Here is a 121896-nt window from a genome sequence, read left to right on the forward strand (position 1 = left end):
CTAACCATGTGCTCAATACTGTTGTCAGGACTGAATTTACAGGTCCAGGTAAGACTATACTTGCTTCTTCATAATGCTTGCGATTAAGATAACTATATGTATGTTATACATTATGTTAGAAATGTTGGAATTACTGGTCTCTGAATGCCCACATTATCTATTGGGAACTTATAAAGCGAGTAATTATGGGAGAGTAATGTTACTCATACTCTCCTATAAGAAAGGAGTAGTTATTTACATATCTATATATTCCTTTGATGAATAATTATAAGAGAGTAACGTTATCCATATTGTTCCATAAGAGAAGTCATTTATATAACCTCTTTGACTTATTTTTAGGTATCTATCTGGTGTATATATGGTTCTATAGATATACCATCAGAAATAAGTGTCATCTTGGCTAAAAAAAATTCTGTGAGTATTTGACAAATCAGACAAAGTAGTACTGTATTTTTAATTATCACAGCCTTGAGAAATTGTTTCTATTAAATTGTAGGCATTGTATAGATTTTTAAGGTTTGGATCCCAGAATATCTGAGGTTTGGAATCCCAGAATATTTCTATCTACTGGTCTAGTGAGGCATTATGCCTATGGTATGTCCGTTTATATAAATTATCGAAATCTACTATCGCCAACTCACACTATTATGTCTAACACCAATTTCTATTGTTATAATGTAGTGTTAAAACTACCCCTGAAGAAGCCCTTATTAGGGCGAAACGTGTCGGGTACAGTTTTGAGCACGTTTGTTTTTGGGTCCCCACAATTTGTGAATCAAAGAATGTAAAGGTGGGGAAACCTTATATAAAATATTTGTAAAACAAATGCTGTGCTTTATCCTTATTCTGAGTTTTATTGTTTTTGCTATGAAAAATATCTTTTATCAAAACAGATTTTATACTGGAATAAAAATATTCATGTTTACATGAACTGTTGACTTATTATATTTTTGGTGTTCTTCCCTTGGTGTGAGGGTTTATTTCTAGTAAAAGGTCATCCACACAAAAAATTCCTTCGAGAGAAAGGTTACAACATGGATCATACAGTCTCAGAGAGGACAACAAGATTTCTGGGTCATCACCGTATCTCCTTCTACTAAAAGATTGAATTACAAAAAAGAATAGACTGAGATCATTCATCATTTACAGACTACAAATTACTATTAGCGCCCCTTCCTATATATTTGGTGTTTTTTTGTCTAATCCTTCTAACGGGATTTTGTGAAGGGAGCAGCTTGTGAACTTATCAAGTACTGTTATTTATCTTCTGTATATTTTATATTTGAAGCGCAAGTTGAAGGCATTGTTTTTTGTGTGATATATATATATATATATATATATATACGGTGCATCCGGAAAGTATTCACAGCGTCTCACTTTTTCCACATTTTGTTATGTTACAGCCATAATGGAATAAATTCATTTTTGTCCACAAAATTCTACAACCAATACCCCATAATGACGTGTAAAAAGTTTTTTCGAGATTTTTGCAAATTTAATAAAAAAAAACCAAAAAACTAAGAAATCACATATACATAAGTATTCACAGCTTTTGCCATGAAGCTCAAAATTACAGAACTGAAAACCCCGCGACCAGTATTTTTGAAATTGAATACCGCGGGTATTGGGAGCGCGCATTCCCGCGGTATTTCTAAATTGGGCGCAAGGTTTTTACCTAGCTAAACCTCGCGCCCAATTGTATATGCCCCATAGAGTGTTCAAGATATTACTGTCTAAGGTAGACAAAATAAATGTAGACATGAAAAAAGGGTAATTGAGGCTCAGCTTATAAGAGAGTTTAGAATCTAATTGGAAGAGGACACAGCTAAAAGAGCAAGCGAGGTTCAGAGTTGAGATTATGACAATTGTTGTGGGTATATTAGTCTGGATAGTATAAGTCGAAGTGGGGGTAAACTATAATAACTAGATGGGTTTTCAGAGAGTGTTTAAAGGTTTGAAGGCTGTCTGTAAGTCTGAGCAGGCATGGTAGGGAATTCCATAAGTGGATAGTGGCATGAGAGAAGTCTTGTAGACGGCAGCGAGAAGTAGTTATCAGAGATAAGGGAAGGTGCATTTCAGAGTCAGATCAAAGGGAACAGGAGGAAGAGTATAAGATTTTGGATGTATGAAATGGTGTGTCACAAAACAGTCACTTTTATCCTGTCCGGTGGTGCTTTACCAAGGTGGGTCATTCTGTCCCAATGTGCTGTCAATCTATTCCATAAGGTTTATGGGCACAGCCATGTTGTCTCTGATCAGGTGAGCACCAGTATCCAGTCTCTACCTGTCTCGTGCACTCACATGACCACCTCATCCTATCCCTGACAAGAGCACCTTGTTGGTACATGTGCTTCTATACCTTTCAGTGATTTCTCTCACTAGTGATACCTCCAATTCACTGCCTAAATCTGCACTACTGGATTCCTGCAAGCTGCTGCCTCTGAGTCTGCTCCATCATCTCTGCAGCACTGCGCTGTATGTGCTGCAGAGCTTATAGCTTGCACCTACCAGCCTTTTTTCAAGCACCGATCCCAGTTTGCTTCAGCTACTGTTACTGCCACTGGCTTCAAGCAGGCTCAAACCACCTGCAGTCCCACTTCGGCTGGCTGCTATCTCTGGTCCTACTCCAGTTAAAGCCTGCGGTTCCACTCCAGCTGGCTGCTACTTTCATCGTTCCCATTCCAGTCAAAGCCGGTGGGTCTACTCTGGCTGTCAGCTACTCTTCCCTGTTCCACTTCAGTTCAAGTCTCCGGTTCCACTCCAGTTACTCTACTGTTACCTCCAGGCCCATTCCAGTTTCTGTCTCCGGTTCCACTCTGGCTACTTTGCTGTTACCTCCAGTTCAAGTCTCCAGTTCCATTCCTGTTCAATGTCTGCAACCTTTGGTTATTATCCGGTTCATCTACAGTCCAAGATTGTGAGTTATTCTGTGATTCCAGCCTGCTTGTATTCAGAAATCTCCTGGGCATTACAAATACTTTCCTAGTGCTTCCAGTGCCAAGTCTTCTGCCACATTGACTTCATCTAATAGCAAGTCCCCAGAGTACATCTCTCCTGCTCATATCAGGTTCAAGTAGACATTATTCTCACTGTACTTCAGTTTACTTCTGTCCGGCATTATGTTGCTTATTTTCAGCATTGTAGCTCCTGGTCTACTTCGGGACTCACTATACCATTGGTACCTCTATCCATGGTGGTTGTTGCGCTGTGGGTCTTCTCCTAGAGTGTTGGGGATCATGCTCAGTTTCTGCTACAGTGTTAATTTTGGTTGTTGGGGACTGGGTGCTGGACCTAGGGTCTTCCTTGAGAATTTAGGCTCCAAGGACCCAGCTCTGATATCAGTCTGTAGCATCAGTTAGCAGATTCTAGACGGGCTGCTGATTACCTGTATTGCTCGCTGCTCTTTCCTCTGAGTTCTCAAACACTGGTTCCAACCCCTTATCCCTACATTTAGGGCAAGGGTAGAGTTCCACTCCATTGGTTCCAGGGGCAGACTGGGAGCCTTGCAGGTATTACTGACCTCTCTGAAGGCACCAGGCATCTATCACATGGGTCTCACCCTTGAGTACATCTTTGATCCTACCACCACCGGGTCATGACTCTGATCTAAAAACCATAAACATGACAGAGTGGCATTGTTGAGGGATATATAGTTAAGGGTAAGTAATTTGAATTACATTCTGGAGGACACAGGATGCCGGTGTAAGAATTACAAAATTATGCAGATGTGGAGCGACGATAGAGGAAAATTATTGTTACTTAATGTGGATTGAAGCAGCGACAGACGGGTGAGAAGAATACCAAATAGGAGTGTGCTGTTGCCAAAAGGGAGGATTTTGGCAAACTTTCTAAGGTGAAAGTGACAACTTCTCTTACCTGCCTTCCAATCAGATACAGATGACCTGCTTTCTCTCTTCTGCTGATATGAGTCTGTCATAGGCCTTTCTTTCATTATACTTCTAACTCATGAATCTATGCAGCCTGCTACATTTAAGCTTGATGTCTGCATAGATACAAGAAAGCTTTGTGGGATTCAAGCCCTAAGCCAAGTAGGAACACAAGCCAGGGGTTTCTAGATAGCACCAAAAATAATTGCTGTATGTACCTGCACACCTTTATTGGGTGCAGGAGTTTCTTTGGGTTAGAAGGGGGCAGGGGTCATAATTTAAAGCTCTTGTTTTCCTGTCCTCAGATGTTGAAGGACCTATATCTTCAGGTGCTACTGCACAGAAAAAAATGGATGCATGTATTTCTAGAACAAGTGCCCAGCAGTGCAGCATATAAGAATCAGAATCAACTTTATTGGCCAAGTATACAACATGAGTTTGACTCCAGTAGCTACTGGCCATGTACTCAATTAACACATCATACATACACAGTATGCAAACCATGAGAAATATACAGAATAAAAATCATTAAAATAAAATAATTGCACAATTATGACCTGACAAGAATTTCCTGCGGAAAAAAACTTTTGAGATGTTTAGAGGTCTTAACAAGACATAAGACAAGTTTCGGCCTAGGATCGGCCGTTACCACAGCGCCAACTTCCTCTGAGTTCTCGAGCGGTCAGACATCAGTCACGGTGGCGAGTGATGCACTGAGGATTATGCCTTAGGAGCATTTGGACATCTATGAGCTACTCCGTGACTTGGTTTCTGAGGTTGCCGTCATGGGTGCAGCCATGACAGTTTTCATCACTTGACTGACCCTCCGTCCAATGGAAGCAAGATTGTTGTCAGCTGACGCTGCCCTCCAATGGACTGCTACTTTAGGGTATATTACTGGGCTCTGGACAACAGGGAGTTGTCTGTACAACGTCGTTACTACTAGTGTTTGCTTGCCGTCACTTCGTTCCAGGTTCCCTTGCTTTTCTGCTCTCAAGTAATTTCTAGTCACTCTCCTGTGCGAGTGGTTCATCTGGATACCTTGCCCGCGTGCTGAGTAACACACTCGAGTACAACTACAGTGTCACTCTCCTGTGCCAGCGTTGCGCCCGATACCTTGCTCGCATACTTTTTATTATTATTACATTTTATTTATAGGGTGCCACAAGTGGTCCGCAGAACTGTACATACAGTAAAGGGTACATAGAAGATTACAATACAGAACCAAAATATAAACAGGATACAAGTAACAATTAGCAACACAATTCTCCATTCACAGTACAGCTTTGAAGGTGAAGGCTGTCAAAGAAGTGCTAGAGAAGAAGGCTGTGAGACAGTGGGGAGGAGGATCCTGCTCCTAGGTTCTTACAATCTTAGCTTACAAACTCAGTACAACTACAGTGCTACTCTCCTGTGCCAGCAGTGTGTCTGGATACTTTGCCAGTGCTCTTAGTACCGCTCTCGAGTACAACTACAGTGTCACTCTCCTGTGACAGCGATGCATCTGGATACCTTGCCCGGGTACTTAGTTCCACACTCGAGTACAACTACAGTGTCACTCTCTTGTGCCAGCAGTGCATCTGATACCTTGCCCACATACTCAGTACAACATCTGAGTACAACTAGAGTACCACTCTCCTGTGCCAGCGGTGCCTCTGAATACCTTGCCCGCGTACTTAGTACCACACTCGAGTACAACTAGAGTTTCACTCTCCTGTGCTAGCGGTATGTCTGATACCTTGTCCGTGTACTCAGTACAACATCCGAGTACATCTACAGTGTCACTCTCTTGTGCCAGCAGTACATCTGATACCTTGCCCTCATACTCAGTACAACATCTGAGTACAACTACAGTGCCACTCTCCTGTGCCAGCGGTGCCTCTGAATACCTTGCCCGCGTACTTAGTACCACACTCGAGTACAACTACAGTGTCACTCTCCTGTGCCAGCGGTGTGTCTGGATACCTTGCCCGCGTATATAGTACCACACTCGGGTACAACTACAATGTCACTCTCCTATGCCAGCGGTGCATCTGATACTTTGCCCGCATACTCCATACAACATCCAAGTACAGAATCCTCTCTAGTGCTTCTTTCAGAAGTACACTCTCCTGGGCCTCATGTCACTCTCCTATGCCAGCGGTGCATCGATACTTTGCCCGCATACTCCTTACAATATCCAAGTACAGAATCCTCTCTAGTGTTTCTTTCAGAATTACACTCTCCTGGGCCTCATCTGTGTTATCTCCCTCCATTTCCCACCTGTATCGGATACCTGGGTGCAGCTTAAACCCATATCCCACTTGGAGGGGTCACTGGTGAATACCTCCCAGCAGGTTAGACTCCACACCTTTGGTCAGGTCTCGTCAACATCTGATCCTTGTGGATGAGGAGGATATACATCCAGGCCCCTCATCTCCAATTCCTTCCACAACCCGGGACCTCAGCTTTCAGCTCCTCAGTAGGAGATCCTCCTGAGCAAACCATGACAGTTTGTACAGGTCCAATGGAAGCTTCAGGATCCCAGGGTACAGGGGCATTTCCAGATCTTGCCTCTCACATGTATAATCAGGAGGCAGCGAAACATCAAGTGGCTCAATATCTACAAGAGCTCTCTGGGCAACTGCTTTCCATCGAGTCAACCTTAGCCATGTTACTTCCTCCTCCCACTGTGTCCTCTCCTTCGAATCCTCCAGTTCTTCCTGCAGTTCCAGTGATTCAAAAGTCCTGTCTTTAATTGGCATCCCCTGAATGCTTTGATGGGAACCCAAGACGTTGCCGAGGTTTCATCAACCAATATGAAATTCAGTTCGAATGCCTGCCACAGAACTTCCCTATGTCTAGGTCAATGGTGGCTTATATTATTTCACTGCTGACTGGAACCGCCTTGGATTGGGTCTCCCCATTATGGGAACGAGCGGATCCTCTAGAGTCCAACTATGAAAACTTTATTTCTTCTTTCAAGTGAATCTTTGATGAGCCAGACCGCACTGCCTCCTCCGATCTCCTTTGAGTCTGACAAGGGACCCGTATCGTGGGACAGTATGTGGTCCAATTTCAAACAAATTCTTCTGAACTAAAATGGAACAAAGAGGCCCTCAAGGCTGCATTTTTACATGGTTTTTCAGAGAAGATGAAAGATGAGTTAGCCTCTCGGGATCTTCCAGAATAGTTCTCCAAAGTAATCTCCCTGTGTATTAAGATTGATTTACTCCATAGAGAGCGGTTGGCTAATAGAGGGCAAGAGGATTGATTTCGGGAATGGTTGATACTGGATGCACGCTCTTCTTCTCTGGCAATGAGTAAAGAAGAACCTATGCAGGTTAATAAATCTCGGTTAACCACAGCTGAGCGAACCCATCGGTTCCAGAACAAGCTCTGCCTTTACTGTGCAGCTGCAAACCATATTCTCAAAAATTGTTCTCTTCTTGTGGGAAACGCGAGACCCTAACTGGTTCTGGGAGTGTCCAGTTGGGGGTAATGATCAAGCCATCCCATTTAATGAATAGTCTTTTATCAGTGTCCTTTTCCTACAAGTTGAGAACAAAAGATTTGAAAGCCTTGGTAGATTCCGGAGCCACCGTGAATTTTATTTCCCTGGGTATACTGGTCATTCCTCTACCCAGCAAGCTAGCTCTCTCTGGGGTAGACACAACGTGATTCTGGGAGATTCTATTTGTTCCCTCCGAGTAGGATGCCTCCATCAAGAAATGTTGGAATTCCTAGTTCCACCTAAAACTTTCTATGCACTGGTCTTAGGTCTGCCTTGGCATAAAAGACACAATCCTACACTGAATTGGTCTACTAGCAAATCCTTGCTTGGGGTTCGAGTTGTTTCTATCAATGTCTGTCCTGTGTGCTTCCTGTGCATACCCATCAAGTTTCTACCAGACCTTCTCTTAAGTCTCCTACTCTTGATCAATTGAAAGCTCTCACAGATCCTTATCTGCCGCAACCATACCAGGATTTTGCTGACGTTTTCAATGAACAAGTGGCAGACAAATTACCTCCTCATCATTCTTGGGATTGTGGCATTAATCTCATTCCTGGGAAAATGCCACCTCATGGCCGAATTTACCCTCTGTCAAATCCGGAAACAGCAGCCATGTCCAATTACATTAAAGAAAACCTAGCCAAGGGGTTTATCAGACCGTCCTCCTCTCTTGCTGGGGCTGGATTCTTTTTGGTCGAAAGAAAGATGGGGGGCTCAGACCCTGCATAGATTACTGAGGACTCAATCTAATTACCATCAAAAACCGATACCCTCTGCCACTCATCTCTGAATTTTTCAAGAAGGTTTGTGTGGCTCACTTTTTCACAAAATTGGATCTCCATGGGGCCTACAACTTGATCCGCATCAAGGCGGGGGATGAGTGGAAATCTGCGTTCAACACCCTAGATGGCCACTTTGAGTATTTGGTAATATCTTTTGGGTTATGTAACATACCAGCGGTGTTTCAAGGTTACGCTAACAACATTTTCAGGAATGTCCTCTACAAGTTTGTTGTGGTCTATCTAGATGTCATTTTCATATTTTCTGAGAATCTGCAGTCTCATCGATTTCACATCAGAGAGGTTTTATCCCGTCCCCGTGACCACTGTCTATATGGGAAGATCTCCAAATGTCTCTTTTAGCAGTCCTCTGTGCCATTCCTGGGGTACATCATCTCTGTGAATTCCTTACAGATGTATCTGGACAAACTGATTGCTATCTGGGACTTGCCTCAATCTAACTCTCTGAAAGCTACCCAGCGATTCTTAAGCTTTTCTAACTATTATCGAAGATTTTGAACTTCACTCTGGTTGCTCCCATAAGGGCCCTCACCAAGAAGAGACCCAATCCTTCTCGTTGGTCAACTTGGGCAGTAATGGCGTTTCAAAGTCTAAAAACAGCATTCTCCACGGCCCCAATCCTTCGCCAACCACAACTTGAAAGACCCTTCATTTTGGAAGTTGATGCCTCTTTGGTGGGGGTGGGAGCTGTGCTGTCTCAAACTGCTGAATATGGGAAGGCTCACCCATGTGGATTCTTCTCGTGAAAATTTTCTCCGGCTGAGAAAAATTATCCCATCGGTGACCAGGAGTTATTGGCTATGCGCTTGGCACTGGAGGTGTGGAGACACCTTTTGGAAGGTGCAAGATTCCCCATCACCACAGATCATAAAAATCTGGTATATCTCCAAACAGCTCATCGATTAAACTCCATACAAGCTCGTTGGTCCCTCTTTTCTCGATTCAACTTCAAGCTTCAGTTTCGCCCTGGAGCCCTGAACAATAAGGCTGATGCTCTGTCTTGATCTTTCCTGTCTGCACAAGAGGAAGAGGATCAACCTCAAGTTCGTCCAATCCTGGGCACTCTTGTCTTTGCACCTACCCAACTCCTGTCTCCTCCACCATGCAGAATCTTCATTGCTCCACAACTGCATAAAAATTTATTAACATGGGCCCATGCCTCTCTTTCACTTGACTTTCTGAAGACTTTCAATTTCCTGCAGTGATGATACTGGTGGCCTAGTATCATCACGTCTGAGATTTCATTATGTCCTGTGTCAAGTGTGCTCAACATAAAGTAACTCACAATAGAGTCATTGGCACGTTACGTCCTTTGTCTGTTCCAGATGCTCCATGGACTCATCTTTCTATGGATTTTATTTCAGAATTACCACCATCCAAAGGACATAACACCATTTGGGTGGTTGTGGAACGATTTTCAAAGATGGCCCATTTTGTTCCCCTAGTCGGTCTTCCTTCTGCTCTACAATTGGCTAAAATATTAATCCGGGACATCTTCAGGCTGCATGGTTTGCCCAAAGAGATAGTGTCTGACCGAGGGGTACAATTTGTAGCAAAGTTTTGGCACTGTGTGCATCCTGTGGGACTAAGTTAAAATTCTCTTCCGCCTATTACCCGCAAACAAATGGTCAAACAGAGAGGGTGAATTAAGAGCTGGAAACTTTTATTAGACTTTTTGTATCTTCTTCACAGTGACTGGGTCGATTTTTTTTCTTTGGGTGGAGTTTTCTCATAACTTCAGGTATCATTCTTCTTCTAATACTACTCAATTTTTTGCAGTCTATGGTAGGCATCCATGAGTTTCTGATTTTCAAGAATTACCGTCCATGGAAGTTCAAGCCGTAACTAGCCTGGTAAGTTCATTTGCGGATATATCGAAAAATATAAATTGTTCTTTGAAGAAAGCCTCAAGTAAGTACAAAAAATAAGCTGATCAAAAACGTCTCGCTGTCCCCTTCTAAGAGTCAGAGATAGGGTATGGTTATCGTCTAAGAACATTCGTTTAAAATTGCCAAGTGGTGTATAAATTAGAACTTCTGCCTTCCGATCTCCAATACCTTACATATTTCTCTGTTACGTCCTTTGATTCTTAATCAATTTCAATGTTCTTCTCCCAAAACACCTCAATTTCAGACTCAACAGGATGTCGAGTTTGAGATTGAGAGAATCCTTGATTCTCTCAATCAATCAAATTGTCTACAATATCTTATTGACTGGAAGGGATATTGACTGGAAGAATGAGCTCGGAATAGAGCCTCTGACGTTCATGCTCCTCTACTGGTTGGAAGGTTTCACAAAACATTTCCTGATAAACCTTGTGTGTATCCGGAGTCCACCCTGAAAAGGGGGGTACTGTCAGGTTTTGGCCTATCGGCCATTACTCACCACAGCACCGACTTCCCTTGACTTCGCGAGCGGTCAGATGTCAGGTGTGGCGGCGAGTGATGTGCTGAGGATTATGCCTTAGGTGCACTTGGACATCCATGAGCTGCTCCATGACTTGGTTACCAAGGTTGCCATCATGGGCGCAGCCATGACAATCTTCATCACCTGACTGACCCTCCGTTCAATGGAAGCATGGTCGTTATCAGCTGACGCTGACCTCTAATGTACTGCTACCTTAGGGTATATTACTGAGCTCTGGACAACAGAAAGTTGCCTGTACAACATTGTTACTATTAGTGTTTTCTTGCTGTCACTTTGTTCTAGGTTCCTTTGCTTTTCTGCTCTTGAGTCATTTCTAGTCACTCTCCTGTGCCAGTGGTGTGTCTGGATACCTTGCCCGCGTACTTAGTACCACACTCGAGTACAACTACAGTGTCACTCTCCTGTGCCAGTGGTGCATCTGAAACCTTGCCCGCATACTTCGGTACAATATCCAAGTACAGAATCCTCGCTAGTGCTTCTTTCAGAAGTACACTCTACTGGGCCTCATCGGTGTTATCTCCCTCCATTTCCCACCTTTATCAGATGCCTGACCAAAGGGCCGTGACCTGCTTTCTGGGTGCAGCTTAAACCCATATCCTGCTTGGAGGGGTCACTGGTGAATACCTCCCAGCAGGTTAGACTCAGCTCCTTTGGTCAGGTCTCGTCAACATCTGATACTTGTGGATGAGGAGGACATACATCCAGGCCCCTTGCCCCTGATTCCTTTCACAACCCGGGACCTCAGCTTTCAGCTGCTCAGTAGGAGACCCTCCTGAGCCAGCCGTGACAATATGATCTACAGTCAGGTGCATAAATATTGGGACATTGACAGAATTTTCATATTTTGGCCTCTATTCACCACCACAGTGGCTTTGAAATGAAGATGTGCTTTAACTGCAGACTTTCAGATTTAATTTGAGGGTAATTACATCCAAATCAGGTGAACGGTGTAGGAATTACAACGGTTTCTATATGTGTCTCCCACTTTTTAAGGGGCCAAAAGTAATGGGACAAACTAAACAATCCTAAATCTAACTTTCACTTTTTAATAGTTTGTTGCAAATTCTTTGCAGGCAATTACAGCCTGAAGTCTGGAACGCATAGATATCACCAGACGCTGGGTTTCATCCCTGGTGATGCTCTGCCAGGCATCTACTGCAAATGTCTTCAGTTCCTGCTTGTTCTTGGGGCATTTTGTCTTCATCAAGGGAAATCGGATTCAGATCAGGGGATTGACTTGGCCATTGCATAACTTTCCACTTTTTAGCCTTAAAAAACTCTTTGGTTGCTTTTGCAGTATGCTTCGGGTCATTGTCCATCTGCACTGTAAAGCGCCGTCCAATGAGTTCTGAAGCATTTGACTGAATATGAGCATATAATATTGCCCGAAACACTTCAGAATTCATTCTGCTGCTTTTGTCAGCAGTCACATCATCAATAAATACAAGGGAACCAGTTCCATTAGCAGCCATACATGCCCACGCCATGACACTACCACCACCATTCTTCAATGATGAGGTGGTATGTTTTGGATCATGAGCAGTTCCTTTCCTTTTCCATACTCTTCTCTTCCCATCACTCTGGAACAACTTTATCTTTGTCTCATCTGTCCATAGGATGTTGTTCCAGAACTGTAATGGCTTTTTTAGATGTTGTTTGGCAAACTCTAATCTGGTCTTCCTGTTTTTGTGGCTCACCAATGGTTTACATCTTGTGGTGAACCCTCTATATTCACTCTTGTGAAGTCTTCTCTTGATTGTTGACTTTGACACATATACACCTACCCCCTGGAGAGTGTTCTTGATTTGGCCAACTGTTGTGAAGGGGTTTTTCTTCACCAGGGAAATAATTCTTCTGTCATCCACCACAGTTGTTTTCCGAGGTCTTCCAGGTCTTTTGGTGCTGCTGAGCTCTCTGGTGCGTTCTTTCTTTTTAAGAATGTTCCAAACAGTTGATTTGGCCACACCTAATGTTTTTGCTATCTTTCTGATGGGTTTGTTTTTATTTTTCAGCCTAATGATGGCTTGCTTCACTGATAGTGACAGCTCTTTGGATCTCATATTGAGAGTCGACAGCAACTGATTCCAAATGCAAATGTCACACCTAGAATCAACTCCAGACCTTTTACCTGCTTAATTGATAATTAAATAACGAGGGAATAGCCCACACCTGTCCATGAAATAGCTTTTGAGTTGATAGTCCCATTACTTTTGGCCCCTTAGAAAGTGGGAGGCACATATAGAAACCATTGTAATTCCTACACCGTTCTCCTGATTTGGATGTAATTACCCTCAAATTAAATCTGAAAGTCTGCAGTTAAAGCACATCTTGTTTGTTTCATTTCAAAGCTATTGTGGTGGTGAATAGAGGCCAAAATATGAAAATTCTGTCAATGTCCCAATATTTATGCACCTGACTGTATTTCGCCTTCCTGACGGAAGTAGTTGAAACAGATCGTGACCAGGATGAGCTTCATCCATCACGATATTACCACACCGCTTCCTAACCCTAGACAAGTATAACTCTTGAATAGAAGGAAGTTTAGCCCCCCCAAAAAATATATTTTGGCATACTACTGAATAAGAAAGTATCCGTTCTGAGTGAAAGGTACCATTTAATAAATACTTATTTTTGAATATTAAAGTTTCTATTCATATAATTTCAAATACTGTATGTGAAAAGTCAGACTATAAAATACAAACAAGTTAATGGCAACCTGGTCCTGCATGTTGGCACAAGCATGGAATAGAGGATAAGATCACGAAATGCTGGAGAGTGGGTTCATGCATTGTTAAATGGAAATCCAGTATGTTACATTGTGCAAGGTCCTATTTAATAATATATTATAATCTTTATATAAATATTACACAAGGAAAAAAAACACAGGATAGACCATTGTTAGGAAACTAACAATTATTATTATGATTATTATTATTTGTTTGCTAATCCTTAATATACACTTATTTTGTTTAATCTAGGGAAGAACACATTTTATCCTAATAAATATCTTTTCAGCAGCTATTGAGATTGCAGGGAAGTAGGGTATTTTTATAGGTGGTGTCATTATATCCTGTACTGTCCTAGGGGAATGGCCTTAGAGCACATAAAGGAAAAACATTTTACAAGTGAACAAAATTCATATCATTATCCATACAAATCTATACATTAAAACCTAAAGAGTATTACATAGTAACAGCACCACTTATGTCTAAATTAAAGTGGTTATGTATTATTTATTGTCTGTTTGCTATAATGAAACCATTATGATAATGTGTTTAGCAGTATAGCCATTTTAAATGTGCAGCTGCAAATTAAGTATACAACCCAATAGTGCTAAATGTTGATTGAAGGTACCCAGGTATCCTCACACTCACTCAGGGACACCATTAGGGGGGTACTGGCGGGACTCGCATCCCGGGCCCAGAGACAGCGGACAAAGAGGGGGCCGGGTGCAGCAGTGCTGAACTGGCAGCCACGTACAATTGAAATGCAATGCCGCCGGCCGCATGTAATTTATGGTGCCGCTGCGAGCCAGCCGGAGCTCACGGACCGGCAGCCAATCAGGAGCAGCCGCTCCTGATTGGCTGCTGGTCCGCAAGCTGTGATTGGCGCCATATTTGAAATGCAGATGCACGGATGCAGCGCTACTACCAGAGCCACCAGGCCCCCCCCTCTCTCTGCTCTCTCAGCGCTGATTCTGATTGGCTGGCTGCACCAGCGCAGCCAGTTGAAGATTTCTAAAGCAGGTACCCTACCACTACTAGTACTCCCCCCCCCCCCGAGTCCAGCCAGCCGTCCCTGCCCTACCCACGTCCTTGTTCCAGCCATTCTTCTTTGCTCTGTGCTTCCCCCTAGTCCTGCCAGCCTTCCCTGTCCTGCCCCCCTCACAGGTCTTAATAGCAATAGTAATTAATCAACTATATGGAGTAGTGTCTCCTTGTTTACTACTATTGCTAGTTTGCTACTAAGACCTGTGAGTGCCGCCTGTGACCCTCTGTTTATATATATATATATATATATATATATATATATATATTCGCTGCTTTACTGCTTTTTAAATTGGTTTACGCACAAATTGGTGTTGAACCCTCTGGTGTAGCTCCACCCACCTCTGCCAAACCATCCTGCTGGGGGCCCTGCCTATTTTCTCAGTCCCGGGCCCCACGATTTCTGATGGCAGCCCTACACACACTCCTACAGTTAGATTTATAATATCATGCAAAGACATGAATTGTGGCACAGAGCTGGATACTAAGATTGAGCATGTATTTTAAATGGGTAGTATTATCTATATAATATTCAACAATTATTAACCTTTCGCCATCATCCCCAGGCTCCCAACAGTGACAGAAACAGAACAGGCCAGGAGAGTATAAGCACTAGCACAGTGTTAAGTATAGTGGTATGGTATGGGGCTGGGGTGACCAATATTACTTGTATAGAATAAAACTCCAAAACAATCTACAAAAATACTATTTGAAGTTAAAAACACAAACTGATAAGTCTGGATGGGGCTGTTATGTGGCCACATGCATTTAAAATACTGTTCCACAACTGTTACCGCAACTGCTGTCCCTGCTAGTTACCCTTCGTAAATATCGTGGATATTGGGCCTGATTCAGAGCCGCTCGTAAGTGGCCGCTCGTTCGCTCTGAGCGATGTTCGCACAACTGCGCATGCGTATGGGTCGCAATGCGCATGTGCAAAACAGTCACTGCGGTTGGAAATCGTGCGCTCGTAAAACAGCGAGGGGCTGCTAATTTGATTGACAGAATGTACCGTTTGTGGGTGGTAACAGGGGAAGGTGCTTGAAAACGGGGGAGTGGAGATCCGAACGCAGGCGTGCCTAACGGTCAAAAAGGCATTTAATGGGAGTGCATAATTAGTAAAGGAGCGTCATCGACCACGTCACTTGGTTATCTTTTAGCCTAAACTGCTCCAAGTGATAGCGGTTAGAAAATCCTACCACAACCACTGAGAGCAGTTCAGATGCCTTTCGATGTTCCCAATTAATCCAATAAATACCGGAGATGACGTGTGTTGCGAATGGCAAAGGGGCGTCTTTACAAAATAGCGAACGCATTTTTCGAATGCTCGCTCAGACATAGAGGCGTCAACACACCGCAAAGAGCGAGCGCTCAGTTTAAATATCCGGCCCCTTTTTTAGAACGACCGTCCGCAAATAGCGTCTGAATCAGGCCAATTGTCATTAAAAATTAAAATATCCCATGCAATATGGATCCTTAATAATCACGACAGTGCCGAAACTATTAATATATAGGCCCGGGTCTATGTATCAGCAATTGCGGAACTGCCGCGATTATTAAGTATACATCTTCCAGTGGATATTTTCATTTTTAATGAGGATATCCCCGCTATGTACGAAGGAGAACTAACAGGGACAGTGGTTGCGGAAACCTCTGTTCCTGCGAGTTATATCCCCGGCAAATTCTAGAAGTCTTTCACGTTTTGAAAGACGTCTCCTGTGGAACCTAACACTGCACATGTGCAGTGTTAGTTTCCGTCACAGGCCATAAGCTGAGAGAGAGAGATCGAAAGACCCTTCTCCTGCTCCTGGAGCCTCCATAGGCAGTTTTTACCATCTGAAGATGGTGTAAATTACAAGGGCCAAACTACAAATAGTTTCTCTTTTTGGAGTTGGTACATAGGATTCAGATCGTAGTCTCTATTGACAATAATGGGGACTGTGATATATTGTATTACCACTTTGCCGGAGATTTCTGTGAAATCTCCTGCATTGTGCCATTAGTACTGGGTACAATAAACAAAATTATGCAGAAACTGTAGTTTCTGCATCATTTTATGTAACATACAGCTTTATACGTAGGCCCCTAAATCTTTCATCCTGAACACTTAATTATAGTTTACAACATCTTCAGCTGGTGGAAACCACTTTAAGCCTATGGAGGCTTACAAGCAGGAGAGAGATCTTCTGATTTCTTCTCCACAGCCTCCAGACTAAAGCTAGACGATATGTCACCTGATCCGGCGAATCGGGCCAACATAATAACGTCCACATCGGCCAGTGTGTACCCACCATGTCGCTGACGATGCGTGCTCCCGCGCCGACACCCCCACCGGCAAACTATATATTAATAGCAGAAGGACAACTTTTATGAGTGACATATTGCCATTGTCTGAGCAGGGCCACATCCTATTCCAAATTAAAGGTCTTGATCTCTAGAATTGCAGAAAAATATTGGCATTGTAATTGGTGGCTTTGTTTCAGAGTTATGTGGCAAAACGTCTGTGCGCCATTTAAGAGGCATCACCCTTGTGCTCTGGAAAATGTGACATTTGGTGAACTCTCCCTGTGCACCTGCTGGGTGACCTGGAACATGTGACCTGCTAGGTGGTGTGGAAACTGTGCCACTTACTGAACTCTCACAGTGGACCTGCTGGGTGGCCTGGAAACTGTGGCAGCTATTTGCAGTCACATATATTAGTGCCTAACCCCTAACCTCGCTACTTACCTGTGGGATGCCGGCAGGGCCGGCCCACCCGTTACGCCGACTACGCATGTGTGTAGGGCGCCAGCCAGCAGAGGGCGCTCAATCCCAAACTCAATACCCCCCATCACACCTTCCCGCGGCCGCCGCAGGGACTCTCCATTTGCCGGGCGCCTGCTGAGATTTTACCAGCGGGCGTCCGGCTCCCTGGAGCTCACTCCTGAGCTCCAGCTAGGCTACCCCCACGGGCACTATGTGAGAGACGTCATGACGTCTCTCCCATAGTCACAAGGAGCAGCGGATCCAGGATCGGGGCTTAGGGTAAGCTGTTTATGGTTTTGTGTGTGTATTGCGCGACTACTGGGGGCACTATTTACAGGGGCTACTGGGGGCACTATTTACAGGGGCTACTGGGGGCACTATTTACAGGGGTTACTGGGGGCACTATTTACAGGGGCTACTGAGGGCACTATTTACAGGGGTTACTGGGGGCACTATTTATAGGGGCTACTGAGGGCACTATTTACAGGGGCTACTGGGGGCACAATTTACAGGAGTTACTGAGGGCACTATTTACAGGGGCTACTGGGGGTACTATTTACAGGGGCTACTGGGGGCACGCGGCATCTATTGACTGGAGAAAGGGACTGGGAGCATGCCCGGCAGCTCCAAGAGCACTGGACACGTACCCAGCATGATTGGCGCTCGTGATTATGGCTTTTCCCATGAGACCACATCCCTTTCCTTTGTCGGGTGCATGCACCTTCAGCGTGTGCAAATTCAGCCAAATTTTAGGCTCGGGTCGGCCCTGGATGCCGGCGCCTGGATTCCAGCGCCGGCATTCTGACCGCCAGAATTCCTGCGGTCAAGATATTTACTGCATCCCATTTAGCAGAACGCTCTATGACAAACTCCCTCTAATTATGGACTCAATCTCCATAATGTCCTCAGTAACTAATATCCATAATAGCCTACATAACTAAGGGGCCCATTTATCAAAGTGAATTTGAGGTAAATTTCCTGAAAACACATGTTTTCGGGGGTTTACCTCAAATACTTAGTATCCCCTGGATGTATGAAGGAGGGACCGCAGCAGCTATCTCCGATACCTGCTGTGATCCCTCCATTGCCGCCGGCAGCCGCATCCCCCATAGGTTTCTATGGGGGATGCGATGCTCAAAATGTATCAATATTCGCATTCCCGATATTGGCCCCAGCAGCTAACGCTATCTAAAGATAGCGTTAGCCGTTGTAGTCTATGTGGACTCACCGCATATCAGCCGGCGGAGGTATCTGCCAGATCCCTCCGCTGGCAATGGGCGACGCTCATGTGCAGTCCGCGGGACTGCGCATGCGCAGACGCCCCGACCGCCCTCCGGAGACATCGCAGGGACGGGCTCTTTTCGGAGCCCGTCTCCCTGCATGTCCCTGATAATACATCCGGCAGATAGGATCGCATTTTGCAATGCGATCATGGGCGGTACTGCATGCCCTGATCGCATTGCAAAATGGGCCCCTAAGGCGGTAACCGCAGGGATTCCCTCGTGTACTTGATTTCTGTGGATGTAGGAATCTGGTTTTCAGTAAATTACAGATTTTGCACAGCAGGAAATATATAAAAATATGAACAGGATAGCATGACCCTGAGTTATAGCTTCTAAAAAGAGCTGTTCTCTGTGCAAAGTACAAAAAGTGATGTGAACTTATTTGCCTGAGGACAGCAGAATTGCTAGTGTATTACCTCAGGTAATAATGTGCAGCAGCATCAGGCTGCTGGCTGCTGTCTCTGTGCAAGTCAGACGTTTATTTATGCAACATCCAGTAGCTCTGCATCATTACCCTGTCACAATAGCACCATTGTTCTTTCCCCCCCAGCCAATCAGAGGGCACCGTGTTATTACAGGACTTATAAATAAAACAAATCTCTGTTCCACCTCCTTTCAGTTTGTATAACACACACCTCCTTCTTTCTGGCAGTTACTATGTTATTATCGAGGCTGCCCACTTCCGATGCGGGCGGGCACTGGCAGACGTGTTTACTGTGTGATCTTGCCTGCCTAGGATAGTGGAGACTGAGCGGCGCGGTGTGTGGTGCACGTTCCCCCGGATTATTATTAGTGAAGCGGGCGGTCAGGTCACTGACGGTCCCACCTCCTCTTCACTCCTGCGCTGTGGCACTCACTCTCTCTCACTAGTCTCTCCTCCGTCTCTCGCTTACTTCCTCACGGTTCCCCTCTCCCGGAGAATGAGCTCTTCCTCTCTGGGCACTGACACTCTCCCCGGCAGCAGGACGCAGGAGGGCGGCATGAAGGTGAAGCAGAGCGGGGGGCAGATGGTGGCTGCAGCTGCTGCTGGCAACACGGAGGAGCAACTGCTCCGGCAACCTCACATCACTCCGGAGGATGTGCTCTTGCTGCAGAAGATCACAGCCGGTCAGTGCAGTAGCCTCCTCCTGCAATGGAGAGCAGGTTTCTTCCCTGTATTGTGGATACTAATCACGTTCATGTATTTAATAGCCTCATGTATTTGTACTAGTTGGGTTTTACCTGTTGAGAGAGAGGAGCAATACCTGCTCTAGATCAATGTTCCAGTGCCTGGCCTAGAACCATTTGTTACCTTGCACATCTAAACTGATTATTCTGTTACTTAATATTAAGTTACTTTTGAAAATGACCATATATAAGGTGCAGACACATGCATTTGTCTGTATACTCCAGTGATGGACAACAGGCTTCCCTTAGGCCCCCTGCATCCCCCAGCTCCTTCCTGCTTGTTGTCACATTTGTTTTGTTATAGCTTGCAATGCTTATAAAAGGCCTCCTGATTCTAGATAAGTGTCTGTTTCACTGATCAGATGTATTCATTTAAATTACTATTCAGATTTAGAGTAATGTTTGGCCCTTTTTGAAGGTTAGAGGGCCGCCTCCTAAATGGAGTCAGGTTGCCTACTGTAGTGGCCCCCATATACTAGCGTCTGCAATCATGAGATGCCTGATTGGAGGATCGATGAAATCCAACATGTTGGATTCGACTGATTTGCCGATCACAATAAAAATATGACCATGATTTGCAGATCGGTGAAGTTTAACATGTATAATTTCACAGATCCTCAGATGGATTGCGGAACATCGATGGCCGTCTGTCAGCATTTTCAACCAGCGGATTGGTGTGTCCGATCGCAGGATCTCGTAATCTGTCGCCTAGTGTATGGGCCCCTTATTTCTAATATACACACGGTTTGCAGCTGCAAAATTACTTTGAATTGCTTGTTCTAAACAAGCTTGCTATGGCTGGGGGCCTTTCTGTTCATGCTAGCTTCTGGCTACATAAGAAATATGGGTAGTCTTGTGTATTATTTAAATTCCATTAGATTGCAAGCACTTTAGGGCTTGCAATATAGCTCTATACTACTCTCTGGTTTGTTTAAAGATTGGAGGGGTGGTAGATTTAGTGATATGTTCAAGAGCGATAAATAGTGCTGTATTGGTTATGGTCCATTTAAGTTTTAAGAGTGGTTTACGATCCGTTGTATGATATATATCGTTCCATCGCAGATCAGAACGATATATATCGTATGGATTGTGCAGTGTGTATTCTCGATTGTGCATTCACGATGGAAGTTTGTTGAACCGTCCCATCTGCTGTGCTGCACCATGCCGAATGTAACAATGCATCTCCCCATCGTACATCAGATTGTGCAGTGTGTACAGCGTGCACAATGTATTGTTATATTGCGTTGTTACGTCGCTGGGTAAACACATAAACACATCGTATAGTGTGTACCCAGCTTTAGTCTACGAATGCAAAAAGAGCTTCATCATAACTAGAGCTGAGATATTTATGTAAATATATATATTTTGTAAAGAGAACTTTTGATTAGGGATGTGCAGGCTTGGATAGGTTCGAATTTGCACGCCGAGTTCGGATTTTTCAATCCAAAAATCGGGTTTCAGAAAGAGGCAAAACGTCATCTTCCATGGACTTTTGTCAAGGAATGATGATGTTTGTCCATGAAAGATGACGTTTTGCCTCTTTCTGAGACCAGATTTTTGGAGGGAAAAATCCGAACTCGGCGTGCAAATTCGAACCTATCCGAGCCTGCACATCCCTATTTTTGATGACTACTATACAATTTCAGTTTATATGATATTTTACATTATCTACATATTTAACCCAACTACTCCTATATTTATGTACATATTTTGTAACATGATACTACATAAAAATCCCAGCTCTCGTTAACAATAGATGAAAGAAGACCATTATTTTCTTTTACCTAGTAAAATTGTTGTAGATGTGTGGACATTACTGATGTAAGGGTGTTCACATAAAGTACACAGAACATTAATTCCTCCTTTGCTTTAGTAATGATACTTTGAGTTTTGAGAAGAGACAAAAGAGAAGCAGATTATGTCTCTCTACCCCTGGGGACATGTTGCAATGAGAGTACACACAGCATTTTGTAATGTTTTATCTGCTGTATCTTTTTGTGGTGCAGAGATAAAATTGTTTATGGCCTAAATTTGCTATTTTCCCCTTAGACAGATGATTGGTGGTTATTTTTCTTTTTTATTTAATCCACCCATGTTTTCTGTGTACTTTGTTAGTCTTGTGTAGCTCACACATGACAATGTGCGTTTTTAGCACAGTGAACAGAACACTAACTTCTGTCTGCAGACAACATCATAGTAAGACAATCTATTGCTAAATTCCACAGGTACGGTTTCGTTGTATGTGGGACATGGTGCCTGGGAGATTAAGGGATTACCCATTTTAATCTGGTTGAGGGTTCCCATTCTATTTCAGCGACGATAGGGGAGTTAAAGGATTTTCCTTTTATACATTAACCCTCTGCCTGGGTAATTTTATAATACACGTGTCAGCTAAAGGAGGGATATGAGTTGGAGGAGGAGACATCTCTAATCACTAGACAAGTGTTCAAGTGAAGATTACCAAATGCATATATTTATTTGTCTACTTGTTATAAAAATCACATTATTTAATAAAAATCTTAAATTATCATTGTACTTAACTTACTTTGAAATATGCTAGATCTGCAGTTGCATTGTGTCTATCTAAGGAGCTCTGTTGTTTATATAACTTGTTTGTCTGCATCAATTAATTTCCTTCATATTTTCAGTCAATGGGTTGAGCTGAATTGAACAAGCCCGTTGTCTGATTTTGTTTTGTGGGAATACGCAGTGACCGCATGTTTTATTGATTTATTTTTAATTCTTGTTATTAGAAACAGGAAGAAATCCTTTCAGAAATGAATAAAATAAGCATCTGCGCACATATCCAGAGTATAGAAGCTACTTCAAAAGTAGCAACCTGTAACATTGTTAGTACTGGTTCAGATATATTCTTGATATAATCCACTATTTATTTAATGTGTAATATATCATCACTGTGTAGGTTATAGCAGGGCAGCAACTAGGGTGCGACTGGTGCAGTAGCAACCAAGGTTGCGTCTGGTGCAGCAGCACAGAGCGCAGGGCTCTTTGGGTGGACAACTTGGGCGCTACAGGCAGGCACCCTGCTGTAATCACAGTTGCCTGGAGTGTCTTCAGGGCTCTCCGGGCGCTGCTGCAGTTCTGTGTGCTGGTGGCCCTGTCCCCTATGTGTAAAATTATGCGCAAAGGGGGCGGGGCCAACACAAGGCACTCAGAGTTCTTGATACGGCACTGGGTGATAGGACCACATAATTTTACCTCAATTTATTGGTCATGGTTGATCCTCTAAAATGAATGCTTCCATTCTGTGCAGACAACAAAACCATCTGTGTACCCCAAAACCATCAGGATCCAATTGCTGGGACCTCCCTCCATATATGCACCTATATATTCTCACAGACTGGAGGTTGAATGTAAACATCCTTAGGTGCTGGATGTTGATGTATTCAACAAGCCACATTAAAAATAATCTGTAAATGCTAGTTGGCAGACTCCTTGCTGCGATCTTTCATGCAGGCCCCAGTAGGGTTATCTGTAATGGAACGCCTGTGGGTTTAGGAGTTGGCAGATGGGAAGGGTTTATTGGCAAACAAAATTGTTAAATGAAGTTCTTAACCTTGTACCAACTCTTTCTTCTTGAATTTGTTGCCATCTAGGGCAGTGGTTCTCAATAACCACCAGCAGGTCATGTTTTGAAAATCTGTGGAAGTAGATGGGATAATTACTAACCCAGCAAAATAGATGAACTCACCTGTGCATGTTTAACCTTTGGTGAACTAGGTGGGGTGTGACATACTCCAGCAAGATTTCAACTCCTGTAATTTTGTAAAAACTGTACGCATGTTGCTGGAGTTGCAACGTTGCCAGTTTGCATAGTGACTGCGCTGGCACAGCGAGTACACGTGCATGTGGGAATCCTGTACCCCACCTGGTTTGGCATGTAGCGACAAAAGTGATTTACAGTATTTTAGTTTTTTACTTTTTTGATACATATTGTTGTTTTTACTGTATTATGCTTGCTTTTAGATACATAGGGGTCTATTTACTAAGCTTCGTATGGAGATAAAGTGATCGTAGATTAAGTGCCAGCCAATCCGATCCTAACTGCCCTGTCACATGCTGTTTGAAAATTGACAGGAGCTATTTGGTTGGCACCTTAACTCCGTTTACTTTATCTCCAACCAAAGCTTAGTAAATAGATCCCATGTACCTAAAACAGTAAAAATAACAACCCTGTGCTCTATAAAACAGATGGCAGTACCACAGTGACCTCAAGGTCGCCAAGAACGTATTGATCCTCAGCAATTTTGATACTGGAGTCCTCAATGATGGAGAAAAAGACTACTGAAACTGCCTGTTTTTACAGTGACACAAAATGTGGTGTTGATGTAGACCAGATGACGTGCTTCTTTTTACAACGTCTTAGATTTAGCTATACTAATTACCCATACAATCTACATGCTAGTGATAAACTCTAAGATATCAAGGCATAAATTCATCCTGGCTGACGACGTGAAGTTGCCAGAACCTTAAGCCCCATACACCCTGGATGATATTTAACAACGATCATGATATCTTCCAACGTTATATGGTCCTAATCGTCCAGCATGTATGTACTTACCGACGAACGATGCGCTCTCCCGCAAGTCATTAACTATCTCCCCAGTAGTCTGTACATGCAATCCATTCAAGTCTGGGGATATCGTTAACTATGCCATGCTGCCGAATGCAGCATGGCCCCTCCCCCGCCGTCTTTGCCGGCATCGGCAAGTGTGTATGCAACCCCGCCGGGTCTGCCACATCCTACATCGCTGGGTAAAAACATCGTCTAGTGTGTACCCAGCATTACTGTTCTTCTCGGTCACGCACTCATGGGAGGCAAGGACCAGCTGATTGCCCCTCAGGAAGACCACCGAACCACAGACTATGCTGGATAGGATTCTGTAACCAAAATAAAATCAAAGGTACCTGCCCCAAATGTTAAACAATGTTGTGCGGCACATGTCAAAGTAAAGTCTGCAAAAAATGTAAAGATGTATGCAAGTAAAAAAAAAAACTCACCTGAAAGTGCCTTGTGTACTTCTCTATCATTCATGATGAAAGTTTCATCCTTTCTTGTTCTTCTCTTGTTTCTTCTTGTTTTCAAATCAGGTTATTGTATTTTGTAACAATTTGTGCATATTTACAACAGTTACTGAAAATTTTTAAGAAACAGTAATTTTTTGCAGTATACATAATTGTTATGCTTTTTTTCTACGCATATTCATCGTCACCCTTAAAAACACTTGTATTGCCAAAAACAACATTGAATCCGGTGGCAAACGCAGGATTTCTAGAGGGGGGTTTCCAAACGCTTGATTTTAGAGCGAGTATGGCCAATCTATGAAGAAGATATGGCAGTAAGATATGGCAGCTCCTGCCTGAGCTGAATGTTTTTATTTTAGATTGTGGGCACCATTCCAGAGCATTGGAGCAAGTCTGGGAGCCCGGAGGAGCAGCAGAAGAACCTAGTACTTTCCTGGACATATAAGTACATATTGGGCTCTATAGCAGTGCATCCCTAACAGTGCATGTTTTCCAGATCTCCTAGTTGCTGCACAGGTTATTTATTACTTGCTGATACATGTTAAAAGACCCACAGGTGGTGGTAATTATGTCATTTGTGATACTGAGAAGAACATGTAGCACTAGTAAAATTCTATTATATTACTATTTCTACTGTGGTCATGGTATGTGCTGGGGAGGGGGGTTTCCAGGCAGACGGAAACCCCCCCTGCGTTTGCCTATGGAATCTTGAATCAAGAGTCAACAATGGAAGGAAAAAGCCAATGGTCAATTGACCACTCTCTGTAAAGGAAAGTATGAGGATATATCTGGTAAAGTTACTGCTAAGGGACAAGAATCTGTATTATGACATTCAGAATTACTGTTGTACTAAATTAGTATACTTGCGGTGCAGTATAGCATGGGATATGAGACACCCCACATGGTTCGCCATGTTGATTTTTTCCACCTGCTTCACGGAAGGTTAAAGAAATTCACAAAACATGACCTTTTGGTGGTATTTGAGTAGAGTGCTCTGCTTCCTTTTACCTTTTTGTATTTGCTGACTTTGCAAGTCTTTTATTTTGTCTTCTCACTGTTTGGGGCCCATGTTTATTCACAGATAAAGACCCTTTTAGTTAATTATTTATATAACGTACACATATTACGCAGTGGTTTACTGAGAATATTTAGTCATTTACAGTTCCTGCCTCAGTGGAGCTTCCCTACCAGAAAGATCCATTTGCCTGAATTACAACATAAAAAGCTTTTATGTAATTTGCTTATGGAAATTTAATAAACTATTGAAAGAGAAAAAAATAATGGGATGTTTTTAAGGACTAATAAGAAATTAAATATATCTTCTAGTATTTTTGTAAGACTTAATTGGGAGTTCAATTCATGTGTATTTGTAAACAGCGCTGGGATTTGTTATAGGTAGAAATGTGATAAATGTAAAATATTATCTAATAGTAGATGTAAAAATTTAAATAAAATGATTCTATGTATTGTAGGTATGCAGGCCAGATTATTATATAAAAATGCTTATTTTTATCTATACCCAGTGTTGCCGGGTTGAAGACTGGACCCTGAAGTCCACCTGCAGCCTTCATTTTTTTTTTTTTTTTTTTTTTTTTTAATCATAGTCTTTGCCTATAACCTGGATAACAATGCAAATTAGGAGTAAAGGGCAAGCAGGTGTATTATCATACTGTTTGGAATGGGGTATATCAGGAGAAGACTAACTAAAAGTGCCCACACACTAGGGAGATCTGGTGACGATCCGATATCGTGTCCTATTTCCCTTGAACTCTCCCCGGCAGTCGTGGACCCGATTTTTGTGCAAAAACTCCAATTTGTCACACGATCTCACGCTCTATCGTGCATCGTGTCCGATGACGACATCAGATCATACACAATAAATCGTGTGCACACCGCGATGAATGGTCAGATTGCTCAAAAATTTAAATAATGGTTGTGCTTAAGTCAGGGGTATATAATGCAGGCGCTATTTTAGGTCGGTGCACTTCTGCTCTGTGACTAGTGAGGCTTGGTGTATACTTGCTGAAAGCTGTACATTGCTATTGTGCTATACTTTGTTTTGCTTTGCTCTACAAAGTGTTTTCTTTGCTGCATTCTATCTACTGTATCCTGTATTCTGTGCTAATGGATCCCTATCGGTATAGAGTGATGGTTGCTTATGCTGGGTTAAAGGCGATGAAGGAGAGTGCCCAGCATAGGAGAGCATGCTGGACTAAGGAATGGCTGCTGCAGAGGGAGAGTCGCTCTCACATGTCCCTGCTGATGGAAATCCGGGAGAACAATCCAGATGACTATCGCAACTACCTGTGCATGGATGATGCCACATTCCAGGAGTTGCTGTGTCTGGTGACCCCGTTTATTCAGAAGCAGGACAAAAGGCTGCGGAGGGCTATCCCTGCTGAGGAGAGGCTGGTGGCTACCCTGAGGTACCTGGCTACAGGACGGTCACTGGAAGATCTGAAGTTTGAGACCCTCCTATCCCCTTAGGCTTTGGGTGTCATCATTCCGGAGATCTGCAAGGCTATTATGAAAGTGCTGCAGTACTAGTTTTGCAAGGTAAGGAGAAAAAAAAAAAAAAACTACACATTTGTGTCTTGTGAAAGGGAAAAAAAAACTTATTTTTTTGCAAATGTGGAAAAGAACTGTATACATTTCAGCCATTATGGCTGCAAGCGATAAAACTGTCTTTATGACAGCAGTAGAAACATTGCCATTCCAAACATGGAACACAACATAGCAATTGTGGTTTTGAAGAAAGTCGCTATATGAATTTAAAATGTAATAGCATTTATAATGTAAAAACTGCATTATCCCCAAATTGTAACAGTCCCAGTACCTAGCCTGGTCTATGATATATGGTGGGTCAGATGCCGCATTGAATAGGCCAATACCCACATAGAGCAAGGACATATTGTGGCCCCGGCTTCCAACAGTCTGTCCTTGCGCCATGTGGGTATTGACTGTGTCCAATCTGCATAATCCCCACCGTATACCATAGAGAGTGTTAAAATTTGTGGCTAATGTAGGTAACAACAACAACAAAGATTACATTTCATAAAACCCTATATTGTCATTATCCGCCTCTAAAAGGGCACTATATATAGCCTGTCTTGTGTTGGGAGGGTTAGCGGATGGTGGAGTAGGCTGCCCCTGGGATGGAGCATCTCAGAGGGAGCTGGGGTAGGTGGGAAGGGTACAGAGTCGGCAATATAGGTCGCTGGGTATAGGTTGTTAACCAAAGCCCTGATGAGCAACTCATACACGAGCCGCTGGAATTGATTTTGCGTTTCATCCCTCATCTTTCGCATGGTGCTATTAATATGAGTGGTAAAATTGTCAAGATGATCTGGTGGTCTTCTTAACAGCTATTCTGCTTGTTGCAGAAATGTGTCCACATTATCTTTGTTTTATGTCTTTTTTGCAGAACATTTTCTTTTTTGCTGGGGGTGTTGTGGTTTGTGGTGTGCATTGGGATAAACACACGTCCCCCTCACTGTCCGCAATGCAGCTTAAATCGAGCGTAGACTCCAAATGTAGTTCTTGTGTTGGAGTCTGTATTGAAAGAAAAAATAATTTTTTTTTTAGTTTAAATTTTTCCATAGTTTCCTAATACAGTTGAGGAGTGGAAAACCATAGCTGAAGACTTCGAATGGCGTTGGAATTTCCCTAACTGCAGGGGAGCAATTGATGGCAAACACATCCGCATCAACCCACCTGCCAACAGCGGTTCACAGTATTTCAACTACAAGGGGTACTTCAGTATCGTTCTCATGGCGGTGGTGAATGCCAACTATCAGTTTGTTTTTGTAGATGTTGGCAAGAATGGCCGTGCTTCGGATGGTGGGTCGTTCAAGCAGACTGCATTCTATGAGAGGCTCGCCTACAAAACTCTCAACTTGTCGTCAGTGGAGGAAACGAAGCACGGCCTAAACTTCGTTTTTGTGGCTGACGAAACCTTCGCATTACATTAAAATGTGATGAAGCCATATGCACAAAGGGACTTGACATCTGAAAAGTGAATATACAACTATCGGCTTTCTCTGGCACACAGGATTGTGGAAAATACCTTTGGGATACTCAGTAACCAGTTCCGCATTATACACACCAGCATAAACCTGCATGTGGAGAAGATAGACTGGGTTGTAATGGCATGCTGTGTTCTCCATAACATTTTACGCCACAAAACCACCCTACAAATGGCATCAGGCACAGCTATGCAAGAAGACCCAGACCTTCCAGAGCTGATTGGCCAGATTTCATCATTGGCAGCACCAACAATGCAATCAACAGACACTGCATGTGCCAAATAGGTGAGAGAGGCGTATATGACCTATTTTAATGCCCGGGAGCAGTGCCATGGCAGGAGAAATATCTCATATAAATTTTAAAAACTCTACTTACCAATCCAGCCTGGGACAAACCACTTGGACCATCTTCCGCCTCCTCTTCTCTCTCTCTCGCTCAGCCATCAGTACAATGGACTATTGTTGTGGTTCCTGCTTCTTTAAAAATTATATCAAAGGATAGTACCATAGGGTGGGGCGATAGACATCATCAGCAGATGCTCTGGATCGTTTGGAATCCTCAACCTTTTTCAGCTCTTCTATAAACACAGTGCGAAGGTTTTGGATTTTGAGGCGCACGGACTTCAGTGTTGTATCATGGTTGAATTGCCGGCTGTATTCAACCAATTCCTCCAACGCAATAAGTTTTCTTCGCCCTATTGGAGTAGTCACGACTATTAAATCTCCATAGGCACTCCTTTGCCTCCCAACGTTCCAGGAACGTTCTTGATTAATAGACATTTCTGTTTGGAAAAATAAAATAAGTAAAAATATGGACGTATAGATTGTTGTCCTAATTTGTAATTATTTTTTTATATATATATATATATATATATATATATATATATATATATATATATATATATATATATATATAAAAATATATATAATTTATTACATTTTAAAAGCTGTTTGGTTATGGTGTTTTACATTTTGGAAATCCTGTTTGCATTTTAAAATACATTTTTGAAAAAATTTCAGTACTTTACTTGAGTCGGTGGTGCTGAGTGGGTGGGTAGGCGATGCATTAAACACATATAGGTGCTAAGTGGGTGGGCGATGCATTAAACACATGGGTGGTCAGTGGGTGGGCGGGCGATGCATTAAATACATATAGATGCTGAGTGGGTGATGCATTAAACACATAGGTGGTCAGTGGGTGGGCGATGCATTAAACACATATAGGTGCTGAGTGGGTGGGTGATGCATTAAACACATTGGTGGCCAGTGGGTCACATTCATTGGGTCTGCATATACATTGATGCTCTGTACAAATTATACTCGCCAAATTCCAGTTTCCACAATCGCGTCAGTCTCCTTGAAGTCACGATGCCCCACAAAATGGAGGCTGGGCGTGTACAGGGGTATGTCAGTCAAGTGACTGAATGGACGATAGATCGTGCATTGGATCGTGAGTACAAACACACGTACGATCCGCACCACATCAGGTCCGAGAATGGCAAATCTTGCCTGCAGAATTAAGATCTGAAGATGCAATGTACGATCGGCGGGGACGCGCATCGTAATCGTGAGTGGACACTCAGGATTAGAACATATTTTACACAATCTGTCGCCCCGATACGTTGGAATCTGGCTCATCGTGTAAAAATATAGCCAAGTGTGTGGGCACCTTTACAGAACAGAAATCAGTATAGCTTCCCAAATCACTTGAGTTTCAGAAATCCTTGCAGAACAGGGGGTGATTACGATGTGGACGGATATGCTAACATGTTAGCAGCTGCAATAGCTATAATGGGGTAATGCATCAGGTATCATGGAGATGAGTAACAGAGGCCTGGAAAGTTCTATCAGCCGAAAGAGATCCGTGCCTCTCCACTCCCCACCAACGGCTGCAACACATCTTCGTTTTGGGAAACTGACGCCATTCCGCCTGCTCCCTGACCAGAAATGGCAGCAAACTATCAATCACTGACCGTATGCTGTGCGACTGCGTGCAGGTTCACAGACCCATACTGCACATGCGCAGTATGGGTCAGGGACTCACACAGATTCCCGATATCCAGGAATCTGTGTTATGCCTTGTCGCTGCATGTGCTGCCGAATACCTTCATGAAATCATGCTGCACACCAGGGGGGAATGCCATGACTGTAGTCCCATTCCCAGACAGTAGGGGGCCCACCCGCAGTGGCACTGTGTGACTGCGATCAAATTTCCCTGCTGCTATAATCTCTATATGCTAAGCTTTGCCAGGATCAAAGATTGTGGATTGATTATGCTGTCTGCCACAGTCTGAATGTATCGAGTGCTGAGCTGCTCATAAGCCTGCCAGAGTGTGACGGTGTGTGTATGAAGCCAGTCCCAGTTTTATGGGATTGTATTGTGATAGTGTGTGTCCCTGACGAAGTTCAAACCTTGGCAAAAACAATCCTGGTCAAATAACACCACCATGCCAAAGGCTGTTTCAGCGGGGCGCTGCGCCCTGCCCTTTTAGCAGTGCACCGCTAAAACAGCTTGACCTGAGCCTTTACCACTCGTGGGCCGCAGTGTCCCGCGGGTGGGAAAAGTTGCGGTGAATAAATGTGCGCATGTTCATGGCATCTATTCACAGTGATGGGAGACGGTAGAGCTTGGGGGAAGCCCCAAGTGTGACAAATTTGGAAGAGTGTCGCAAGGACACGTCCTCTGGCCGGCCATGCCCCCTTTTCGGGAGCGCGTGGCGTAGCTCCCTGTCGCACCCCCGGTGCCCTGCCCGCAGTCTAGCAGGAACACTAGAGATAAGTACAAAAAGGAGACACACGCACACACTTTCTCGCTTATTATATAGATTAGTCATATATGATACATAATATTTAAAAATAAATAAATAAAACCGCTTTTGAAGCAGCACAAAGAGAGACACTAGTGGAATGTTGATCAGGGACTAAGATGATTATCAGTTGTGGTTACATTGTAGCTTTAGGGTTGCTCCAGGGAAACCTGTCAGGTTTGAAACACTGAAAACAGATCTATCAATTCTTACACCAGCTGCTCAGGGATACACTGAAGCCAGGAACCTAGGATTTAGGAGGCTGTTATACAGTCCAAAGGAACTCTTTGCTTATGGGGCTCCGATCTGTGCAGAGACTGGTAATATACCTTGTTTCCAATTGCTGGAGAAATATTCAGTCTACGACAGTCAAATAACTTCATTATCACTGCACTTTAGTGTTCACTCTAGCTCCGGCGGCAGGCAGGGCGCTGAAAAAGGGGGCGTGGCCATTGAGAAGGGGGCGTGTCTATAAGACGCGTCCCCTTTTCGTCACTCTTGGGGGCATGCCCGGCACTTACGGACACGCCGGGCAGCCCCCAAGCGCTGCAGACAGAGAACAGATGCGGCTCACCGCACATTTCTCCACCCGCGGGACACTGCGACCCGCGGGTGAAGACTGCACCCGCAGGCTGTGAGGGCAGGGCGCTTTTTGCCCTCCTTCTGGAGGGCAGGGCGCTTTTTGCCCTCCTTCTGGAGGGCAGGGTGCTTTTTGCCCTCCAGAAGGAGGGCAGGGTGCCGCGCCCCGCCCCGTTAAACAGCCTAGCGGGAACGCTACATTTAAGGTTGACTATATGGTTTAACCACAACTGAGAATCATAGTAGATTAACTTCTCTCATTGGACAGTCCAAGATAGTCCCCAATTACCTTATTAGCAGTGTCTTACTTTGTGCTGCTTCCACTCTTGTAATATAGGTTGGTAGATATATATGGTGGACATGTACAAATTAAATCTGTCACTAAAACTAAGCGAATATTTTAATAAACATCCCCAGCTGCCTCAACGGGAAGTGTTGCTCAGCACAATTAAAAAGCTAGGACCTAAATCACGTCTACAAATGCTGCGATAAAAACTTTCCACAGATTGCCTGAAAGCTCGGGCCACAAACAAGATGCCCCAGTATATCACAATCTGTCCAAGAAGGAACAGGGAGCGCTTGAACCATTGGGGGATAGACAAGATATCATTATTCGAGGCGCCGATAAGGGGGGGTTCCATCATGGTGCAAGATACAGTGGACTATGTAAATGAATGTTATCACTTGCTGAATGACATTGACGCCTATTGTGTGTTGGACAGCGATTCAACATAGATTTATAAAATCTTCATAATGTGTTAGAGCAGGCACTCGATGGTGGTATTATTACATCCGAAGATTATAATTGTTAGGGTGCTCTTCAATCACACCTCTGTTTTACATCATTCCTAAGATACACAGGGACGCACAGAGGCCCTCAGGGAGACTGATCATTTTGGCCCAGGGGTCTCTGTGCAAACCGGTGGATGTGTATCTGTATGCATATTTACAACTGTGCTTGTAAAACACGTTTACTCATTTAAAAGACTAATATGTTGTGAGGGAAATTTACAGAGATTGATCTTGTAGCTGAGAATGTCCTATTGGCCACGATGGATGTATCTAGTCTTTATACCTGTATTCCCCATGAGGCTGGGGCTCAAGCTGTTAAACACCTTATAACGGTGGAATTACAAAGGACCAGATAATGATTTTTTTTTTTTCTTTCTCTTTTGGAGTTTATATTGAGTCACAATTGTTTTTTATTTTCAGTGGTAAATTCTACAGACAAAAAAAATGGTGTGCCATGGGCTCTGTCTTTCGTCAACTTGTATATGTGGGAGAGGATAAGAACATCAGTACCTTGTTCTTATATTATCGATATATAGACTACTTATTGTTTTAGTCAGGTAGTACACAACAGGTGATGGATTTGGTGCCTAAACAAAATCAGTCCACTAACCCCATTGAGTTGATTTCACACATAGTCATTCTGAGGTTTGCTTCTTGGACATTTTGATCAGACTCAATAGGGGTAAAATTAGTACTAGTTTATACACAAAGACCGCAAAACGATGTTGTGCTGTGATAGTTTTCACCACCGATCAACCATCAAAGGGGTTACCCTATTCACAGTTTTTGCGAGAGTGTAGGGTAACAAGTGATCAGCATGAAACAACTAGGGGAGAGAAATTTCGGATAAGAGGTTATCCCGTTAAAGAATTATTGAAATCTAGAGGCAAGGCCGTGGCTAACAATAGAAGGGAACCTGTGGGTGAAGGAGATTGTTAAATTTGACCAACTGTATCTTTTTTTTTTTTTACCTCCAATAGTACCTACACAAGGAAAAAGGTGAAGGAACCATGGCCTATAGTTTCCTCTGACACAGAATTAGTTTCTTTGCACAATTCTAGAATCATGCCTAGTTACAGACGCAGCGAAAACATTAAAGACATTGTTATGAAAACTGATGTTAGTGCTTTTAAGAAAATACCCACGGGCCATTCCATGTCAAATCAACACACATTTTGTTAAAATTTTACCACGCCAGCTCAGATTTTGTTCAAATCTGGTACATACAGTATGTAGTCTAAGAAAAATACAACTATTTATTTAAATTTCTCATGCTGTGAGGAGACCTATTATAAATATTACTACTTGTAATACACCTGCCTTTTTGAATAAACTACCTCGCTTTAAAATTATTTAACTGTGAACCCATTCTCCTCCCACTTTTAAATTTTGAATAAAAAAACGTTCAACATTAGTATAGACTATTTCCAGAAATTTTTTGAGATAATCATGATTCAGTTTGAATTTGGAAAAGGTTTTTCCTCACAAAGCCTATTGTGTTGTATATCATAGGAAAGGGCAAAAAAAACAAACAGTAAAATGACACCACTCCCACCTCTCTAGCTTAATTAGGAGAGCTGCTATGGCGATTTGAAAATATGCTGGTTGTGCGTTTTTGACCGATTTTTGAAAACTACATATTTTGGAAATGGCATGATAGATTGAAATTATTTGTATTTTTCTTAGGGCCCATGGAGAGTATATGTAGTCTATGTATCAAAGCTTGATGAGAGAGAAAATTGTGAGATCTAAATTGCCAACCAATCAGCTTCTAACTTACATTTTGTAGGCTGTGTTTGAAAAATGACAGTTAGGAGCTGTGATTGGTTAATACTTTTTTCATTCACAATTTTATCTCTCATCAAACTTAGATACATAGGCCCCCATATACCAAATTTTAACAAAATCTGAGATGGTGAGTTAAAATAAGTGTGTTGAATTGGCACGGAATGACCCCCACACAATTTCTGACACTTTGCATTTGTTTCACATTATATGTACACACTTGTATTTCATTAACCACTTTACTTTGTGGTTTCTTCTCACATTTGTTTAATAGTTTTATGTCACTATTGAGTTTGTTATTATGCAGTTTGTTATTGTCACAGTGTAACCATGTCCACGCTGTTGGTTCTGACACGTCATTCCCGGAAGTGCACAGATCGGAGACGCAGGCGGCATGGTCATGGCCAACACTGATAGGGGGGGATCGATGGGGGTAAGTGTATAAATATTGTCAGTGTGTGTGTGTCACTCTTGTTACTGTCCTAAAGACATTTTTTTGCTTTCACGATATTGAAGTCTCCGAGTGCCACCTCTGTTGGTCCTGTATGTTTGGGATGCCGTCCCCATAGGAAGGCACCAGAGCTAGGAACCCTGTTGAAGGGTCCAGAGTGCCGGAGGTTACGTGTTGGTGTGTGTGTGTGTGTGTGTATATATGTATATATATATATGTATGTATGTGTGTATATATATATATATATATATATATATATATATATATTATTGTTCTTTATGGTCTGCATATCTACAATATATAGAATTTATTTTACTGTTTCCATTATATATCATGTCAGTTTATCACATTTGGACCTATACTATTTTGCTCACCTACACCTTAGTTTTAACTTATTTTTGAGTATGTTAGCAGGATTGACACCCCTCCTGTACATCTGCTCATTGGACATATTTTGTGGCACCGCTGTGAGGAAATTGTGATACTTACTTTGGAATTCAATTCAAACTAAGCAAATCAGGCAGTACTTGTTGGATCATAAACTAAATGATATAAACCAATGAACGAGCTGTCAGTATTTTATTACACCATATAACATATTAATCTTGGAAACCATTACATTAGTATATGTACATTCAGACATCTGTAATGGTCACACATTACTTGTAGCAATGAACATAACTTGATTGTAGCAATAATGAACAAGCATAGATATTAGAAGTTTTCATAGGCAGCCTTTGTTAGTCACTCCTAGTAGCAAACAATTAGTCTTGTAGCTGATCATATAGAAAAGCAGAGCAAAAGAATGAGCTGGATCCAGCGAAAATATAATACTGTCCATACGGAGCTCACACAAGAACTTGATTCTCAAAGGTCTTGAAGTTTTATCTTCTGAGCTCCCGGAGGATAAATCTTAGCCACTGACTTGTCACCAAGTCCCTGGCTAGCATTGGTCTCTGCAAAAGTCTGGAGCGAGGAAAATAGTTTCCATCTGCCGTGTAAAGTAAATGGTTCTAACTTCACTCCCGTGAGATGGTATATTCCGGGAACTCCAGTTCAGTAGCTACTGTGGGCATGTCCAATTAGGGTTTGACGCGTTTCGTAGTTGTTGTACTCTTTCTCAAAACAAGATCAATTAATTTTAGCCCTATGTGCTGCTGGGCATTGCGCATATTATGGTAGCCCTGACATTGCAAGTTTTTCCCGTGCAAGGAAAACTAGCAATATAGATGAATGCAATTTGCTTTACTGGAATGGCAAACGATATTCATTCCATTATATTAAACTCCTCTTACAGCACCACTTAACACAGAACAAAATAGGACAATGTGAAAGTATTCTTCTCTTTGGAAAAAGATTTAGGGGGAGATGAACTAAGCCTTGGAGAGAGAGAAAGTAGAGAAAGATAAAGTACCAACCAATCGGCTCCTAACTGTCACTTTACAGGCTGTGTTTGAAAAATTACAGGAGCTGATTGGTTGGTACTTTATATATCTCCAAAGCTTACTACATCTTCTCCTTAGGGGTATGTTTCCTAACTAGCAGATTATCAAAGCAGCTGGTGTGTGTCTATCTCTCTCTGTTTTAAAGGTGCGTACACACGGTACGATATCTTTGCATACGAAAGGAACAATATATTGTTCAACGATAGTTATCGTTCAACAATATATTGTTCCTTTCGTATGCAATGAACGACCAACGATGCGCGCTCCCGCATGGATGATAACAATATCTTTGGTCGTCCGTTCATGCAGGCCAACCTGGACGATATCATATCGTCAAGAATTACCTGTTCAGAGATGTGGCAGGATGACTTCACTGAAGGATATCTATCAGTGTGTACACCCAATATAGTTTGTCCTGCACTACAGAAAATTCAAGGGAAATCTTTTAACGATATGTACCGTGTGTACCAGTGGCGGATTTTGCCTAGGGGCTGCAATGCTGCCAATCACATACACCACAGGCAGCCCCAGGGGGAGGTGTCTCCTATCCCTGGGACTGCCGGTCCGGGCTGCTATCAGCAGAGAGCGGCTTCCAGGAGGAAGCCGCTACTCTGCCTTTTCGCCAGCCCTAACCGGCTCCTAGGGGCTGCAGACTATGCCGGTGGCATGTGCGGCTCACCGCCACTAGTGCACATGCATCGGTCCTAGCACCTGACCGATCGATTACGCAGGCGTCGGGACCCAGCCAGGTGGAGCGGCTGCTGGTGAGTGACTGCACCCTCCCTGCTCCCTCTCGTTTTCAGCGGCGGTGTGTACGCACATTAAGTCTGCAATGGTATGATTGTAAAGCACAGAAAGAATGTAGAAATAAATGACAAAATATATAATAAAAGTTGCAGGAAGACATGTGCAAACTAAGATTTAGGGGCCTATGTATTAAGAATTGCGAAATTTCCCCAATTATTAAATATCTTTTTTGTGGCAGATATTTTCATTGTTAATGAAAATATCCCCACTGTGTAGTTGGGTAAACTTGCAGGGACAGCGGTTTTCATAACAGCTGCGAGTTACATTCCGTACTTTTGAAGAAGTCTTTCACATTTCATTTGTTCATGCGCGCAGTGTCCGTTACCGCAGCCGTCTGAAGGTTATGGAAGGGAGATCAGAAGATCTCTCTCCTGCTTGATAACCTCCATAGGCTTAAAGTGGTTTCCACCATCTGAAGATGGTGTAAACTAACGGGGCCAAACATGGGGGTTAGATCGTAGTCCCCATTGATAATACTGGGATCTGCATTTTGCAGTGCTAAATAGCACTATGCCAGAGATTTTGTGTGTATGGCTCATTCTGTGTGTGTGGTGCTATTCGCATGTTAAGATCATATTGGCTATATAATATTGGATAAGAGAGGAACAGAATTTTTTTTTTTTAATGCAGCATTGTTTTGTGGGGCTCCTTTTAAACATTTCACCTAGGGCCACCTCTGGCTTGGAGAGCTGAACTGCACGTTACACATACACACACGCACACGGCCTGATTCAGAGTTGTACAATATCATGATATTTTCGCAGTTGGACGATGTTTTTATAACAATGCATGCCTCTGTGATGTCGCTCGCAGAGAGGATTAAGACCTAGGGCCGTATTCAATTGCAGACGAAAAGCCGTTCTCTGTGAAAAGTTTTCGCCGATGACGTAATTTCGCCTGTCAAACTTTCCGCCCAATTCAATTGCAATGACTTTTCACCTAAGCGGAAAGTCAGTGCAGTTTTGGGGTGCAAAGTTGTGGTAACCCCCGTGCAGTGTTAGGACAGTCCCCCAAAGGTAAACTGCATCATAAGTAAAAAAAAAAGTCCATTAGAACACCCCCAAAAAGTACTTTTGTTTTGGGGGCGAGAAAGTGTAACATTGGGGGACAAAACATTAAAACTAGCGAAATAGACTCCAGGGGGGTCCCCAAGTATGCCTCAGGTGTTGTTTTTTTATTTTGCAGGTGTTTGCGGCAGGTGGTTTTTCCATGATTTTTAAAACTTCACTTTAGTAACTTTTAAATATGTTACCACCCATTTTCAGGTACCCCAAATTTACTGGGACTAGTTATTTTGAAGAAAAAATATTGCTAAATGCTATTCTTCACCCCATTTGCAAATACACTAAATAGTACCTATTGAGACCATTTAAGTACCCCAAATACCTTCAGCAGGGCTATTCGGGGGTATCCATAGTGATCCCCCATGTCAGTGCATCTTTTGGGGGGTGTCAGGCTCATTTCCCCAAATCTGACAGGACTTTTCGCCAATCTAAGTTTCTCCGGGACGCGTTCTTGCTTCCTTTGCAATTGAATAGGGCGAATCACTGTGGTGAGCACGATACTTTTCCAGAGGCAAAACTGGTGATGACGGTGAAAAGGCAATTGAATATGGGCCATAGTGCAAAGAATGATTGACAGTTACGGACCGTTTGTGGGTGGTTAGAAGAAAGTGGTCATGATGCAACCATTTGATAGGCATGTCAGAGCTAGCAACTACCTCTTTGTATGCAGTATAAATGTTGCTGGTTCTTGGTTCCATCGGCTTTTCTAAGTAGCCATAGAGTTACTCAGAAGGCCGATAATCGAATGATGTGCCACCGATGCTGTGTCTCTGTACGCAAATGCTTGGATTTGCAAAGCTGTAGGTGGATGTCTCAATACCTTCCTCGGCTGCTGTGACATTTACATATATTTGCACAGTATCTCCGTACAAAGACGTAGCACCGACTGCATTACTGTACAACTTCTACAACTGCATTAGGCCCTATGTCGGACCAATCAAGTACACACTGAGCCTGGTTCAGAGATGGACACTTTAGCAATAGCTGCTGCGTCTTTTTACTCAGTAGCTGGGAAAAATTATGCTAAAGCTGCCGGCGGCGTCTAGTGTAAAATGACACTCTGAACAGAGGGCTGCGTCCAAAGGCGCAGCATCGGATTTACATTGCAACCATTGGTCACAGCATCGGCCATCTAAGTGAGCCTAAAGGCACACATCCACTAGGCGATTAAATTGAGCGATGATTGATGTGCCATCACTGAACGACTGTCAGTCTGTGATGTGCCTACACTGAACGAGCAAACGACTGCACGATTACAATGTCGTAATCGTGCAGTTGTTTTGAGGTCTTTTAGTGGATGTGTGCCTTACGGCTACTCAGAATGGCTGCTTCATCTCCGCTGCCGAGGCCAGTAAATCTACAGACTAGGTCACTGTCCTCTGCACTCCCACAAAACAGAGGCGACACTCCTCTGTTTTGAGAAACTGTTTTTTAAAGACAGTTTTATACAGTACCTTGCAAAAGTATTCACCCCCTTGGCTTTTTACCTTTTTTTTCTGAATTTTATTTGATGGATCTGCACAAGAGTCTAATTTGGTGAAGTGAAATGAGAAAAATATATATAAAAAAGAATCTTTATAAATAAAATTCTGAAAATTGGCATGTGCATATGTAATCACCCCCTTTGCTATGAAGCCCCTCAAAAGTTCTGCTGCAACCAATTACATTCAAAAGTCACATAATTAGTGAAATTAAGTCCACCTGTGTGAAATCTAAGTGTCACATGATCTGTCAGTATAAACACACCTTTTCTGAAAGGCCCCAGAGGTTGTAACACCACTAAGCAAGAGGCATCACACCATGAAGACCAAGGAGCTCTCCAAACAAGTCAGGGACAAAGTTGTTGAAGTACAATTCTGGGTTGGGTTATAAAACAAAAATATCCAAATCTTTGATGATACCCTGGAGCACCATCAAATCCATCATCAAATGGAAAGCACGTAGTACCACAACAAACCTGCCAAGAGAGGGCCGCCCACCAAAACTCAGAATGGGCAAGGATGTCATTAATCAGAGAGGCAGCACAGAGACCAAAGTAACCCTGAAGGAGCTGCAGAGTTCCACAGCAGAGACTGGTGTATCTGTGCATGTGACCACAATAAGCCGTACACTCCATAGAGCTGGGCTTTATGGAAGAGTGGCCAGAAAAAAGCCATTACTTGGTGATAAAAATAAGAAGACACAATTTGAGTTTGCCAAAAGGCTTGTGTGTGACTCCCCAAATGTATGGAGGAAGGTGCTCTGGTCAGATGAGACTAAAATTTAACTTTTCGGCCACCAAGGAAAATGCTATGTCTGGCTCAAACCCAACACATCCCATCACCCCAAGAACACCATCCCCACACTGAAACATGGTGGTGGCAGCATCATGCTGTGGGGATGTTTTTCAGCAGCAGGGACTGGGAAACTGATTCAAGTCGAGGGAAAAGATGGATGGTGCTAAATACAGGGATATTCTTCAGCAAAACCTGTTTCAGTCTGCCTGTGATTTGAGACTGGGACGGAGATTCATCTTCCAGCAGGAAAATGACCCGAAGCATACTGCTACAGCAACACTCGAGTGGTTTAAGGGGGGAAACCTTTAAATGTGTTGGAATGGCATAGTCAAAGCTCAGATCCCAATCCAATTGAGAATCTGTGGTCAGACTTGAAGATTGCTGTTCACAAGCGGAAACCATCCAACATGAAGGAGCAGGAGCAATTTTGCCTTGAGGAATGGGCAAAAATCCCAGGGGCAAGATGTGGCAAGCGCATAGAGACTTATCCAAAGCGACTTGCAGCTGTAATTGCCGCCAAAGGTGGCTTGACAAAGTACTGACTTTAGGGGGGTGAATAGATATGCACGCTGGTTTTCTATTATGTTGTCCTAAATGTTGTTTGATTCACAATATTAAAAAAAAAGAAAACTTCACAGTTGTAGGCATGTTCTGTGAATTAAATTATGCACATCTTCAAACAATCCATTTTAATTCCAGGTTGTGAGGCAACAAAGCATGAAAAATGCAAAGGGGGTGAATACTTTTGCAAGGCACTGTATAAGATGAATCTCCATGCATGATAAACCAATATAAATTTTAATAACCCTTATAGATTGTTTTACTACCGGCAATTATCGGAATCTGTTTGTAATCCCGATCGTCCCCAGGTAAGTACTAACTAACCTAACCTACCCCCCTAACCCTAACCCTCCCTTAGGGGTGCCTAAACCTAACCCCCCCCTTCCCTGCTGCCTAAACCTAAATCCCCCAGGGGAGTGCCTAACCCTAACCTCCCCCCAGGGGTGCCGAACCCTAACCCTCCCTCCCTCTAGCCTAACCCTAACCTACCGGGGAGGTGCCTAACCCTAAGTCCCCCCTGGGAACCCTAAACCTAACCCTCCCCAACCTCCCCCCCCCAACCCGCGGCTGTCCACTCACTGCGCCAGGCATCCGTTCGATCTGGATGCTGGGCGCCGGTCTCCCGGCGTGATATGACAGTCGGGAAGCCGGCTGTCTGTATAATGTCAGCCGGCTTCCCAATTGCATACCCAATTATCTGAATAATCTCCATAGCAGCTCATGGTTTGTGGCCCTGCAGGATAGGGGGCCCTGCCCGATGAGCTTTTCTAAAAGTTTGCTTAATGGATTGCATGGAATCCAGGGGAATATTTATAATGGGTGCAAGGTGTGCGATGCACACGGTCCCCTGGGTCCAAAGGGGCCCACTCCTCAGACCCAGCACTAATTATACATACTTTTCCGCTGATTCCCGTGTCCTGCTCTGTGGCGCCAGACCAGTGCTGCAGGCGGCCATTTTCCCTGTGACTCAGGCATGCACAGAAGAGATGTCCCCGCGGACACCATTTTCCCGGAGACCCGTGCATGCATAGTAGATTCTGGCATGAAGCCAGAATCTATTGCGCTAACAAAGAGGAGGGGGCCCAAATGGAGGCGGGCCCCCTCCTCTCTTGAAACGCTCCTGATGGAATCATTTTTGAATATATGTGATCTTGGAGATTAATATGCTTTTAGCAGTGGATTTTAGGAATGGCATATCGTGGCCAAACTGCTAATTGAATTGTCTCCTCAGGTGTCAAGTATATGCCTCATTGCAGAGCTATGTATGCTGAGCCTTCTATTTCTATAGCCACATGACGAAGCAGTGCTTGCCGAAGGACAAATATTTTGGCTCATACTGGATACAGCTGCCCAGGAGTTAGTCTTTGTGCCCGTTGAGTCCTATCTTTGTTTAAATCAGTGTATAATTTATTTTTCTTCTAGTAATCGCAATTGTCTGTCCACTGCATGGCCTCAGTTGGCCTGAGTACACGCAGCTTGCTATGCTCACCATTGACCTGTACAGACCTGAGGTTTCACTGACTCCTCCCAAAGCCTTGGTTAAAGCTGCATACACACGGGAGGTTTTTCCTGAACGGTATTGATATCGTTCAACGATAAATTGTTCATATCATTCATTTTTATGCAGTGAACGATCGACCAACGATGCGCGTTCCCGCATGAATGATAACGATATCTATGGTCTTTCATGCATGCAGGCCACCTTGGATGATTTTGTAAAGATTTGCCTGTATAAAGATGCTTCACTGAAATATCTATCCTAGATATCCATCAGTGTGTACAACCAAAATTGTTTGCCCTGCACTACAGAAAGTTGGAGGGAAATCTATCAACGATATCCATGGTTGTCCCATGTGTATGCACCATTAGTATTTTGATTGGATGCCCGTATTTTTTATGTTGCTCCAGACTCTCTTCCCCTGGCTGTTGATCATCTTCTACAATGAAGGTCCCAGTGGTTGCTGAGAATGAAGAATAGCATAAATACTTAGTATTAATTCTAGCACCCTGTACGGAAACAGTGAGGAGGACCTATTTTAATCTTGAAGAGCAACATTTTAGACGTTATGTATCACTGTAACTACTGTAGTTGTAGCGATACGTCACATATAAAATTTTACCCTTCAATATTGCGCTGCACTGATTTCATGCATGGTGCTGGAATGAACACTAAATACTGTACTACTTAAAAATGTAACCTGTATTCTGCTGCTCCTATAGAGTGCTGCTTTAAACACAATCCTTAATATTGAATGGCAAAACATTTCTTGGTGAGTGATAAATGTTCTGTTTATACATAAATGTCCTTCCACTGGTATTAATTACACGTGTTTGCATTTGTCACATTAGTACAACACATGTAAATTGGTTCGACATTGGAACCCATAGGCATACTCTACTCTTGCACTACACTCTGTACTGACATAGCCAACAGATCTTGTCTGACTCATTCTATTTTTTATTAATAATGTCTAAGTTTCAGCATAGTGTTTTTTTTTTGGGGGGGGGGGGGTGGGTGCAGCAAAGTCTTCCCAAGCTGTTCATTATGCTGTGTAAAGGTGGCTGAATTGCTGGCATTATTCTCAAGTTGTTCTTTTGCAGCCTGGCTAGAACATATAATGCAGATATTTGAACTAAAGCCCTGTACGTGATTAGCAGGATTTTGTACATATAGCTCCCTCCTTTGTCTACCCGCAAACACTTCCTTAAGAGTTATACAACTGGATTAAAATGGGGATTACTTTCAGAAAATTGTAGCTCATTTTATCTTAATTAATTGCTTTGGTATTAGCAAACCTTGGCATCAGAGTTACGCAATGGGAGAGACTGACTTAAAACCATAAAAAAAATTTTTTAAAGTGTTTTTTTTTTTAAAGTGGAAGTCTGCAATATTTATTCATAATATTGCATTTCTCCTTTAAAGCATTCTGAGTTGCATTACCAAGTGGATTGTTATGACTGAAATATTGAATTGTTTGCAGAGCATGTCATTTTAGAAGGATACATTACTTTTTTCTTCAGATGGTAAAGTGCATAAAGCAGACCTGTAGTAAGACTGGTTCAAAGGAAGGGGTGTTCAGTGTGCCTGCAAGCAGCTCTATGCAGCCATTATGGATCTGTACTTCATTCTGAACACCGAAATGCTGCCTCCTGTTTTTCTCCAGGGAGCTGCACTCCACTGTCTCACTATAAATCAAATTACATTTTAAGGGTGGGAACAAAGATCATACACATAAATTACATGCTTTCTGTACTAAAGCTCAGATCCTGAGGGAGATTGCTCTAATAATCTTACGGGAAGGTTACTCAGTCAGTCAAAATAGTTTTTAGATTTGATGCAGCAAACTCCCCAATGGTCTGCCTTTTGTGATTACAGTCTTCCTCTTATATTTCATTTGCAGTCATCTGCACCAGCATCCCGATGGTTGGGATGCTGGTGCTTAGAATGCCGGCGCCGGAATCCCGACAGGGGTCAGAATCACTGACATCCCACCGGTAAGTATTAGGCGTAGGCGCTAGGGGGGTTAGGCTGAGGGGAAGGGGGGGGGGGGGGTTTAGGGATAGGCTGTGGGAGGGGAGGGTTAGGGGAATGTTACACAACTTACCTCCAGGTATCCGTATTGCAAACTAGTCAGGATTTCGGCATTCTGAGCACTGGTCATGTGTGCGTCGGCATCCCGTACCCAATTCGTGCTGAACTAGTTAGTTATTAGTCAAGATATACCTTCTTACACTGTTTTTTTAAGCCCGGATTGCTGGAATTGGAAAATAAGTTAGAAGAGCAGAGTTATGAGAATAAGTTAGACGATTTTAAGATGATAGACTTATATTCTAAAGTTTTTTTGTTCTTACTGGAAATGCTAGTAAAAACTAATTTCAAAAGCAGATGTATTTTTTACTAACTTTTCATAATATTGTTGTATTCCCAATGTATTTACATTGGCAGATCCAAAAAATCTAACCGTAACACCTAAAGCTGGCCATACACGCTACAATTATCGGGGCGATCCGCCTGATATCGGCGGATTGCCCTGATAATTGTAGCGTGTGGGGGGGCGACCGAGGGTTAAATATTGCTCGGTCGGGCATGCCGGATTGTCCAGCATGCCCGTCCGATGCGATATTTCCCGGTAAACTGTCGGCCGCATCGGGCAGTGTATGCCCAGCCGCGGCCGACAGACAGACATTTCCTGTGTTCCTTCCGTAGGAAGGAACAGGGACATGTCTCCTCCCCCGGGGGCAGAGCGCAGATGTCTGCCGAATACACTGTGAGAGAAATCTCAGTGTATGCAGGCGACATCTGTGGCTGGCAGCCGGCCAGATAAAATGTCTGTCGCTCTGACAGGCATTTTATCTGGCCGTGTATGCCCAGCATTAGCATTACAAAAAAGCATTTAAAAATGCCAGTGGGAAGAAGTTAAAAAAAGACACCTAAATTCAAATAAAGATGCATTTATTATAAAGCTTATGTCTGGGGGAAGACAAGTGCCTCTGTGTGTCACGGAAGAATTTTCTTTCTTTCTTGAAGTCTGGCAACAACCAGCACTGCCATCTAATAATTATTCTTCATTCTTGCACTCTGCACCAGTCACAACCCGTGCAGTACATCTCTCCTGTCTGGGGTGTCACTCTCTGCTTTGGTGCTTATAGCACACTCTAGCAGTGTGTTGCATCAGCAGAGGGTCAGATTCAGCAAGGAATGCCGTTCCTAATACGCGTGCAATCAGCTGATTGTTGCATTTTGTGCGCATGCGTATTCATAGCAGTGCGTGAACCGGCCACTGTGATTGGGACTGCGATCGCAGTGACTATGCAGACCCATCGCAGAGTGATTGACAAGAAGTGCTGTGTTTGAGTGGTGACGGGCTGGGGGGGGGAGTGGTGATGCCTCATAGCGTGCGCGTGGAAGTTAGCAATTGCTGAGTAAGGTCAGAGCTTGTGTAAGTGTGTGTGAGGCTGCGATGGTACTAAATTGTAGCGATGTTTTGCAGTCTTGCTAAACATTACGGATGTTTATAAGGTAAAGTGGGCGTCCTTATGCAGTACAGCGGCGGCGTTGTGATCGCAATGGATTAGCATACCATCGCAGTTGAACTGCGGACATAATCGTTATTGCATTTGCAGTTGCGTTCTGTAGTGAATCAGGCCCAGAGTGTGCTAGAAGGGTCATTTCATGGTACCTCAAGTTACAAAGTGACATAGCAAACAATTAGCAATTCCTGTATACAGTTTTTTTTTTTTTTTTTAAAGCATGACCTGTCTTATTTTCTCAGTAAAGAAAAACAATTTTACATAAATTCATTTTGCTGTTGACAGCCATGCAAATAGCTTGCTATGTCACTTTCTAACATGAGTTACCATGGAATGACCCAGAAGCACCAGAGCAGAGAGCGACACCTCAGGCATGAAATAGGAACTGCACGGATTGTGAGATGTGCAAGGTGCTAGGAACATTAAATGATTAGACTATACAGTGCCTTTCACACAGTATGACTCTAAACCATTTACATTATTACACATGTTGAGACAGCCATCTTGGGAAAATTCAGTTGCTATTCTAAGTAATGATTCAAATCAGTCCCTACCCCATGGAGCTTACAGTCTAAATTATTTAAAACACAAATAACAAATTTATGGGCTTAATGCTCCCTCTCCCCCAAATGTAATTGTACCACATATGATGATGTAGGATGTGTCTGACATTAAAGAGTATCAGTCACCTGCCTTCAGTTTTCGACTTTCTGGTAGGCGACCCTACCACATCATCTGTGTTTTTAACTGCCTGATTGGTAAGTAATGTATAGTTTACCAATTGGCCGTTAGGATGGCAAATCGGTCTGCTGACCGAACTGTCGTCAAAGTGTGTACTTAGCCTTAGATGTATGTAATATGATTTGGATACAGATTGAATGTGTGGAGCAAAGGACAGTACAGAGTCCAGGATGAATCCAAGACAGCAGGCTAAAAGGTAGTTTGGTGGTTTGTCAACAGAAATAGAGAAGTTGGATCAGCAACATCCATTGATTGGAGGAACGGGATGTAGTTATGGGACTGGTGGCCGCAATGCCGCCGGTCTAACCCTGATGTGGCAAACCCGACAAGGTGCTTAAGATAGGCATCGAAATCCAGACGCTGGAATCCAGAAGGACTGCTGTCTGAACGAGGTAAATCCGGGGCACCGTAGCATTAGATGCTGGGGGTGAGGGTTAGGTTTAGATAGCATAGCGGGGTTAGCGTTAGGTTTTTTGGGGGGAGTTTAGGGTTAGGCACCCCTGGAGGGGAGGGTTAGAGTTAAGCACCACTGGGGGTAGGGGGGTTAGAATTAGGCACTAAGGAGGGAGGGTTATGTTTAGGCACTAACTGGGAGGGTTAGGGTTAGGCTACAAGAAAGAAGGCTTAGGAGGGAGAAGTGGGAAGGGTAAGTATATTTACCCGACTGCTGTCGGGATACCAACCATCGAGATGCCGCTGTCAGTATTTTGACAGTGGGCATCCCGACAGCTGGCATTACATACCGATTCTGGATGAATTTTTGTTTTTGAAATATTGAGTTTGAGATGGAAAATTGACATCCAGTTGTAATGGCAAAAAGACATTCAGTAATTCTGGCTAGTACAGAAGGTGAGAGATCTGGAGAGGAAAGGCAAATTTGGGGTATCAACCGCATACGTACAGTATAATGCTGAAATCTCTAGTAGCTTATAAGTTTACCAAGAGAAGTGGTATAGATCAAGAAAAGCAGAGAGGACCTAGGACTGAGCCTTGTGGTACTCCAACTTCTAGAGGAATCAGAGGAGGTGGATTCAGAGAAGCGAATAAGATCTAGGGACTGTACTGTGTATGAGAAAAGAGTGGTCAACTTTGTCAAATACAGTAGGGATCCTGGAGAGTTAAAAGTGAGTAATGTTCTTTAAATGTAAATCTAGTTTCTGGGGAGCATTGGGAATTAAAGCTGTACTTATAGGTTGTGTGAGACTGGCATAAGGCAAGGCTCTTAACCAGCTTAGAAAGGCAGGGGAGCCAAGAGATGGGACAGTATTTTGGTAGAGAGTTTTTCAGAATAGGAGTAACCATGGCATGCTTTGATGGAAACATGCCAGTAAAGAATGAAAGAGGGATTACAGACTTTAGTTAAAGTTGGGATGAACACCGTAGATGGGGCTTGAATGATCAATTCACTAGAAACAAGTGAAATCAGAGGTGTATAAAGAATTTCTGTCTCTTAGTGAATTGGTCGGCTGCATTCTTATAAATATTAATTCGGGCTCCAAAATGGTTCTTTTACCTTAATTGCATCCTACAACATCCACATCAGTGTGGACTCTTTTTAAAATAAAACTTGAGTATGAGACAGAAAATACATAACTAAATTTGTTGTAAATAGTGCCTTCCTGTTATAATTAATTTATTCACATAATTTGACACTTGAGCCAGGTAATACACCTATAAATTGACTCTTGTACCATTGCATTTAGTCTACTTAGGTGGAATGGTTTAAAGTTTGTAAAAATGTATCTGTTGTTCATGAGGATTTGGTATATTTATTTTCTTTTACTATTGTGACCCCTCACCAAAGGGATGTTAGCAACCTAATTAACAATGCATTGTCGTATCCCTAAAAACATACACTACTGGTGTTGCGCTAATAATCTAATTAGTGTAGCAATAACTGAATATGGCAGAAAATGGATTCAAGACACCAAAAGTAGCAAAATTCATCAATCTTTATAAAAATTACTTGAAATATAACAATGTTACAATAAAACGTGCTAAAAAGACAAACCTTCTGCAGAAGTCTATTCAGACTAATCTAATATACATGTATATGAAACCCCCTGGTTTCTATAAATTACTGTATACACATGAGTACCTATAATGAGGACCACATATAGCAGTCTAATTGAGAAGCATGTAGATCTCACCGAATAGCAATCCACAAAACTAAGTCTTATGTCCACAAATCTCACTAGGAAGACTAAAGGTGCCTACATACTTGGCGATGTACGATTTCCCTTGAACTCTTCCCCGGCAGCTCTCCATTTCTTGTGGCTGGTATACAAAGATGACTTTGTTACTAGGGAGTACACACATCTTCATTTACTCTCCAGAACTGTACTTCCCAGCTGCGCGGAATTATTTATTGAAGATATGCGGTAGTCAAACACACGTCAGCAACTTCCAGCGCTACAGAGACAGTGTTGGCTACCGCTGTTTCTGTGCTCTGTGTAGCACCAATATGCAACCTTTGCGGGCAGTGGGCGGGTGGTCAGTGTTGGCAGCCTGAGCGCTGAAATATGCACACACACACGCACATACATACAATATATATAGATAATGTGTGTGTGTATATGTATGTGTGTGTGTGTGTATGTATGTATGTATGTATATGTGTATATGTGTATATGTGTGTGTATATATATATATATATATATATATATATATACACACTTGTGTACATGTATGTGTATATATATATATATATATATATATATATATATATTTATTTATTATATACACACTAAAACCTGCACACAGTCACTGTGAAAGGTCAGAGCAGCACCATATCATATTACACTGACCTCTGTGGATGGTCGGTATTTGCCTTGTCTCAGCCTCTCTTTAGTGCTCACATTTGCTTAGGTGAATGGACGAAACTTTGGGTTGCTTACCCGCGAGTGGGCGGAGCTTCAGATGACGCCGGTGGGCAGAGCCTCATTGCCATGGGCGGGGCTTCAGACGGTAGGGTCTTGTAGGGGCAGGGGTCTGGATCTTAACACAGCTGGTCCATTGTTAATCCAGCCCTATTGGCAGAGCGCCCCCCCTTTCGTGGCCCGCTAATCCCCGCCCTCTCATAGAAAGGGGCGTGGCCACAATGCCGTGCAGGCCACCGGGGAATTAGCCCAGTCCGAGCATGGGGAGGAGGGTTGCCCTCGGCCGGGGTTGAGGGGGCGGGACTTCGAACTGGCAGGCTGCTGAAGGCATGAAGCAGGATTTTTTTTTATCCTGCCTGAAACGGCCCACACAGCAGATGCTGCTGTGGGCCTATTCTGGTGGTGGGCCTGGAGCTGTAGCTCCATCAGCCCCATTATTAATCCGGCCCTGCTGAAGGACAAATTGCATGCCATAGCAAATTATAGACCTGCTTGTATATGCCACCTGAAATGATAGCATAAAGATACTGCATGGAGAACAGTAGTTCTCTAGTGTCACAGAACTTAAAGCATCTGTGGATATTCTACCACTCTGCACATCTCAAGTTTTCTTTCCTGAAATGATCGTACATTCTTTTTCCAATCCTCACTGGAGCAGCATGCTTTCATTATAAATGTATTGTGATCAGGGCCGGCTCTTGGGGTGTTCGACGAGTGCTGTCGAACAGGGGTGCCACCCCATAGAGGGTGCACCCCTCCCAACATCCCGATTTCAGCGCTGTTCCACCCGTGGGCTGAAGTGTCTCGCGGTTGGTCAAATCGGGAGGTTGGGCACCCCCACCGCCGCGGCAGTGCCAGACCCCGGAGTAGCTGAATGGATGCTGTGTGCTTGTGAGCGGCATCCATTCGGTGCTGGGGGAAGCCTAGCTAGTGACGGAGTGCTGGGCTTTCCCCCAGCCTGACGTTACACGGGAGGCGTGCCATGCGGGCACGCTCACAAGTAATGTCACTTATGGGGCATGGCTTATGGTGATTAGGCCATGCCCCCATTTTCGGTCGCGCGACTAGGAGGTGTGGGATACAAAGGTAGGCACAGAGCGCGGCTACCCCTGGAGCCGGTCCTGATTGTGATTCTTCAAATATGCAATACTCATACTTGCCGACTTTTGTAAACTCCTCTTCGGGGGCAGCCTGGAGAGGAGATGCTGTTGGCCGGTTTGGGGGGCAGGAACGAACTATAGATTTCATTAGGCCTCGCCCCTTTCATGGAAAGGCAGAGATTCACTGGTCTGAGAGGAGGGTACGGGGCTAGACAATTTGTGTTATTAGCAATTCGTGTCATTAGCCCCGCTCCCTCCCTACAGACCTACAAATTCCCCATAAAATCTCCCCATCCTGCCCACTAGGAAGTGGGCGGGATGCAGGAGCTCTGCCTACTCTTCCGGGGGTGCGGGGGGCTACCACTACTTCCAGCAGTGTTGGCAGGTTGATGTCTTCCAGTATGCATGTGTGTGATATAAACCATCTAGATTAAATTAGAGCAGAATGGATCAATAGGTAACATGTTGGAGGACATTTATTAAAATTGGTGAACACAAGGGGCCTGTTCTAGTACACGTCAGAAAACTAAAGTACTTTTAGTGCCTATTATTGTAGTAGGTTACACTGCCTATTATTTGCCCACTAGTCTTCATAATTGCCCTTCCCATTTTCTTTAATTGTTTTTCTAAGCGCTGTACAGTGAACTTGACTCAAGCCAATTGCTACATGAAGAAGAGGTCCTGCTCGGCAAAGAAAGACACGGGCATAAATGCTGTAAAATAATGTTCTATTTTTTCTTTCATGTAAATGACTTTTTATATAATACAAATCCCTGACCACTTTGTAGTAGAATAAAATACATGTGCTGGGTATTGATACATATGCATATGTGTTTTTATGCTTTTGTTTTTCATTTGATTTGGTAGAAGGCATTTCCTCGGAGATGTCTCCCAGAGGGGGAAGGCAGCATGCCTGGGCTGTGTACTAAGGAGGAGCAGCACATCTTTTCCATTCTGTGATCCACCAACACTGTTACTATAGAAACCAGTACTGCCTGGGTAGGGGACTGAGCTGTTGCTATGGTGCCAGGAGAGGGGAAAATCTGTAGGAAAAACATTTAATAATTAACTTGGTCACAACTAAACATGAAAGCCATATTTTGAGGTGTTTAAGGTTCTATGTAATGATTGTATAAAAATGTCCTTTTCATTTCCTTTTACCTCGATATGGCAAATTGTAGTTTAGGCCTAGCATCTGTTTTTCCTAGCTGAGACCAATTGCAAACTACTCATTGACCCAATAACTAAGAATTCAACAATAAGGATAGCAAATGCATATTTATTGGCGGCTAAATGGTAGCGCTTGTCCAGCACTTGCAGTGAGGCCTCATCCCTCCCCCGTTCCTTCCTGACTTCAAATCGGATTATGACACTTCTGGAAAGCTTGGCAGCTGAACAGAAATCTCCTTATCTTACCCCTTCATATAGAAGCAGGCATATTATACCAGCACTCAAAGGTGTCGGTTATTAAACAAAAAATTAACTATTCCAAACCCTCCATTTTCACATTGTTTAAAATGTGTTGGCGTAGCCATTAAATTAATTACTTTTTTGAAACCAGAAACCAGAATCTGGTTAAAGCAGAGCGAAGATGTATAATTGCTTTATGATTTGAGAGACATAAAAAGGCTCACATTGTGCAACATGAGTAAACTGTGTTCTAGTAATAGTAGGACATGCCCATTTTAGTTGGGTCGCACCCCTTAGGTCATGTCACGTATATAGGACGCTACAAAGTTTGGTGCGAATTCTGCATGAATGCTAAAACTAGAAAGAGGGTGTGATCATGCTACACTGGTACAGGGTGTGAAATGTTGGCCTGGTCCCTTGTCCTCCCCTAAAAACACCAGAATGGGTCCTATGCACTGCAGAATCAGGCTGAGAGTCCTGATCCATTATATGGCAGTACAGTCCCACCAAATTAGGACTATAGGTAATGTAAATTACAGGCAGTGTAAACTACGTTCCTGTCGCACTACCAGATACTCTATGCAGCTTGAAGCTCTTTCTTGTGATGGATCAGCAGACCTAATAACCAATAGGAAGCAGCCTGTGATGCTTAACAGTGCAGTTCATTTTGTTAACTGGATATCAGCCATAGATCACTTCTACAGGGCTTAATTGTCATTGGTGCCTAGGGTGGCCCCAAAAAGTTAAATTCTTTAATGCTGCAATAGGAGTGATTTTTCAGTGACCTTAAAAAAACCTCTGACTCAGAGATGGACACTAATGCAATCGCAGCTGCGAAAATATGATGATCGTTCCAAAGTTTACCCGAGCATAAGAATGCCTAGTGGTGCCTTCTCATATGCGTACGGCGTTGCTTATCTGCGTAAATATCTAACATCGACATCTTGTCCTTGCCACAGTCTGGCCAGCCGCAAACACTCCAGCTCTCCTGACACGCAGAGGGCTCTCATGCTGCGTATGTAATTGCAATAGCTATTTTATGCACGCCCATGTAACGGCGTTTAAATGGGAGGACACACCTACGTTTTTCTGACCAGCCCCACACAAACTAGGACTGCCTGTCACTCACTTTGTGAATAGGTTCTCTGTGCATGTGGAATCACAGGTCAATCGCAGCATATGCAGAATGCAATAGCCAGGCGGGGAGGAGCATGATGGCTGCAGGGGAGAGATTACTGCAGTGATTGCCTCCATAGGACAAAGTGGCTAACATATGAAGATGGCATTGACTAACAGGGCCAAACTCAAGCTTTCAGTGGTAAATTGGCCCTGACCATGTCTCAATCATTGAAAATTGCGGTGTGGGCATTATGCAGTGTTAGCCCAGTGCAACAGATATCTCTGGTGACATAGTGTTGACAGCCCATGCATGACATGACACTTGGGAGTGTGAGTAGCTTCTAAACTTAGAGGATGCTGGGCATCTAGGTATTTCACTTTTATTGTTTTAATGGACTTCACATTTATAATATCAAATATGTCTACAGTATGTTTGTTTTTGTATATGTAAGTGTACTGTGCTATAACAAAGGTTGGGATGCCTATATTTACTTATGGTTGGTTTGTAGAATGCCAGAGGTAACTTATTTGCAAGGTGTTTTCAGGCCACTCCTGTAAACAGTAGAAAACGGATGACTAACTTTATTTAAATCCAGACTGAAAACAGTGAAGTTATGGTTGATTGTCCCACTGGTTCTTTCTCATTGTATATCGGTAGAGGAAGAGCAGGGATAAAGATGAGGGGGGAACATGTTTATGTAACCAGGTCTCCCTGTATTTGTTCTATATTTTTGGTAAATGTTTACACTATAGAACAATAATGTAATGAGAAAGCAGCCTCAGTCCCTGTGGCCTCCCTTTCATACAGCCAACTGGGATTTATACAGAAATAGTGCAGGGATCAGGTGAGTATTCTTGTAATAAAACATATCCAGCAATCTTTAGAGACCTAAGTAAGACCGTGATGGAAAGTATTTGCAATGTGTTATTGATTATTGCATTTTCCTGAAGAACTTTCCTATTGAACAGTGTCACACAATGATGAGTGAGGGACTACTAGTGCGCTTTTCCTTCTAGATCAGTCTTCAGGGAACTGCTGTTTACACTGTAGCCTCTTATGATGATGCTTTTATCTCCTGGGAGTGTATACCGTATCATGGTCATGTGCTGACACCTGTTCCACCTAAAGATAGACTGTCTACCCTACGTCTCATTAGTGCAGGATACAATTTTCTTTTCCCCATATGCCTTAGAGACAACTTCACTAAAACTATGAAAGTGAACATGATAATCTGGTTCTTACCACGTGCTATTGGCAACAAGTGGGAAATCTGCTGCATCTGGTAATAGAACTGAATAATTGCCCCCCATAAAGCATGTTGGTGCACCAGAAATGGAGATGCTTGCATGCATGGTAATGTAAGTGCCCATTTATCGCCTGTCTTTAGAATGAATCCATCTATACTCCAATGAGGACTAGAAAGGCCTTTTAAACTTGGCACGATAAGTGGAGTTTTCAGGCATGTGAGAATAGTGCTGCCAAAAATGTGAAGACTCCTGTGTTCACTTGAGAATTTTTATTTTTTTTAATTGAAAGTGGTGAAGCTAAACATGTCTTGCTGGTCTTCCATGTAAATTTAGGGGCATATGTATCAAAGCTTGATGTGAGATATATATCACCAACCAATCAGCTTCTAACTTACATTTTGCAGGCTGTTTAAGAAATTATAGTTTGGAGCTGATTGGTTGGTGATATATATTTCACAATTTTATCTCACATCAAGCTTCGATACAATAGCCCCTTAATGTGTGTGGATGTGGTGAAATGAATAGCTGCAAGCCAATAAGTATTTATTTTTTTTATGTGCATGGTCAGGGATTCCACTGTATTGTGGCCTTTAGAGCTATTTCATAGAGTCCAAAACCTCTTGCGCTATCATAGAAGCTTCTTCATCTATGTGCAGACTTAGTTTGCCAATCAAATGGAAAACCACAATGTTCTCCATTTTATAATCCAAACACATGGCTAGATATGAAAATGTTATTATATAGCTGAGTGGGTGGGTGATCCATCTCTGTACAAGTGATTTTATTTACTACCTCTATTAGAATGGGAAATGTTGAAAAAGTATTTTGGCATGAAAGTGTTTTGTTAAGTGCATTTATAATGTAATGTTCCTCCACTAACTATTCTTTCATCATGTTGATAAACACACATGGGGATTAATGTCCCGTGCTTCCACCTTCCTGTCTTATTTCCGTATGTAATGAATGACGGCTGTAATTGTAGCTTTCTCTGAAACCAATATCTGGCTAGAAGGGTGAGTTTGTAGAGAAGTAAATTACCTGTGTTTTTGGGAAGAAGAGCTGACAGACTATTATGGAATTGTTGCAACTCTTTAATCCTCTTCTATTTCAGGAATGCCGATTTAATGAGGCTGCAAAGCAGCTTAGCAGTTGTGTGGTTTTAGTCAATCAGCATTTACAAATAACACAATGAGCTACTGTAACTGCTGGAGTTCGTGTATGTTCTCTTAACCTGGATATCCTGGTGAAACAGCCTTCAGTATAATTTATTAGGTTCAAACTGTATGTTGTGCATAACACCTATCTGATTTGTTTTAGACCAGATTTTATTAAAAAGGGGGAAATAACTCTTCTATTAAGAGATCCTGCAGTTTATATTTTTTAACTCCTTCATTTTTCTCTGCTATAAAACTGACCATAATTAATGTATTCATGAAATGGTTGGCAGATGTTATCAGGTATGATTTTCTCAGACTTTCTCCTCATGTTTACGATTTAATGCAATATTTCCTACGACTGTATACAGTGTGGCCATAATTAAAGTTTCATTATGCTGAGCTATCTTTAACCAGGGGTAGATTTATGGGTCAGGCCGTCGCTAGGCACAACGTTATTGGTTGCCACCTATCGCATCACTGTCCTCTACGCCTCTTCATGTTGGGACCACTCCCGATGCCCCCTGAGCTCCGAAGCAGCCCCAACCTCACTCGGCCATTGGGGTCATTCCATGGTAACTCACTTCACAAAGTGACATAGCAAACATTCAGCAACTCCTGTATGCAGTCTTCCAAAGCATGACCCCATCACTTTCAAAGCAAACAAAACCAACCACACACAAACTCCTTTTGCTGTTGACCGCCATGCACACACTCGCCACATCACCCTGCAATGTGAGTTACCATGGAATGACCCATTGCCACCACCTCTCGCACCACAATCCATTACCCCCATCCCTCCCTGCAAAATAAAAAAATAAGTTGTAATGGCAAAAAACAGAAAATAATTCTCTTTTCTATCAGGGCAGTGGCCTAGCAGGGCTCTCGTACAGGGAAGCCTGCTGTTCCGCCCCCCCAGCAAGTGGTGCCTAGTGGGGAAATCCACCATTGTCTTTAGCTCTAACTAATAGGGGAGAAGTAAATTGTTTGAGAGGCACCAGACGGCAGCTATTCAGTTGTTTGTTGAATGGGTGTGACTGAATGATTTCTGTTCACAGCCTCCTGAGGTAGGGAGCAGAAATCTGCGAAAAGTCGGCTGTTAGGGTCCCCTAGACTGCTGTTTGGGTGCCCTAAAAAGGACTTTGCATGGGTTTAACTGCTTTAATGCAGTCATGCCCGTTTGTCCCAAAAAAACTATTGAAGGACACCAAACTTTATAATCATACTATTTTAGACATGGGTAGAAGGGTTCCATAAAAAATAATTAGTTATAAAATCTGTTGAATATGGGGCATTACAAGGTAAGTTGCATGGGCTCCTTTGATTTCTGCTGCTAACCAAAGACGGACTGTTTGCTGCTGATTACATCCCCTGTCTTTCCGATTACTACCCGCACTTTAGAGGAACTGAGTGATGACACTCTGCTGCATAAACAGGCGAATCACAGCTGCCATCCACTGAGCTAATCAACTGATCTTTTGCCGCTTGCATGCGGGAGCTTTAAACGGAGATCACTCAGCTGATAATCCACCAAGGTAAAAGTGAGCCATAGCCCAGGCGGCTAATACACTACTGTGCCGCTCCATCATGGCGGTTTCCAATCCACAGTGCCACATATATAGCTCACTGCAGGGACAGCTCCAGGAGATTAGGGGCCATATTCAATTAAAGGCGAAAAGTCCGTTATCTGCGATAATTTATCGCCGATAACGTCATTTTCGCCTGTTTCACTTATCCCCATATTCAATTACAAAGACTTTTCGCAGGTGTGAAAAGTCTTTGTAAAAAAAAACGGGGATAAGTTTTCACCACTGTTTAGGTGGCGAAAAAAATGCAGACTTGGCGTATTGGGGTTCAGAATAAAAAAAAAATACTGTCCCCTTAATGTATTGTGTGTCAAAAAAAAAAAAAAAATGTCCTCTGGACACCCCAAAACAGGTACTTTAATTTTGGGGACGATTAAAAAAAAAAAAAAAAAAAAAATGGGGGGGAAAAACTTGTCAACGAACTAAATTGATTCCGGAGGGGTTCCCAAGTATGCGGCAGGTGTTTTGTAGAATGCGGGTGGTTGTGGAAGGTAGATTTTTGAAGAATTTTTTAAAAATAACTTTTTATACTTGCACCCATTTTCATGTACCCCAAATTTGATGGGACTAGGTATTTTTCCCCAAAAAAAGTAAGTCCTATTATTCATCACTTCTTCACAGGCGCATTTATGCATCTGCCGCGGCTATTTAAAAACCACAAATACCTTCAGCTGGCAAAATTGGGGGTACCCAAAGCGATCCCCCATGTCAGACCATCTATTGGGGGTTGACAGCATGATTTCCCCAAAAACTGACAGGACTTTACGATACTTACCTTTCCGCCAGGTCCCGTTTTCACCGGATCCAAATTGAATACACCCTATACTTTATCCTTCCAAAAAACGGCGATGATGGCAAAGTCTGATCTCTGACTTTTCGCCTCAAATTGAATATGGCCCTAGAACGGAGATAGTATCAAAAGAAGCTGATTCAGGCTGAGGTGAGCCACGGGCCCAGAGTGGGAATTATACCACAGCACCCTCAAATCAATCCATACACTCCGATAGCTCCTATCCTTACTCTCTTGTGCCGTACTACAGAAATTATATTTAACCCAATCGGATTGGACATTGCAGACCCTTTTTCAGACTAGGTGAGACTTCATTTCTCTTCATCATTTATATTCACTATCTGGACTGATACTTGTTAGAAATGTTATATTGAAGAGACTCTTGTTATCCTATCTATTTTAGCAGCCTGTTTTTTATTGCTACAATTAGGATCATTTGTATCCTTCATGTTTACATTCACTATTTAGCCTAACATTGTGGTTTAATAAATTGTATCTTTATATTTGTCTACCAGTGCTACCTCTTTTTTTTTTTTTCTATTGATTTATTTGTTCAGTGGGTTGCAGTTCCCACTCAGTGTAGCAGCTCAGTAGTCAAATACAGTTCTCACACAGACTATATTGCGCACCTGTCTTCTATTTCCAATTACAAGGTAAAATGCATGAAAAGGTTCCAACAAATGAATAACACAAACCTGAAATCTACATTACAAGCTTAAAAAGAAACTGAACGTTTAATTACAAAATCAGACTTATGCAAATTTTCTCCTCCAGCTAGTCTTCTCTGTAAACGATTATATAGAACAATGGTTCTCAAACTCTGTCCTCAGGACCCCTCGCAGTTCACTTTTTCCAGGTCACCCAGCAGGTGCACAGGTGTATTCATTACTGACTGACACATTTTAAAAAATCCACAGGTGCAGCTAATTATTTCACTAGTAATTAGGAGACCTGCAAAACATGCACTATTGGGGGTCCTGAGGAACGAGTTTGAGAACCTGTCATGTAGAGCAATGACCTGGACTTTCAAGGTACTAGTGCAGCGTTTTTTTTTTTTTGTTTGTTTTTTTCAAATATATTTATTTGGTTTTTCAATAAACAAAAAATATAGACAGAATACATAGTTGAACATGTGTTTTTGTCCATAGTGTTCAAATAGACGGGTGAACGTCAATAACATATACTCTTACTTTAATATACTGAACAATACAAATTTATATTGAAAGAAAAGTGAACAGACAAATAAAACAAAACAAGAGAGAACAGAGTATGCATACATTTGATAGAGTAAATCTTTTTACTCCAAAATTGATCAATATCACATCGAGTCAGATAATCATCTAAACAAGAATCAGTCTGTGGATTCAAAAATTTTTAAGATTTTGGATTGAGTTCCTTCATCTAAGGTTTCTATGTAAGGTCCCCATTTACGGTAGAATTTTACAAACCCTTTTTCTATGTCTGGGTTTGTAGATTGTCTATCCATATACATAGTTTTCAGCAATAATTGTTTAACCTCTTCAAGTGAAGGAGGTGTGCGTAAAATCCAATGATTTAGGATAACCTTCTTCACCAGTACAACCAGTACAACCAAAAAGGGGTGAAGACATAACCAGTACAACCAAAAAGGGGTGAAGACTCCTCTGATCAGCCTCTAAGTTCCAATGTGTAAAGTTTGAACATAAAAAGGACAATGCATCTAGGGTAAATTTGGCAGAAAATATTCTGTTTATAAAAACAAGTAATTTATTCCAAAAGCGTTTTATGTATCTACAATCCCAAAAATTATGAATAAATGTAGCCGAAGTATGTCTGCACTTCAGACAAAGACCTGATTCATCTGATACAAAGTATTTTCTTTGTGCTTGCGATATATAAGCTCTGTGTATAGTTTTGACATGTACTTCTTGAAGAGTACTTGTTTGTAAAATTTGCAAGGTCTTGTCATGATGTGCAAACAAGATATTGCTTTGTGTAATTGTGGGAATATCTTTCTGCCAGACATTCACATTGTGTAACCAGAATTTTTGCTCATCTACCTGTAACAAATCAGAGTATAAATATCGTGGTTTATATGGAATATTTTTCATTAATAAAATTAAGGACGTAAGTGAATCTGAATCTTCTGGGGAGGTAGTGGCCTTGGGTAGAGAGTTGACATAGTGTCTTATCTGCAAATATGCATAAAAGTATTGAAATGATAACCCATATCTTTCTTGTAAATTTTGAAATGAATATATCGTGCCTCCCGGGTCAAATACGTCTGCAGTAGTTCTAATTCCCTTAATTTTTATCCGCGTGAAGATTGCGTTCTCCAGGCCAGGTAAAAACAGTATGTTACCCCACAGTGGTATAATGTTAGACGTTCTTGGATTTCTTTTGAATTTCTTTATTAATAGCCCCCCAAGCATTATAAGTATCTCTAAAAAACCTGTTAGCAAGGATATTTGGCGGTATCTGAGCATTGTGAGTATGTAGCAAAGCTCCAAGGTCATAAGAGCACAATCTAGATCATATATGGTATAAATACTCCTCCCCAATAGCCAATCCACTATATATCAAAATAATATAGCATGAGAATATTGAACAAGATCAGGGAGGCCTAATCCACCCTCATCCCGTGACAACTGTAAATTACTACGAGCTATTCTGGACTTTCCGTTCTTCCAAATACATTTTTGAAAAATGTTATACAGTAATTTTTTATCTCTGTTATTAAGGCGTATCGGCAACCTTTGCATTATGTAAGAAAGCGTAGGGAAAACAATAGTTTTTATGACTGACACTCGGCCCATAAGCAATAAGGGAAGATTCATCCAATTGTTTAACATCTTGGTAATTTCTTTAATTATTGGTGTGTAATTAATGTAATTTAAGATTGAAATTCGAGAAGGGATAGATATTCCCAGGTATTTAAACTGATGAGCCACTATCTTAACCTTACTGAATGGGTCTCCTTCAGCGAGGGAGGATAAGTCACCACAGAGTGGCAAAATCTCAGATTTATCTATGTTGATTTTGTAACCTGAAAAGGATCCAAAATTTTCAATGAGCTCCAATACCAGTGGCAGAGAGTGTTCAGGGTGACCTAGAAATAGCAACATATCATCAGCAAATAAGGATAAACGCAGTTCCACCCCGCCTATAGATATTCTGGCAAATAATGGAGTTGGTCGTATAGCTATTACCAATGGTTCTAATGCTATGGCAAACAGTAATGGTGACATTGGACAACCTTGCCTCGTCCCTCTACTAATTAGAAAGGGATTTGAATGATATCCTTTACATAATATCTGAGAAGTGGGATTAGTGTATAACGTTTACAAGAAAGAAATTAATTTCTGAGGAAATCCAAATCGCAACAGAGTACTAAATAAATGTTTCCAACGCACCATATCAAACGCCTTCTCGGCATCTAAAGATAATATAGCTTTTGGGACAGTGTTGTTGGATTGCTGGCTGTGAACAATTGCTGCCAAAACTCTCCGTATATTTGTCACTGAGTTCCAACCAATTATGAAGCCAGTCTGGTCTTGATGTATCACCGAAGGTAGAATACCCTTCAGTCTGTCTGCCAATTTTTTTTTGTCAAAATCTTGTAATCGATGATGAGCAAGGAAATAGGGCGATACAAGCCTGGTTGAGATAGATCTCTACCTGATTTTGGAAGAAGATTAAGTATAGCTGAATTAAAATAACTAGGAACATTCCCTCTATCCAATATAAAATTAAATACCGATGTCGGTATTGGAGTTATTCGATTTGACATCAATTTATAGAAATCTGCAGTTAGGCTGTCAGGTCCTGGTGCTTTACCCTTCTTTAGACCTGTTATAACTTGAGACACTTCCAGTTCGGTTATGGGTGTTATCAGAGAATCACAATGAGAGTCAGATATTTGAGGTAATGACAGGCCCACAAAAAAGAGGGAGTTATCTGAAAAAGTGGAAGGTGTTTCTTCATATAAATTAGCATAAAATGTTTCTGCTATTTGTGAGTTTGATGTAGTAATATCTTCATTTGGTAATCTAAGAGGGTGAATCACCATAGGAGGTCTTTGGCCATGCAGTAGATTAGAAAGTAGTTTTCCCGATTTATTTCCAAATCTATAATATCTATGATCTTTATGAAAAGCGTATTTAGTTTCCACTTAAAAAGTGGGAGGCACATATAGAAACCATTGTAATTCCTACACAGTTCACCTGATTTGGATGTAATTACCCTCAAATTAAATCTGAAAGTCTGCAGTTAAAGCACATCTTGTTTGTTTCATTTCAAAGCCATTGTGGTGGTGAATAGAGGCCAAAATATGAAAATTCTGTCAATGTCCCAATATTTATGCACCTGACTGTATATTACAAAGAAGGTATTTCTGACGGTTAATAAATACCGTGCATAATAAATAACGCCCTTCTGGATCAGCCACAACAGAGGAAACCTCTACAGAGAGATGTTTCACAAGGAGGGCTACCCCCCTCGCCTTAGATTTAAAGGGGGCTGAGGAAAGTATTTTCCACTTCAACATGTTGAATTTGATTAATTCTGTGGGTTTCAGGTGTCTCTTGTAGGAATATCATGTCTAAATGCATTTTATTCAAGTAAAGTAAGATTTTCTTACGTTTCTGTGGGGAATTGATACCCCCCCACGTTCCAAGAACCTATTCTTATAGTAGACATAAGAGATTTAAGTATGTATCAAAAATGTACCTCTGAAAAAAAAGGAAAATAAAAACATTGAGATAAAGGAAGAGAAGTGTGAATTCTCCAGATAAAAAAGGAGAAAAACAGATAAAGATACATAACCTATGTATAAGAACTGAATTAACAGCAGTAAATAATGACAGCCAATATTATACATGCTATAATATTGCGGACTTCCTGGCATTTAGAACAGAATAATATGAAGGAGAAAATAGGCATATGGAAAACAATAAACATTGCGTCGAGAGCGGGGAATCCTCGACCCACATCACCCAATAAGACATGGTATAATTTTATAGGCAACAGGTACCAAACAAAGAAAATACAGTCAAGGTTAATATTGGCGTTAGAGCTCTCAATGTGTCTAGCACAGACTTCCTTAGGTGTATTTAGCTACTTTTGCCAAATGAACCAGAGTCTGCGGTTTCTTAATTATTAAGATATATGTTAGAGTGAACATATAGTTCATGAGCGAGCAGGACTGTGGGCAGCAGCACAACTTTCCCTCGGCTGTTGTATGTAATTCTCAGCTTCGGTCACGGTAGTGAACCCCTTAAACGTAGAACAGTCATAGATCCTAAGACATGCAGGGTAAAGGAGTTCAAACTTGGTACCAGTTTGAACCAGGCGACTGCATAAAGGAGAAAATTCTTTCCTAGCCCTGGTTAGGTCAGCAGAATAGTCCTGAAATAAGAAAAGTTTGTGTCCTTCCTTGTGAATGTAATTGAGGCATTTAAATATAGTCACTCTAGGTCTCGCCCTTTCTTGAGTGCGCTGTGGTCCTGTGCGATGGGCCGTTCAATGATCATATCTTCACAAGCATCTTGTATATGTAATATATCTGGGAGTGTGTTGCAAAGAAAATCAAATAAAGGGGGACCCTTCAGGGTCTCAGGCAAACCAATAATTCTAAGGTTATTGCGACGTGACCTGTTCTCAAGGTCATCAATTTTATTCCAAGGTGATTATGAGATTTGTATGTATTAGAGATGGATTTTTTCATATCAGCGACATCTTGGAACAATTCTCCCACCCTAACCTCAGTATTTTGCACTCTATGGGAAAGTTGTGAAAGTTGTTTTTTAATATCTGCAGTCTGAGCCTGAAGCAGAGGGCCTATTGCCTCTCTTATAGCTTGTACCATGTTCCCATAAGTAACCAGGGTGTTTGGTGAGGATAGTACCTGGTCTATGCCACTGAGAGCGGAGTCTGAAGCTTCGGAGGTGTCTCCTGCAGGAGGGAGCTCTGAGGAGCCGGCTGTGTCTGTGCCCATGTATTCAGCAGCACTCGCCGCCATCTTGGACACAGTGCGGCGTCTCTCTCTGTCTTGCCGCTGACGTTGTTGCTTGCTCGGCATCAGAGGAAAGTATCTCTCCATGCAGTGTCGGCAGACCCAGTGAGAGGAGTGGGTAAGATGTGGTCCTGTGTGGAGGCTGTAATAGCCTTGTAAAAGGTGTTTTGGGTGCAGGATAACGGAGCTCCGCGCCTCCGACCATGCTGCAGCCGGAACCGGAAGTCACCTTGCAGCGTTTTTTTTACCTGCTGTGCTGTGGCACACTAGTATGCCATGAGCGGTTTCCAAGAGTGCTGTCAGAGAAGCGCCGCCGGAAATGCCTGCAGTGAAACTTTTAACTCTGGGCCCGGGCAGTGCTGGACTTTCAAGGTCGCTCACCCACTCTTCGGGTTATGGCATGGTGGCGTGACATCATAGGTATTAATTTGCTATCTCTGGGGGCCAGTGTGATAGTTTTTTTTAAGAGGTGTCAATGTGTTTTTTTTTTTTTTTCCTGTGGGGGGCCAATGTGATGATGTTCTTCTGCAGGGGGGGGGGGTGTCAATGTATGCGTTCTTTTTTTTTTTCTTACCCCGTGGGGCCAATGTGTCTGTTTTTCTCTGTGGGGGATTGATGGTGTGCCTTGGCAATTTCAAAATCGTATTCGGTGTGCCGTGAGTTGAAAGGTTGAAATCACTGTACTTGAGGAAGGCCTTTGTTTAAACTTTCTTGAATGTTCTAAATCTGCGGATCAGTAACTGCTGTGTCATTGTTTTTACCTTTGTACCACCGCACAAATTTGTTCCAAATTCTTTGGAATGTAACCAGGCCCGCCAAGAGCCGCGGCGGGCCCGGGTAGCGGGGCGCGGCCTAATCGCGGGAGGCGTGGCCAGGCCCGCCCCTTTGAGAAAAAAAAAAGATTATCAGCGGCGCTGCGCGCTGGCGAGGGGGGCGCTCTGAGCCCCCTCAGCCCAGCGCAAAGCTAGGGGGGGAGGCAATCAGTGTGATCGGTCCCCCCCCCCTACAGGCATAGGAGACTGCTGTGGCTGCTGCTCAGCAGCCACGTGCAGTCTTCCACTGCAGCTCAGCACACGCTGTGTGCTGGGCTGTTGCGAGGAAGGGGGGGGCGGTGTCAGACCCGGGCCCCACAGGAAGCCCGGGTAATTTGTACCCTTCCCCCCCCCCTTTTCTTTTACCATGATGAGTACTCCTGTAAGAGTGCATTTTTATCGTGAAACAGCAGCTCAGTTGGCAGCCCATCAAAGGTAATGCTCTCTGATTCAGGTGATAAACTGGGCCTTGATTCAATAAATGCTCTTTGAGTAGGAGGGGCCATGGTTGGTCACAAATCATGCTCGTTGTGGCCTAAAGAGTAAAACTGCAACTAGCTCTACTGCCTCCAACCTGATTTTCTTCAGTACTCTTGAAATTAAAAGTAAAGGTGGTAAATATGTCTGTCAGAGCATCAACCCCATTGCTGTGCAATCCTTGTCATGCAAAAGTGCTAACTAAGTGGCTCGGCGAACAAAACATGAACATTTTGGGTCCATGGCAAGGAAACTCCCCAGACCTTAATCCCACTGAGAACTTGTGGTCAATCCTCAAGAGGCGGGTGGAAAAACAAAACCCACAAATTCTGACAAACTCCAAGCATTGATTAGACAAGAATGGGCGGCCATCAGTCAGTATGTGGCCCAGAAGTTGATGGACAGCATGCCAGGGCGAATTGCAGAGGTCTTGAAAAAGAAGGGTCAACACTGCAAATATTGATTCTTTGCATAAACTTAATGTAATTGTCAATAAAAGCCTTTGACACTTATGAAATGCTTGTAATTTTACTTCAGTATACCATAGTAACATCTGACAAAAAGGTCTAAAAACACTGAAGTAGCAAACTTTGTGCAAACCAATACTTGTGTCATTCTCAAAACTTTTGGCCATGGCTGTAGTGCCCATGCAGCCAGATTTATGGATTGCTTATGTTGCCTCTCCCTACTACTTGTAGGACTGAAAATTGTGACCAGTTGCATTTCTGCCCAGCTCATGATCAATACCAATACTTTCATTAATATTGTACTTCTGATACCCCTTATTGACTTGCGAAAGCTGCAACACTACATAGGTTGTCAGAGAGAGCCTGAGATGTCACTTTTTTTGTAGGGATTATTGAATTGCTCTCCAAATTACCTCCTTTTCATGTTTTTTTTTCTGTATAATGCTGAGTACACACTTACGCAATCACACACTTGATGCAACGGTTCGATCAACAATGCTCCCGTCCGGAAGTGCTGATCACAGTGCCGATACGTGCGTACACAATCCAATGTGCGACCTTCGATCCTGTGCTGCCAAAATATATCACAAGGAAATGATTGTACCAGCGTAGACATTTTCCAGACTTCAGGCTGTGCTCACTGTAGGTGTATCTAAAATTAACCTAATGGGCAGGGAGGGGGTGTGATTATGAGACCAAAACAAGCCTACATGAACATTTTCAGAGCTATTATGTAAGTTCGTTTCTGAACTAGCTACAGTAGTTTGTATCTTTTACATTTCAGTTTAGACACCTGCCGCTTTAAAGTGCAAATCTCTAGGCCTACAAACATGTAACTGCTTTATGTCAGACATATGGGAGCATGGCAGCAACGCATCACATGGAAACAGGCCAGGATGTAGACATGTGATGCGCCGCTGCCATGGGACCGTATGACTGACACACACCACTACATGTTTGCAGAATCGCACTTGGAGTTCTATGTTTGCAATTGCTCGTGATACAACAAAAAGTTGTTTATTATTCCTTTTTGTAAATAAAAAGTTTTAGTGCAAAACTTTTTTTTTTATACAGGTAAATACAAGGCTAATTATAGGAGGGGGATGTTGGGTTTCAACATGCCATAAAGTCCTGATTTTAGTTGATACCAATATAGAGTATACAGTATGTGCGGGTAAAGGACGTATGCTTGTGTCCACTATCAATTGCATTGGGCAGCACAGACTGTGTAATGGTTAGCGTTACTGCCTCACAGCACTGAGGTCGTGGGTTCCATTCCCACCACGGCCCTAACTGTGTGGAGTTTGTATATTCTCCCTGTGCTTACGTGGGTTTCTTCTGGGTACTCCGGTTTCTTCCCACTCTCCAAAATGATACTGGTAGGTTAATTGGGTCCCAACAAAATTAACCCTAGTGTGTATCTGTGTCTGCATGTGGTAGGGAATATAGATTGTAAGCTCTACTGGGGCAAATATTCTCTGTAAAGCGCTGCGGAATATGCGTGCGCTATATAAATAACTGGTAGTAAATAAATAAAATAAAAAAATTACTGAACAGCCCAGCAAGTTGTGGAACTACACACTCCTGCAAGCCAAGCCTTGCAGTATAGGTGTTGGGGAAAGGTAAATAAAAATGGCGATTATGTACATGAAGAGGAGCATGACACACAGAATGCTTCCTGAACTGAGTTATAATTATGCACGCCAGACTGGTCGCCAGAACGGTGGAAGGTGCGTGCACACAGCACTTTCGGTACTACCGGGCCCTGTCGAATTGGATGAAAATTAACTGCACAGAAGATGCGATCCTCCGATTCGATCAGTTTTCATCTAACAATACAGGATAGGACGTGCATACACACTCTTTCGATATCGAATGAATGGCTCGAAATCGAAAGAACGGGCCGATGATATAGGTATGTACCCAGCTTTACACGTGTACACTGACCTATTGAATGTGACAATCTGATTAATTTTGGTGATTGTGGTGCAGAGTTGAAGATATTCCAGATGTAGGTGACCCATTTGCCATCTTGCTTATGTAATTACATTGATCGTGGACACAAATATGGTTAGCAGTCTGGGCCCAGTGTACAACAATCTCTGTGGTTGCTGTTGTAATTGCTGTAATCCCTCTACTGAGGGCTGCTATCAATACTATTATGGTCTTTGTGAAGGTCCTAGGTGCTGTGGAAAGGCCAATGGGAAGGTGTGTAGATTGATAACAATCTCCATATACACAAAGGGTCTGATTCAGAGCTGCTCGTAAGCGGCCGCTCGTTCGCTCCAAGTGATGTTTGCCCAACTGTGCATGCGTACGCATGCGCGAACAAGTCAGTGCGGCCGAAATTCATGTGCTCGCAAAATAGCGAATGCCTGATAATTTGGGTGACAGAAAGAGGTGTATGTGGGTGGTAACGGGGGAAGGTGCTTGAAAACGGGGAGTGGAGATCCGATCGCAGGCATGCTTAAAGGTCAAAACAGTAGTTTTATGGGTGTGCATAATTAAAACAGCAGCATCATTGAGCATGTCACTGGGTTATTTTATAGCCAGAACTGCTCGCAAAATTGTGGTAGCAAAAACCAACCACAAGAATAGCGAGCAGCTCATACCCTGGTCGATGTACTCGATTAATCTAATAAATAGCGGACATGACGTAGGATGCGAGCAGCCAGGGGGCGTAGTTTCCCAAAAAACGACCGCAAGTTTTGTTTGCTCGAGACCTAGAGGCGTGAACAGACCGCAAAGAGCGAACGGTTCATTTGAATAGCCACCCCTTTTTTTTGAACGAACGACCGCAAATAGCGACCGGCTCTGAATCAGGCCCAAAGTCTTAGGAACTTGCACTGCGGTCTGACCATTGGCAGCACATGTGTAAATAGTCAGCTTGACGGTGGAAGTTGAACTTTGACTCCATGTGGGAGTTGCTTACTAGTAGAAACTGATTTAGGTCTAACACTATGTGAAAGCCACCTGATTGTTTTTAACTAGAAACATTTTGGAAGTCCGTCATTTTCTCCTTGGCTCCAACCGGCCAATTATTTGTTTGCCTAGGAATGTCTGCGGACTGCCACTCAGTGCTTTAGGTGTACTTGTAACTGTTCTGGATTTCACATTTTGAAAGTTGTATTCACACAACGTAGATTGTTTCCTGTGCCCAGTACGTATGCAGAGTATGCTTTACTGCCTCCTACACAGTGGTGTAACTAGGGTATTTGGCGCCCAGGACAAGATGAACAATGTCTCCCCCCTCCAACTGTGCGCGCCAACAATGGGCGTGGCCACATGCCACAAGTTGTATGGCCAATTAAAAATGGGGGCATGTTAACATGACACGCCTCCGATTCTCGGCACTCTGGGAACATTCCTTTCCATTCCATATGCACCTTAATGCCCCTAGTAGTAGTGCCCCTTATGCTATGCCCCTAGTAGTAGTGCCCCTTTTGCAATGTCCATTGTAGTAGTGCCCCATATGCAATGTCCCCAGTAGTAATGCCCCTTACACTTAAAACACACAAAAGACAGACACACACATAACACTATATACTTGAATCCCTGCTCTTGCCTTACTTATTGGCTGCAGCTGGCTGCTCCCAGATGTCCGCCGCGGTCGGTCGCGTGCCTGCGGTTGATGGTCGATGACAATGGACGTTTTGTACACTACACTGACCTGGCCGGCGACACGCACACACACCCCCCCCCCCGGGTCTGACACAGAGCCCAGGGCACGTATCCTGCTCGATCCCCCCTCCCTGTTTACGCCACTGCTCCTACTACAGACAATAGGGTTAGTATATTTAATATTAAAAAAATAATCATATATCCCATAAAGGTGTGCAGAAAACCACTGCTGTCTCCCTGTAGTTCTAAGAATAGATTATCACCATACTCCAATAAAAACAATATAAAACCAAAAATTTAGAACAAAAGATGACGCTGGTTAATAACACAATACTTAGACTTATGGAATGATCCAAATATGAATGTCTTTGATGAAACAACTTCAATGTCAGTTCCCGCTCATGTAGAAGATACTGTAATTCACAACATGAAAAAGACAAAACCTAAATAATGGACGACAGTGAAAGTCTATTAGTTTGTTTTCTTCTACAATCCACAAATATCAAAGTTTGTTTAACTTAAGATATAAAGCGTGCCCCACTCCCTTTATAGCAGGTGGTGTGAAGACCTATAAAGGTTTCTTTTTCCAATACAATGTTCACCCGGTGTCTAATTCAAACTTGAGTGGTGAAGAAAAGCTTACCTAGACTAACAGTTCAGCCGGCCTTTTATATGCAAGCAAAGGTTTCTTTGTGTAAATAACTTTATCCATCGTGACCATTAGGCTTGCGACAAGACCCTTGTGGTAGGGTCTCGTTGCCGCAAGCCCTAGAGTGCTTTCGGCTCTGACAGAGCCGAAAGCACTCCCACTGACGTCACTTGTGATGTCAGTGGGGCCGGCCCCAGACGGTAGGCGTTCTCATGGGAGAGCTCGCGAGCGGGTCTGAATCAGGTCCTGATTACACTGGAAAACATCTTTCTCATGTGCCCCACAGTTTGCAAGTTGTCTTGATGGTCGTCTTTCCCTGTCATTGAAAGGTTACTAGAGTAAAATGGAACACACCTAACTGAAACCTGGCATTTATATGCAGGCGGCCACGATCTCTCCTAGACATGGTTTGTGGGCCAGATAACTCTCACAGATAGCACTCAGCTGAGAAGGATCCCTTATACGCCAGCTAGCATTCTGCAGAATTTTTGCAAAGTCAGAGCCCTCCGGATCCACCCCACCCCCCAAAAAAAACAAAACAAAAACAATAATCAAAACCTATATAAAAAAAAACTACGTATCCTTCCTTCCAGCTAAATAGAGGCTGAAAAAGATGCTGGAAGGCAGGAGGAGCTTCATTACCTAGGCACCCCATAAGTTAGGGCTGTCAGGGTGTCCCAGGAGGAAATAGTGTTATAATCAAATGAAGAAAACTTCACACAATTAAGATTATGTTGCACCAGTATCATGAGCGACATGCTTTAATATATATTTACATTTTTTCACAGGTTTAAAAACAGACTAGAAGCGCTAATTGTGTTGTGTGTAAAATATATAAAGTGTATAAATATTTGTATGCAGATGATACAAAAATAAAATAAATGATTGAATATAAAAAAAAAAAAACTATAAAGAGACAGGCTGCTGACGCACACATGCACACTGGTAATGTAATACAGGTTGAGTCTCCCATATCCAAATATTCCGAAATACTGAATATTTTTAGCATGACTGAGATAGTGAAACCTTTGATTATTGATGGTTCAATGTACACAAACTTTGTTTATGGCACAACATTATTAAAAATAAAGTATAAAATGATCTATAGGCTGTGTGTATAAAGTGTATATGACATATAAATTTCATGTATCTACACAAACTTTGTTTGAGCCACAAAATTATTCAAAATATTGTATAAAATTACCTTCAGGCTGTGTGTATAAAGTGTATATGAATCATAATTGCATTCTGTGTTTTTGGATTTGGGCCCTATTCCTAAGACATTTCAATATGATATGCAATTATTCCAAAATACGGAATATTCCGATATCCAAAATAGCCCTGGTCCCAAGCATTTTGGATATGGGAGACTCAACCTGTAGCTCTTTTGTGAAAATGTACAACGTGTGGATGGAGAATGAGCCCGGCTCATTAAATTCACAGTCAGGTTCTCTTACCCTATAACTGTCTATGAAGGTGTCCGTGTAAAGTGCCACTAACTCATTGCCTCCATCCTTGCCTTCTTCAGCCCAGAACAGGACGTAGAAGCAGGCAGTGTTTCCGGGAGTCAATTGATGTGTATTTTTGCTGTGCTGCTTGTGTGTTCAAGAGCTGGGGGTGATTCTGGGAGGTGTTCAGCAGTTACCAGCGTGACGTCACCAGCATATATGTACAGTGGCCGCAGATGGGTGACAAAGCCGCCCAACGCATTTCGTCTGTGGACTTTTGCATAGATAGCTGGTAGTCTCAATCAGATTCCTTATATCCCTCTCCATGTGCCTTATTGGTTTAAGATTAGGGAGAGTGGAAAACAAATTCAAATACTTATACAAAATCTTTTATTGCTAGGGATAGTGTAAAATAAAGTGTGTGTTTTTTTTATTATATATTTTTTTTAAATGTATGTTCAAAAACATATGCATGCTAAGCTTGTTGACAGGTATGCATATTATATCAGATGGCTGTACACTCAGCTTTTTGACTTGCATGAAATCCCATCAGGTTACTGACCTAATGGTGTCCTAAAAGTAGTCTTGATATTTAACTTTTTAATTGAGCAGTATTTGACAGTCAGCTGAACATGAATAATCTATTTTATTTCCGTTGTTCACATGTGAAAACTTCAGTTTTGGCCTTTAGTTATCTTTTTAGTGATGGCTTTATAAATGTACATACATGCTCTGACGCTGCGGAACACTTGTGGCGCCATATAAATAAATGATGGTAATAATAATACATAGGAAGGTTTTGCTATTCTGTCATCCAATGCTTTCATGTAAAGTCTCTGGGATCAATTCAATTAGGTGCAAGTTGGGTCCATCGAACCGTTCTAATGGAATATCTATTTTCTGTGTGCACCCCCCTGAGCAGTTGAAAGGTAGGAAAAGTCTTTATTTTAGGGTAAAAATATTGGGACACAGTGCAGGATATCTGGTACACCCCTCTGAATTAATACTCCTGCATTTGGAGGGGTTAGATATGTCCGTTTTTAGGTGAATTTCTCTGAACAGCTCAATAATGGGTTCAATGAAGTGGGACAGGTATGTGGAGGTGTTTTATTGATGGTAGTGGGTTTTAGAAATTGCCGGTGAGGTTTTTTTTCCACTGTTTTAAAAAATGGTATTAAAAAATAACACCGCATACGTTTTTATGTACCTCAAAATGGAGGGAAGATTAGCCGCGTTAAATGGCTTTGCACATGCTAAATGTCGGGTTCATTGCTGTTAAGGCACGCCCGGTGACCAGCCCCAAAAGCTGTACTTTACGCGATAAGTGTAGACTCGGGGCTGGTTGCCCCAGGACAAATTATTAGCTCCCAGTCACTTCACATGGGAGCAACGGACAATTGATCACGCTCCCCTTCAAGGTTATGCTCTGATCAGCAAATCTGGTGTTAGTGTTGGTATGTGTTTTGAATACCATATTCCTTGGCTCGTTGCAAGATCCTGCTGGTTCTTAGTGTTGACCAACTTTGGTTTAGGCAGTAAGGGGGGAGGGTTAGGTTTAGGCACTAACGGGGAGGGTTAGTGTTAGGATGTAGAAAAAGAGGGTTAGGGGGAGAAGGGGGGAGGTAAGTATACTTACCCGACCCTTGTCGGGATCCTGAGCATCGGGATGCCGCTGTCTGTATATTGACAGCATGCATCCCGACTGCCGGGATTTTCATACCTATTCCGGTGTAAGTGCTGATACTAAGGATGACAGTTGTGACTGCGGATGGGAAAACACTGAGACTTAACCCATGAAACTGGGCAGATACTTACGTTAGCATAATGTAGCAAGTCTGGTTGTCGTGTCCGTCCGCATCGCATATGATTTTGGATTAGGCCCACAGTTCACTTTGTCGATGTATTTATCTATTTGGGCTGGCACTGTCCAACATCAATATCTGTAAGGTACCCACACAAATTGTACCTTGTTTTTTTGTTTGTTGTTTTTTTTCAGAAGACTTCGAACTTCCTGAAAATAGCATTTTATGGGGCTTATTTCTCTTCAAAAGGCAAAGATAAACTCAAAATATGCAACAAGTGTGTTTTGTTTTTTTAATTGATATTACAAGAAAGTTACCTAAAACCAAGTGCGGGATGCATAACGCAGCTCATTTTGAGTGCTGTGCATCCTGCCACTCATCACAAGTATAGCAGTGTTTATTCATTCTGTATACTTGAATAAAATCACATAGGATCTCCCGGTAAGAGCTGTCGTTTGCAATAGAAGAATTTCTGGGTTTAGGACCCGGTAGTCCTTCTGCACATGCGTTAAGGTAAGATGGCTTTGCCCACTGCATCCAAGCTCCGGAATGTATCGCTGGAGCTCGGTGCACATGCCGTAAATTTAATTTTCGGAGGTTTGACCACAAAATATGCTTTCATGCGTCTCGCCCCAAATGCGTGCAACTTCTTTTTTTTGTAGCCACCAGAAAAATACTTTGTGGTTCCAGCTTCAGCATTAATCCACCTTTCCAAAACATCTAGATTAACATGCAGGTCTTCATAATAAAATCTGCACTCGAAAATGGTTATTCATCTTTCCCTTTTTATTTATTTTTCTTTTTTTACATGTTTGAATGAAACGCACAAACTGTGTAGGAATACGATGATAGCTAGACATATATTCGCACCAGAAAATAGCTTCTCAGAGGAGACTCCGTTCCTTCAAACTAAAGTACCACATAGCCTGTGGGTGCCTGTAACGGGGGAGATAGAGCACTGTTAATGCTCTCTCCACTATTTTTTGTGTATTACAAGATTCAGCAATATTTATCCTGGAAGGTGTAGGGCTTAATGACATCATCACTGGTTTGATGTAATGATTTCATTAAGATCTGTCTCCTCACAGGTCTGAGTGACATCAACTCTAAATCCCCCCCTTATTATATAACCCCTGAAATGCTTAGGATGAGTCCCACTGGTCCTTGGCAGTGAAGGGGTTAAACATGTTTTAATTACATGTGCATTATATGGCAATATGACCATAGCTAGGAACAAATATATAATTAGTGACTTCGGACATTTTTTCTTTAGTCCAAACTGAAATGTGTTCTCTGATCTACTTCTGCCCGTAGTAAAGAGATTGCACAAGGTCTGTCACTGTTACAGGGGCTGGAAAAAAGGGAATAGGTTGTAATTTTTATATTTTTAATATAATTTTATATATTAGACGTGATCCTAATAGGGCAGTGCTAGTTTTCTTATGCTTCCTTTATTGCTAGCATTATTAGATTCAATGTCAAGTATTAGACCAGGGTGTGCTTAGTCTTTTGTAATGTAACAACTGTTTGTGCAGTCTGTATGTTACTCTACCAACTTATTTACAGCGCAGCGAGAAAATCCTGGTGTCATTTGTTTTAACTGAGCACCTAACTGACAGAAAAATATTTCACATATCACCAACTAATCTGCCAGCCAATTGTTTAGAGACTCCTCCCACAGGGCAGTCTTAACAGCATTGTAGACCCTGGAAAAAGCAACGATTGGACACCCACTGCCCCCAATCGATAAAATCATACCAGAGATCAAATGCCAACCCTCCCCCCCCAATTAATAAAAGCAGATCCGATCAGGTGGATTTGTCTTGATTTAATCCTTTCACACCTGTATCTTACATGCCCAGGAGGTTCTTGTTGTGACATCTTACTTTTAAAGCTTATTGGGCGCAAATGCAACTTTCAAGGTTTTAAAGAAATTGTCAGACTGGGACAGCCTTAAAACAATGACACATGGGAAACTAACCAAAATGACAGTATACTTTGGGATATATGGCCACAAAATCAGTGACCTGCCTGAGAATGAGCAGATATTTTTCATACATCCTTAAATAAAACCTTGACCGCTTTTTACAAACGTTTGGAGACTGCATATATTATTTATAAAATACTTGTGGTGCACAAATTTAGGTTCGTGTTTGGACAGCATATGCTACCCGCATACAACTGCTTGTAACACTATACATACTATGTATCCCCCACTCTGTGGGCATGACTGCTGGTGTCCTCTCCACTCCATAAGCTTGCAGGAACTGCTTCTATTCAGATTTGGGTCACTCTTGGCCATTGTTATACTTAAAATGGATAATACAATGAATATTGGTGCTGCTCTGCATCTTGTTCTGTGTGGCTAGCCAAGAGTAGCAGAGGATGGATGCCTTGCACATATCAGAGGGGGGCATTCACTTGATATTCAATCATGACTACTGCTACAGATCTGGGAGTTAGGTTATGTAGCCAGCAGGTGAAATGCTTTCATTAAGGTGCTTATTTCTCAGGTCTCTGGTTGTCAGATTGCATTTCCAAGTCACCATGGCAACTTATTTTTTTTTTAATTTAACCCTGTCCTAAATCCTGCAGAGATGGATCCTCGGGAGATTGAAAAAGCAGTCAGTTCTGTACAATTGACCACCTTGTTACAGTATGTAATATGATGGACTTGACACTCTGCGCAACCACCTTACAACTCTCCTTAAAACTGATAATATGGGGACATTATGTCATAAGTCAGTAAACACCACTCCGGCGTTCAGGTGACATAGGGGTTTATGTACTAAGCATTGCAGAAAGATATAGTACCAACCAATCTGTTCCTAACTGTCACAGTACAGGCTGTGTTTGAAAAATGGCCAGAGCTGATTGGTTGGTACTTTATCTCCATCTTCTTTTATACCTCTCCAAGGCTTAGGTGTCTATTTCCTAAGCCTTGGATGGAGATAAAGTACTACCCAATCAGCTCCTAACTGCCATGTCACAGGCTGAGTTCGAAAAATGACAGTAGTTAGTTGGTTGACACTTTATCTTCGTCCACTTTATCCCCATCCAAGGCTTAGTAAATAGTACATAGACCCCTATTTCTCCCCCAGCCAAATCCCTAACCCTCCAGACCGCAGCCTACCCCTAATATTGACATTCTGAAAATGTCGCCATTGCTGTCGACTTGTGGTGTCAATGTGAATGTCAACCTTGTCATTGTCAACCTTTTGACTACATCCCATATAAACACGTGGCTGCAGGTTACTGTGTAATTCCTTATAACACACAGGATATGCACATGAAGCACAATAGCAAAACTTTTTCCAGAACCCGAAGAGGAAGGTGGTGGTGGTGCTGAGATAACCGAATGTCATGGTTGCCAGCAGTTAACATTCCTAAGATTTCAGCTATGACTTGTTCCTCTTTCATTTCTCTACTCCCTGTCTCTCCTCATTGCTCCCTTACCACATTACCGATAGCTGCACAGAATGGCAGTGGCCAATGGCTGCTTTGTTATTGGTGGCTGATCACGCTTTTGCCTCACAGCAGCCAAACACAATTCGGACCAAGTTACAATTGTTATTCCCTCACTTTTATGTATTTGTGTTCCCCACCTGTCTACATATATTGCAATATGGGCAGTACCACCTTTGGCTTTGTTTCATGTCATTGTATGTAATTTGTTTGTATCAGGACCCTCTCAATGTACAGCTCTGTGCAGTATGTCAGGGAGAATAACTTTGCTAATGAACATGGAGGAAATGTTAGTTATTTTGCATTATGTTCTAGTACATGTTTTTTTCTGTATCACACTTTAAATAAAAATAAAACCTTAGTTTATAAAAATATAAGGTGTTTACGGGGTAGCTTGGATCTGGGCTCTGCAATTATAATTGTGTGGTCCTTGTTCTTGGTAACGCACAAGCCTTTTTCCATATCACTACAATTTGTCCTTTTACATGTAGTGACACCTTGATTATTCTAGTTCTCCATCCTAATCCATACTGTACGGCATACAATAACAATATACAACCCCCCTCGCCACAACATATGCCTATAGTCTTGTGATGGGCAGCAGTTTGCCTTCTGAGTTTACATTTGCAATACCTAGAGTCTTTGTCATATTTGATCTGTATAGTTTGTAATGCTGGTTATAAATGCTGGCTTATATGTTACTGATTTCTTTGAATTAAATCTTTTTAGTGAATTTGTTACTGAGATTAAGGTTAATGTGCGGCCCTTTTGAAGGTTATAGGGCAGCCTAATGTGTATTCGGCTACCTATTACTACTGTAGACCGTCCCAGTTCAGCAGACATTATATACATTACAAAGCATGAACACATGTAGAACAATTCCTTGTTTATACTTTTGTACTCTGTTATCGTCAAGTATGTTCTTCTAAATGCACTTTATAAGGGAGTCCATCACAGAAATTGCAATCTTGAATCTAATTATTAGAAGCACTGAAATAATTACCTACTTATTTAATTAGTTAATGGCCTAATATCTGAATGGATTCTGTGGCTCGGTAAAGGAAGCTGTTGCCTTTCTTCTTAAAGCCAACGACTCAAACTATTTCTCTCCTCTTACTAAAGCTGTAGTTTTCCATTTTGTCACAAAATCTAAAAAAAAGAATCATTATTTTCTACTTCCGAAAACTAAAATAACCATTGCCTCCTTCTTTACAGATTACTTATGCACCCCCGAAGAAAACATTTACAAGATAGATTTTACCAGATTTAAAATCCGTGACATGGAATCTGCAACAGTCCTGTTTGAGATCACAAAGCCACCAGCATCAGGTTAGTGACACACCAATGATGGTTTGCAGGTTTACGCGAAGAAGTGCTAGCCCTCAGAACATATATATAAAGATTCCTTTACATTTATTTCAGCAAACCACTAAGCATAATGCGCAACTTTTGTTCAATAAAAAACCCCCAAAACTAAGCAACTTGACGAATGCCACTAGAAGCCACTTATTCAAGTTTACAGATCGTTTAATAAATTTGTCCTGCTACAGGATTACAGACGCATTGTGACACGCTCCGAAAGCGGTCGCGACACGCGTGCCCTCTTTGTCGCCACTCCCTGTTATCTCCCACAAGCGCTTCATGATTGTCAATCACACTGCGAGTAAAAAGTCGCTGCGAGCGACTACGGTAATGTACCTTGATCCATGCGCAGTGCGACTTAACTGCGAAAAAAATTGCCATTGTGTACAATTCTGAATCAGGCCCTTAGGTCTCTTACATCATGGAATAAAATTGAACAGCTTTGCATTTTTTACCACTGATCAAAACCAATATGTTAATATTAAAAATAATTTTAAATAAAAAAAACTTCCTAAAGAACAAATAAAACTAATTTAATGACAACTATTCACCACGGTTTTAATACTTGGTTAATCTATTACAGTCTGACACTATTATCTTACCACAGTCAGTCATAGACTAGTACTCGGTATGAGAATTTTTTTTTTTTTTTTCTTTTTAATTTTCAATTATGAAAACCATTACATATCACCACATATTTATCGGTCATATATTGCCAATGCAGCTGAGCTATACTCTGTTACCCTTGGCGATGCTGCCTGGAGTAGTAGGGGCTTACTTACTTTTTTTTGGGAGGGGGAGGGTGTCATTGTCATGGTGGTACAGTACATATATCTTTTCCAAAGTCTCAGGTCTCATTAGTCTTTAGTCTGTAAAACAGCGTCTCAATGGCAATAGGCTTTGATCACCATGCTACATTGTGTTAAGATTATGCTAGTGTTGGGCTTGCACTAAACCTGGTGCCCCAGCGTTAAGGCTAAAAACTCACTCCTGGGGGTAAATTGACTGAAGTTCAATTAGAGATTCATTTTTGAATCTCTGAAATTGAACTCGAACAGCAAAATCCCTTGGCAAATCTCAAATTTACTAATAATGGATTTTACTTTTGAGTTTCAACTCTAATTCGATCTTGTTTCAGTTTAAGAAGGGACTTGCTGTTCCATGTTGCATGTTCGTGTCCAAACCGAACTTCTAAGCCCCAAATGACTAAACCTGCTTCATGCTTTAATTTTCAGCATGAGCAGTTCGATTTAACACAGATACATGCATCTCTCAGCCAATGAACGGCTCCCACCATTGAAGTCAATGGTGAGAGCCGCAGGGTTTCTAAAGGTTGGCCTGCGGTTCTCACCATTGACTTCAATGGTGGGAGCCATTCTTTGGCTGAGAGAGGCAGGGGCTGACCTCTCCCAGCCAATGAACGCTCAGACACAGCACTACAAAGGGAAAAGCCGCGTCTGAGCCAGTCATTCGGAAGGTATCATCCTTCAAGGATGATACCAAGTTCGTGGGTCGGTATTTTGTATTTTTTAATTTTGCAAAGACCAAGAAAGCCTACAGGGAGAATTGAACCGGTTCAAGTAATGTAGTTGAGTGTGTGTGTATGTGTATATTTATTAAACCTATACTGTCACGGTGTGTGTGTATTGTCTTTATTTAAACATTTCTTTACAGGTGAACTACAGGTACCAACGGGCCCTTAATGCTCCGCATGCTGGTACTTGTGGTTCTCCAAGTACCAGTATGTGGGGGAGGCTTGCTGGGACCTGTAGTTCTACTCGTAAAGACAATGTTTAAACTTATCTTTTTACATTACATGTTACACTATCAACCCGGCACTCACCGCCCACGGGTGCTGGGGATAGCCTGGGGTGCCCTGGAGAGGGGTACCCCTTTATTGCCCTGGCCTGGGCTGACTATGTGACATTACTCTCCTGCTAGAAAGGGTCCAGCACTGGTTGTGGAAATTACAGAGGAACCCTACACATTCTGTAATTTCAGAACCAGGACCGGATCAGAGCCTGTTGGTGGTTGCGCTAAGTGCAGGGGAACCCTACGCAATTTTTCCCCTGTACTTACACAACCAGGACTGGCTATGAAAAGTCAGGGCTTGTTGTTGTGTTTTTAGGGGGGGGACCCCACGTCATTTTTTTTTTTACATTAACACTTAACAAGCTTTTTACAGTAAGATACATGCATCATCTGTGTGAAATAGAGCTGCTCATGCTGAAAACGAAAGCATGAAGCTCTTCTATTCATTTGAGGTTTGATTTTGAGTTTGTTTTTCATTCGATTTGCAAATTGAATGTTAGTAAATGAAGGGATCCTATAGTCCTCTATGGGAAAACATTGATGTTTTTCAGAGATTCGATTTCATTTGAAATAAATTTTTCTGTTCGATTTGACCTTCGATTTGGGTTTTAGTAAATCACAAAATCGAACAGAAAACAAAATCGAACCTTTGTAAATATACCCCCCTGGTCTTGAAAGACCACAGGATCATCCTCCACTTTGTATGTGGAGTGGTTTCTGGCAAAAAGATTTCAAGTCCGTTTTCTATTTTTCGATCCTCCCATAAAGCACAATCCCATGGACTGATTCTCCAGTGGCGTAGCTAGGGTGTAAGGAGCCAAGGGCAAAATAAAAAATGGACCCGCAAACCCCCCCCCCCTTCTGTGCTTGCCTCAAAAAAATGGGCATAGCCACTGAAAAATGGGGCATGTCAACATGACACACGCCCCTTTCTCGTCACTCTGGGAACATTCCTTTCCATTACATATGCACCTTTATGCCCTGAGTAGTAGTGCCTCTCTTGCAATGCCAACTGTAGTAGTGTCCCTTATGCAATGTCCCCAGTAGCAGTGAGCCATGTAGTAGTGCCCTTTATACAGTTCCCCCAGTAGTGCACCCTTATACTGTGCTCCCCTATGCAGTGCCCCTGATGCAGTATCCCCAGTAGTAATCCCCCTTATGAAGGCCCCCGGTAATGCCCCATATACAGTGCCCCCAGTAGTGATTCCCCCTTATGAAGGCCCCCAGCAGTGCCCCTTACACAGTGCCCCCTGTAGTGATCCCCCCCTGTACTGTGCCCCCAGTAGTGGTTCCTTTGCAGTGCCACTTATATAGTGCCCCCAGTAGCAGTCCTCCCTATGCAATGCCCCTTATATTGTGCCCCCAGTTGCCTCCCCCCTATGCAGTGTCCCTTATATAATGCCCCTAGTACTAGCCATCCTCTCCTCCCCCCCAACCTATGCAGTGCCCCCAGTAGCGGTCCCCGATGCTGTGTGTGACTGCGTGTGTATCTGCATATGAAACGCTACATTACAGTGTTACTGACATTGTAACGTAGCATTTCACATGCAGATACACCAGCAGTCGCTCACAGAATATAGGCATGCTGCATATAATTTTAATCAGCAGAAGCTGCTTGTGCTATTTATTCACGTCTCACGAGAAGATGCTCGGCACTACCAGGTCACGCCACGACATGGTGTGAGTAGAAGGGCTGTTTAGCGCACAAAGAGGCTAGATGGATGAGGACACATCTGTACATATCCCAGCATGCCCTGCCACAGTTTTAGCCTGCCCTAATAGTAAAATTGTGGCAGTGCATGCTGAAATGTGTAGTTACATTGCAGCTGGATGGTCACAAGCTTGACACCACTGCACTAGACGATGTGTACCCAGCCCGACATCTGCAGCGACTGCACCCGACAGGGAGCCGGCTTCAGCAAGTGCATACACACTTGCCGATGTGGGCAACGACGGAGCGATGGCACGGGCCATGCTGCATTTGGCAGCATGGCTCCCGCTAGTACATCCCCTGTCAGCCTTGCATGTATGGCCGACAGAGGATGTCGCTGGAGCACACGTCGCCAGTGAAACAGCAGGTACACGCTAGACAATGTACCCGATATGTCGGTCCGATCCGCCGGATCAGACGACATATCGTCTAGTATGTACAGCATAAGTTTTTGAAGTCTTGTTACAGTATATTATTCTACTGAACAGTGCTTCTGTATAGACTTTTCTGGATTTGCTTTTGAATGTACCTTCATTTTCATGATGAAACTCTTGTTTGGAAATGTTCTAACCCTCTGTGGGACCCCTCATAGGTAGGTGGTTTTTATATTGACATAATTTGAAAAATAGGTGACTTCAGAAAACTACTTGCTGTACCAAATTTTATTAGGTATTTCTTATCAAGCGGGTAAGTACTTAAATATTTATCACTATAAATGCTCTCTTATTAACTCTCATATTTTGGGAATTTTTGTTACATTTTTCATTTTTTGTTATTTTTTAGTTAAGAAAATGTGTTTATTTTGTTTTTAACATTAATTTTGATTCCATGATGTAAGAAAATAAAATGTGAAAAATACCAATTGGTGATTTAATGTTTTTAGCCGCTTTATTAAGATGTAATACTACTGCTGATGCTAAACAGCCAATGGTAATATTTTTCACCTCCCTCTCGTTTTATTATTACTTTTTTATGTTTGCATTTGTCTAATGTGAATACTAAGGGATGAATTAAAAAAAAAATCCAAAGACTCCTGTTTATTTTTAATCAAGGGGTGCTGGTACTTCGGGTTCCATAGACCACGATTAGTTGACTAGTGTTGGCTTTCATACACAATCCCTGTATATCCTTCTAGAGTTGACAATCTTAATCAAGTGTGATGTCAATACGCAATATCTTTTTGAATCTGGCCTAATAGCAAATGGTGTGTGTGTGATATCACTGTGAGTGGTGTCCTCATGGCATGAATATGTCTGTAAAGGCCACTAGCCACTGAGTTTGCACATAACCTGCACAGAGGGATAACTTAACCCCTTTGCTTAGGAGGATGTAGAAGGGTCCCCCTTTTCTCCCTAGTAGTGGGTGTAGAGCCCCTTCCACTCCAATAACTTACATTGTCCCCGCTGGTGCAGGAGACTGGTGTGGACTCCCTGCAGCAGCCGGGCTTTAGGAGTGCAGGCAGCACTGCTTTTTAAAAAAAATTAAAATAAATAATGAAAATGGCTGGAGGAGATAATTTAAGTCCCTCTATCTCCCCCACCATATAACAATATTAGTATTACAACATTCATTTATTTATATGGTGGCACAAAGGGGTAAATCCAATCTGATTTCGAAGGGTGCAAGTTACCGCTGCCACAGTGTTAAAACGCTGGCAACGACATGACATCTCACACTCCATGCGGCCCGCTCCGAGCCCGAATTCGCATAATTTTGCTCGGAGCCCTATTGGCATTCCAGCACTTTTATGCGAATTCGGGCTGCCGTCAAGTGTGCCCATTGTTGTGATGACTCGTACCCGCGTTTAATTGGATTGAGCCCAAAGTGCCCATAGGACCTTAATGAATAATTACAATAAAACATACAAATAATACAATAAATTCAAAGAAACCGTACAGGGGGAAAATTTTTAAAAAAATATGAAACGGAGATTACTATACAACGGAGTGACCAATAATAGTCAGTGGCCTAGTTGTCCGGGTCAGAGCGGTTGAGTGGGTGGGGGCTCACTGGAGAACAGGATAATGCAGGGAGAGAACCAAGTGAGTACAGAGGCCCTGCCCATAGGAGCTTCCCGTCTATGGGAACTTGACTGTAAGATCTCCTAGTTTATAAGCTTAGAACTGTTCACGCCCCAATACTAAGCACAGTTTTGTGTTTCTTTGATGTGCACATCACCTTACATACAGGAGCCTAACCTTCTGCATTCTCCTGAGCACCCCTATGTGGGAGGTGGGATGGGGAGAGGCGCAAGGTAAAATGCATGATGTAGGTTGCCATTGCTGGCGTTCACATGTTGTTCCAACGGTACAGGTATACATCACTCCTACAACACATTTAATTTAATTGCCCCCTCTTAAGTGTTAAAAAGATAACCACTTTCAACTTATAGGAAATACAGAAGGGCAAAGCTCAACATTTCTTTAAAATAGATTAAAAGTACAAGGAGATGACAGAGTAGTAACAGGAGACTTCTATCTAACTGTTGTCAAAGCTACTTGTTCTTTTCTACGGGATGGGTATGGGATGCCTGTGCTTGGAATCCTGATGTTCAGAATCTTGACACCGGCATCCTGACCAGGTTACATTCCTGACTGCTCTAGGAAAGTAACCCTAACCTAACCTCTAACCCTACCCCTCCCTCCCCGGTGCCTAAACTTAACCTCCCCCTTCCTAGTACCAGACCCTCCAACATGACCCGTTCCATTAGGTACAAAATGCTCTGCTTCTGGACTTCCTTCTTAATTGATGATTGCAGCCACCTGAAGTGAAACACCTTTCTCATCAATCACCTAGTTCAACACAGGTGGCGACAATCAATAATTAGGTGGTAAGTCCAGGAGCAGAGCATTCTGTACCTAATGGAACGGGTCATGTTGGAGGGTAGGTAGTACCTAACCCTCCCCCTAGTGTCTAAACCCTCACCCTCCCCCCTAACCTCGCTACTTCGGGATCCCAGCACCGGTATTCTCATAAGTGTCGGGATTTTGCCGTTGGCATTCTGAACACCGGATTCCCCGCTGTCGGGATTCTGGACGTATCAACTTTTCTACATGTGTATTTTAAATTATACATATAAAGTTACATAGCAGTGCCACCTATGGGCTAAATTATGTAACCATCAAAACTAGCTTTGTTAGCAAGGAAACTAGAGCTCTGTACTACAACACTATACATGGTAATTTAATTAGTAAAACATTAATTATGCGTTGATACGAAGAGTATATCTCCGTAAAACCAAATTTTGATATTAAAAGAATAACAAAAACACAATCCAGCAACTAAGGGACTGTTTCTGAATGTCTTCTTTAGCTCCATCTACTGATGGTTTTTCAAAGTTTTTTATTTTTATAATGTATGTTGCCTTTGTGTGTGAGCACTTCTGTTTATTTTAGAACGAGAACACGGCGATAAAAAGGATGTTGATCCAAACGCAGGCAGATTTGTGCGATATCAATTCACACCTGCTTTTCTCCGGCTGCGCCAAGTTGGAGCCACGTAAGTAAACAGATAAACCTTTAAGTATTTAAAATGTAATTGTACTTTGTCTCTGGAACTGATAGGTAGATGTTATAAATGCTGTATTATCATAGTACTGTCATGTTTTAGTATGACACTGCACTTTAGCTTACTTAGTACGTAGTTACTCACTGCATATTTCCAGTTTTCTTCTTTAAATGTCTATCACAAGTTGTAGCCTGATGCACATTCTAATTCTTCTGATCCATATCCAATTTGGCCACACATATTGGCCTAGTGGCCAGATCACTTCCAGCATAAAAATGGCCTGTGAGATCAGTTGCAACATGATTATCCTTCCAATGAATTCTGAATAGATTATAGTTGGGCATTGTGTTCATTTCAAGAGTATAAGCTTTTTCATATTTGGCTAGCAGTGAGCTATGCACAGTAAAAACCTACGTGCAACGTACACTACATATCAACAGCTTGACTTATAATTTAGCAAAATGGGTGCGGGGGTTGTGTGGTTTTTTTTTTTTTTTACCATTGTACTAAAATTCTTCCATTGTTGCAGGGTTGAATTTACAGTTGGCGACAAGCCCATTAATAACTTCCGAATGATTGAGAGGCATTATTTTCGTGATCAGCTTTTGAAAAGTTTTGACTTTGAGTTTGGGTTCTGTATTCCCAGCAGTAAAAACACATGTGAACATATCTACGAGTTCCCCCAACTTTCAGAAGACCTTAGTGAGTATCTTTAATTTTACACGTTTAGTTTTAGTATCCTCCTAATTGAATGTTAAAAATATAGAAAGCGTCATAACTTTCATTACTATGAGCTCCATTCAATTTAACGCAAATTAAATAGCGCTGGGAGGGAGCTCTAGGAGCTATTTAACTCAGCGTGGTGTTGGGTCGGGGAATGCCCGTTCTCCCGCCCCTCGCACCTTAAACATGGTGTTTAGTTGTGAGAACGGGCATTCTCCGACTAAACTGCCCGACGCGATGCTGTTTCCGCCACGCTAAGGGCAGAAAACAGCATCGCGCCTGTACTTTTGTCGGATTTCTGCTTGCACCCTGGAAGGGTGCGAGAAGAAATCCTTAACAGCGCGCTGAGTTGAATAACTCCGGGAGCTCCCACCCGGTGCTATTTAATTTGCATTCAATTGAATCGAGTCCACTGATATGTAGAAAAAAAAATATTTGAATATGACTAAGAAAGAAGCCCTGCTGATAAGGAGACCTCTAACATCTCTAACATCTCTTGCTAGAAAGTTTCCCGGCATGTGGCAAAATACTGTCACTGTGTGATCAACTGTATGAACACTCCACACACTGCACAAATCTAACGTTGTAAAATAAATCAGATAACTGTTCTTTTCAAATTACCATAGGGTTTGTATGGATATTTAATGTAGATGTAGAGCTGCTTGTAACATAGTCCATTGGTACAACACCTGTGGCCAGTGTCCTGGGCATTCCCAAATCCCTCATCTAGATTTGTTTTGAAACTTTAAGATGTCACAGATATGTCTATAACTCAGGTATCATTTTCACTTCAAATTCCCACAGTAATCTTTCTTTCTTAACCTAGGAATATATAACACTGATGACCTATTCCGGAGGTCTGAAATGATCAATTCTCAATCCTTCTAGTCTAAATTCTTCTTATTAAATATTCCAGCCCAGGCTTAGAGCCCACACACCACCTTTTATAGAATTTATCTTACATGGCCAGAAGTATGTAACGTTGGTGTGTTTATCCATTTCAGACACACTCAATGTTTACAGGTGCATAAAATCATGCCATGCAGTTTCCATAGTCAAAGAGCTCAGGGACATTTAGCAAGGCAGAGTCATAGGATGCCATCTTCCCAACAAGTCTGTCAATTTTTTGCCCTGCGAGAGCTGGGAAGGTGCTGTTATTGTGAAGTGTAACCTTCGGGGAACAGCAGACTGCATTGAAGCTGTAGTCCACACAAGCTCACAAAATGAAACTTCCAAGTGCTGTAGCGAGTAAACGTGCAGCAACCAATCTGTCCTGGGTTGCTGCACTCACTACCGAGTTGCAAACTGCTTCTTTAAGCAATGATCGCACATGAACTGTTTGTGTGGAGCTTCATGAATTGTGTTTCCATGGCTGAGCCGCACACAAGCTTTAGTCCTTCATATACAATGGCTAACATCGGCTGGAGTTGTATAAAGCACACTGACATTTCATGGCTTGTTGGATGCCAGGAGAACGCCGAATTGCCAACTGTACATTTTTATGGAGGAAGAATAATGGTCGGGGCTGTTTTCCATGTTTGGCCTCAGCCTCTTTGTTCCACGTTATCACAGCGCGCAGGACACCGGCACGCACTTAACGGGCAAGTCCGTTCTGGTCAGCAGCGGGCGGGGAGTCCCCGGCACCCACCACTGTCATCCAGCTTCCGCCCCCGGCATCCAACATCAGAGTGCAGACGACCGCGGCTCCCCTGGGGGTTCACGTGCCGGCCGGTGAGAATTTAAAGGGCCAAACACACCATCAGGTGATATCAGAGGAGGCACCAGATTCAAGCATTGTCTTTTTAAGGAAGTCCCTGGGAGCACTCCTATGCCAGAGTATAGGCTCCCAAACCTTACTCCAGCGTTCCTGTTCGTGATTTTACTGCTCATTCCTGATCCTGCATACATCTGCTCTTTGGTACCATCTTGTCCATTCGGTTTTGTCCGTGCCTGACCACTACGCTGTACATCTTCATTGTACGCTACGCCTGTTCTGTGAGCGCCAGTTTTAGGGAACCTAGTCTGACGGCCACGACCTGTGTCGGATGCAGCTAATTTCAAACCTCTTTGTGGGGGGAGAGGGTGTGTCCCTGGTCAATCCCGAACTACAGGTCAGCATCCATTCTCTATCCGTGAGTTGTGACACACATAAGAGAAATCTTAATACTGTAGCATAAACTGATTTTCTAGAGAAGTGTGCTTCCATCTTTGGGGCAACAGTTTGAGGAAGGACCTTTCCTGGTTCAGCATGACAATGCACTCATGGACAAAGTGAGGTCCATCACAGAATGATCTGCTTAGTTTGGTGTGGATGAGGACTTGCACAGAGCCCTGACCTTAACCAGCATTGAACACCTTTTGGAATTAATTAAAACGCTGACTGCAAGCCAGGCCTTATCCCTCCCAACATCAGGGCCAAATCTCTCTAATGCTCATGACTGGATGGGTGCGCATCCCGCAGCCATGTCCCAAAATCAAGTGGAAGTCTTCCTAGAAGAGTGGAGGCTGTTTCAGCAGCAAAGGGGTTACCAACTCTGCAAACAAAATGTATGGTGGTCGCTCATATCAGCTCAATGACATAGCACAGGTGCTTGTAAAGGGCGGGGTTTACACTGAACACAGATTTGTCCTCCAGTACACTGCAGCAAAATCAACAAAAAATACTTAAATCCTACATGATAATAGAGATTCAGAGGTATTAGTTGCATACATTTGCAAATATATGAATAAGCGCCAGGCCATCGTCAAGGCTACTCTATACTGGCATCCCTAACATTAAGGGGTTAAAGTCCAAGAAGCAAGGTACTCCAAAAAATTCGAGCCAAGGACCATCCCCAGGGCATCACACACAAAGGGGAAAAAAGGTGATAGTGAAGTGTAAAGAATAGATGTGTAAAGATAAATCAATAAGTGTTAATGAAATGAGAGAGAATTAAAATGACATAAATAATAAACAAACAATTAGAAAAGTGATAAAAAATATCTATGTGAATTAAGTGGTGATGCCCTGAAAAAGGTCCAGCCAGAACAACTCCTGGGGCCCCACACCCAAACGCTCACCCCAAAATAATTATTGCTACTTAATAGTAGCACCCACTCTGGGTCATATAATTACAAATTGGTGTACTGCATGATAACAGCACATGTATAAGCTGAGAGCTAACTCACCTTGGAGGTACCCCAGAAACCTCCACATGGCACTATAAGGATCAGCACATCCTCCCAATGCTGGCTCCCTTCATGCCTCTCAAGACTGCAAACAAAAGGTCAGCTCTCAGCTTATACATGTGCTGTTATTATGCAGTACACCAATTTGTAATGATCAATTTTGGTGGGGTCCAGGAGGGTCTTCCCATTATTTTTTTCATGCACATCTCTCACATTGCATTTGGCAGTCGTTTCTCAAACCTCCGCTGCGAGTACCATAGGTCACAGGAATTACTTTGGGATATATAGTTGGACAGCATCCATTGCACCAAACAGCAAAGCTTTGGAGCTCCCAGCATGCCCTGGTCCTCCTCCCTATATAGAAAAATTGGAACACTGATATAACTAAATATCTAGATCAGGCGCAAAAATGTATATACATTAATTGTTGCCCATATTGCAGCTCCCAAAAAGGTTCTGGAAACACTAAATACACAGCAGAAAAAATACACTCACAAGGGAGCGCTATAGTAAAAAGTTACAAATTAATTTAATATAACATTATTGTTAGAATATATTTTACACCTTACTTGTAATACATCACTTAATATGGCCAAAAATAATTTAAATATATAAAAAACTAGTATAGAATAGGTCAAAATAACCTCAAGAAGAACAGCTATAAAGTCCACTATGACTAGAAATCCGTTTAAGATGCAGGGATCCACTTTGTGAAATAACATGTACATTTATCCAGGTATATACAATATAAGGATGAGTAAGCCCAAATGCTGGCTTTTCAAGCTCATCCTCCTCACCGTGAATCAACCTCACCACCTTGCAGATCTTGATCCCCAGTACTCTGTCCTGGAGTAGCAGCTGTGGGAGGGCAATACCTCAGTGAATTACGCTCCCTGTGAAATGTATATGCATCCACCTGATGTTGAAGATGGAGCTGCGTCAGCGGCAGCAACACATCATCGGCCGGTGTTTAGGGAGAGAGACGCAGATGGAGTAGAGTAATAGACCCAAATTACTTGAATCCACGGGGTCCCGATTGTTCACATATAAATCACCGGAATCTGTGGCAATAGTGGGCAAGCCTGCGGATAAGTCTTGCCCACTATTGCCACAGATTCCAGTGATTTATATGAGATCAAACGGGACCCCGCTGGTCCAAGCAATTTGGATCTATTACGCTACTCCATCTGCGTCTCCCTCCCTAAACACTGGCCGATGATGTGTTCCTCCCTATATAGCCCGCCCCCAGCCACAGGCATTCAGTTTTTTTGTTTGGTGCGCGGCAAGACGTACCTGTTATAACAGCGGGACTGCTAGGCAGTCCTAAGCTCTTTTTATTTTATGGTTTACCTTAAGTTTGTAAAACTTCAAGATTTTAGCAGTACTAGCGCCAGTAATGACGCTCTACTGCTGCTCCATCTACCTCTGCCGACGCCGAAACACCAGACTGCTTCGTGCCCTGAGGTTCTCGTCAGGCCTCAGCGCGGCTTGGCTGGCGGCCGTAAGATGCTGAGGTCCGGGACTGTGGTCGGGTAAACGGAGATGTCCGGTAAGGATTCCTCTCGGGGAATCATGCGCAAAGCAGTCCCTTGCCTCTGCTGTTGACACGCGCCAGAAGCCGCTGCGGGTGAAAGACGCTCTGCAATTCCTCACTTAGGCGGCCGGGGCCTTATCATTTATTGCCGGGGACAGGTGGTAAGACGCACTAGAACACACTAGTCAACATCTTATTACCTTGTAGTGCAGCGTACCCGGCCGTCAAAATCGCAGCTAGGGGAGATAAGGCGCTCCCACGGCCGCTACTCCCCGCCAGTGGTCTCAGAGGTTTGGTCTGTCTCCCTATATACCTCTCCCTCAGGGTTTGGCATATAGCGCACTCTATATGCTACCACAACCCACTCTCGGGGCTGGTCAGTTGATTCAGAGTCCACATTGCTTTAGCAAATAGGCGTATTTATGCATTGTATGTGACTATGAACGCTAGCTGCTGTGTGTGCACTGCCTGTGTGACAAAGCTGTCAGGTATATTTTCACTGTGCGTCTCCTCTTCACTTTGTGGGGTGTTTTATGAAAGTCACATTGCATTTATACTGTATACCTTATACCATTTATACATTTGTACAGGTATAAAGGTACAGGTAAGAAGGAGCATGTAAGTCCTGTGCTGCTGGCTTGTATAAGCAGGTTGTTAACTAGGATGTTTTGTGTAGTACTGTTGTAACGGCTACTTTGTCTCCAGTATACCTGCACTAGCACTAGAGCCACCTGTGTGGCCGCTTGGTCTCAGATTTTGTCGCACTTAGTGGACAAAAAGCTGCAGAAGCACAGGCTCCGGCTGCAGTGCCTCATACTACGAGGTGATCACAGCATTGGTGTCCTTCTATGTAGATGACCCACATGAATTCCTGTTGTATTTATTCTACTACTCACTCTAGTCAGAGTAGGCCGCTGTCTACAGCCTCTCCGCAGGCAGGTAGATCGGTAGCGGCGGGCCTCCTCCTGGATGAAGGCCGACTTTTGCAGCTCACTCAGGCCTGGTATCACAGATGCTTGGGTGTGAGAGCTGGCTCTCTGGGTTATGCCATCTCGTTCTGGAGGCATCCTCCTTAGAGGTTGTGGGGCACGACACTTCCTGTAGACCCGGGCAGAGCGTTGGCCTACCGGAAGTCTATTGGGGCCCTCCGGGGATCAGGAGTTATAGTCCCTGTGATGTAACAGGCAAGGGGTTATTATTATTATTATTATTATTATTATTATTATTATTTGTTTTTGAGTCAAAAACTCAATGGGTCACACCGCCCTAGACTGAATCCCACCAAGCCTTTCTCAGGCTGGCAGTAGATCAGCAACGTTACCAAGTTCAGTCTCCACCCTTCAATCTAGCACAGCCCTTAGGGGGTTTACCTAGATAATGGAGTGACTGCTCATCTCAGGAGTCAGGATACGGCCATATCTAGAGGACCTCCTGATATTGCAATCTCAGGAAATGTTACAATGTCATCTACGGATGGCCGTTGTCTGCTTGCAGGAGCACGGCTGGGTAATCAATTGGGAGAAAAAGTCGTTACTTTTTCCAACTCAGCAGAGGGTGCACTTGGGGGCACTGCTGGACTCCCTGGGACAGAGGATTTGTCTACCAGAAGACAAGATTGTAGCACTACAGACTCGTGTGCTCAATCTATTTTGCAAGCAAACCGTGTCAGTCCACTTGGCTATGCAGATGCTGGGCTCTATGGTATCCACATTCGACATGGCGGCTTATGCACCGTTCTACTCCAGGTCCCTGCAAATCCCAGAAGGGTTGCATCTCCCTAGAGGTTCGCCTCTCCCTAGCCTGGTGGCTGGAGACGACTCATTTGAACAAGGGTCATCCACTATGGATCCTGGAATGGATACTCTTCACCACGGATGCAAGTCTGCAAATATGGGGAGCGGTAACAGGTCATCGCCCCTTTCAGGGAAGGGGGACGATACAGGAAAGTCACCTGCCAATAAATATATTGGAGCTTCGGGCAGTGCTCAAGGCACTCATACTGGCACAGGACCTTCTACAGGGCAGGCCTGTCCAGATTTAGTCCGAGAACAGTGGCCTACGTAAATTATCAAGGAGGCACACGAAGTCCGGCAGCTATGAAAGAAGTGGCAAGGATTCTGTTGTGGGCAGAATGCCATCTTCCAACGGTCTCTGCAATATTCTTCCCAGGTGTTCTCAACTGGGAAGGGGACTTCCTAGGTCACCAGGGCAGACACTCCGTAGAATGGGCTCTTCATCCTGAGGTGTTTCAACTCCTGGTGGACAGGTGGGGGGATACCAAAAGTAGACCTCATGGCATCACGTCATACCCACAAGGTCCCCAGGTATGGGTCCGGGACAAGAGACCCGTCAAGCGCCTTTGTGAACGCTCTGGCAGTGAGATGGAACTTCAGGTTGGCATACCTGTTTCCTTCGATCTCCCTCCTCTCAAGTCATTAGAAAATTCAATGCAGAAGGGTGGCAGGATCATACTAATAGCCCCTATCTGGGCAGGAGTTATTGGTTCTCAGATCCGACTCATCTATCCATAGACAGTCCATTTCCATTGCCTCTATGGCAGGATCTGCTAACACAGGGTACCTGCCTATACCAGAGTTTACCTCGGCTGGCTTTGACGGCTTGGCTCTTGAGTCTTCCGTCTTAAAGGCCAAGGGGTTTTCTCCTTCAGTGATACAGATGAGGCTGAGAGCAAGGAGCCTGCTTCTGATCGTCTATAACAGGGTTTGGCAGTCATTTTTTTCTTTGGTGTTCCCATAGGAAATATGACCCTAAGATATTCAAGGTATTAAGGGTACTTTGGTTTTTTCCAGGCCGAATTAGACTTCGGTATTTGCCTGGCTACCTTGAGAGTCCAAGTTTCGTCTTTGACTGTTTTGGTTTCAGCGCCAGATGGTAGAACATTCAGGCAGGGAGTACTGCGACTGCAACCTCCATTTCTCCCACCGGTAGCACCGTGGGATTTGTCTCTGGTTCTCAGGGCACTGCAGACGCATCCCTCTGAACCCTTGGTAAAAGTGGACTTGGGATGGCTGACTATGAGGACGTGTTTTCTCCTGGCCATCTCTTCAGCTCACGTCTGACTTGGCAGCACTGTCCTATCGCTCTCCATATTTGGTGTTTCATCAAAATAGAGTTGTCCTCCGTACCAAGGCGGGCTACCTCCCAAGGGCTGTTTTCCCCGTTTTTATATAAATGTGGAAATGGTAGACCTGGCCTTTAAGTCTTCAGTCCTGTCTACAGGTGAAGCTTCCCTGGATGGGGTTTGAGCTCTTCGTATCTACGGGGAGCAGACCAGCTCCATCAGGGAATCGGATTCTCTCTCTGTTATATGGTTTTCACAAGAGTTTGGCCAGCAAGCAAACAGACTTGGCTCACTGGCCCTGTATGGCCATTTCTCAGGCCCATACACAGGCTGATCCCCCTGTTCCTAACAAGGGGACAGCACATTCCACTCGGCCTCTGCTGAACAGCTCTGCAAGGCAGCCACCTGGTCTTCCGTGAGTACGTTCATAAAGTTCTATGCTTTTGATACGTATGCCTCCCAGGATGCTTCCTTTGGGTGGCGGATTCTCCTATCTGCTCAGGAGCGTCCCCATCCCTAAGGGAACTGCTTTAGGACATCCCAAGGTAATTCCTGTAGACCCTATGGAACCCGAAAAAGAAATACAGAATTATGGTATAACATACCTTTTTGATTATTTTTCTTTGAGGTCCATAGGGTTCACAGGGTGCCCACCCTGACTCTCACCTGGCCTCAGATGGGATCTGTTCCTAAGTTGTTTTTTGTTTTTTTTTGTCAGATTCCCTCTTCGCTTGTTGAGTGTTTCCTGTGTACATGACATTTCCTTCTCACTCTGTCTCCTGCCGCAAGGCTTGGTTACGAACTGAATGCCTGTGGCTGGGGGTGGACTATATAGGGAGGAAGACCAGGGCATGCTGGGAGCTCCAAAGCTTTGCTGTTTGGTGCAATGGACACTGTCCAACTATATATCCCTAGGTAATTCCTGTGGACCCTAGGGTCCTCGAAGAATAATAATTATCAAGAGGTATGTTATACCATAATACTGTGTTTTTTTTATTGGATTGGAGAATTCTCGGATGCACGCATTTGTGTGAAGTCGTCGAGTTTCATGAAACAAACTCGCAATTCGCACCTAATTGGGCCCCTTACTGTTGTAACACTGATTGTCTCTGGACTATTGTTGCCAAATTTTCTATTTCATTCACTAGAAAACAAATAAGCGGTATTCCTACAATGTTTCCATATCCAATCATTCCCTTCCAGACATTTTATATGGTGTGGCAGTGCCAAGTCTGTGTCAATGCAGTCACATTTAGAGCAAGCGCTGTCCAAGAAGAAGTTTGTTGGGCACCTTCATTTAGGAGACCAATAGGTCTGGTACAAAAATTGTAGTTATGTCCTGAAAGCTGCTGCTGCTGGTGGGCATATGAAGATGTCTAAGGTGGACAGTCCAGGAAAAACAGGTTGCAACTACATAAATCACTCTATTGAGTACAGCAGTGGTTTTCAAACTTTCTTGAATCATGGCACCAAGGGAGTATCATCATGATCTCTCTGCTGCTTTTGACACTGTGGACCACCCTCTCCTGCTGAATATCCTTCACTCCCTTGGTCTACGTGAAACTGCCCTCTCCTGGCTGTCATCCTACCTCTCTGACCGATCTTTCTCAGTTTCCTCTCACGACTCCTCTTCCCCTCCACAGCCTCTTACAGTAGGTGTTCCCCAAGGTTCTGTTCTTGGTCCTCTCCTATTCTCCCTCTATACTTCCTCTCTAGGTGAACTCATCAGCTCTTTTGACCTCCATTATCATCTCTATGCTGATGATACTCAAATCTACCTTTCCTCCCCTGATCTCTCCCCCTCTCTTCTGACTCGTATCTCCAACTGTCTCTTCCTGGATGTCCCAGCGATTTCTTAAACTTAATATGTCTAAGAAAGAGCTGATCATCTTCCCACCCTCCCACATCACCTCACTTCCCACTATTTCTTTATCAATTGATGGAATAACTATCTCATCTAGTCCCAAGGTGCGCTGTCTTGGAGTTATCCTGGACTCATCCCTCTCCTTCAAACCACATATCCAGAACCTTTCACAGTCCTGTCATTTCCATCTCAAAAATATTTCTAAGATCAGACCCTATCTCTCACCCAGGATGCTACTAAAACCCTCATACACTCACTGGTCATCTCCAGATTGGACTATTGTAACCTCCTCCTATCTGGCCTCCCCAAATCCTATCTCTCTCCTCTCCAGTCTATCCTTAATGCTGCTGCACGGCTTATCTTCCTCTCCAAGCGCTCTACATCTGCCTCCCCTCTCCTACAAGGTCTCCACTGGCTCCCCTTCCCTTTTAGAACCCAATTTAAGGTTCTCACGCTCGCTCACAAAGCCCTCACCCAATCTTCTCCCATATACATCTCTGATCTCATCTCCCTTCACGCTCCTTTCCGCCCTCTTCGCTCAACTAATGCACGCCACCTTTCATGCCAGCTGATTACTTCCTCCCACTCCCGCCTCCCAAGATTTTGCCCGCACTGCTCCCCACCTCTGGAACTCTCTCCCACTCCGCATCAGACTCTCCACCTGTTTGCAATCCTTCAAATGGACTCTCAAGACCCACTACTTCATCAAAGCCTTCCAGCTATTATTCTAACTCCTTGCTACATGCTCCTTCGTCCCCATCTGTGTCAACCCAGTTTGTCTTCCCCCAACTTTTTAGAATGTAAGCTCTCACGAGCAGGGCCATCTACCCTCTTGTGCTTCTCCTTACTATAGTGTCATTTACTTCTTACCACTAGGGCACCTAACACTTGGTTGCTTATGCTCTGTTGCTTATCTGGGTGATATGGTCGCTAATGTAGCAATACATATTATCCATGTCCTGTATTGTATTGTTCTGTAAGTCACTTGTATACAATTTGTTTTTGTACTTTGTAAGGCGCTGCGGAACACTTGTGGCGCCATATAAATAAATGATAATAATAATGTTTTTCACAGCACTTCAGTCCAAAAGATTCTTATTGATAAATTCTGAAAACATTATTATATGAAGTAAATTGTGCATACCTGTCCTTCTTAGGGTGAGTTATGTGCTGGTGGACAGGGTTGTACTTCTGCTGTAACAAAATATGGCTTAATGTCGGGTGCGCAAACCTGCTGCCTAAAAAATCACTCACAAATAATATATTACAAAAACTCTGAACATGAGATGGAGCTGGGTATAATAGGTGTAACTAATGTGAAAATGCAATATAATACTCAGTCCTTTACACCCAGCACCATCTCATGTTCTGAGTTTTTGTAATATAGGGATGTGCTTTATTTTATGATAGGCTGCCACCAGCTCTGGTTTTGTCTATTATTTTGACCATAAATAATTTGTTTTGTCCAGGACCACAAATCCATGGTACCCACTGTGAGAACCACTGGAGTACAGGTTTAATTTTTTTGTTTTAAACAAATTTTCTTTATTGAAGCATTTAGCAACATATCAAGAATGACAATATATAAATACTAAGACATAATATCATCAATTTCTATATATTGAGAAATACAAAAATAAAGCACAAGAAGATTAATTAGATAAATCGGACACAAATCTGCATACCACTCAAGTAGAGATAAAAATCAATGGATATAGGAGGATCTTGAGAACACATACATGTTTCATACCACTCAGTACCTCGGAAGCACTTCCAAAGTTGTTGTCTTAGTGATGGCAAGAGGGTGTCGATATAGCTCTCTATTAAAGGTATTAAAGAAACGTTCAGTAAATTTTTCTTTTTTAAGGGAAGCTTCCAACCTTTCCATCCTAAATTTATAGAATATTTTTTCTAAGAAAACTGAAAATGGCAGACTGATGGGCTTGTATCCACATCTGAAGGATACATTTATTTGCTGTAAACAGTAGAGGTGAGGGCTAATGACCCATGATAATTAGGAGTGTCTAAGGGGTTAATGATGTCTTGTTTTAGAATAATAGATATTGATTGTAAATAATGTATGACATAGAATTAAATTATTATTTTTTGTTATTACTGACCTATTCACAGAATAAAATGTATTTTGTAACATTTTAATGCTAAAAAGAGACTAGTAGTTTGAGGTTTTCCTGCTCTTATTCTTGCATTACTTTTGTGTTTTGCAGTTCGTGAAATGATCATCCATCCCTACGAGACGCAATCAGACAGTTTCTACTTTGTGGACAACAAGCTAGTGATGCACAACAAAGCAGATTATTCATATAGTGGAGGCCCTTGATCCTGCTGTAGAAGGATACAGAATAAAAAGAAAACATTGAAAACAATCCCCATCCCCTATAGCAGTTATCTAAGGGATTGCGCCCAGTTTGTTGTAGGAAAACAATCCAGGCAACACTATTCTATTTGCTAGTAGGAGTTATGACTGAGCCTAAATCTGCCCCAAGCATTTGTAGCACATTAAAATAGTGCAAGGTTATTTACACCCTCCACCTGTTGGCATAGATACCTTCCAACAAGAACGTGGTGACTGGGTTTTACTAGAACGACTGACTGATGTCCGAGGTTGGATAAACCTCTGTGTCATATCCATCATAACGGGTGTTCTCTTGGAACAAGAACTATTATTGGACACCCTTCAAGTCGTCTTAGAACTGACCTTTGTCATATATCTTGGGCCATGTTGTCCTGGGACCAGCTCTTCACTTGGACCATATTCAGTTTTCCCCTAGTTATTTGTCCAAAACCAGACACCTAGGAGGTAAATGTAAGGATGTTTAAGCTTGGACCATTACATTGTAAAGAACATCCAAGCCAAAGATTGAATCTGTTCTTCCTCATGGGCTTGCACGTATGTTCCTATAAACAAAAATCTGTAATTAAATATTTTGTTTGCTGGTTTTCCACTAATGAGTTGTCTAAAATGTCAGCCAGGCTTGACAAATATTTTCTTGAAAGATTAGGCATTACTGTAAAAGGTAGAGAGAACGAAGTCTAATACAACTGTATCGTTTTTGTTGAAGAATACACAAAACTTGCGCAATATGTTGAATTTGTTTTTGACGTTGATAAAATAATTGCAAAGGATTAAATATAATGTTGTGGTTTTTACACAAAAGTTAATGCAATCCTGAGTACGTCTGTCGTCTACCATTAAGGTGTACTTATTACCTGTGCACCCCAGAAGTAGCCATTCTGTAGGCTTCACCAATCAGTAGATGTTGGTAATATGACATGTGAGGCACAAAACTGAGAATGCCTCAGGGATCTCACTAGCTCCTACTGAGTTGATAGGCTGAAGTCTCCTAAATTTTAGCTGGGCTCACAATAGATGTCCAGACTCTGTGATGGGTACATTTTTAGGAATCCCTTTGCAATTTCCTGAGGCGGAAGTCAACATACTCTGTGTGTGTAATGGATATATGTCTGTGTATAATACAATGTACATATTATTGAGTTGTATAAGAGATTTGAGTGTGTTGCTGAATCCGAGGTATGATGGCCTAATACTGGACTGCTGTCTGTATATTGTATATGTGTTACTGGTTCAACTGATACATATTTTCAGATGTTAATTGGGTGGGCAATATCATGCCTATGTTCGTAAATCAACCCAGTTTCTCAATAGATTGTAATGTATCACTGTGTGGTACAGTGTCACTAAATAAAAGGTGGACGATGTCACATGATATGACGTGGCGGACTAATGTGATCAGAGTATAATTTACCAAAGCTGCCAAAAGGTTTCCCCTTTTAAAGAATGTTTCTAAACGGTTCAATGCAAATCAATTATAAAAGTAGGAAACCTTTTAGTACATTTAAAATGTTTTCCTATTATTTTCTAGAGAGCAGAGAATGTTGGACTATCCCTAGTTTTCTAATGTATTAGATCAGCATCTCTATCTCTGGAAGTCTCCTGTTTAGGAACTGTATTCCCCAACATGCACATGGGTTAGAATCTGGAACCAGGCATATTTGGTACAATACAAGACTGTTTGTTTGGATTTCTTGTTCTCTGAAGCACTGGTGGTCTTACTTTTTTCTTCTTCTTTATTACTAAACATGTTAAGCACTAATTTAAATTGATTGCAACAATAATCGTAGACCCTTTAAAGGTAACTGTAAACGAGGTCTACCTATTAACTGTCTTATTCTACAATTCTAAAATATTTTCTTAGTAAAATGCAATATTTCTGTTCAATTTCCAATTGGCCTATCCAGTGGTGGATTTTATCTAGGGGCTGCAGAGCTGCAACACCCCAGTAAAATCCACCACCCGCAGAGGCTTCCCGTTGGAAGTGCTCCCTGCTAATCACAGCCCAACATCCAGTCCCGGGGGGGACTTATTTCTCCCCCCTGAGACTGCCAGCCTGGACTGCAATTAGCAGAGAGCGATTCCCATGGGAAGCCACTCCTCTGCTATTATGGTTTCTGTGGGCTGCAGCCAATGCAGTCCCTAGAAACTGACCTGTTTGCTAATTTGTGCGCATACTCGGCATTGCGATCCTGCACCCACAGCCATACAGGTAAGGAGCCTCCGCTGATCTTATCCTATAAAAAAAGACTCTCCAAACTAATATGTTAGTGTAGATGAAGCTATGAATGTGCTGTTACTTATATAGGGACAGTGAACATGGCTAATGGTTTTATCATTTTTATAGAGGGCAAATTACTTTGAATTTCAGTTATTTTTCATAAATGTTTTTTCTCCTTTCTGAATGTTCCCATAGCTTGAACAAGAGGGGCTAACCAGTGCCAGTATTTGTACACCTATGTATACTTCATTCATTTATATGTTCAACAGCAACTATATAACATAGGAACATCCTCCTGTACAAATGAGCAGCGAGCTATGATATCTATTGGGATAAACAAGCCAACTCTGTGTATTGTGAAATACCCGAGACCAGATATTTTTACTTTCAAATCACTGGATGCGTTTTGTTTGTATCCTAAAAACAACATGTTGGACAAATGTATTTAATTGTGTCCTGCAAAAAGAACTGCTATGGAATCATTGGCTTTGGCATTGTTCTAAAGTGGTCTATCCTTCACTCCACTAAACCGATTAGCTGGTCATTATAATGAGCACATTATGGTCACTTCTTCAGTGATATCAATGTTGAGAACTATGTAAAAATACATTGATTTTGGTATACAGATATTCCTAGAGTTGCAAACACATGATCTCGATAAATGTTTTTTTGTTATAGGAAATGTTGAATATTTAGCAATTGGAACACCTTGATTAATCCACTTCAACAACTTTTAAAAATTGTTTTTGAAAGGTGGTGCACTTGTTTACAATAATTCTACATTCAGAACTTTTTGACACTAGTAATGTTCGACATGAAAGCAGCATTGTCTGTAACCTGCTTTTAGTCTTACATGGGGCACAATATTCTGTCATGTAATATTTTAGGATTATTAATGCTGTCAGTGCATCCTAAATCAAAGGTTTTGATAATAGTCACTCTTGCAGTGTACATTGAATTGGTGTGATGAAGTGATATTTAATCAATTGCAAAGTAGTGATACAAACTTTTGAAATCGTATTTCCTTTTAGGAGTTGGTCATAACCATTACACAAACTGCTGAGTAATTTACTTTGTATAGCCCACTGATGACTTTATAGCAGCCTATGAGAATGCAGCACAATTGCCGGTTTGCATTCTCATGATGATTGGTACAGCCCACAAAATGCCCGGCCCCACTAACTGCTACACATGAATGCAGTAAGACATAAGGGAGAAACAAAACTCACAATTAAGTTTTTCCTTTCTTTTGTCAATAAACACATTGTTTTTATATTTACCCATTGCATCATATTACATATTCTACTGGGCAGATGTGATCAGAACCTGCAAAGCTACACTGTTACTAATAACAGTTTCCTGAAATTACAGTGAGATTGGATATTTCCATTACAATTCTTCATAAGCTGACATCATAAAGTGAGCCTATGGGGTAAATTTGAGAGTGAGAGTTTTTAGAAGTGAGTTTTAGAAGAGATTTTGCCCATAGCAACCAATCCGATTCTAGCTATTATCTTCTAGAAGGTGCTAGTTGAATGTTAAGTAGAATCTGATTGGTTGCTATGGGCAACATCTCTTCTAAATCTCACTTCTAAAAACTCTCACTTTAGTAAATTTACTCCTAGATGTGTGTTTATAAATCTGTGTTCATGTGCTAGAGATGTTATGGAGCGTTCAAGAACGCTGATGGGCACACAAAAAAAATACATATGAAACTTTACTGATGGAGAAAGTTTATGCTGCGTCATGCAGGATATAGAATAAGACTTATTTGTCACCCAACATGCCCTGCCTGAATCCGGGATGTGGTCAATATCCGGGTAAAGGGAATACCGGCACTTAGAATCCTGGCACCGGCATCCCGAAGGTATGTAGCGAGGTTAAGGGGACGGTTAGGGGTAGGAAATAGGGGGAGGGTTAGGGTCAGGTACTAGAGGAGGAGGGTTAGGTTTAGACACTAGTGGGGGAGGTTAGGTTTAGGCACCGGGGTGTAGTAGAAAAGTTAGGATACCTACCGATAGGTTTCTGTATCCTAACCCTGTCGGGTTGCTGGCGTCTAGATTTTGACCGCCAGGATCCCGAGTGCCGGCATCCCGTACCCAACCCCTGAATCCAGACCTACTGCCTAAGCCTGTAATGCATGGTCTGTCAGGCAGGGATCATGTATGTTTCTATAGTACATGGCAGGTGTACACAGCACCTTGCTCTCTTACCTACCACCTGATGGAGAACAATGATCCGTACTTTAAAACATTCTGTAATAAGCTATAATATATGGATTGTAGCTTATTTTATGCCCAAATACAATGGCAACAACACACAATCGATTTGTTAACATTCAAAACCGTATCCTCTGTGCTCTTTGAAAAGTTAAATCTTTTTATTTCATACTTTTTCATATTTGTGTTTTGTTAACCTTTCTAGAGTTTTTAAGGATTTGTCATGATCATATTATGTTTTGATTATAACTCAATTTGGATGGTATAGGGGCATGTTAAGCGACAAATTTATTTAGTTCTTTTGCAATGGCTTTTATTCTTTTATGAAAGAGTTTTTTGTTCTTTTTTTTTTAAGTTAATTATGCCATGTGGAGTACTTGAAATAGTTATTTGTTCTGCAAGTCATTTGAGAAAAAAAGTTTTCTCAATGCTGTGGGTAGAATTGTTTTTCATAAGGAAAACCATAACCAAAACCTATTTAAGGAAAACATACATGACAATTGCAGTACAAAATGAACATAGCAGTTTATATCCTGTAGAACAATGGAATAGTTTTGATTTCTGCTCTAATATTGTGTTTTCCCTCATCTGTTTTGTTGCAATTAGATAAAGCTATATTGAATTTTGACTAAAACCCATGACATTTGCAGGCTGAATACAAAAGCCAATCAGAATGGTCACAAAATGTAACAAAACTTGTTTTTTTTTTTACTTTTCATTTCATTGGTTTAAAGATATTCAGTACTTTACAAACACCTAAAATCTATGTTTTTAGTAAATGATATCAAGGTGAGAACCCTTGGAAAGTATTTTTATTCTTGGGGTAAGCAGTAGGCCCAGTCTTCCCAGTACTGTGCTGGAGTGTTTATGGTTGCTGTCCACCACCTCCTCATCTGCCGAGATATTAACATTCGCCTCTAAAGCTGCACACACAGATTTAGTTGTACTTTCAAGGAGAAGAGACTGGATTGGCGTCCATTTCGAACGCATGCTGTCTCTTCCTCATTGGCAGCTTGCAGTGATTAGCTGGCCAATTTTCAGGCAGTCCAAAAGGATGCGATAGGATGTTCTTTCTGATTTGTTGGTGGTTTTGGATTATCATATGCAACAGTTTAAGGCCAGTTGGTCATCCAAATCACTGTGTGTCTGCAGCCTTACTCCTAGTGTCCATTAACTGGAACTCCTAGTGCTGTGTAATGCTGTTTTTCATATGTTGTCACTGGTATTTGTATGTGATAAATGTTCTACATTAAGTTTTATTCTCCGTCTTTCCTGTACAAAACATTTGGCTCTGTTTCCAGCGTGTAGTTTCATAATGGTGTATATTTTCATTTCCAGTGAGAGACTGTGTATGTATATTTTTTATTAGATGAAGCATCGAAAACTCAATTTTTGAGTACGTACGTATTTAATTAAATAAAAATAAATGGGAAATTGTGAGTTTCCTTTTAGTTGTGGTATTTTTCTTTATTCTTCTTCCACAGATATTCAGGCCAAGAAGACATAGCTACATAGAAATGGAACTACAGTGTTATTGCAAATATTAAAGGTGGACAGCAAATGGGCCATTCAGTCAGCAAAACAAGGTTCTTACCGAGCCCCTGCATAGCACCCGCTGCAATGGCTGGCCACAACCGATGCTCCCACAAGTAATGGCTGCATGTGTGAGTGCACAGTGGTATATACAGTATTGCTGGTATTCTGCCTAACTATGTCAAATAAAGGAGAGAAAATATACTAAACCAGGCTCTTAATGAAAATAATAAATCACAAAATTAAGTCACGTCCAGCTGCAACAATTGTCTTACCTAATGCAATGCAAATAAGGTATTTGCAGCACTAATCGGATGACTGTAGTACACAAAATTATACAAAGAAACAAAACTTTAGTTTGAGATATTATGTAAACATGCATTGCTTTATAGGTGTTAGTCCTCAAAAATTTACCTGCAACTGTAGTCAATGCATTGACAATGTCATAATTTATTTTTTTTTCTTTCTACAAGTGTTCTATTAATCAAACATTATAATTCATCAAATCCTCCGTTTGCCGCAGTTAAAGCTTTGTAGATGTTTGGTACGGTTTGCAGGTGTGACTGGCTCGTAAATAATTTTACCCTGACCCTATGGTCAAGCTCATCCCACAAGCACTCAATAAGTTTGAAATCTTTCATTTTTACCAGTCAGTTCATCAAAGACTGTACTATGGCTCACAATGTCTTCACCATATAGTACTTGCACAACTTAGACATATGCTAGGGATTGTTGTCCTGCTGCATGCTGAAATCTTCACCAAGCAAGTGCTGACCATAATGGATAGCATGACCTAAAATAGAGTGGTAACTGTTCTGATTCACTATTCCTTTTACTGTGTAAATACCCCACCTTCCCAAAACAGCCCAATGCCATTGTTTCACCAGCCATGCTTTATGGAAGGCGTGAAGCACTAATCCAGCATCCTGTCATGTGCTCTATGACCGGCATGGGTGTGGTATAAGAGATAGGCAGAAATTAGGTATTCAATGTCTAGAATCTATTGACTGTCTATCTAGACTCTAGATAGACGCAGTCAATAGTTAGGGACAAAAGGTAGACTGGGACAAAAGTCAGAGACACTAAAGTTAGACATGTAAAAAGGTCAAGAGGGTCCAAAGTTCGAAATGAAATGGTCGACACAAAAAATGGTTAACTTTTTTTTTCTCTTATAACCTTAACCATCCCTCCTGGTGCCTAACCCTTAAAAAAAAAAAAAAAAGTGTCGACCATTTTTGTGTCTACCTTTTTAGTGGGTTTGACTTTTGTCCCTGTCTAACTATTGACTGTCTAACATCTGGTGTCTATCTAATTACTGTCTAGCTATAGTCTGGAACCCGTCCGGCATATATTCTCTTCTTCATGTCAGACGCCTCAACGTTAGATTATTCTGTCCATAATCCCCTCTTCCAGTCATGCACCCTCCAATGTCTGTTCTTTAGCCCATTTTATCCCCCCTCCATTTGCAAGTTTAAAATGTCTTTTACTTTGCAACTCTGTCTATAAGGCCAGCATCTCAGTCATTTTTGTGGCAGCTGACACTGGTATTTGCCATGTACTATTCATAGAAGCCTCCAACAGAACCTGTAAACGCATCTGTTTCTCAGACTACAGATGTATCCTGTATCTGGGTCTTCTGCTTTTTCTATACTGGGTAGAACCAGTTTACCGTTTCTCTCAAGACTGTAGCGGACATCTTTGTATGAAATCTTCAGGTTTTTGGCAATGTTGACACATGGAATAGCTCTAAACCAGTGGTCGCCAACCTTTATTGAGATGTGAGCTACTTGAGAAAAGTGAAACCTGAAGAGCTACTAAAATTATACAAAAAAAAAATCTGTCTCATAATCAAACAATTAAAGGTAATTTTAATGAAAATTAAAAAAATATTTCATAGAAAACAACAATGCATTTAAATATTACAATGATATCATTGTAATTTATAAATAAAGTTTAAGAACAGGTACATTTTACTGTTAATTACCAGCTCCAAAGAGTTAGGTGTAGAGTAGGAGCAAGCAGGGCTGCTGTGTGAATTTCCGACAGTTCTGGCCAGGAGTCCCTCGCACGCCTGTGGCGTAAACTCCATGGGTGGAACCACGGGGAAGCATGTCATGTGATTGGCGTAGAGGCTGAGGAAATCACCAGAAGTGCTTGCCTGTGGTAACACCCATGGCGTCGATACAATGGGGGAGTGTGTGTCAGAGGTAACTTCCTCCTAGTTGACACTGCAGTACTGCAGCTAGGTGAGCTACCAAAATTAAGACCACGAGCTATGGGTTGGTAACCACTGCTCTAAATAATATACTGACCTGTTTTATGTTTTACCCATTTCTTAACCTAAAAATAGAAGTTTAGAAATGCCAGTGTAATACTGTACTGTGCAACCCAACATAAGGCCATTTACTTGCTTTATTGAAAAGAATGGGTTTCAATTGTGCTAACAAAATTACAATAGTTTCTCTAATAACTAATTAACATTTAAACATGATTACTTCAAGGTAATCTAAGAGAATTTGTCAGTAGGACATTGGAATTCTGGCGGCTAAAATGAGGCAATTGCAGTCATGTGAATATTTTATTTCAATCTGTAATAGTTATTTACAACATTAATAATGTCTTAACTATATTATTAAATCTATTTAATGTTACTACAATAAAAAAAAAAAATTACTTTATGTCCTTGTTCTGTGCTGAGTATGTTGTCAGCTCCAAGCGACACAGATTAGGGAATATAACTATAGAAGTAATGACCACATACAGTGGCACCACAAGGGGAGTGCGGGTCGCACCTGCCGAGGGGTGACACCAAGGTGCAGACTCCCCCCCTCAATGCTACAGTGCAGCACTCTGCTCCTGACACTGTGAGGGAGCCGGCACTGCACACAGGACAGTATGCACCTCCGGCAACCCCCTTCCCCAATAATAATCACGGGGGTTCGGGACGTGAGGCCCTGCCCCCTACCCATGAGGCCACGCCCCATTCCTCCCCACACCGGGTGACACCACGGGGAGGGACCGCCACTGACCACATATAGTGCTACACTTTCACACAATAGTTTCTATGGCATGTTTGTATATATACAGTAGATATAGATCAGTCTCTAACTTGGTGTAGGAATTGGCGCCACACTAAACAGTAGAGAGTTATGCTTTTCTATACACTTGTCTTTAAATCCTAACTCACAATTTTTGTGAAGATCAACCCCAAACCAGCAATGTTATGGGATACAGCTGTGAAATAAAGACATATACATAGTCTAAAAAGTTTGTGAACACCTTTACTTTTGCAATATAAATACATGTACATAAAGTGAGGAATAAAAAGCTTATCTGTTTATTTACAATATGCCAGAAGAAAAAGAGCCCTTAGGATAATCCAAGTAGGGTCCAGGAAAAGTGGTAAGTGACCCAAAGCATTTTGTTTTATTAATATACTTCATCAGAGGATAAACATATATTTATAGTAGTGGCGAGCAATTAGATGGGGCAATTAAGCTTCATTACTTGTACTATAAATCTAATGAGGAGGTGACAGCGAGATCAGAGAAGATGGTGGATGGTGCGGACAAGTTTTGGACCTCCTGAAAAGACCAGACCAGAATTTGCCATGGATGGTTACAAATTAGACCCAGTGATGCTCTTTACTGTTTGCAAAATCTTGGAAATGCAAATATCTAGACGTTCCTGATCTTACATGTCATTACAAGGTTTTTAAGCCATCCATTGCCTATACATTTATACCACTTTAGATGTGGTGTAATGCGGTACTTTTACTACGTTTTAACTAAACTCCCTAAAATACTTTTTTTCTCAAATAAAGCAATCCTCTTATTGTTAACAAATGAGCGCAAAATCCTCAGAAAGGTGTGGGAGTTTGGCTTCTATTTCTCAAACTAGAGACTCTAATGTACTTGTCTCTAATGTAATGTACAGTTGTGCTCCGGGGCCTCCCACTTCTCTTTCTACTCTGGTTAGAGCCTGTTTGTGCTGCTCTCTGAAGGGAGTAGTACACACAGTTGTAGGAAATGTTCAGTTTCTTGGCAATTTCTAGCATGGAATAGCCTTCATTTCTAAGAACAAGAATAGACTGTCGAGTTTCACATGAAAATTCTTTTTCTGGCCATTTGGAGAGTATAATCGAACCCACAAATCTGATGCTCCAGATACTCAACTAGCTCAAAGCAAGGCCAGTTTCATAGCTTCTCTAATGAGCAAACCCGTTTTCAGCTGTGCTAACAATTGCACAAGGGTTTTCTAATCATCCATTAGTCTTCTAACGTGCTTAGCAAACACAATGTACCATTAGAATACTGGAGTGATGGTTGTTGGAAATAGGCCTCTATACACCTATGTAGATATTCCTTTAAAAACCAGACGTTTGCAGCTAGTATAGTCATTTACCACATTAACAATGTATAGAGTGTATTTCTGATTAATTTAATGTTATCTTCATTTAAAAAAACTGTGCTTTTCTTTAAAAAATAAGGAAATTTCTAAGTGACCCCAAACTTTTGAACGGTAGTGTATGTTATCAGGATAAGCACAGGGGTCATACTGTCTTCCACTCATCTCTTTCTCAGATATGAATAAGACTGCCTTCCCCACTTCAGATGGACACTATGTATACTGGGCGTTACACTTGCCGCATCGCACATCAGAATTCAACAGTTTTATCAACCAGATCTTTTGAAATATGCTTTACCAATTTTTTTTTTTACATTTACCTAGATTACATCATTATTTTCCCAGGACAGCAAGACCCACGGGCAATATGTTGGCTGATTATGGTGCAATTTGGGGCTCAATGTTTATATTGCAAGTTGGAGCAGTGTTTCTTTGTATCCCAGAAAAGATAGTTCTTAATCGAGACTGGGCTCAACCGACTGATCTCTAGGCAATCTAATTACTGCCAGCAGTTGATCAAAGAATATTCTTCACTTGGAACTTCTTGCCACAAAACTGCCAGTGGAAGAGGGGAGACCTTTAATTCCCTGTGATCCTCTATACAGAACATACAAATATGCTCTACCTTCTGAATGCTCAGTGCCTAAATACACACAAGGTGAGAGAGTTCTTGTTATTCTGCTCTAAGCCAATGTTTGCCTAATTTAAAATCAAAATCAAATCGTAAAATAAATGCTGCATCTAAAATCAATTGAACTTAAACAGAAAAGAAAAATAAATAAATACAATCGAAAATGAGAATAAACGAAATAAAAGAAAAAATCAGCAGGAGAAAGCGCAATGACTAAACATCAGACAAATAAATGTTCAAGCTCTTACGAATGTGTGGGTCCCGTATGACAGGGGAGTGGGGACCGTGGAAGGTACACTCTCCCTATCTTACTCTACCAGTGCTGTTCCTCTCCATCTATCCCATGTGCGGCGAAGTAATGCAGTAGGGCAGTGTCGAGTAATGATTTTCCGGGACCTATAATGTGTTCTGCAGAAGACCCTGGAATCGGGAGCGCCGATGTTGCTCCAAAGAGGGGAGGTCACTCACGGCTAGCAGCAGGTATTTCTGAACACCGAAAACCCGGCTTCTCCAGCGGGATAGATGCCGGGGGATATGCGGTGGGCTCCCAGCCGCCAGCTTCCAATGCGTTTCAACTAGTATAGTCTTTTTCTCAAGGAAGTAGGTAATCGCTCCATGAGCTAGATTCTATAGAACCTGCTGGATACCCCTGGTTGGAGCTTTCTTTCATTGCAGAAGCAGTGGGGTGAAAACTTGCCAATTTTCAAATTTGCCCTGGGCTCCAAATACCCTAGTTACGCCACTGGTGAAGATGCGTAAGTAGCGTAATAAGATCAGCCAGTGTCCGTCATTCCCTACCATCCAAGTGAGCATGGAGGGGGAATATATCCATGTGGCGAGCGAAGCGAGCCACCATGCCCGCAGCGTGGTGAGCAAAGCAAGCCCGCACGGGGTCGAATGGTATTTCCTCATCTTTACACTACTTGCGTATCTTCACTGACTAGTGAAGATACGTAAGTAGCGTAAACAGCGCCTCCAGCAGGGGGCCGCAATGATGAGGAAGTACCTAAAATAATAAATGATGTTAAATACACAAATAAAATAAAGAGAAATAGAGATAGTGAGAAAAGTAAAGGTACACAAATACACAGAAAGAAGGTGTTGAGCTAGAGTTCATGTATAATGCAGATACATGTAAAGAAATGGAGTTCCTGTATAGACAAAAACCCGATGTAGTCCTGTGTAAATAAAATGTGCCATATGAATTTTATAGGATAAAATTGCATAAACTCTAAACTATGTGTACTTATCTATTAATTCTACTTTAAAAAAGGTTTCAACTTGAAGTCCAAATTGAGTCCAGCTGGTTTGAGGCTTTTCATTTAATATATCCACTCTGTTTCAATCTTATGGGGGGCATCCACTAGACGATTTTATCCCTGTCCAACCTCTTAACGATTTTCCCTTGAAGTTTCCCTTGAAATATGATCTTCCACTCTGAACAATTTGCAAAAGATTTGCAAACGATTTGCAAAAGATCTAACAATAAACTATGTTGTTTTAATCTGTGATTGAGAGCTTTCAGCTATAGTGGGCAGACAGTGGTTCATCGTTTGATCGTTCAGCGTGAACGATGTGTAAATGATGTGTAAACGATGTGTAAACGATTTGTAAGCAATCAAGTGAAATTGACCTGCATGTTCAGTCGATGGAGGAGACGATCAAACGACCAGCGGGAGCGCGCATCGTACATCGTTAGAAACAATTACTGCTCGATTTGCAAGCGATGTTCAAACGATGTTTGAACGATTATCGAACGATTTTATCATTATCGTTCAATCGTTCAACTTTATCGTCTAGTGGATACCCCCCTTTAGACAGTTTTGGGTTGTGTTGATGAATAAGGACAAATACACCACGGAGACAGAAAGACTCCTCTCTGACTACATTATATATAAAGAGCTGGAGAAAGATCCCACTGAAAGCTTCAGGGAAGGACTCATAGAACATTTGGAAGAAGGACTGCATCTAGGTATACTTTCCAAACAGGAGTTTGATTTTCTGAATAATTAAACATCCAGAATCCCTGTGTTTTACCAAATTCCTAAAATACATAAAGACCTAAACAACCCCCCTGGGTGGCCTATAGTTTCAGGGATTGACTTCCTGACATCAAATTTATCAGGATATGTAAATGTCTTTCTTCAACCTCTCGTGGTGCAGCAAAAGACTTTATGTAAAGGACACTACGGCAGTTCTACAACATCTCGCGAAAATAGAATTCAAGGATACATTTACTCTGGTAACTTGCGACGTCAAGTCGCTCTATACCTGTATCAGACATGGTATGTATGAGCACATCCGTCTCCATTACCTGTGCAAGAATGAAGAACTCCCACATAGCCAGATCAATTTTATTATGGCAAGCATAGAATATACTTAAGAAATCAAGTGCACTAAATAACTGAGTTTGTTAATCCATCAATCCACAGCTGCTGACTCAAAAAGGATAACTGCCTAGTCCCTCTAAAACAATATGGAATATGAGTCTGCGCTAAGGAGTGAGAACACAGATTAAATTTCAAGACTTATAAAAATGTATAATAACACATATACCTATGACTGCAGTCAAATAAGTCACAATGTATCAGTAATAAAGGTTCACAACATCAGGTTAAAATGTATCAGGATCAACATCCCACTTAGTTTGTAATTCAATGAAAGGTGATGCTCAGCCTACAAATGATATATTGTATTAAAAAACAGTTTGTATGTGGGGACTAGATATCTATCTCATAATAATGTCCTCCAGCTGTTATAAAAACAATAGTACCTCTGTAGAAGATCCATATATGCCCAAAAACATGGGGAGAAGCAGCAAGCTGCTACCGCACTACTGAAAGTCACTCGCCGGAGCCAGCAAGTCATGGCAAGTGCCAGAAACTGAAGTCCTGCGCCTGTAATCTCACTGGCTGTAAGCTGGAATAGCACGTCACAGCAATTAGTGCCTGTGATCTAATGCCTGTATACTGCTGACCGTGTGCCAGAGCCTCAAGTCGCGGCAACGAAGGAGTTGTGACCTCAGCCAAAGTAGATTCCCACCACAGGAGGGTGGCTAGGTCACGATGATGAACTCAGCTAGGCAGATGGTGGCGTGGTATATCAGGAACATAAGGCGGAGCGCTGTAAAGATTTGCAGTCACATCAAATCAAGCCTTGACACGATCAATTTAATATGGCAAGCGTAAAATATATCCTGGAACACAATTATTTCTGGTATGGAGGGGCTTATTACAGACAGCTTACCGGGACTGCGATGGGCAGACGCTTTGCACCCAGCTATGCAAATTTATTTGTGGCGAAATGGGAGGAGGACCAGATTTGGAATGATCTCTTCAAGAGAAATCTTATTCCATGGATTTGATACATAGATGATGTGCTCTGTGTGTGGGACAGAAATGAAGAAGATCTTAAGAATTTTCTAGCACACATCAACAGCGAATTCACTTCAACATTTAGCAAAACTGGGTGAATTTTCTAGACCTGGATATATTCATACAAAATGGACGGATCAAAACACAGACCTATATAAAGGAGGTAGACTGCTTGAGGCGATCAGATAGTTGTTACAATCACCATCCACAGTGAATTAGGAACATTACTAAGGGACAGTTCCAAAGGTTTAGGAGGAACTGTACGAGCAACAAAAATTTTGAAAATCAATGTGACACCTTGAAAAAAGAAATTCCTTGAAAGAGACTACAATGAATATCTACTGGAGAAGAGTTTGGAAGAGAGGAAAAAGAATAGCGAATATTTGATCAAATATAAAGCTACCAAGAAGAACAAGGAGTTAGACGTCACATTCATTAGACAATACAACAGCTACACGAGGGGTCTAGAAACTATATTGACAAAATATTGGGATATGCTCAAACTTGATCCCCCAATTGAACAATATATTCCTAACAAACCAAAGATAATATACAAAAAAGCACGGACTTTGAGGAATATGCTGACATCTAGTTATATCCACTGCAACAACTGCATAGGCTGCAAGAATCAGGGAAACTTATCCACCAAACTAAGGATTTTGAATCAAAAGTGACCAAACAGGTGCACAAGATAAATTCCAACTTGAAATGCAACTCAGAAGGCGTCATATATATTATGATGTGTCCAAGCGACCTACAATATATTGGCTGCACAAAGAGAAAACTAAAAACTAGAATAAACAAGCACATTTTAAACATCAAGAAGGGCCTAAAAATACATAGTGTGTCAGAACACTTTCTAAAACAACACAATTTTAATCCTGTTGGCCTGAAGTTCCTTGCAATACCAAAACTGGAACCAGACTGGAGAGGAGGGAATTATATGGAAAAAATTTCTAAGATTGAAACAGAGTGCATATATATAAAATGAAAACCCTCCAACCAGCCGGACTCAAGTTGTAACCTTTTTTTAAAGTAGAATTAATAGATAGTACACATAGTTTAGTGTTTTCAATTTTATAAAATTCATATGGCACATTTTATCTACACAGGACTACATCGAGGTTTTGTCTATACATGAACTCCATTTCTTTACATGAATCTGCATTATACAAGAACTCTAGCTCAGCACTTTCTCTTTGTGTATCTTTACTTTTCTAACTAGCTCTATATCTCTTTATTTTATTTGTGTATTTCAACTCTACAATTTTTATTGTATTTAACAACACTTATTATTTTATTATATATTTTCATTTTTACTTTTATTACTATTTTTATCTATTTTTCTTATCGTTTTTCTAAATTTTATTTTAGTCTATTTTATTTTTTAATTTTATTTCATTTATTTTATATTTCTGCTTTTCAGCATGATTATAAGCACAATTATATATTAGTGCAATATGTTTTTATATATTGGAATAGCAAGTTTTAAAGATGCGTATATTGTATTTTAAATGGGTGGAAGTTTTCACCCCGCTGCTTCTACAGTGCCAGAAAGCTCCAACCAATGGGTATCCAGCAGGCTCTATAGAACCTAGCTCATGGAGCGATTACCTACTTCCTTGAGAAAAAGACTATGCTAGTTGAAACGCGTCAGAAGCTGGCGGCCAGGAGCACACCATCTATCCCACTGGAGAAGCCAGGTTTTCGGTGTTCAGAAATACTGACTGCTACCCGTGAGTGGCGCTCCCGTTTCCAGCATCTTCTGCACAGGCTGCAGGACGCATTATAGGCACCTGGAAATCATTACTGGACACTGCCTTACCGCATTACATTGCGGCACATGGGACAGACGGGGAGGAACACCACTAATAGGGTAAGATAGGGAGAGTGTACCTTCCATGGTCCCTAGTCATACGGGACCCACACATTCGTAAAAGAGCTTGGACATTTATTTGTTTGATGTTTAGCCATTTCGCTTTCTCCTGCTGATTTCTTCTTTTATTTAATTTATTTTCATTTTTAAACGTATTATATTTATTTTTCTTGTTTTATGATTTGATTTTTATTTTAATTTTGGTTCTTTGTCCCATTTCTTCCTCCCTTTTTATCATTTTGTCCTCTTTTTTTTTTTTTTTTTCACTTCTTGTTTTCTTTCCCATCTTGTTACTGTGTATTGTGCCTTTTCTTCTGATACTGTAACTAGATACTGACAGCATACAGATACAACTGTTCATATATTTAGCAAATTTCTTATATCTCGGATATTATGCAGATACTATTGTACACATTTATAGCACTTTCCCATCTATTCCTCAACACTGACAGGCTAAAGGAGCGCAAGGGTTATACCTTGTTTCAAGTTCTAAGGACAACAAGGCTTATGCCTTGCCCCAGTCTGTCCTCTGATATCGAACTATTGCCAGAAGACCAATCCATTCTGGACCGCAATTGCATTCTCATTGTTACACCCTCCCCCTCAATTCTTTCTCTTTCTGGGAGCTTCTTTTCTCTGGCGAATCTTTGCTCCAAACTAGACTGCCTCTTTACTCCAAACTAAACTGCTGGTGTTTGTAAGAGATGTAGTTATTTGAGCGACATCCACAATACCGACAATCACTTTGTCGTCATTGTAATGTTGAGCACAGTATGCCGTCATTGCACTAATATTACTTAAAGCGTTGTAACCATGACAGCAGTGTAAGTTTAAAATTGTTTTACCATCATGTTTCAACTTATATTGCTGACACATTTACAATGCTTTAACATTAGTACTGTGTTGACATACTCTACTTGACATTACACTGTCAACATCTATATAATAAGCGAGAAATTGTGTGTCTGTTTTTCCTTTATGCCAGAGTTTTGTACCTAGCTCCACCACATTTGGCAAAGTGGTATAGTTTGACCAGGATTAGATTTTTAGCTATGTTTGAAGCTCATCAGGCCCATGGAGGTCTACATGGTGCCAAACAATTAGGCCGTGGAGTCTGATTTGAAATTTTTGTTTAAGCAAGTTTGCTCAGGATGTCTTCCAGTGCCTAAAACTGTACTGATCTGAAGGCACAGGCTTAAATATACCAGTGGGGGGCAGGCAGAGCTCCAACAGAAGAGCAGTGAGTCGAAGGATCAGCTGTCACACTGCACCTGCACTGACAGTTACTAATACAGTGATGCAATGTTCAATCATGCTCTCATCTACTTGGAGGACACAATTCAACAGATGGTATGCAAGAGTCTACATCAGCTAGGGCTTCCAACTTCTGACAGAAATAACACTTCCAGTCTTAGTAAAGACATGTTACGTGAAACAAGTTGCTATAGAAAATGAGTCCAGCCTGGTGTCAGATCAAAAAGTTGCATATAACAGAATTAGTTCAATGGTAAGAAAAATTAGAGGTATTGTCTTTCTAGATGCTCCAGGGGGAACAGGAAAAACATTCCTCCTAAATCTAATTTTGGCCACAGTTCGAGGCCAAAAGCAATTGCAGTTGCTGCCTCATTTAGTGCAGCAACATTGCTTAAACAATGTTCATTCCTCAGTGTTGAAGTAACAGTGTCTAAATACTCGATGTAATGGATAGATAGGTCCTTTTCAGGGCTAAAACCATGTTAGCAAACAGTGGGGTTCTTTTCAGAATCAATGCAATGTGGTTATAGGCGAGGACAATGTAAAAAATGAAGGTCCATTCAACCTGGGCAATGCCGAGTATCCCAGCTAGTTGTGAATGTCAGCACATCATACTCAACTTCACTATGATGTTCCATCTAATATGCAGACCATAAGGAAGATCTTGGAGTAAAGGTGCGTACACACTGGGCGATATTACTGAACGACTGCACGATTACGACATCGTAATCGTGCAATCGCTCAGTATTCGTGCACAAATCGTGCACTTTTATGTCAGAAACGACCAGCGATGCGCACTCCCGCTGGTCGTTTCCGACATTGTCCATCGCCTGAACATGCAGCACAATCTGCCGATAACGACAGATTGGCATGTTCAGGAATGATGGACAGTGCCTGCACTGAATGACTGATCGTTCAGTGCAGACACTACAGGGGATCAGGAACTACTGTACGATTACGATGTCGTAATCGTATTATCTTTCCTGATCGCCTAGTGTGTACGTACCTTTAGTTTACTAAAAGTCTACTTTAATCGATGTGTGATTTAGCCCCTGAAATGCAACATCGATTTTGATTGATTTGAAGTCTTTTAAAATCAACATTTAGTAAGTTTACCCCTTTTGAGAGGTTTCTAAGAAAAAATAATTTGGCTAATCAAGACTACTGGGTTGACTTGTTGGGGAAAAGAGATTCTCCAGCGCAGACTGAATATTGATTAGAACCCTTTTAGTAATGCAGATTCAACATACTAGTATGTTGAATCCGGAATGTAATCACAATTTTAAGTATGGTAAAATTATTTGTAATCAATTATTGAGCGATATATTCTTGACTCTCATATCTTCAGGAGTGCCTCAGATGTTCACACTCCTTGGCTCCTCTAATGTTTTCATAGAAGTTTATAGAGAAGCGTTTTTTACAGTGTCTAGAATCTGACATTAAGAGGGGGGTAATATCATATTTCAATATCAATGTATGCATTCCGCTTACTGAACTTGGAGTGCTATGAGGCATGTTGACTACCACTGTGCACACTCTGCATCTGTTTGCCTGATTCAGATATGTATGCTAATGCAATTACAGCTACAATCCCATACACAGCTGCTGTGCGAAAATATGCTAATGCAGCAGCCACCTGGAAATACATGGACACATCCACTGGTGGCTTCGCAGATCCTAGCAAGTGCCTAGAAGCACGCAGCAATGGTCACAGATCCTTCTATAGTTAACCACCCGAGTAATCCTAAGGAACTGAGACGCTGGAGACCAGTGGTGTAACTAGGGTATTTGGAGCCCAGGGCAAATTTGAAAAGGGAGCCCTCCCCCCCTGATGTGCCCGCACGAAGGCGCGCGTGGCCAAAAATGGGCGTGGTCACTTTAAAATGGGGCGTGTCAACATGACACACCCCTTTATTTTCACACTGAACATTATCCATATGCACCTTAACCCCAGTAGTACCCCTTATACAGTACCCCTAGTATGCAGTTGTAGTACCTCTTATGCAGGCCCATAGTAGTGCCCCCTTATACAGTATCCCCAGTAATGGTCCCCCTTATACAGCCCCCAATTTAGTTCCCCTTACTCAGTGCCCCCAGTAGCAGTCCCCACAATGCAGTGCGCTCAGTAGCGGTATCCCCTTATGCAGTGCCCTTTATATGGTGCCCCCAGTAGTAGTCTCCCCCCCCTATGCAGTGCCCTTTATATAGTGCCCCCAGCAGTAGTCCCCCCCATGCAGTAGTAGTCCCCTTATGCAGACACCCTGTAGTGATCCCCCCTATCTAGTATCTAGTGCCCCCTCGAGTGGCCCTTCCTATTATTGCCCCCAGTAATGGTCCCCCGAGTGCAGTGCCTCTAGTAGTAGGCCCCTTTTATAATGGCCCCAGTGGTAGTTCCCCCCCAAGTAGTAGTCCCCAGTAGAGGTTCCCCCTCCTGATTAAGTGCCCCCAGTAGTAGGCCCCCCAATAATGGCATCTCCAGTAGTAGCCACCCCTCCCCTAGTAGAGGTCCCTCCAGTAGTAGCCACCCCCCTCCCCCGTTGTGCAGATAGGTTAAAAAAAAAATATATATATATATAAAAATATACTTACCTGATTCCACGATCCTGTCCGCGACGCCGCTCCTGCCCGCCAGTCTGCCCGGGCTGGAGTGCTCAGCATTATGGGACAGATGTCATGACATCAGTCCCATTACCCACTGCAGGAGCCGGACGGAAGTCCGGCTCTTGCAGTGGGTGCTGCAGCAGTCAACTCTCATTGCGGTCGGCGCTACACTGGCTAACTAGGGCGGGCGGGCCGGTACCGTGGCCGGCGACGCCCCCCCACGCCGCTGGTCCAACGGCGCCCAGGGCACGCACCCCGCTCGCCCTGCCCTAGTTACGCCACTGCTGGTGACAAATTTTCTGTGTACAGGATCGCAGATGTAGGTAGACACGCCCCGACAACGGTCACGACACACCCACATTTTTGACTGCCATTGCCTGTTAATTCCCACAAAATGGCTTTTGTCTGTCAATCACTTGCAAATAAATCCTCTCAACAACCGTAGTCACATTTAATCGCATTTCAATCGCCACACGTACACATTGTGGCTAATATGCATGCGCTGTCAGTCGGTAATTACTCAACTGTGGCCTGATGGGCCGGTCCGGTGTTAACCCCTGGCCGAGGCGCTCTGCTCGGCCGGGATACTGATAGATAGCTGCGTTCTGGGCACATGTTTGGTAAAAAAAAAAACGCTTGTTCATATACCCCGTCAAGTCTACTTATGTCAATTTATCCAGGACTTCCCTATAATAGTGCCCATTCTAATGTGTAGACAATGCAGGAATCTGTGCTAATTAAAATCACCAAATGTAATAGCGTGAGAGTTTTATTTCTAAACTCTCACCCTATTACATTTGGCCAAATGTGTTAGTATGAGGGATGTTAGGGACCCATCAGATGGGCTTTACCTTGACAAGGTAGATAGGCATGCATTTTTGGCCAAATGTGCTTAGAACCTCATTTTTTTTCCATGTTAATTGTAGAGTCTGTTAGAGTCCGGATCTCTGACTGACCAGTCTTAACTTGGTGGATTAGTGAATCACAATTTTTCTTGAATTCTGATAGTAGTAGAGGCTTATACCAGATGATGACATAGGATGGAAACTGATGTAATTGGCAGTTGTGAAGTAGGTAACTGGAATGACACTCACCTGCATACCCAGCTAGATAAAACTCCACCAGGAATAAGTAACAGGCAGGATAATATATCAATATTGGCAGTAGGAAAGGTAACTGAAGGCAAGGTCAGCAACAAGAGAAAGGTCAGGGCAGGCGGCTTACAAGTAAGGCCAGTACCTAAGCAGAGGTCACACCAAAGAATCAAAAAGAACGTGCTCAACTACTCACAGCTGCAACTGTTACAGCCAAAAGAGCCATTGCTGCCTGCAGTAGGAGGAGTGAGCCAATTGGAAAGCCCATACTGAGCCACATCCCTGTTGTTTCGATGTGATGTAGTGCAACCATGTGATCACACTGCACTGATTATCTGGTTGCTTGCTTCAGATTTGCCTTGGCAAGAACTGGGGGAATAGCCCAGGAGTCTGATACTTGGTATTTGTCTTGTGTATATAGTGGGGCTGATTTGGACACAGTCACGGACATCCTTGTGTCTTTTCCAACAGTCCTGTCTGCGACTTCATGCTATTGCCACTAAAAAGCCCTCTCCTGGTGTACATCCAAGTGTCTGAATGTGCAAGGACTGAGGCCTAGTTTCAGTGTCTCCAGATGCTGCAATCATGCATCTTTAGATGCCACTATTGGTCACACCTTTGAAACTTGTATCAGCCCTATGCTAGGTGCATATTATCTGTCTGAGTAGGGCCTCCAATGTGAGCAATTTAGCATCTCTGGGCCTGATTCAGAGATGGTCGATAATGTCGTCACAGCAGCTCATGCAATAGCTGTTGCTGGAATATTGAAATGCTAATCTCAGCCTTCCCTTTGTGCTCCATGGTGCAATGGAGTGTACGAGCTGTGAGATGCCCACTTTCAGGCTGCATGGTCTGTGCATTAGCAATGGAGATTTTAAACACTCCAACATTGACGCACCATCGACATTTGTGGTAGCCTAGGGTCTACTCTAGCTACTCTCTTCAAATCCAACTAAGTATGGCCTCTGAAGCATTGGACTTGTGATTGGGAATGCAACAGCATTCCCAAACATGCCATTGGCACTCCCCTAACACGCCAACAAAATCACCCCTTTTTTCGATCACTTTAGGTCATCTCACAGTCTCCACCCTGATATGCCCAGGGATCGCAAACCCCTTCTCAAGTGTTAGCAATACTATACGCAATTTCAAACGTCATCAATTAACTGCGTAAATATCGGCACTGCATCCATCTCTGAATCAGGCCCTCTACGCAAATCCCTCTCAGCAACACACATACGTCTGAATCTGTACTGTGACCCTGTTCTATCCAGGTACAGACCCATCGGCTTGAGTGTCTTCCTTACCTATATAGGGGTTTCTCTGCAACATCTGAAGAAATTGATCTTCCCTGGGAAGATGGTGACTTCAGTCGGAATTCACTATTCACGCCGCAGAAGATCACATAGTCCTGAAGTCTCTTGTTATAGGAATATAACCAAAATAACCAATGTCATCATCAAAAACATAAGAGTTTCTACCAGCTAATAAAACATAACCTTATCAAACAATTTTATATTCTTAAACTGTATTTGCTAACTTGGTATACCATTTGTATCAGTACTATGGTTTCTATAGAATTGGTGCCTCAATGAAGGTACCCCAAGCCTTTATGCTTCTAATTTTGCCAGTCATGGATAATCCACAGGCACTTCCCCCTCAGTTCACTTCAGCCGCATTCCCAAGTTTCTCCTGCTCCCTTCTGTCGCTCCAGCCCCCAGTGTCTCTCCAGTTTCAGTCCATACATCCCTTCGACTCCTACCTGTCACTTACTTTATTCTGTGTCTTTACCCTGGCTGCTCCTCTTTGCACCACAGCGCCTCTGCTTATTAGCTGTGCAGCGTGGCAAGACGTCAAATGTGCTGCATCGCAATAAACAAAATGAACTTTATTGTACTGGCTGCCAGTGTCTGAAGGGGCTTATTAAGAGACAGGGCTTCCTGTGCCACTGGTGTGGCTAGACAGGGGAGGGGAGCACATGGCCCGGCCCAGTGGGAACTATACCGTGCTCTCAGTGATGCAGTGCACCCCTGCTCCAGTGATCATCTGAAATTTCATTGTCACTGTCATCTTCATGGACAAATAAGTTTATCTTGTCATGAGCAGGGCTGCAACTAGGTAGGGGGGTCTAGATGGCAAGTGCCCAGGGTACCGGATTTGTGGGGCACAAGACAGTTGGAGACATAAAAGCAGGAAGCCCATGATGAATCAGAAGTCTGTCGTGTTGGGGATAGGCTTCAGATAGTATGCCAGGGTTGGATTAAGGGGAGGGAGGTACAGGGGGTGAGTACCCCCGGGCCCCCCTCTCTCAGGACCTCAGACAGGAGCTCCCCTGACCCATCTTTAGCTGATGTCTAATCTGGTGGTTGGTCCAGCCGCTTAGTTACGGAGCCTAGTCACAATCAGCAGGGTGCAAGCATAGAGGGTCCAGGATGACCCGGAACAAAGTTTATTTTCCCCCTATCTGCGTTGCGCACGTGATGTCATGACATCACATTCGATGAAGAACAGTGTGTGAGGAGCCTGCCATCTCCGCCGCCAATGCCTTACAGAG

General features: G+C 42.4%; 1 protein-coding gene across 1 annotated transcript; it reads left to right on the forward strand.

Annotated features, from left to right (window-relative positions):
• Nucleotides 1-19032: 19032 nt before the first annotated feature.
• Nucleotides 19033-104009, forward strand: UNC119 (unc-119 lipid binding chaperone). The gene is made up of 5 exons (XM_088477784.1): nt 19033-19509; nt 78214-78327; nt 85279-85381; nt 85920-86092; nt 97987-104009. The coding sequence occupies exons 1-5, from the start codon at nt 19323-19325 to the stop codon at nt 98097-98099; spliced, it is 690 nt and encodes a 229-aa protein (XP_088333910.1). The 5' UTR covers nt 19033-19322; the 3' UTR covers nt 98100-104009.
• Nucleotides 104010-121896: the final 17887 nt, after the last annotated feature.

The sequence above is a fragment of the Taudactylus pleione genome, unplaced genomic scaffold, assembly GCF_031769625.1.
Source record: "Taudactylus pleione unplaced genomic scaffold, aTauple2 ptg000203l, whole genome shotgun sequence".
In the NCBI taxonomy this organism is placed as follows: Eukaryota; Metazoa; Chordata; class Amphibia; order Anura; family Myobatrachidae; genus Taudactylus; species Taudactylus pleione.

Coding starts and splice junctions, on each gene's coding strand:
- UNC119 (XM_088477784.1), top strand. CDS start 19,323: ATGAGCTCTTCCTCTCTGGGCACTGACACTCTCCCCGGCAGCAGGACG. Junction 85,382..85,919: donor CTGCGCCAAGTTGGAGCCAC/GTAAGTAAACAG, acceptor CCATTGTTGCAG/GGTTGAATTTACAGTTGGCG. Junction 86,093..97,986: donor CCAACTTTCAGAAGACCTTA/GTGAGTATCTTT, acceptor TGTGTTTTGCAG/TTCGTGAAATGATCATCCAT.